The sequence below is a fragment of the Muscardinus avellanarius genome (genome assembly GCF_963383645.1).
Source record: "Muscardinus avellanarius genome assembly, chromosome: 6".
Classification (NCBI taxonomy): domain Eukaryota; kingdom Metazoa; phylum Chordata; class Mammalia; order Rodentia; family Gliridae; genus Muscardinus; species Muscardinus avellanarius.
Window position 1 is genome coordinate 95,117,447 of NC_137791.1, and position 144,179 is coordinate 95,261,625.

Genomic DNA, 144,179 nt, shown 5'->3' on the forward strand with positions numbered 1-144,179 from the left:
TTTCACTTACTGGGATTCAGCAGCAGCAGTAATAATAATAATAATAATAATAATAATAATATGAAGTTGGACTTTTCTAATTCCACTGAGAGGGACTTTGGGGTCAAACAAAATTTACTTAATCTCCTTGAGTTTTTTTTTTTTTTTTCAGAATCTTTGTGCAGATAAATCCCATCTCCTACCTTTGTGAGGATAAAATGAATACTGCCACTAAGTGCTTAGTGTTTAAAAAGTGGTTGTTTTAAAAGAGGAATCACTGTCGTGGTATATAACGGCAGAGAGGCAAGATGATGGGTTTGGCAATACTGGCAGTGTACCGTTGTCTTCAACTTTCCTTATGAATTAGTCAGCTTCTTGTTGCTCCAAAAAATACATGAGAAAAACAACTTAAAGAAGAAATGGTTTGTCTAGGTTCATGACTTTAAAAGTTTTAGTTCATGGTCAGCTGGCTCTAGGGCAGAAACATCATGGGGGAAGGGCCATGATGGCTAGATTTCCATGGCAAAGGAAAGCTGCTTAGCTCCTGGCAGCCAATGAGGAGAGAGAGAGAGAGACAGAGAGAAAGGGGTCAGGGACAAGATAGAGTCCTCAAGGACACGTCCCTAGTGACCTACTTTCTCTAACCATGCCTCACCTATCTACAGTTTCCACATCCTCCTGCTAGTACATTCAAATTATTAACCCATCAAGTGGATTAATCCACTGGTAAGGTTACAATCCTTGCGATTCTATTTCAAAAGCTCCGCCCTGTACAATGCTGAATTAAGGACCAAATCTTCAACACATGTGCTTTCAGGGGATATTTCAGTTCTAAACTATACCACCTGGTCATCCTTAGACACCATGAATTTAAGAGACCTGGGTTAAATTGTCATGGATTTGTGCTCTGGGACACATCGTTGGGACTTCATCTTTTTATGTTCAAGATGCCATCTTATTTTGCAAGGGTAGTCATTTGAATCCTTGTCAGCATGACAGGAAAGAAGGTCAGTGGAACCCCATAAAGTTCTTGTGTAGTCTACATCATGGTGGAGAAGACCCTCTCTTATATCTGGTGCCCAAAACATATATGAAGCCTTTTTTTGAACTACATGCATCTAGATTATCATAAACAGTTGGACAGTGGTTCAGTACCCAAACTCCAAAACCACACTCTCTGGATTCAAATCCTACCCTGGCCACATACTAGCTACTTGAACTTGGGCAAATTAACTTAGCCTCTCTGTACCTTCATTTATCTATCTATAAAGTAATCACTACTACATACAGTTGTTGAGAAGATTAGATTGACTAATGCATGCAAAGCACTTAGAACACAATAAGAGTTATACAAGGGTGTTATGTAAGAGTTAGCACACTTGGTATTTCTAGTTCCCACGACCAGGCAGACATATTTAATCAACTATAGCATTATTTCTCACAGAACCTGTTTAATATATATACATCCTTCTTAACAAGGCAACTCCATGTAGTTGCTAATCGATTAGCTCATCAAATGAAAAGTATTTGAACATCATATTATGTCGGCTGGAATATGTGGTTGTAGCAGCAGAAAAAGTCATTTCACTTCTACTATTTTCTATACCAAATGCTCCACAGAAGTATAATACATCCTGATTAGAAGCAAACGATGCACTCAGACCAGGAGTCCCGTTGTGTGGATACAGGGATTTTTCTGTTACTGTAGAATGCCTGTTCATATTCTGAGACAAATAACCATGAAGAAAGTCCCTTTGCCTGTCCTCATTCTTCATTTTCTATAGAACAAGAGTGACTGTTAAGCCACAGACCTCAAAGAAAAAGGTCAGTCTCATAAAACACACCATAGTCCTGCTGATGCCTTCGAAAAGGCAGGCACACCTCAAAGCCAGCCATGGACAACAGAGACACTCAGGCAAGCCACTCGACAACATTTATTTCAACCAGGGAGCATTTACCCTGAGACCCAGCCCTTGTGAGGTTAAGCCCTTCATAGAAGAGCCCACATCACAAAAGCTGCATTTAACCAATGAAAGTGGAATCGATGGCGGGGGAGACATATGGGTAATAGCTTGTTAATTTATAACCAACAGGAACAACTGCTGAAGTGAGGGAGAAGAGGTGTTTCCACTCGCTCGCACTGGTCTGCAATTCTTGCTTTGCCTTCTCTAGTGCTTCTCTGTGCTTCAGAGCCTGCACCCTTATGTAAATGTAATGCCCTGTCTTTCACACAAGGCTCAAGTGGATGAGGCTGTGCTTTAAAATAGGGTTAAGTGCTCCCAGGAGACTTGAGGACATATGAGAGAAAGGAGGTCATGAACCTGTAAAACAGGCAGATAAGCCTGGGGCCGTGGGTCAGCTTTGACCACATTCTAACCAACATCTCAGAGGACTGGGCCAGATGCAGCACGCCAGGCGCCAGGCGACTTGGTTTCTTTACCTTGTCTTGTATTCTTGAGATTGAAATGAAATAGCTAAAAGATAACCCAAAGCTGGGATAAGAACAATAAAGAGCTTGCTCATTTACCAACTAGATTAATGAAGTTGCTGTTTAAAATCCTCTTCTATCAGGCTGGGAGTTTATCTCAGCGAGTAGAGCACTTGCCTAGCATGCTCAAGGACCTGAGTTCAATATCCAGCTCTGCAAAATAAGTAAGTAAATAGGTAACAGTCCTAGGATTCAGGGGCCAGACAAACTCTAGCTTGTCTTGCAACTCCATTGCTCATAGCCATTAAGTCTAGGGCAAGAGAGAGAACTTCTCATGTACAAAGATTTCTCTCCTCTAAATGGAGATAATACTCATCTTCTAGGGTTATGAGACTCCAATAAAGTGATATGTACAAAACACGAAATACAGATCCAGGTACACAGTAGGTGTTAAGCAAATGATAGCTATCATTATCATCATCATTGCCAATCAAAACAAGGCAACCTATTAATTAGAAAGATCCCAGAGGTATTGATGAATGTGCTATAAGAGAGGCAAATGTGTGGTCTCATCTCAGAGATCAAGAATAACTGAAAAAAATAAAGTTATCTAGATACCTATAAACTGACAAAAAGGGAATATTTAGGATAATAGCAATATTCTAATACTGAAATGTGGGGATAGTTGTGCAATAAAATAATTGAATCTATATTTGCAATGGGTATTTTATGGGTACTAAAATATTTAATGGTATCTTTATTGATATTTTATGGTATGTTATTGAGGCAGTATGGCTTGATACAAATGCTTAAAAAATCTCCATGGACAGGTGGTAATTCAGATAGTATAAAGGGCAAAAGTTTTATCTTACATGCAGTTTCAAATGTCAAAAGAAAGTAAATATGAGAGTCTAATATGCATTGAACTGGAGTCCCAGAAGAAAAAGAGAAACAGGATGAGGCAGAGGCATATAAAAAGGCAGAATTTTCCAGTAATGATTAAAAAAAGACACCAATTCACAAGTTTAGATGTACCACAGTGAAACTTCAAAGACCAAACACACATACACAAAAGGTAAAACACAGCAAAGAAATAAAGATAACTATCAGCTGTGCGTGATGGTGCACACCTATAATTCCAGGATTTTTTGAGGATCACAAGTTTGAGATCAACCTCAGCAATTTAGTGAGACCCTGTTTCAAAGTGGAAAAAAAAAAGAGCTGGGAGTATCACTCAGTTGTAGACTATCCCTGAATTCAATCCCCAGTACCCCACCACACACGCAAAGATAATTATCTTTAGAACAGACTGAGCTGAATTCTCAGCAGCAATAAATGATAAAAAAGAGACCTCGAAGAGAATTGCTGAAAAGCATAACCACCATTCTTAATACTTTTCAAGAATGAAGATTAAATAACACAAGCAGCGAAAGCTAAAGAGGCTTGCCACCTACAGACCTTCACTGAAATTAAGTTCCTCCTCTTACTATACTATTAATGAAACTGCATTTCTTTTGTGTGCTGGATCTTAAATATCCAATGACTAAGTGCAGTCCCTAAATCAAACTCTAGAGAAGAAAATCTAAACACAGGTTATCAAATTTAGCAATTAATTTGGAATTTCAGGTAAACAACAAATAAAAAAAACAATTGTCAAATGTGCTCTGCAAGCCGGGTGTGGTGGTACATGCTTGTAATCCCAGTACTTGGAAGGCTAAGACAGGAGGAACCCAGATTCATGGCCAGCCTCAGCTAGTGAGCCCTTCCACAACTTAGTGAGACCCTGCTTCAAAAATAAAGAATTAAAAAAAAAAGTTCTGGGGGTTATAGTTTGGAGGTAGAATGGCCCTGGGTTCAGCCTCCAATACCACACACACACACACACACACACACACACGAGTGCTCTCCAATGGGCACGTTGGGAATCATCAGAGACTTTTGGAAAGCTGACTTTAGTTTTCTAGGGAGGACCAGATCATCCTCTAAGACCTGTTATGCGTTAAATTGTATATTCCTCCCAAATTCATATGTTGAAATCATAACCCTAACTTCTAGTACTTTAGAAAATGAGGTCTCTTTAGAAGTGATTAGTTAAGATGAGGCCATGTTGGAGTAGTGTGGACCTGTCATCCAACAAGACTGGTGTCCTGGGCTTAGATTTAGCTCAGTGGCAGAGCACTTGTCTGGCACACACGAGGCCCTGGATTTAAGCCTCAGCCCTGCAGGGTGGGGTGAGGGGCACACTGTTGTCCTTAGAAAAAGGAAAGATTTGGACACAGATAAATACATGAGAAAGCACCACGTGAAGATGTAGGCAGAGATCAACAAGCCAAGAACCACCAAAGATTGCCAGCAATCCACCAGAAGACAACAGAGGCATGGAACAGATCCTCAACCCTCCAAGGAACCAGCTGTGAACCAACCTTGAACTTTCAGCCTCCACAACTGTGTGAGACCAATTCCTGCCGCTGAAGCCAGCCTGTCGAAGTGCCTTGTCTGATTGCCCTAGCAAGCCAATACAATTTCCTTCATAAAAGTCCCCTGGAAGGCTGCCCAGCGGGTACTTCCTGAAGCCCAGCTGGTCCGGAGCTCCCTTGTGGGCCACTTCCGCCAGCAGGTGTTGGCTCTGCTCACCCCCTCCACGGCCAAGTCTTAGGTGGCAGTCCCTATTTTTGTACCTCAAGCCCAGGGACTCCTGCTTGGCAGCTTCTGCTCCTTCTCTTCCTCTCCATCCTTTCCCATCTACCCAAGCCCTTCTTTTCTTTACATCTTCCCCTATTCCCACAAAGCAGCAGTGTAGACCTGGGCAAGGCTAGTCAAAGGAACTCCTCTAGTTTCCTATTCCTCTACATCCAAAGCCACCTCCCAGTGGGAAATGAGGCTACCTTAAGAGGTCCCCCTAAGGGCAAAAGTTTGTCTTCTCTCTCACTCCCAAAAGATGTCCCAATGCTTAATTATTTGCAGCAAAAATATTAAATGATTACTCATGGAGCACTGTGCTGGTGGCACCCAGGTATTCTATGGAGACCTGCTCCTTGAGAACACGGGAGCTTGCTCATCATTTCAGGTTGATGGGGAAACTTCTCCTCTGGCCAACTCCAGCTGGGTCATTTGCTCCCCGAGAAGGCTGGACTCCCAAAGCACTGTGGTGCACTAGGACGCATCCTGGGGTACACCAGTGATGTCCCGGGTGGACAGGAAGCAATGGGAGATGCCAGGCTGGGAGGACACGGTCTGGCTCCATGTCCTGCCAGTCTTAGTTCAACTCTTGCAATCTGAGTATCTGGATAATTCAGTATTAAAGCAACTCAGTAATACCAGTAAAGCCAATAATACATAATTATGTTTAAGCAAATCAGCAATACTAGTTGAACCTCCAAGACTATGTGAATATTTTGTTAATTGATTTTAAGTTTGGAAACAGTGGGGTTAGGAAACAGGTAAGACAAGATTCCCCAATACCCATAGCATGAGGCAGAATTGATTCCAAAAGTATAAGAAGTATCGGGCATTGTGGGAATCCAGAGGCAACTTGCAACGGAGATGATAAGGCTGGCCTTGAGAGACAGGTGCTTGTTTGGAGAGAAGAGACAAAATGGAGCCTCAGAATGGAAGCAGGAAAGAGGGTGGGAAATACTCATGGACCAATGGTCATGGAAAGAAAGCCCAGAAGCTGGAGCAAGAAACAGAAAGCCTTGAATCACTGGCAACACCACTGAAATTTTAATAAGAGCATAGGAATCTTTAAAACAAAGTCAAATTTCACAGCACCCTAGTACAGTGTTGTTTGAAACTTAAGACACAATAATAAAAAGCAAACATTTGATTATATAATTATTTATGGGTTATAAAGTATGGAAGTACTGTACTTTCTCCCAACTACTTAATAAGCCTTATTAACCATGACACAGTTTGCCATTTTTGAGCACTATTTATGTACGAGGCATATGAACAAAGTGGTCTTGACTAGCTTTGTATTAATACATCACAGCATACCAAATACTATAGAACTACATAGCAGTAAATGGTACAGACAGACTTGGAACCAGGATTTGAACTCACTTTGAACTGGACACTAAACTCCCCAAACTGCTTTGCCAGTAAGGGTCATAGCTACAGACTATAATCAAACACATACCTTCTTCCATTTCTAACTAAAGATCTGAAATATACACATGCATGTGCAACACGCACACACAAAGCTAAATGCCAGTGAAAAATATTTGGAAATGACTCCTTTGTTTTGTGGTCAATTAGCATTCATTCCTGTCTATAATAAAATAAAAGCAATTGCCTGAAAATGTGGGTGTTTTTTTTTTTTTTTTTTACTGATAATTGATGTGTTCCTGCCATACAATTCCCCCCTGATTTGAGAAGAATTGCTCTTCATTATCCACCTTTCACCCCTTCTTCCTTTCAGAAGACACTTCTGTAGGTGTAGATGTCACAACCACAAAGGACATCAAGACAGATTGTGTTCAGACATTCTTAATGGTTGTTGCACAGGGTGCTTGTTTCCAGCTGGGAGAACTCAGACTCTGTTAGGTTCCACTGGTCTAGAAAGTACCTTCTGGTCCCACAGGATGCTCCAGCCACAGGACAGTACCCAACTCAGAGGCACAAGGCATCTCCCTCCCTCCAAGTAACTTACCTCCATTCCAGAAGCAGAGTCACTACTGAGTAGAACATTAATACTACTGCTGTAATCACCTCTCTTCAAAACCCAAGGCAATGACAACGCAAACCAGTGTCGCAGGAAACTGATGTCAACCTGGTGCACTGCTTTACTGTTCTGAGTTAATTTTTAGACAATCTCTTTTAGAGGAAACACCCCAGGTGCATCAGATCGGACCATATGAAGCTGCTGTATTCGACTTATTTAACTGACAAAAATGAATCAACCTAATAATCATAGCTATGTGCAAACTTCTCAAAATGTTTTCTACATTTTTCAATTTAAATAAAGGCCCCAGGCTGTAAGAATAAAATAAAAAGAAATGTAGCTCATACCAAAATTTTTAATAAATGTCTATTAAATCTTCAAGTATATAAATCCTAGTGTGATCTGATATATTTTATGCAAACTGGGTACAGAATTTTCTGTCAGGGTGAATGCATTTTATGAAAGAAAAAATTCATTTGATTTATATATTTACATTTTTATTAGAATTCTCCAGAATTGTCAACAATTGGACAACATATCAGGAAAAAAAAAAAACAGGAAACACCAACATCATTTAAACTTGCACCGCTTATATATTTACACATAAAGTTACTGTATATATAAAAAATATTTTCAAGGACTCATGGGCTTGGGAATATTCAAGACATTATTGCTACATTTCAATATTTACAAAAAAGCCACAAAATAATTTCAAACATTAAGCAACTGCAAAGAAACATCTGATGTAAAAAAAATTATAAAAATATAAACTTTCAAGAATATTCAAGACAAAACTTTCAACGAAGTGCCCTGAAGTACCTAGACATCTACAATTAATAACTATTTTTCTTTCTATAATCAAAGTCAGTGGGGACGCAAAGGAATTTTTCAGACAAAGTATGGCAAATGGCAACAATTTCTTACATAACACAACCCCCAAAACTGCTAACTTTGGAAAGGTGCAAGAGCATAGAACTCCAGTGCAAATGGTTACTTCCAGATTAATGGCCACACTTCTCTGAACGTAGTCTAAAGGGGCGAGTGAGGGGAAACCGTGAAGGCAGCAGACCTGAATTTTGCAAGAGACAACACACAAATCTTGCCATGTATATATTTACCTCTTATATTGGGGAACAATGAGTAGAAGGGAAAAGAAAGGTACATGAATAAGATCCAGGCTACAGCCTAAAGGGTAAAGTTTAAATATGTGTCAGTGGAACAGTAACACTATATAAGATCTAAGGAATGGGTACAGTATGTTGAGTATAAATAACAAGAGTGCTTTAAGTGCAGGTGGATTGCAAATAAATAGGTCCGTAAGCACTCCACTTCGGATAAGCCTCTATGTCAGCCTTGGGTAAGCTACTTCTAGCCAGCTACATGCAGAGAAATTGGAGAGATGGGAGTAAGGATGACAGCCAAATTCACTCCTTAGGTACCAGAGGATCCTCTTGGACTCAGGGCAAGACCCCCCCCCCCAGTATACTTGTCTACCACACATACACACAAGCACACGCATACGAACACAGAAGATAGATACTGGCCCGATGTCCAGGACACGCCCGTATAGAGGCTGAATGTAACTTTTGCTTCCTGCCATGTAAGAATCCAAACTGAGACAGCACTGTTTCTCACTCCTGTGGGAATCATTCTATGGCCAATCAAGTCACTTTTTCAAAAAGCATCAAATCCATTGAGTACAATGCCATTCTGAAGCTGGCTGGCTTGTTCTGGAGATCTGGAGAGCAAGTTCATTGGCTACAAGAGGAGGTTTTGTTAAGACTGTGCTTGACAGCTACATTTTTTTTTCCCTTAAAAAAGTATAGTATGAACTGTTTCCTTCAAACTGGTATGGCTCTTAATCTATTCCTACACACAGCAGACCCGACGCCAGGGTTGTATACAGAAACTAAACCTTGTGGGTTTCCCCCTCTGACATACAAACACATACAATCTATAGATGAGTATATACAAACGCTGGCTAGGGAGGCCTCATCTCTGTTTCAACTCCCTAATAGCAAACTCCTTCTAAACCAGGACAGTTGTACAAAAGCTCATGCAGTGGTCCATAGCAGAGTGCCTTTCCTTGTGCTTGGAGAACATTTTTTTCACGGCCTACATCTCATTTTTGGCATGAAAATACCAGGTACCAGAAGCCCAGATATTTTTACTTGCATTCTAATAATGTTCTATTTTCCACATAAAGGACTTAGGTTTCAGTTTCCAATACTGCTGGGCTCTTCTGATCATCACTGATGGTTCTGTAGGCCATAAAAGGGGGGGGGGCTATTTCTATATTTCTATGTATTCAAATAAACTATCAACCATATTTTTTTAACTAGGATTGGAGGAACATTTGGGAAGAGCTCTGGGCAGCTAGCCCTTGCCTCCCCTTTCTCTAAATCAGATTACTTTTTCTGTTTATCATAGGAGCTACTTTGCTATTGGGAATATATACAGTTCGAACCTTTGCAGTAAGATGATAGCTGATGATGGAAAAAAACCACCAGCCACTAAAGTGTGCTTATGAAGACGGGACTTCAGGGGCCACTACCCTGGAACAGGAGGCAGGTCGAAAGAAACCAACATAACCATCATGGAAGCCAAGAGAGCGGAGTGGCTTCGTATACTCAGACGTCTTCGTGCACGAGCAGGGGCTGGGTAGAAGAAGCGCTGCTACCGACGGAATTGACCCGCACCGAGTGGTCCACCATGGGGTTCTCCGGGTTGGGATTGAAGTTTGCTAAGTTGGAGTAAATCTGAGGAAAACAAGCCCCCAGTCAATATGGCAGTTCCTACTATGAGCATAGTAAAGCCAAGGGCGCGTACAGCTTCAGAACCACAAGTAACGGACAAGGGCTGTTCAGGAGAAGTGGTTTGTAGGCATTTGGTGGCTAAAACTCAAATCATATTGACAAAACAAATACAGGCTCCCACTTTCCTCTCATCTTCCCTAAGGAAATCACTTTACACAAGGAATAGGTGAAAAAAACATATGCAAGCCCGGCTCTTCTGATGGGATACATCTGGGAACGAGCACTTTCTAACCTATTAAAAGGGTTTACAAATCCCTATAGCCAACTGAGACCCAACTGCCAGTATAATTTGCTGAGAAACCCATGGCTCTTTCACAGATCTGCTGTCAGGAATCAAAGCACTTGGGTGGAAAATGTGGTTTAATTTGAAATATGCTTTGACACCCCGCAGAGCAAGCTTTCACCCAGCAGTATCAGTAGCGTGTGCTATTAGAAAAGATAGCTCCAAGCGCAGAACCCAGAAAAGAAAAAAAGAAGAAAAAGCGGCTTAAAAAATACCTGAGTCAAATAAGAATCGCTAATTCTTCCTTAAAAGCAGGAGAGGAAAGAATGGATTTGAGTTTTCATTCCCTCCAGCCCAAATCACTGGGAGGGATCTCTCAACTTCAAAGAACTCTTCATCCTCTGTGGCCCTGGACATGACAACTAGCTACCACTTGCTGGTGGTGCCTGTCAGAGCAGGAGGCTACTTAAATGCAGTGATAAACTGCCCTTTTATGCTTTCATTCCCTTCCAAGGAATAGATGGACCTATCCACGACAGGGAGACGACCCCGGGTCCACATTCAGGTGAAGGAGGAAACCCGGGGAGTGTGCATGGGGGCTTCTAATCCCACACTGGAGTACAAACTCCCTATTCATTCCTCATCTCACATCCTTTTTTGCCAAGGATCAGGTAGAAAGAAGAGTTTCCATTGTTTCAGTCCCTCTGCCTGAACCCTGTTTTCAACCCAAGCCCAGTATAGGTAGGGGGAAGCTGTTCCTCACCCCTAGAGCCTGAAGATGATACGCCTGGAACCTGCAGAGAGGGGGCTCTACGCCTGCTGGTGTACTTACATGATTGGTACTATCTGAAATCTGCTTCTCAATGAGCTGAACGATCTGCTTGAATGTTGGCCTTTTCAGAGGATCAGCATCCCAGCAAGTCTTCATTATGTCATACCTGCAAGATGAGGGCCCTTAGCCATCGCTCCTCCATGCTCTTAACCTGACTTCCAGCGTATGCCACGCAGCACCTCCAATAGCAATTCCAGAGCTATGTACTTGGACATACAAAACGGCATGTGCATAAAATACTGTCTGTATGCGGTAGGGTAAAAAACTTGTGTGTGTGCGTGAGAGAGAGAGAGAGAGAGAGAGAGAGAGAGAGAGAGAGAGAGAGAGAGAGAGAGAGAGATATTGAGATTAAAAGGAACTATAGCATCATGAAAGGAACCAAGCCCATGAAAAGAACCAAGAGACATTTTGAACTGTGTTTGTGAAAGCCCTCACCATCTGGGTTTCTGTCTCTAAAAAGAAAATTGAAAGGGGAAAGGAAAAGACTGCTCGGCCCTTACATTTCAGCAGGTGCGTGCTCTGGGCTAAGCATTCGGAAACCTTCCTTGATCATCTTGTAGAACTTTGAATCAACTGGCATCCCAGGGTAAGGGCTACTTCCTGAGGCACAGAGAATTGGCAAATCACAGTAATTAATCGCAAGTAAGCAGGAGACCCATAAAACCTCAGGAGTCTAATAAAGGTGTGTTTGGTGAGGATCTTTTTACCTAAGGAGAACAGCTCCCACAGAAAGATCCCATAGGACCAGACATCACTTTCGAACGTGTATACGCAGTTGAAGATGCTTTCTGGTGCCATCCACTTCACAGGCAGACGGGCCTACGAGGGAAGCAGAACAGATTCCACAATGGTGATGAAATCCCACAGAAAACCTGGACAGAAAATATTCTACAGAAGCCTCTCCTGCTGGAAGACAGGGATGAGATCTTGAGTAGCATCTCCCCAGACCTTTCACCTACATGACCTCAGATGATCCCCACAATCTATTAAATGGGGCATCATCATTATCTTATCCCCATTTTAAAGATGGGGACTTTGAGTCAGTACAGCACAACGACTACTAAGAGCACAGAAAGTCAGAGACAGACAGGCATGGGCTCTAATCCTGCTCTACGACTGGCCTTGAGTGACAGTGATAGAGACATTGGTTAGTTGCCACTGACCGTTTCACTCTGCTTCCTTAATAATAGAAATGCGGCCTTCCACAACAAGGACTATACTTCCCAGCATCCTTTGTAGCTACCTGTGGCCAAGAGACTTTGTTTTTGGCTATTAAGTGATTAAGTGTTGCGTGGTAGCTTTCGGAAAGCCTCCATACAATTCACCTGGAACATCCCTCTGCTCTCTTTCTTGTTAGTGTCCCTTTCTCCTCCCTGATTTCTAGATATGACTATTTTCTATCTGATAGACACCCTGGCTTTCCACCTGTTGGTCATCCTGGACCATGAAGATGAGGGCTACAACCAGGGATGACAAAACGTAGAGGTAAAAGGGACTGGTCCTTAGCGTTTCATAGAACTTCTGTACCAACACTGGCCTGCATTCCCTAGCTGTTTCCTACTTGGCGTTCCGTCATATGCAACCTAAATTATTCCTCACTAGCAGACTAGGAGAGTCACTTAAATATTGCAATTAAGCTTTGCAATCTTCTTCTGTAAAAGAAAAATAATACCTGAAATTCCATGGGTTGTTTTATGGCATGAGATGGTGTGAATAAAAACGCTTAGCATTGTTTGACTCTCTAATATCTGAGAAATCACCCAGCACAACAGGTACTCCATCAACCATGGTGGCTTATGGTCATCAGAGATAGAGAGGTGGGAGTGGCAGATTTGGAGCTTAAATCCCATAGCTGGACCTCATGCCCTGAATTTTCCCACCAAAGTCAAGCAACACTTTCTGTGACTGTACCTCTTAGAGACCGGATTTCCGGATATTAATCTATCATAAAAAGCTAAGTCAATCCTTTTCTTAATCCGTTTAGAACTGAAAACTGGGAAGACAGTTTTTTCCCCCCAAGTCTTAAAAGTTATTTTAGTAGGCTAAAAAAATAAAATAAAAGCCTTCCAATATCCCTTCCCAGATTCTGTGCTAAAGCTCAGGAATGGGGTTATTTACCTGAGATCTAGCCTGAATTCACCTGTGTAGCCCAAGGTAAAGAATTATATCCTTATTTTTTTTTTACCAACTTTTAAGTATGCATTTTTTTAAAATTACAAATGAAGACAATAAAACCACAGTGGCAATAGCAGTACTCATAATTTGTCCACAATAGCAATTCTAGATATCCTCATATCCTATTAGATATCCTCATATCCTATTAGTATTTACAGGTATTTCAAAATATTGACATTTGCACCACTTTGAAATGATAGTAGCTTTTTAGAAAATGTTGCTCTGTCTAATAAAGAAGCACATATGTTCACAAATCACAAATTCACTTTCTAAAATGTGGCAACTAATGTAACAGCTTTCCTAGGTAATTCTATGTATTTTATCTTCTGTATTTAAAACAGCATTCTAACAAGGGGTCCATACACTTCACTAGGGGCTGAGAGGGCTCATGCATAAAAGTGACCAAGAACTGGCAAGAAACAGAAGAAGCTTCAGAGAACCTGACACAGATCTCAAATGACAATGGCATAAATTAGGGGGAAGGAACACTGCATGCACGTCTTTGTTTTGAGCTTATTTCGTAAATTCTTCATCCCATAACCTGGTTAGAGCCATGTCTCTGGTAAGTTCAACTGAAGCCACAATCTGGAGGCCTGGCAGGGTCTCACTTTCTCTTTTCAACTACAAAAACAAGCTAGTAAGAAGCTGTGGCATGACCAGTGTCATGATTATTTAGACTTCAAAGAAGGCGCCCATGCGGTACAGCAAATGTGCCCTGGCACTATTCTGAGCACCTTACATAGGTTAACTTGCTTAATCCTCCAACACGCAGAAAGACCAAAGCATGAAAGTATTGGATAATTCTTGTCAAATATTACACAGCCACTAGCTGATAGGCCCACAGCAGGACTCAGCAGGACTCAGAGGTAGCCACGTCTTTTTCTCTTGCCCTTTTGTCTCTATTCAGAGGCTGGGGTAATAAACTGCTTCTCCTCCTTTCCAGTATTGAACCAGGAGGGAGAGAAGTGGGTTTTAGCAGCATTCTTGATGAGGATGGCTGGGCTTCAGGGAGCCTTTTCAGAACTGCATGTTTGGGTCAGGGGATATGCCCAGCAATATTTTCATAAAACCACATCAGGCCCAGCCTACCAACACAGATGTCATGGTGATAAAGGAGAAAGCCTATATCTAGGAGAAAATCTGAACCACAGAAATGGGCATGAAAAAACTGGGTACAGAAAACTTTATATATGTACAGGAGAATATGTTTTTCAGACCAATAAGTACTAGAAATCATAAACTTTGCGTTCAGCCTCAGCCGACTTGTATTATTTCAGATTTTTAAAAAATTACTAAAATACGCCGTGCCTTAGTTCCTCCGACTACTAATAATGGCTAGACACTCCACTCTAGGGCATGGGTTAGCTCTGCGGATTCAATGAAAACTGGCAATGAAATAAACTGGCATTTGAAAAAAAATTCCCTCTGTTCTATAAACCAATTGTTACTTATGAATCTATTTAATAGAGCTCTATTGATTATAAGACCCAACATTCTGCACAGCTAATTCTGAATATGAGCTCAGATCTTAATTATTTTCACACAGTATGTCAATCTCCAAAAACTTCTGCTGCTATGACCTTCAGGTTTACATCTGTCGCACTTGAGCAGAATCAAGTTCATTGCTATTCTCAGGCTACAATGAAAATTAAGGCTATTTCTGTTTCCTTCATAGGCCCCATAATTACACAATTAGAATTAGAAATTCTATTATCCAATGTTAGTGGTGTAATGTTCAGCATTCCATGCAAATCGGCTGAAGTGCACTTAATTTGACTGTGAAAAATGCATGATATTTCAAGGTAGAATTTGCATTATGAAAATCTTAGAAAACAATTTTTTTAAAATTAAAACCTGAAACAAAGAATCCTTTGCAAGACTGTCAGGCAGAGAATGGGTACTCACATTTCCTTTAACCACATAATTAGAATCATTCTTGATGTCTCTGGCTAGACCAAAATCACAAATCTTTGTGATTCGACCATGAGTAAGGAGGATGTTTCTGGCTGCCAAGTCTCTGTGAATACACTGTTAGGTTGGGGGAGAAAAGAAAACTATATTTAAATTCATTTTAACTTTCAAAGAGTAAAACTATTTTTAATACTAGAACATTGCTTATATTATAAAAAAAAATATCCAAAACTTTTGTTTCACATTTAAAGTATTCAGTATACCAAAAACAAAAATTGTGCTTTGAAAAATGTTCACATTTTGTATTTCCCATTATCAGCACCCTAATTAGTATAATCACTTTCAAAACTAATTCTAATAAATGTCCCCCCCCCACCCAGGAATGCTTTCATTCATAGGAAAATATAAATAGTCAATTGTATCATTTTGAACTGAAAATTCATCTTGCATGCATTTCATTGAATGTCCTTTCAAAGGGTTCCTAAAATGGACTGGCAACTTCAATTTAACACTTCCCAAGGACGCAGGCTCGGGGTCTTTATTTTAGTTATTCTACATCCTTTCTTGGTTTGGCAATTGTTTGGAAATGTCACCAACAATGCTTCAGGACAGGAGCTGTGATTTCATTCTCTTTGCTCACTACTATTTCCTAGAGAATCCCTCCCGCCCTTCCAGAATACATGTTCTTTGTTTTGGTCTTGTCATTCTCTTTCCACCATCCCCCATACTTTTACTAAATGTTTATTATTCTCTCCGGCCTCTTATTTCCTGATACATCATAAGCCATGCATATAAAAGTTAGGGTCTAACTTCAATAAAACCCAACTCTATTCTTCACTGAGCATAGCAACTATGAGGTACAGCCCTGTGTTTGCTGATATAATGACTATCCCTCCATTTTCTAGGAGCATATCCTATATCTTAAAGCCAAAAGTTTTAAATGAATTCACTGCATATAAAAGAATATTCATAGAAAGCTCATTTAAACAGGTTTGCACTTTAAAGCTTATAAATTAGAGCAGGGATTCCAAAGAGACAGCAGTTGGAACATGAAGAAACTAAATTTCCTCTGCATTTTGTTACCACACTTCAAAATGACACTCTGCATTCTAACTAGGCCCTAAAACGCTCTCTTCTAGGGAAGAAAAAGGACCCTGACTCATCTGAGAATTGCTCCCACTTACATTCTTTGAGGCCAGGAAAGCCATGCCCTTCGCCACCTGGTAAGAAAAACTGAGCAAGTCTTCCAGGTCTAGGGCCAACTCGTCATCCTCCATGACGGCAGGAGTCACATCTCTTTCTATGTATGAGCCTGTAAGAAAGACAGGGATTTTCTTAACAACTCCAACCTTAAGTCAGGAAAAGACAGTGGCAATGACAATACCGATGTTTGGCAGTGAGTACATAGATGTGAACCTGCAGGCAAATCACCTCCCCAGTGTTAGGGAAAGGCAAGACGTGAATTACAGTCACTATTCAGCAATCTCGGACTTCGTTACAAAATCCCTATGGCAGAAGGACGGTAGATTCGTTTTTTTAAATTCTCTCGATATAAGATGCTTAGATATAAAAACACATGCTCTGACCCCAAACACTCATAATGAGCCTTAAAGGTACTGGCTACTGGCTTTGCCATGTGAGGGTCTATTGGGAATGATGTTATATTCCATGGTAGTTATGATATATATCCTCTGCAAATACAATTGTTTTTGTAGTTTGATAAGGTACCTACCTATTCTTGCGGATCTCCTTTTCTCTGTTTTCGTTGGGACCACATAAGAAACTCCAGGCTTCATGTCCATGTACTCATTAGTGCTGTCGCTGCTGAGAGAGATGAAAAGCCCATCAGGCCATGACTACACAGAGCGGGAAATGGCACCCACTTCATCTCATAATGGACTGATCTTACTGGAGGGGAGCAACTGAAGATTTGAATAAAATGTGAAAATCGGGTTCATAAGATAGGAGTTTTTAATATTCAATACCAGGGTCCATTCCCCAACAATCAGGAGTCCACTTTGTGGGGACTCAAGTTAGAAGTGCCTCACCTCTAGACCGGGTGGATTTTAAGAACCAAAACATTATGCCATATTACTCGAAATTCTCTAAATTAGTCCCCACAGAGGCAAGATCAAAGACAAAAAGCATGAGCTTCTAAGATGTGTTAGGGGAGAGATCGTTAACATATAGCGACTGATGAGAGAAGGCTTTATAAAATCAAGTTTGGTTCAGATAAACACCAATAATTTGGATGATTTTCTGAACCATCTGGACCTCTTGAATCTGCAACATTTGGCTGGAGAGTCTTCAAGATTTCTAGTACTTCCTGCTTCTGATTAGCATAGAAACACCATGACAACAACCTCCTTGAGAGCGTGCTGGTGGCTGCAAACCCATATGGGATCCCAGCGCACAAAGAACATCGCACGGGACACACTGAACAATCCAGGCCATTATTTCAGAAAGTTAAAAAAAACAGATACAGGACCAAGGTTTCAGAAATAAAGTCGCTCAGGTCTTCATATAGAGAGTGTATGCCCAGGGGCAACTGAAAAAAGGTAGTTTTTATAGTAATTTAATGCCACTTTAAACTACTCAAGCTTACAGGACTAAAAAAGAAAAAAAAAAAAAAGTAATAAGCTTCACCTGGGGTTTTATACTTTAGCCAGAGGTACAAAACATTATTTCATGGGGAAATTGCCCATCAATAATATTGACTGAGGTCTCCTTGAGGGGCTGATATTAAGAGTTCAAGTCTTATCATTTCAAGATGTAGGAGATAGTCTATTTCACTTGGCATTGAACCCATGGCCTCTCAGAAGCCAAGCACGTGCTCCTCCACTGAGCTTTTCCCCAGCCCCGAGAGAACTATAAAAGGAGAGGTGAAGCCCACCAGGCAACTGCAGCAATACAAAGTAAAGGGACTGGGCAGGATGATGATCTTCATTGGGTCAGGGAGATCATAATGGTATTTGGAAAGAAAGAACATGCAAGATAGGGTAGAAAAGCTTCTATTCTGGTTATACCAATTCTTCTCAAAGGAACTTGAAGGTCTTTACATATTATTTAACTTCAGAATGATACTGATGATGAAATCTGAGAATGGGGTCCAGAATTTACTAAAAAAAAAATGGGGTGCATTTGTTATATTTCTTGTAGCATGATGAATTGGGGGGGGGGGAGCAGGTATCCAGGAATAATTCAAAAGTTGATGGCAAAAAGTTTTGAAGGACTTTACTGTGACAACTTGACAGAGCTTAACATTTTCCCTACAAACAGTCTCACTATGATGATACATGTAGTACAAGCTCAATGGTATAAGTGGATACATAGGCAAGAATGGAACCTTGATAAGACAAACAGGTATAGAATCCACTAAGTTGCATAGATCTAAGGCTTAGGAAAAATACTAAACATGCACTAAAAAAAAAAAATCAGCCAACACCTAAGTTTACCATGATTCGAATCTTTAAAAGCACTATTTGAACTTTCTAAACAGTTAATCACATTTAAATAATATAATAATTCTGATTTCGCACTTTGGAGTACCTGGTTCATTTTTTAAAGAATCAGCCTTGATTGCAAACCCTTATGACCCCATGAACTGCCTGTCAACAGCTGACTATTTATGCAAATCCATCTTACCAGGAAGACTCCTTTGAATGCAGAAGGTTCTTATAAAGTGCTGCTTCTGCCTGATCTTCCTGCTTTGAGCAAATAAATGAATCCCGTTTTCGTCTCAAAAAATTCAAAAGATCACCATAGCAACAGTATTCTGTAATGACCAGGGTGGGCCCTATAAGGATAGAAGAAAAGATGAGGAAGAGGTAAGATATACTACAGATAATCCTGCCCCACCTAAAGTTACCCAAGGGTGACCAGGGCTATGAACATTCATCTTCAATGGATAAGCCGACTTAGTGCCAGTGCAATTCTATGACTGTCACTTATCAAAAAGTAGCTTTATGTAGAGTAATGTAGAGTAAAATAAAATAAGCCTTTCTACCTGAATTTCTGTGACATGAGCACCAGGAGCTAAGTGGGACTGCTGGCTTTGCAGACAGAAGTTACTGCTTTCAAAGGTCCTACTGTTACCAAGCTCCCTAAGTGAATCCTTTGATTCGCTTCTGTTTACGGCAGGGTTTCACTACTCTCAGTAACGCTATTATGGAAATGAAGAGCCCACACTATGGCATAGTATGAAAAATCAGCCACATGAAACAGCCAGCTGAGACCAGTCTGGAAAGTGGGCAAAAACCTGAAATGACTTGTGTTCTGAGTACAACTAGCCGAGAAGAGTTTTGGTATTATGAATGCTTAACTACAGTTCTGAAGTTAAGAAGTAACTAGAAATTGTCTCATGAACAATTCATGATGTGGGGAAGCACCATTAATGAGGGTGGTTTTAAGACACGGTCTAAAGATGTCAATTTTCCCGTGGACCTCTCCAGATCTTGGGAACGGCTCCTTTCACACCATCAATGTTCCTTTAGACCAAAATGCCTCTGCAAACATCACAGATATCCTTCATAAGAACTTCAGCTAAGGCTTCAGAATTGGAAATTTATTTTTAAAGAAGTGACATGCTTGCTCCATTTGGTACATATTTGAGAACCAGGAGGCTCAGGGGCCTATTTTAAATTGTGGTATGCAAATGAGCGTTAACTCCTTAGTGAGTGACTGATCCAGCAATATTTTATAAAGCTTCCAAGATAAGAAAAGGATTCTGGCCAAGATTAGACATTCAAGAGGTCGATGTCAATGTAACAAGCATGGCAGTAACAAGTGTTGTGTCCTGGGCTGTTCCCTTCTCTGGATGATAAAACTAAAATATACATTATTTTATTCACTCATTCTATAAATTCCAATATTTTAAATTTACATATAATATTTATACTTATGGGGTGAAGTTCTATAACTTGGTACACGTATATACTATGTAGTCATCAAATTAGGGTAATAAGCTGAGCACAGAAAGACAGATATTGCATGCTTTCACTCATTTATAGAAGCTAAAGAAGTGATCAGAGGGAAGGAGAGAGTAGAAGAGAGGTCACGAGAGGCTAGGAAGGCAGTGGGGCAGTGAGATGGTAGATAATGGGCAATCAAACCCAGCGAGCAGTTTATAACCAAGCACGATGCAAATCATACTTAAACACCTGTTTCTTGATGGACTGACATATTGAAAGGGAACTTGGGCATGGCCTCACCTCCGACGGTGCACGCTCCAAGGAGGTTCACGATGTTCATGTGATTCCCAAGGTAGCTCAGGACCTTAAGTTCAGACATGAGTGCCTCCCGTTCCGTTAAATGGGCGCTTGCTAAAATAGGAAACACCTTATTTTAGCAAAAAGCAAACGTGGCAAACTGGTGTCGGGAGCATGCCGTAACCCGCAGGACTTACGTTTGAGCATCTTCACGGCAACTGTCATGGCTGCATCTGACTTAATTAGGCCGTACGCGGTGGCCTCCACGACCTTCCCAAAGGCACCGGCTCCCAAAGTCTTCCCTTTAGAAAGGAAGATGGAAGGTAAGTGTGGCAGTGGCATTGAGGACCAACTGTGAAATTTCAAAATCAACAAAGGAATTCCAAGACAACTGTATCTAGGAACATTTCCCTGCAGTGTTCTCTATGCCAAACTTAACAGTTTCTGTGAAATTTCACAGAAAACAGTTCTTGTTTCAGGTGAAATAAAACAAAGGAAGCCGCTTGAGTTCCCTAAAATCATTGTCCTGTGTATACAAAAAGGCTACATGGAAAGCCCCTGTTTCATACTGACCAAAGCTCAGCCGGTTTCTGGGAAACTCCCATTTGTGATCATAAGGAAGTTGTGTTGGGTCTATGTAAACATAATTGTTCCCATTTATCTCCTCGACAACCTTCCACTGTACTTCATACATGGGCTTCTGGGGAGAGAAAGGGAAAGATACATCACCTTTTAATGAGCAATGCATCAGTCATTATAGCACTGCGGCAGAGAGAATGAAATCAATGGTTACCTGTAAATATTTGTAGGTAAGAATCATCACGATGATGCACATCATACCAGCTGTGATCACGAAACCAATCAACAGAGGAGTGAACAGGGTGTGGGGATGGGTCTGTTCTAAAATGGAAGAAAAGTGGAGAATCACAAACAATTCACAAGGCAGAGTCTCGCTTGCCTATCTCAAACTGACCCACCTCCCATCTCCCAGCCCATGCAGCGGACACAGCTAGATGTTTCAGATCCTCACCTTGGCCAGTATTTACTCTTAGTATTCAAATGAACCATTAAAAATACAACTTCAAGCCAGATTACTGAGAAGTTGGGGTTTCTGAAGCACACGCAATTTTATGCTACTTTTCAACGAAAAGCAGTATCTGCGTGGATTTTATATTTAAAATTCCTTGGACCACTTAAAAAGAAGCTCCCTTTATGTGTGCTTTACATTCTCTTCTTTATGCTTTGTGTTTTCTAAATTTTCTATACCGAGCAGAAACAACTTTTATGACTAAGAAAAAAGCATTTTAAAAATGTGTCCTTTCCAGGTCTTTAAAAAAAAAAAAATCAATAATGAAGAACAATGTAAGATTTTTTCCCCCCCTCATTACTCAAAACCTAAGGAAATATAACTTTTTGGCACTCCTCTTTGTCAACTCAAAAAAAAAAAAAAAAAAAACAACTACAACAAAACTGGGCCCTAAAAATTTAGGTGCTGAATTGTTTTTGTTTTCTAATTTTATACCCATCCATTAGTTTTTCCTGAAGGATCACTTATGTTAGGAGAGTTGGTCACTCATGAGGCAATTTTAAAGAAACAGCTTGCTCCCGTTATTACATAAAGGACAGACTGAACTTTCTGATAGTGTCTGGCAAAGTGTGAACTCATTTTAAATAACAATTTAAGTTGAATTTAAATTTTAAATTGTCCCAACTATGTTTGAGCATACACATCTCCTCGTATTTACTTTCTACCCTTTTTCAATGAAGGCAACTATAAATATATAACTAGCGGAAGAAAGATCCATGTGCACGAGTGCACACACATGCACACACAAAATATATATAAAGTAGCATGGTTAAGTTACTCTGGTAAAAAGACAAACTTTATTAACAAACTAGCACACAATGAGACTCAGTGAGGTTGCTTGATGGTAGTAGGTGTGATGTATTATCAGAAATGACGTGGTCAATGTTGGAATGAACTTAAAAGTCATGACTGATATGGTAGACCAAGCCTAAATATCCCCTTAAATTGGATTAAAAAGAAATATACCTTTGTTGTTACCTTTAAATGCAAAGTTAAAATAGGCAGAAATCTTGCCCACAGTGTTGTGGGCCTTACACTCCACTGTGCCATTGTGCCGGAATGTACTAGAATCTATAGAACTCTTAACCACCAGTTTTCCAAATGGTGGCACAGATGAGTTATGAATCTGCACATCCACTGGTTGTACAGGATCAGAACATCTAGAGGCAAAAGAAAAACAATAATGCAGGCTTACTCTAGGAAAACAAATAGATGCATGAAACACCCCACATTTCCCATGCATCCATAACAAAGATTCATAGTCTATAAAAATACCCTTTTATAAAAAGTCTTCAGAGTCTGACGAGGGGTGAACTGTTTTTTTGTGGCCCATGAGTGAGAAAAGTATTATGGATGAAAAAAGAAGAGGTGAACCGGGCGTAGTGGCGCACACTTGTAATCCCAGTACTTGGGAGGCTGAGACAGGAGGATTGCAGGTACAAAGCCTGCCTTAGCTACTTAGTGAAGTACTTCAAAGAATAAGAAATAGGGCCGGGGTGTGTGGGCTTAGAGGTAAGAATGTGCCTCGGTTCAATCCCCAGTACTGAAAAAAAAAAAAAAAAAAAGTAGAGATGTCATTGGAGTTAGATATGGGTTGGAATCCTGACTCACATCTATTCTGTTACTTTCTGATGGGCTTCATAAAATCTCCAAGATTCAGATTCTGTGGCTGTGGGCTTAGAATGGTTCTACCAGTCTTGGAGAGTAACTGAGAAGTGAATTAAAATGGCTGCCATAGAGCCTGGCACCTAACAGGCCTGAAAAGCAAACAAATATTAAAAGGATGTCTGAAGAGCTAGAAAGAAGAAACATGGGAGAAGAAAAGCAGGAACCACCTACAAGGACAAGATCAGAGTGCCAAGGAGCGGACCTGAGCTCCAGGGTTCTTGGTAGGGAGGCCCACTCTTTTAATGTCCAGTGGTACCAGAGATGGCGAAGACCACTGCCACCGGGACAGTCGTCCTCGTGAGCCAGGTCCTGCTGCGCTATTTTAAACGCCTGGCCTCTTCCCATTCTCTCTTCACCCCTTCCCATGCTAGGTCTATTGTCTCTCTCCACCTACCAGAATAGAAATTCAGAAATGAAAAGACGCAGCCCTACTCTGTTCACTAGCACACAGATGGTCCTCCATAAATGCCGGCAGAATTTAAAACTACTAGGGCCACTTGCACTGAGCATATTTCTAGGGTCTTGTACTCTTATTCTCTCCCAAAGAAAACATTTCCCAAACAGCAAACCTACATTACCTCTTCTGACATGCTATCATAAAGAAGTCTATTCTATAAAAAATAAAATTTCTACTATGCATCCTCACTATTCGGTTGTGATGTTAAACTGGGCTTTAAAAGCTGGAGCATAAAATAGCATTTGATAGATAAAAACAGCAATGTTGACCCCATTTTCATCTTCAGGTAATGTGAAAGGACAATTTAAGGCTTAAGTGTGGACTGTGAGGGAGAAGAAGCACAATGCCAGATGTTCTCTGTTCAGGGGCTGGGCACCTAATCAAGGAGAAAACCTTTATAAAACCCGCCGCTTCCAAATGCCATATGTATGTTGTAATTGCGTGATCATTACTTTTTGGTAACTTGGCAATTAACTTCTGAGGTAATTTTTTCATGATAACTACAGCCACATTTCCCACACACGTTACCTCCTGTGTATAGAATGGAAATCTAATTACTCCATCCTGGAAAATTGCTTTATCTACCTGCAGGCTAGAAATTGCATGATAAATCCAAAAAGATAACCACCAAAATAGAGAAGTCATTCAGTAATCATTTTTCAGCAAACAAAATTAATGTCTACCAGAAAAAAAATATAGCCATTATCCCCTCTACAAAGCCACATGGATAAAAAACAAAACAAAACAAAGCTTTTTTTTTTTTCAAAAAAAAAAAAAAAAGAATATGATAACGCATTTCAAATTCAACTGAATTGCAGTCCTTCCCTTCTGCATTTTAAGCAGTGCCAAAAATAATCATCTCACCTCTGCTCTGCTCCTGGACAAAAATACCAATCTATTGTGGGCTCAGGGAATCCTGCTGCCACACACTGGAGCGTGCCATTCACGAGCCTGTTGTAAGTCAGGATTACTGGTTTTGCTGCAGGAAAAGAGAAGCCATATGTCAGACTGCTGAGAACCTTAGCAAATTTCACGCCACTCTTTCCAATCCTTAGAACCTTCATGAGGCTGCAGGGAAGCCTGAGGAAGTGTGTAGTTCAAAGGGAGAATGTGAACCAGGGAGTGGAAGGCACACAGGGGCAGAAAAGGGTCCCGCCAAGACCGCAGCCCAGCAGCCCAGCCCCGAGAACTATCACACAGACACAGAGGCCTCTGGAAACTCTAACACGGGGAGGCGGGGCCACATGGCAGGTTTCTGCTTCTGGCCAGGGGAATCTAAAAGACTGCTTCTTCTGGTCAGGACTTCAGGATTCCAAACTGTTCTGATAATAAAAATCCTGTTTAAAGGATTCATGCCAATAGAACCTCAATTTATACTGAACCTGCCATAAGATTTTAAGTTTTTGTGAGAACTGGACTAGATGGAATTAGGAGTTCTTAACAAGGAAAAGCCCTGCTCTCTTTTTAGGGAGTGGGTGGTACGGATGAAAAGGAGAAACACTATATTTACATGAAAGGTAAAATATAAGAATAAAACACAATATGGACCCTTCTTTTGGGGGGACACCAGAGATTGAGCCCAGGGGCATTCTACCTCCAAGCTACATGCCCAATCCTTTTTACTTTTTATTCCTTTTTTTTTTTTTTTTTTTTTTTTTTTTTGGTGGTACTGGGGTTCCCTGGAAGCCCTTCTACCTCTGGTTTACACTCCCAGACCTATTTTTATACTTTTTTATTTGGAAACAGGGTCTCTTAAGTTAGCGCGGCTAGCTTCGAACCTGTGCGATCTTCCTGTCTCCGCCTCCCAAGCGCGGGATTACAAGCGTGCGCCACCACGCCCAGCTCCTTTTTATTCTTTTACTCTTTGAAACAGGATCTCAGTAAGTTGCTGAGGCTGGCCTCAAACCTGTCATCCTCTATCTCAGCCTCTGAGCCCATAGGATTACAGGCGTGTACTCGTCATGTCTGGTTTGGGCTTTTAACTGCAAATCTTTATTTCAAATGCAAAACACAGATTGAAAACTAGAAGAGGAAATGAAGCCCGAGAATTTTATTCATACATACATACATATCCAGAGTCTGGGTATAATCAGCAAAAACATAAATTGTATCAGCAGGAAGGCTCTAATTTGACACTTCTGTGTAACTATAATAATCAATAGATATTCAACAATTCCAAATTCTTGAAATTATTTCTAAAATGAAAGGAAGGTGAACTCGAGTTCAGTTGTTCTAAAGGCAAAATTCTGAAGGCTCCTAAGCCTTTGAGGATGAGCAAGACAATGTATGAGCATCTTGAGGGCCTGGTGATACGCTCACCCGTATCCTTGGAGAAGCATCACCAACCAGGCCGTGTGTGCAGTGGACAGTCTGGATACCAGCTCCTGCCACTACCAGTTTTCTGCCTCTGATTAAGTTTCTGAATCTCTCAATTTGTTTCCTCATGTGACACATGGGAATAATAATGGTGCCCATCTCATAGGGATAATTAAGACCGGGCATCTAAAGAGCTAAAAACAATTCACAAAAATGAAACAATGCAGAGCCGGGCGTGGTGGCGCACGCTTGTAATCCCTGTGCCTGGGAGGCTGAGACAGGAGGATCGCACAGGTTCAAAGCCAGCCTCAGCTACTGAGTGAGCCTCTCAGCAACTTAGTGAGACACTATTTCCAAATAAAATATAAAATAGCTCTGGAGGTAGAAATCCCCTGGGTTCCACCCCCAATACCACAAAAAAGAAAAAGAAAAAAAAGAAATAAAACAATGCATGTTATTAATTATTATTTATTTTAGCTATTCTTCTCTAATTAGTATCCCCCTCCTTGGTTAATCAAATCTGCCTACAACCTGAGTTAACTCTGTCACTCTTAATACTCCCTTCAATGATCTAAAAATTGCTTCTCCACAAAAGTGTGATAATGGGTATGTGTTTTAAACGGATCCACTGGGAATTCCACATCAATATATTGCAACTGATAAGAGGAATAGATGTGCTAAGAGGACTGACAGATCAGAAAAAATGTTATTTCCCCAAAAGAAGGTAGCACTGATAAATGACCACCTTTGAAGAACAACCTCTCAGCACCTCACCTCCTTGGAGGCAAAATGAGTTGGCAAGGATCAGGGTGTCCACATGCATGACACACCCACCTGTCACTCAGCCTGGCCCCGCCGATGGGCAGGCTGCTTGGCAAACGCATGCGAAAGAGCGAATCTCCTAAGCAATCTCAAGGTAGGAGCATCCTTGAGTGTGGGTCCAATGCCAACTTTCACAAATAGAGCAAGAAGACGAGCCATCATCTTGCAAAAAGCATCCATCTGGCAAGTTTCATTTAATTATCATGGGCAACTGTGTGATCAGGCTGAAAAGTAGGACATAGCACAAAAAGCCAGCGGACTCCTAGGAGAATGCTATTTTGCTGGAGACTGTAGGCACCATACGGTGGGTCTCTCTGGGCTTGGCTTACGTGTCACCTGCTTTTTGAAGCAACCCTCAATTCTCCAAAGCCAAGTTGGTGAGCCTGGCTTCCCAATCTTGCGGCAAAACCTGACACTGATGTGCAAGATCTTGGGACGCCTCCCCATCAGACTACAAATTCTCAGGGGGCAGAAACTACGCCTCATTGAATGTACCTCTGGCTCCTGGCAAATGATCTGACCCACAGCATTGGAAGAGCTACTGAATCATTAGATCCCACCGGAAGCAACAAGTCTCTGAGGTTCCAAAGGCATTAGATTAGAATTATACTAGATTAGAATCTGGTTAAAGAACCTAACAGTAGCTTTCCTGGGTAGGAAAACTATTTCCATCTATTTTCCTTCCTTTTGGTACTCCCCCCACCCTTTTTTTTTTGTACTCAAGAATAAAGTTGGGGACATTCTATCTCTTAGCTACACCCCCAGCCCTTTTAACTTTGAAACAGGGTCTTGCTAAATCACTGAATCTGGCCTCAACCTCCCCAAGTACTGGGATTACAGGTGTATGCCACTGTGCCTGGCTCCCAATATTCTTATAATACAGGGCCATAACATAAAAAATTTTCACATATGCCTAGGCATGCAAACTTTGTAACACTGAGACTAATGCTGCATGGGAAGCCTAAACATAGACGGCAGAGGTAACTGGATAGGATTCAATGATAATCAAGTTCTCAGTATAGATCCGTTCCTACTTATATTCATTTTGTCACACACCCTTCCTAATGCCCACAGTGCTGTATGATAGACTTTTAATGGGATTAGATTTTAACTCAATAGAAAACAAATGTTTAAAGGCTGAAATGATACCTTCAGGTGTTGACAATGGTTGTTTCTGGGTAGCTTCTATTTTATCCTTTTGACTTATTTCCTAATTTTATCCTATAGTGAACATGTAGCTAAAAAGGAACCTATAAAACACTTTTTAATTAAAAAATTGGAGCAGCTCAAAATTACATAATCAATTACATTTAGCTTTGGTTACAAGTGCTCTCGGATCCACGCCTTCTAGCGCGACACCTGGTAGCAGTTATTCAATGGCCACGGCTGGCATCGGTGCAGGCTGGCTGACCTGTTCCTTCCCGTGTGCTGCTTAATTAGGTGTTTTTTTTTTTTTTAAAGCTACTCTCTCAGGTGGGTCATAACCTGAGGCTAGTTGAGCAGCTTTTGTCCTGTTGGGCCTCAGAGGATCCTAAATCTTCAATGTGCATTAGACTTACTGAGAGGAGAGATTAAATGCAGATTCCTGGACTCTGTCTCCAGAACTTCCGTAAAGTAAGGATCTTACTCAGCAATGTGCTTTCTAAAAGCACCTTCAAGAAAGCCCAATGGGGGAATAGGACTAGAGTGAGACAAGATAAGCGCCCTGGAGGTGAAACTGAAGAAGGCACAGATCCTAGGAGTCTCCTAGTTTGGCACCTGCAAGCTCCTTAAGTCTTATAGCTCTCGTGCCTTGCCTTAGCCCCAGCTCTGTCCCCAGTGTTGGTGTGACACTGTATCTGAAAAGGCTACTTACACGGGTCCAGTGTGGGCTGTACATGACAACTTGCATTAGGAAAATGTTTAATGCATAAAGAATGAGCTAGGTGGAAATCTGATTCCTACAAATGAAAATCTGGGCACATCTGCATTTTCTAAGTGCCTCAATGCACCATGTATGGCATTAAAAATACATTTTGCTGTTAAAGATACATAACTCTCTACAATTCTCCAGGTTAAGTCTGAGCTCTGGTTTCTTAGATATTCTGCAAAAAGCGGTATACCAAATGACACATTCTCTAATTCCTCCCAAGTTGGAGGTTTAGATAAGCCTAAGAGGTGCATAAGTTATATATTTCCTGTGGAGATTTAAAAAAAAAAATAGCCTTTCCTCCTTTCAAAGCATTGCAGACTTGAGTTATTCTGATGTCTCCAGCAGCAGTGATCAGCTTGTGGGCAATTACTCTACTGAGAATTCCTTGTGCCTGCAATTAAAAGTCCTAAACATTCACTGATTTACCCCACAGATTTGTGATCTCGAAACAAAAATATTCCTTTTTACCACCATCAGGTCCATGTGGAAGGCAAGAACAAGATGAATTTTAAGAACGTGGCACAGATAACGAAAGCTGGCAGCTGAGCACTGAGAGGCGACACACAGGCGTAACTGGAGTGTGTGCTGGGGTCTGCATTCGTCTCTGCATGGGGAAGCGTTTTTGAGGATAGTTCTTCTCCTGTCCGGTTCCTACGTTACCCATCTCCTACTATAAACACACATTTGTCCACAGCGTGCAATCAGCAGGACAGAGAACACGGACCTAAAGTCTCCAAATAATAAAAGACTAAAATAAAAAGTCATCAGGACGTGTTTCTGCTTCTGCAATTCTAGGTTTGCAGGTGTTTAATGGCAACTCAGCCACACTTTTCAGCAATTTGTCACTATCCTAGTTTGGGTCTGGGTTGAAACCTACATTCCTGCCATAACACTGTTACAATAAAGAAATTTAAATCAGCTAAACTCTAGAGTATAAAAATAGCTCAAGCTAACTTTTTTTCCATACTAAGAGAAATTATACTTCTTAGAAAATCCCCAGGATAGATATTTTGGAAGCATATTGTGTTTTATACATTCTTACGAATATCTAGAAATCAGTATCTGGTCACTTCAATAGAAATCTGTTTGACAAACAAAAATTCAACTATGGCCTCTTATACCCAGCTGTTTTGAAGAGAGTGCCTATTATTTTGAATAAGAAAAAAAAATCATCCTAATGAATTAATGTTCTCAAGTGGCTCAAGTAGAAGAAAGAAAACATCTGCTGTGAAGGGTGAGATGAGTATTTGAACTAAGTACGTAAGGCTCGTGTACCATCGCGCGCCTCTTGCGACAACGCCACCCCTCAGCTGGAGCCACACACGACCGTAGCCACAAACGCTGCTTGAGCAAATGGGCACAGCTGTGCTCTGACTTTACTGAGGGACACTCAGATGTGAACCTTATTCTCACGTCTCATGGAAGGTCCTGAATTTCCCACCACTGCTTAAAAAATAAAAGTCATAATTTATGGACCATCCACTACCAGGCAGCAGGCGGTGTGTGGCGCGAAGGCTTAGTTTGCCGATCCTTATCCTAAATGACCATCAGAAAGCTCTCCCAATCCCAAGACACAGTTGAAAAATGACAACTCTCCCCAGCCAAAATCAATTTATAGGACCACCATTGCTGTGTGACCCAGAAGTGAGGAGGGATCTGTTCACACATCACGGTGCAACTCCGAATGCTGCTGAGGAATGCGGGCCTGGGATAAAATGTTTCTACTCTGTAAAAGTAGGTGATTCACTTTGCCATATAATTCAGAAGCGGAGGAGAAGGTATTGACAGAATACCCACAGCAAAAATTATGTACCTATCCTTGGACTGATTTAAATTTCCACTGAATTATGAGTGACCCTGCATATATTTATAAATGAAGGAGGCTAATTTGATGTAAAAACACACCTGGCTCAACTGGAAAGGTAATTTCTATAGAGTGAAAACTCCACAATATAAAAGGGAGTGCTCATGCTTTTGTTAGTGCAGTCCAGGAGCAGTAATTCCAGCAAAGTTAACATTTGTTCCTCCTGATTTCCTACCATACACATAAAAAAATGGCCAGACCACACAAAAGGGTAGCAAAGGGCCTGTGAATCCTAGCAGGCTACTCTGTTAACAGATATAATGTTCAAATAGACCTCCTCCCCAATTAGCAACACCTCTGACAAGAACAACTTTCTTATGAGATATGCAGGAAAAGTAATGGCATATAACTTGCATGGGGAAAATTATTTACTTCATAGCTATGTCTGGTGGATCTTTTCAGGAAAGAATCAAGTTCTACATTAAAAATAGGTTGCCAAATCTTTTTGTCCTCAATTTAAATGCTTATAACCATTCTTGCATCCACAGAGATTCTCTTTATAAGGAGATATTACAGTGTCACATCAGAAACAACACTCATAATTCCCAACCAATTTGAAAACAAAAATTTATTTCAAGTTCAAGAAGAAAAAATAAAAGCAGAGTTCAAACACTGTCAGATATCTCAAATAAACACACATTATCTGTAAAAAGACTAATGTGAAAAGATAGCAACTATTTTTCCATAGATTAGCTAACACACTAAGAAGATCTGAGAATTATTCGCAATTTAGAACTGCCCTAGGAGGGTACAGCGTATCTTCCATGTGTGGAAGACATAAGAGCGTGAAAGATAATGGCAGATGGTGACCTTACTATCTTCCAAGCACTTAGCAAGGTTACTCGTTCGAGATTAAACAGGATAATTATAAACTTTAAATAATCGTCTGACAGGTTTCTTTTAAAACTCAGTCACATCATTTCAGAATCCCGCTTTACTCCATGATGTCTCAAAATTGCATCAGACATGGGTTAAAGACATTATGAAAGATCCACACAATGAAATATCAATAAGCGTATTTTATGACATGGAAAGATACACATAATACATCTGCAGTTCAATACCAAAAAACCCAGGTTATGAGCAATATGACCTCATTTTTGTGCAAAAAATAATGTGGAATACTATATATATAATAAAATATATTAATAAAATGTATATGATCTTCAATAACTTTTTTCAGTGGTACTGGGGATTGAGCTCACAGGTGTTCTACCTCTGAACTAAACCCCCAGCCCTATTTTATTTTTTATTTTGAAACAGTTGCTAAGTTGCTAACATAACACTATTCTTAAGTTGTTGAGGCCCTCCTCCAACCTATGACCTTCCTGTCTCAGCCTCCCTTACAGGTGTGAACCACCATTCCTGGTTACCAATCTTGTTGTTAAGAGGAAATAAAAAGCTTAAAGGTCAAGGTAGGAAACCATTTCCAACTTCCAAAAGAAGCCATGTTCTAGTAACTTTGCTGTTTCATAAGAATTTTGTTCCAGGGCACAGGAGCTCAAAGGCCCAACACTGAGTCTCAGAAAGCATGCTGGCCACCATTGTTTTAGCCTGGGTAGCAGCCCCTGAGATTCCAGCCAGGTGGGCGACCCAGATGGCTGCGGGCTGGCAGGCCCTCTGAGACCACCCACCCAGCTGGCTTGACAGGCCCACCTACACTTTGGCAAATGGTGGGATGGCCGTGTGCTGCACTTGCAGGCCACTGCTCTTGCAGTGACTTCTACCTAGAATTGGTTCAGCCATCTGGAACTGCATTTAGCAATCACCAAAAAGACATGAAAGACCTAAGAGGCAGCCCAGACTTTGCAAATGTGGTCAAAGGGGAACTCTCATCAACAGACTTCATTCAGGCAGAGATACTACTTTGGCTGACTCTGGTTACTGTATGATCTATAAATAAATCACTCAACACCAGCCAGGAGGTTAATTATATGACACAGTGATCTAGAAATAATACATTATTTAACATTTCCTAAAATTGTTTCCCAACCCGTTAACACTACTCCACAAATGGAGTGAAATTGGTGACTTCTGAGAGTTAATCTGGTACAATCCAGCACTTGGGTTTCCAGTCTAGCTCAGCTTTAAATGTATTCTATGTAAGCCCCAAAATGGGAGTGAACCCCAGTGTTCAATGTCTGCCTCTACATCAGCATCATCTGTGGCCACAGTAGTCCTCCTCAGCTGGCTGAGGCGTGTCTCTAAAGAGCATACCTTTAAGATTGAAGAGGGCTCCATTTATGACTCCTACACACCATTTAGACACCACATACTTTAAATTTTTTCTTCCAATTTGGAAATGCTATCAGATAATGTTTTGATGTATTAAAGTTCCTAAATCTTTTGTAAATCATTTCAGAGGCTTAAAATAACTGATTTATCAATCATAATTTCTGTAATTATAGAAACTGCATTGGGACTCATGTGGATATTTGGAATTAGAAGCCAAAACCAACTCATAAGACACTTACTTTATTACTACTAAAGTCCACTATAAGGATTTCTATTTATTCAAGAAATTGGATAAAGTGGGAGAAAAAGATCAAGTGCATATTTTAAGGTAAAGTAGATATCTGGCCTTTTATTGGCACTAGATCTGGTAAAAATTATTGTATGATACTTGGTACAACCAGATATTGTAGGTTTCTAAATAAATAGGTACATACTACTACAGAATCTTGATATATTAATTTTCTAACATCCACAGGAATTTGGAAAGAGTAATGACTACTAAGAAAGTACTCTAAGAAAAAATATTTAATATAAAGGTTTTTGACCTCTATAGTCCTCCTATTTTTCTTTTGCAGGGGAAACAAGTTAGCACTTTTGCCAAAAGATATCTAATTTTTTAGAACTAAGAATTTGAATTCTACTTTCATCTTAAATAAACAATTCTAAGAATAATTATAGTAATGCATATTCAATGCAAAGGATCACTGACTATTTTTTAATGAAAATGCCCAAATCATTTTCCACTAGAAGTGCTATGGAAAAATGGCAAATATGTCCTAGCTTTGGGCCATAAAACCATTTCAAAGTTGGGTATGGTGGTGCACACCCGTAATCTCAGTACTTGAGAGGCTGAGATAGGAGAATCGCAGGTTTGAGGACAGCCTCAGCAACTCAGCATGACCCTGAGCAACTTACAGAGACTCTGTTTCAAAACAAAAAAATTAAAAGGGCTGGGGGTATACCTCAGAAGTAGAATGCCCCTGGGTTCCATCCCAGTACTAAAACAAACAAAATAAAACACCCTTTCTGGATGGCACTGAGCCAGTTCAAGAGACACACTTAAATCATATCTTGGTTAGAGAAACTAAAAATGGTATTAAAACATTCTCAAGCTTAACATATTATGTATTTCATTGTTCTTGAGCACAAGTGGCCAGAGCACAGTATTGTAAAAGGTCTCCTACATAAGGAACTAAAACACCCTATTCTACCCCACATACATTCAATATATTGAAATCTACATATGGGATTTTCAAAACAAATGGATTTTTCAACCACCAAACTCCTAACCATTCCAAATCCAAGGATTTTTCTCTAGCATTTCTCACTATTGAATCTATCAAGCAATATGCATCTGTGCCACTAAGTAGTCTGAATTTCTCCACTAACCTTGTGCATTTATAATCTTGATAGTTGCTAATTCTAATTTCTGCAGCATGCAATTCCTCTTTGGCCTTGAGGCGGTTTACAGAATGAGCTTTACAGTAGATCTACATATAAAAGCCTCAGCTAAAGCTACATCAAAATGGACATGACTGTTCTAAACCCGAAATTTCCAGAACCATCTTAGCTTTTGATTTCAAAACTCAACATAAAACATCCTATCCCATAATGCTGTTAACTATAACTTTTTTCCAATTAAAAAAAGTCAACAAAAAAGAAATCAGCTGAAGCCGAGCATGGTAGCACACACTTGTAATCCCTGTGCTTGGGAGGTAGAAACAGGAGGATCGTGCAGGTTCGAAGCCAACCTTGCTGGTTTAAGAGACCCTGTTTCCAAATAAATTAAATACATAAAATAGGTCTGGGAGTATAGCCTGGAGGTAGAAGTGTTCCATCCCCAGTACCACCAAAAAAAAAAAAAAAAAAAAAAAAAAAAAGCTGAGAGCTGGGTGTGGTGGTGCATGCTTATAATCCCAGCATATGGGAGGCTGAGACAGGAGGACTTCAGTTCAAAGACAGCCTCAGCTACTACTTAGTGAGGCCTTTTGCAACTCAGAGAGACCCTGTTTCAAAATAGAGAATAAAAAATAGGGCTGGGGGTGTAGCTCGGAGGTAGAATGCCCCTGGGTTCCATCCCCAGTACAACAGACAGACAGACACACACACACACACACACACACACACACACACACACACACACACACACAATCAGCTGAGGATAACTGTAAAGAGCAGTTAGGATATGTCTCCTAAGAAGCAGACAGTTCACCTAAAAATGCTGGCTCTGTCCAAGCATCTGAAACCCAATGTGTTAGGTCAGTGAAAAGCAAGGGTTCAATCGCTTTATAGCGTTTGTATTAAACTGACATACATGAGAAGACTTCATGAAGAGCTAGACCTCAGAGGGCAACACCTACTCTCTCATCTATGTCCCGAGGGTGATAACACAGGAGCTCCTTCAAGGGCTGGGTGGGTATTGAAGACCCAGGCCCCCAAATACAGGAAAGGCCTCCTACTAGCAGGGAGGAATCCTCCTGGAGGCAATGTCTCATGACCAACCAGCAGATCACACACCAGCAAATGGAAGTGAGAAGAAAAGGGAGAGACATTTCTAAACGCCCCTCTGACCTTGATCCCAGGGAAAGGGAGATTACACAAAGTATTTCATTCTTGGAGATTCCCACCTGAGGGGCATCTCGAGCTGAGTCCTTGGAGCCTGCCATACCCATCACCTGTGTCATGGGTCCCCAGGAGAAAGATATGGGGCTGGGAAGCAGAATTTAGAGGGAGCAATCTGGCAGAATAGTTTTTCATATCTGTGGGCTCTTAAGTAAAAAAGCTCATGCTAGTATTCTGTATCTGTTTTATTTCACTTTTCTGCTAATTGGATTTTACTGAATTTTACAAGTATTGATCCACAAATAATTGGGGACCTTGAGGGGTGGGACGTTTGCTGTGCATAGGTTGAGAGGCACGCTTGCACTGCAGCACCCGAAATCAGGTTTTGTATGAACAAGATGTATATTATGCTGGTGAGGATATTGATTTGCCTACAGTCATCTCTTAAATTAGTTGAATATTAAGATTTTTCAGAAGCAGATAATTTTGCCTGTGTAGAAGAGGCTGAGCTCCTTTGATTAATATCTGAATTAATCTAAAAATATTTGAATTGAGGGCCACTGAAGTAGCAAATAATCAAAACTGTTCCGAGGAACTGAAATATTAACTAACATGTTTCCCTTGGAAAGGGAGAGTTCTGTGGTCAAACAAGTTTGGGATAACATGCTCCATCCCATAGCCCCCTCCAGGGGAGACTTAACACACATCGTCATATTAAATTCAAGTAATTTTTAAAAATGTTTTAATTATATTTATGTGACTCTCTCTAAAAACTCATACTATCATCTTATTTAGAAAGTGTAATTTTGGAAATGCTGATATAGTAAAAGAGAAAAAAGAAAACCTTCTAGATTAGCAATCAAAAATCTGCCCAGGGTATCACTTAGTAGCTCCCCCCTGCCCCTCTTCATTTATACATGGATAAGACTACTCACCCTACCATTCTGGCAGAGCTGTGGCATCAATTAATTATGTAAATTCATAGCAGGTAAGCTCCTTCAGGGCAAGTAATGAGCTCCCGGTCTTGGTTTCCACAGTTGCTCCTATAGCCCAATGCATATAGCACTCAGCCCCATTCCTGAACTGTTTTGTAAGGAATGTTCCTTATTATGTCCCAATCCCCCTTAAGATGGCCAATTCTGACAGTCATTTAATGGGCTACCTCCTTGGCATTCTCTGGAGGCCTCTTTTGCTCTGGCAGTTACAGTGTGGTAGGCACCTGCCCACCATTCCTTGGAAATGTAAGTTAGATCCAGAAAAGAGCCAGGAGGAAGTCTTGCACTGGGGAAAGCTCCACCCGGGGACTCGTGCTCCCTTGGCATCAACCTGTGTGCAGACCTTTCTTTGAGAAGATGCAACAGGTGGGCAATGGGGGACACCAGGCAGGGCTCCAGTGTTGGCATCCCACAAACACACCCATCTGCCCTCCCACCTGCCACCTGCTCCCAAAGTACCCACATGGTACTCAAGAATGACCCCGCCGAGCTGGATCAATATTGCACTGGTAGTAGTGGGAGCACAATCTAACACAAACAGCATCACAGGCCGGAAAGAGAAAGCATTAAACAAATCATCTCTGGGCCTGACAGCATCTTTTTCCCACCCAACACCATAACCCAGCTCCCATTCAACATCTGGCTACTTCTTGCAACAATCAATAATAATACATTTTCCCTCAAACAACTGTTATTTTCAACTTATACAGCTCCTGTTTATTTCAAAGGCGGCCCCCAGGGTCTGCACCACTTCCACGTGGTCAGTGAAATGTAGGACAAGGAATTGGTTTTCTCTTCTAACCACCAAACCGCGAGGTCTTTGTTAAGGTCAGAATTATCATGAAACGTTATTTACATAGTACACAATGAGCTGCAGTTCTGCAGCTGTTACAAATGCGAGTCACAACATGAAATAGAAAATGCAAAGATAAGGAGCCCTTCCTTCTACTTACTGTTCACATAAACATTAAATGTCACGGAAGCGTTGACATCAGAGTTGGACACGAGGAATGTGTAAGTGCCTCCCTCGGTCCCTTTTAATCTGGTGAGGTGAAGCTCGCTCACATACCTGCAAGGAAAAGGACAGTAGGTCAATGCCCTGTGGGCAGCCCACCTCGGAGGGCATGCCTTTTTTAGTTTCTACCTGGAAATAGATGCCTGTTTAGGGAAAAATATAACTCACTTAATTCAGTGTTAACAAAATCTACCTTAATGAACCACATGCACTTTCATACACCTGATTTGGGACAGATGTCTGCCACAGGAGAACAGGGAGTGAGAAGGCTATCTCAGAATCCAGCAGCCTCTGAGCCCAGGCCTCTCCCATCCCTGGCTGCCCACAGTGCCTTCTCCAGCCTCCCTCTGCGATGTCCAGAACACCCCGACCTGGTGAGATCTCAGACCACTGGCAACAACCCACCTTCCTGCAGGCAGCGCGAGGCCTTCTTGGAATCATCCACAGCACCCGCCCCTACCTTGCTTCCTGAGCTCACCCTCTCCTGGTTCTCCTCCTACTCCAGGGACTTCTCGTCCCAGAGTCTGCCGCGGTGTTTGCTGTTACTTAACTCTTACTGCAAGGATGCAAGATACGGTCTGTAGACTGAGCACTGTTCAACTCTGGAGCAAATTATGGACATAGCTTGGATGTGGATATACCACATCCATCCCTGGGGAGCCTGTGATGACTGCTCACAACTCTCGACCTCCAGTGCAGACTTCTCTGATTGTGCCCCCTATGCAGAGCTATCCCGTGTCCTCATCGCCCCTGCTGTGGGTGCAGTTGATCACATCTCAGGCCTGCAGCCTTCTCCAGCAACTACCCTTACACTCCAGGGGCACCCTGGGAGCTAGACAGCCCAGCCAGACCTAGAGCCCATGACTGACCATGCTGGGAGGTGCTCAGCAGACTTGAGGTCACCTCACACTTATCCTCACTCAGCTCCTTCCCCTACTCCCTGATAGGTCCTTCTCTGCTTGCAAAAATCCTTTCTCTCAGAATCCCAGTCTTCAGCTCTGTTTCAAGATGACTTGACCTCAGATATTTCCTACCTGGATGTTTCCCCTAAGATTCCACTGTCAACTTCAAATTCAACAGGCTATAAGCTGACCTCACCAGCCTTCTTCAGAGACTTGACCCTCCTTCCTCTCTTTACACAGTATGGCTTCTTGTCATCCAGCCTAAGAATGTCCTCAGTTCCTCCCTCCCTCTCCAAGGCCTTAAAACAGCTGGACACCTCCCAGATACGTCCTCTTCCCTCCTGCCTCCGGCCTAGAACACCACTCCCTCTAATCAATAGTCTTCCAACAGCCAATGCTCTCGACTAGAATCCACATGAACTCTATCCAGGCGCCTACCGCTTATTAGTCATATGATCTTGGTAAAATTACCTGAACCCTTGGCACCTCAACTTCTTCTTCCTTAAATATGGGAGAAATAAGAGTCCCTACTCACAAGGTCTGTGAGGACTAAAATTATTGAGTTAATATATGTAACATACTCTTTCTTCTGAGAGAGAAAATGTTTTAAGGACCAAATAAGAGGTTTGATATAAAAGCACTTGAGTTTACTGTCTGGTTTCAAGCCACTTAATGATTTTCGGTTTCTTTAGAGTTTTAAGAAATGAGTAAAGGTACGAACTTCCTCTGAAAAAAATTATTCATTGTGTCTTTATATTCTGGTCATTGCTTTGGGCTCTCCTCAGAACCCTAGAAAAGAGCTAGTGCTCAGCCAACACATGAGAAAACTGAAGACGAGACTGTGTGTGTGTGTGTGTGTGTGTATGAGGACTCGAGACGCAGCTGAGACTTCCTTCTTTACCTAATATCTTCCATGAACCCACATGTCCCAGAAAGAGATCTGAGAAGGCCAACAGGAAAGAAGGTACATGTATAATCCCCAGGGCAAGGTTCCTTTCTTACCTGATGTTACTTTCATTCTCAGACTTGGGATAATCCGACCATTTACTAGTAGACGTGCTGTTCATATATATCCACTGCTGGTGTTCAGGTTTGGGGTATGACTCATATTCAACAATCAAATCTACGTTTTCTCCATCATTTACAAATATCGTGGTATTCATCATGGAGATGATATTTATGAATCCTTTATCTGATTATAAAAGAATAAGACAGAAATCACCATCCACAATCATCTGACAAAAGACCCTGTCACACCTTAGAATTACAACGATAAATGACTTCCAGTGTTAACTCATAACAAGAAGACAATTTTAACAGGTCATGTAATGTCTTACTTTGCTCTTGCAGAATCGTCAAAAGTGCGAAAACACGTGGGGGAATCCCTGACTTTCCATGTCTGTCTCTCAAGCATTCTCTAAAAGATCTATCACCATCTCAAAAATCTTCTCAACCCACTAGCTTTGAACTAAAGAGTTAGCAGACCCAATGAAAGTATACACGTGATAAGGTGTCATGACTCAAGAAAGGAAACAGCCTGATGTCTAATAAAGATGTTGAAGGAATGTTGTTTTGTATTGAAAAAAAATCACTTAGGTCTTCTCATCATACTATATATCGCTCGCTGATAAGTCCAAGAGAACATTTTAATGAACAATTAAACTATACTTTCAACAAAACACAGAATTGGTTCCTCTTAGATACAAGGGGGAGCAGGTGTGTAGGCTTTTTGGAAGTAAAAGAAAAAATTATCATTAAAAGCAAATGTGAATAAACATTTTTAAATGTCTGTGTAGTAAAATTAAAGTAACAGGGAAGAAAAGTCATTGAAATACAGAAGGAAAAATGGTTGGCTAAATTGGTAATTAAAATACGATACCACATTTTACTTATTAAAAATAACAAAACTAATTTAAACTAATTTAAAATACACTCAAGAATCTTGCAAGTGCAAAAAAATAAAAGTAGCACAATGAATTACACACTGTAAAATTACACAGTTCTTTTCAGAAGTATTTAGCAATATCAGTTTTTAGAAATTCTCTACTTTTAAGTCTAATCCTATATTTTTTATTTGAACATTTTTCTTAAGGTAGGGTGGATATACACAAAAGGGAGTGCTTCTTTCCTCGTTACAATAATTTTAAAATGGAAAAACAGAGGGAAAAAAATGCAGCCTTATGTAATAACATAAAAAGGAATAATAGAATGATTGCCAATATTATTACCAAAGTATTGAGGATTGAACCCAGGAGCACAGTACCTCTGTGATATACTGAGAGCCCTTTTATTATTTTGAAACAGGGTCTTGCTAGGTTGCTAAGAGTCTTGTTAAGTTTCTGAGTCTGACCTCAAACTGTTATCTTCCTGTCTCCACCTCTCAGTCAATATTATTTTTATAGTCACTATGTTAAGTTTTCTATGTGTCAAGATGTGACCAAAGTACTTTAGCATATATTTTACTTAATAATTGTGATGTTTACTCTTACAGCAATACTGAATGTAACCTCTAATTTATAAATAAAAAGTTATAAAATAAGTACAAGAAAAAAAGTTATAGATTGATACATTTTATTTACCAATTTAATAAATTTATAAATTTATCAATATTGCCACTTGAAGGTAAAAAACATGGCTTATATTTGACTTAAACTCATAAAGCAGAGCCTAGATTTGAACACAGTTCTGAGTTCAAAGTCAAAGTTGGCTTCTTCTTCCTATAGCATACCCAAGAATCTCTATATATATCCCCCCCCCCCCCGGTACTAGACATGGAACCCAGGGGCATTCTACCTCCAAGCTACACCCTCAACCCTATATCTTATTCTTTATTTTTGAAACAGGGTCTCACTGAGTTGCAAAGGGCCTCACAAAGTAGTAGCTGAGGCTGTCCTCGAACCGTGATCCTCCTCTCAGCCTCCCAAATGCTGGGGTTACAAGTGTGTGCTACCACGCCTGGCTTCTATATATCTTAAATGAGAATAAGAATATAAATAAAATTATATGTATAAACTCTAAGGTACAAAAATATTAGTAGTATAACAAATCCTAAAAAATGGTTATATCAAGTTAATGGGATTATGAAAAGTTTTAATTTTAGTCTTGTATTTACTTTTAATACTTTTAAATTTTAATTGTAAATTTTAAAGTTATCATTAACTTTGGTGCTATCTGGTTAAACATATTGAAATCTCACATCAGGTGGTCATCATAGTTTTAACTGCTCTTTATCTTCTGATTATTCAGATTAAAAAACATAATCCAACTGTCCTTTGTCCATTTTATCAGTTAAAAATGATTTTTTTTCCAGTGAAAATATCATCCAAATAAAAACTGGAGATGGAAACCCCACCCTGTTCTAACACCTGAATCATAGATGATAAACTCACTAGCATTCTTTAAGCCAGTTAAGATTAATTTTAAGGGAATAAATGTTTGAACCTGCAGGCTACATTAAATTTTCAGGTTCTCAAATTTATACATTCAAAAATAGTACACAATGCAAAATACTCAGATATTTCCAGAGAACAATATCTATATTGAAATCATTTCTCTCACAAGTTCAACATACAAAATACATAGATAAGTTCTCCTGAGTTTTCTGTGGCCCAATTTGTTCAATCTAGAGTTATGTCTTAAGGTGGAACAACTTCAAATTCATTAAATGTAAGAATTACTACAGCTTTACCCTGTCTGCCGTAACAGAAAGAATGGAAGAACTCCAATTAAGTTGTTATAACATAAAGTATGACTTTTTTCAATAACTTCTGGATTAAGAAATTGGCATTAAGTTAACATTTAGTAGAGTGTAAGCTCTATGCACGACCCTTTGATAAACTCTACTGCCTTGTCCCCATTCCTCACCATGAGAGTTAGAGGCTGTGTTTCTTAGAACAGAAAATTTGGGCAAAGCTAAAGTAGGGTGTTCTAGAAAGTGAAGCAGTAGAGTCCTCGATTCAGAACCAGGTCAAATTCTGGCTGCTCTTGCCACATGCCACAAGCAAAACCAAGCCAGGCACAGCGGTGTACTCCTGGTATCCCAATATTTGAAAAGGCTAAAACAGGGCTTAAAGTTTGAGGTCAACCTGGGAAACTGACGGAGAGCCTATCTCAAAATAAAATTTAAAAAGAACTGGAGAGTGAGTGTTGCTCAGTGATAGAGCATTCCTAGGTTAAATCTCTAGTACTGTAAAAAATAAAAAATAAATAAAAGGTAACTGTATGAGATGATAGATATGTCAATATTATGCTTCACTATAATAATCTCACTATCCATGTCCCAGTAATACATTGTCTCTGTTGTATAACTATACATAATTCTTAAAAAATACAAAACAATAAAATAGGTCCAGATGGTCCCAAAGCCACTTCTTTCCCCACTCCAGGTTATATCCGATTTCTACTCCCAAGTGCCTAAAAAATAACTTCTCTGTTCCTATTCCTGTCGCACCCCAGCCCACTCCTGAAATAACTGTTAAAAATTCAGATTCAGATTTCACAGCCACAGGTCTTTCCAGTCACACATTTATAATTCTTGGAAATTGATGAATGGATTTTTAAAATCCGATTACATACAACAATATGCTCAAAACATCCGTACTAATTGCTTTCTGGAGCTGAAGCTGATATATCAACATGCTCCCTAATCAACTTAGCAAATTAGTGCTTATGGAGTTTAATATTTTAAAAGCATAGCCTTCTATTCAAATTAATAAATGGTTCACAATCACATTTAGGGACAAACTATTATACTTTCTGTGTGCTGACTCCATAATTACAATCGAAGTGTCTTTTCTGTGTTCAGTCTGGTGAGATACTTCCCATTAGAACATGAGCAGAAAAAAAACAACACAAAATTTTACGGGACTATTGTGGGATAAATCAGAGCTCTAACACTGCTGCATAAATTATTGAAGAAATTTGGGAAGGGGGGAGGAGAGATATGAAAACACATATTGTATCATTTTAGTATTGTTCATAATGATTAATTTCACCACCTTGCAAGTAATCAAAGCCAAACAAAGAATATGGCTGCATTAAAAAGACAGGAAAATAAATTAAACTCAAACAATACACAAAAGATAAAAAAGTATAAATGAAGTAATATTCAAATAATTATTATTGTTCTTAGTAAATCAAAGACATCAATTAACTCACTAGTTCTCTCTTTAAGATGCTTGGGGAAAAAATGCTTCATGGGGTTTCTAGAGCAGGAAGACAAAGCTAAACAAATGCGCACAACAGATATATGGGGCAACTGATCATGTTCTAGCTGATTCTCTAGAAGGAATGCCCCCACCCCGCCCCAGCCGTCCTCCTCCCTGAACGTTCGCACTTTCATTCTCAACTCTGTAGAACAGGGTCCGGAGGAAGAGGAGCTACAAGGCAAGAGATGCTCTCTTTGGCCCATACCGCAAAGGAACTAAAGCCACTGACTGACAATATAATGAACCGAAGAGCAGAGAAGTCCTACCTACAGATTCAGAGAAATACTACAGGCTCTAAACATTTCTACTCCCTGACAAAGTCAATAAATGTTTCTAAACTCAAGTCATTTAGCAAAGACTAGACTGTTAGAGAGAGCTCAGCTAGTACTTTCTTTGTGAGTAGTACAGAGAAGGACAGGTGTGAACTTCAGAAACAGACTATGACTTCCTTCTGTCAAGCTGGTAGAATTTGCTTGTGTTCTAATTCTAAAAGGCTACAGGAACAACATTCATTCATTCATTCATTCGGTGATAATAAAATTCTGAGAATCTGTTCTTAGAATTTCATTTACATAAAAAGGAAACTATCTAGTAATTTCTTCTTTCACTATTGCCAGTAATTTATACATTCCCATAGAGATATTTACCTACTACTTTCAAGGTTGTTGTGACATTTGCTGATCCAAAAGTATTATTGGCATAACACATGAACACTCCAGAATCATTAACTCTTGCTGAGCTGATAGTCAGCGTTTCCTGGCGTTCATAATTGAAGTCACCCTGATGCCAACTATTATGTTTTACCTGTGCTTTAGTCTGCTGGAAGGAAAAAAAATCAAAGATTACCATATAATTTATATTCAAGATCTTTCCTAAATTAAAAATAGCAGCAATTAACTTCTCCATATTAGCATTCATTATACACTACTTAAGTAGGAATAATAAAACATCATGACAAGTCTGTCATTGGAACCCTTCACATATCACAGGATTATGTCGAAAGATAGTCATTATTAATAATTGGAAAAACATAAAAAATCATTCTAAAATCTCTGTAGTATTCGATTTTAAAAGTTACTCTATAAAAATATTAAGAGTATGAGTCAGCATACTTATGTCATATTAACATTTCCTGCCATCTTTTTCTAGTCTCTATCCCAATGACTGAAAGAAAGCACATTCCTAATGGTAGTGTTCTATTTCATTAACATTTATTTATCTGCAGAAATATAAATAGACTCAGAATGTGTACAACTAACTTGGAAATTCATCCTACAATTCTTACCCAACAAAATATTGGCAACTATGGAAGGGAGCTCTGGGGATATGAGACATCAGACCAAACACTAGAGTTCTTAAGCATGACCTCCAGAGAAAGGGCTGGGAATTTAACCCTTGCAGTATCCTCATCTCACTGTTACTATTTGTCTACAGAAAAGACATAGGGAGAATGCTTGCATTTAAAATGTCATAACTATAGCAGCTTTCTTAAAGATTTAAAAAAGAGTCAAATACAGCTTCCTGTGTCTTCCAAATTTTCTCTAAGTGCACACATCACTATTACAATGGAAAAAAATTTAAAAGTACACAGGATCTGATATTGACATGGGACAAGATCAGCAGGTTATGGTGGCCCTACTGGAGTCAAAGCATTGGGTGGTGTGGTAAGTCATGACACTGTCCAGCGAGCATTGGACAGTGTGCTCGCATTCTCTGATCAACTCAAGCAAACTTATCTCAGGGAAATAACTCAACAACAGAGGAAAAAAGCTTTAAGATGGTGACTATAGTCAAAACTCAAAATAACCTAAACATATATTGGACAGACTAAAAAATATGACCATGTAGAAAATAAGAGAAGCACTTATATTACTTAAAAAGCATAATTCGGGTGTACTTTAAAACTGTAGCCATATGATAATACATATGCATGGGGGAAGAGACAAAATCAATGTGAAAACGATGTGGGCTGTATAGCATTTTTAAGGGAGAACCACTTGTGACCACTGAGCACATGAAATGATAGTCCAAAATAAGTTATGTTACAAGTGCGTGCGTGTACGTGTGTGTGAATATTTCCCAGATTTTGAGACTTAGTATGAAAATAGTCAAAATATTTTATTATTAATTCTTAACTACAGGATGAAATGATAACATTTTAGATATGCTGGGCCAAATAACACATCATTAAAATCAATTTTTACCTTTTTCTATATGCCTTTTGTAATAAAATCACTAGAAAATTTAAAATTGTATATGAGACTCACATTATACTTTTATTATACAGCATTGCTATCTACAAACATAGGATTATGCCTATTTCTCTTTTTTCTTACACTATTATATTCTTGGGGTTTTTTTTTTTCCTCCTGTGCTAGGGATTGAACCTGAGACCTTGCACATGCCAAGCAAATGCTCTACCACTTAGCTACACACACCCCGAGTTTTTGGAGGGGAAATTTACATAAATATAAGCACATATAAAAGTTGACTACAGTGGTGAATAAAAAGACAATCCTGCTTTGCTTTTAACTAACTGGGGACATTTGGGCAATAACATATTCGCCTTTGTTAAGATGGACGTGAAGGAACAAATGTGTCTTTAGAAGCCTTTCCAGTATGGTGCACTGTGTAGACTTGAAACCACTCCTTCTGTGAATTTCTTCTAGTGATTGAGGAAAAGCCAGGACAAAGTGAAGGGACATTTGCACACTGCCTTCTCAAGCCATTGTTTCTCAGGATTCTCTCCAAAGGCAGCATGACAATAGACAGATAACACAGTAAATAAACTCTAGCCTAAAAATCTCTCCCCTCTGCTTCTTCCAAGGGCCTGAGCATCCACCATAGAGAGCTAAGCAGGACTAGTCAGTCTGTTCCTAAGAGAGACACTATCCACATCAAACCCACAGATCACAATTTAGGATACTGTCAAGCTCAGAAATATACAAGGAAATATAAAAGGAAATATACCAGAGTTTGGAATCATTAGAAAAGGTAACCAAGATTAACAAGTACTGAATAAACTCTAAGACCCTCCTTGCAATTATTTAAACAAATAAATGAAACAATTCTATAAAGTCATTTTATCCTAAATTTCATTGCCAGTTAAACTTATTCTAAATGATCAAGATCAAATATTGTGGATTTTTAAAATAAATTGACAGTGCTAACAGTATTCCAAATTAAGCCAAAAGATATCAATAAAAAATTCATGGGTGAACTTTGGCAGAGAGCCAGGAGCCCCATCTGCAAGTCACACATTACATATTGTTTGCATGTGATTTGGTTTTCTTTAACCCTTGGAGGTACAACCTGGGATTTCCCCAAAGGGCTCCCAACACTAAAGGCTTATCTACCGATGCCAGTGGATTAATTGGGAATGGCATGCTGTACTCCTGGGAAAAACAGTTCAGAACAAAATCGCCTGGGGCAATTTAATTCCTCATCTCAAAAAAAGGCTAATTTCCAAGTTACACAGAGGCTCAAATACACATACACACAGTTGAAACTGTTCTCTCATCTGAAATCAAGGATTATAGAAAGCCAATTAATATGGGATTGCATTCTGTAAAGTGAGTAAAAATCCATACACAAACTATTATTTGTATTACATTATACGATATGAAAACTGAAACCTGCTTCTCTGAGCCACTGGTTTGAAAGAACAAGTCTGCTACAATCCATTTTCTATGCCAATAGTAAGGTTCACTTTACAAGATACCATATCACAGGCCTACCTGAATACTATCAATCATAGTGTTCACTTTATGCCAATCACCATGATTATTTGTTTAGCAAAGAATTCTTTAAACAGCTATTGGACTGCCAGTGTTGAATATAGGGCATGAGGAGGAATAAAATATGGCATTTATTTTTCCCAGTTATTACATATATGTGTAATGAAGAGAAACTACTCTGACAGGTAGTTAACTAGACGGCCAAGATTACGCTAAAAAAAAGTATTGAAAATCCAGTGAATGCAAATTTAATGCATAATATTAGGGAAATTAAGACAGTTTAAAAACCTTATTCTTAATATGAGTACTGTGAGAGGGAAAGGATATCTTTAAATAAAATTGGCTGGAGATGTGGATCAGTGGTAGAGCACTTGCCTGCTATGCTGGGTTCAATCCCTAGCACTTACCAAAAAAAAAAATGTCAGGCATGGTGACACATGCCTACAATCCCAGTGCTTGGGGAGCTGAGACAAGAGGATCACAGGTTCAAGGATATCCTCGGCAAGCAGTGAGACTCTCAGCCACCTAGTAAGATCCTCTTTCAAACTAAAAATCAAAATAGGGCTGGGGGTGTAGTTTGGAGAGAGACTGTTCCTGGGTTCAGCCTAAAATTTAAAAGATGCCTAACATGGTATCTGCTGACATAGGCATTCAATATGCATTTGTTAAATAAATGAAAGCCTAAACATGTTCAAATGTCTCAGATTAAAGATAACCGTGTTAATAATAGCAACTAAAACAAACAGAAAACCCTTAACAACTTAATCTCAGGTAACTAGCCTCCTCAAAGGAGGAAAACAGATCCACACAAAAAGAAACACATCTCTCAAATGATTAGTCCATTTGTGGGGGAAGGAAGAACTTTCTGGCTCACATAAGAGGCCATTTACTCTTTGTAAATATGGAACAGAAAAAAGAAAAAAAAACAACTGGCAACTCTTTCCACTATTTTAAGTAATCTGGCCTGAGCAGTACAATAGCTTTAAATCAAGGTATTTATGTAGTTAGCCATTCTTTTTTTTTCTTTAATTTCCCTATTAAAGTCACTCAAAGAAACAACATTAAATAACATTGTGACACTGGTTCTATCTCTAGCTTTCTCAAAATAAATTCCCAAAATGACATTTGACACTAATAATAAATGGATATGTATAAATACATAAAGGACAAATATGCCTCTGAACATATCCCCAGAAATTCCAACCGGAGAGGCATTCTGGTGGAGTCATTCCCAGGATACTCTTTTAAGGAATAACCTTAAAATCTCCCATGTGGAAGGAGTAATCACGAGACAAATGAATAAAGTGACTCACTCACCTGACTGTTCTCCTTTATCCACATTGAGCTCACGGAAGTGGACACGTCTTTTATTTTACACATCACGGTAAATTCTTCTCCTTCCCTAAGAAGATAGCTTGATTTGGACACTGACACAACTGGTATAGCTTTGATGGCTAGAAGAAAAAAAAGAAATATGGCCCTCAAATAATCCCCTCTATTACAGCATGAAATTTTAACTTCCTTTTTTTCTCTTCAAAGGTGCACAGCTTACTATGTCACCTTTTAATAAAAGCATCGCGCTAACCTATGTGTGTTACTTGCATATCTGAAGACATCAGCAATTAAATCACGCATCCTTCAAGTAAGTTCATTAATATTGAGTGAAAAGGATAGCAAAGTACTATGAGATTACAAAGCTTATGGAAAATGCTGAGAGTCAGAAGCCCAAGCACAGTGAAGCAGCTGTAATTTTTGCCTCAAACAACTGTGATGATTTCATGGGATGTGACTTAAAAGTAATCATATTCTTTTGCCTAATAGGCATCTTTCCCATGTATTATATAAAAAATACCTTGCTTGGGTCTGAAAAATCACAGGTTTTAAATAATCAAACTTTCCTTAATTTCAATGAGCATACTTTTCCAAAAGCCTTAATAAAAACTGCACTCAGTAGCTGAATGCCAACTGCTGTTGAATTAGATAATCTCAAAACCCAAAACCTCGATTTATCTTTCAGCTACTGAAACATTCTACATAATGCCACAATAACAAGGTCCAGAGTCTACTGATACTTTCCTTTTCAAATCTTGAATAGTTTGAAGATATGTTAAAATGAATTAGCTAAAGAGAAAGTCAATTCTCGTGTCAATAGTAAATTAAAGAATGAATCATTTTGTAGGCTAATCTTTTCAAACAGCATAATGAAAGCTTCCTATTGGGTTTCTCTTGACATGAATACTTATTTCAGTTATGCAACCTTTGGGGCACTCTAAGCCAATATGTTTAATGACCATCCAGTGTGGTCTAAAAATGCCAATGTGTGGCAGACCCACCCACCTCAGCTAGCAACTGCCATAAACTTGTCACAAGGGGCTGGGACTGGGAAATCAGAACTCCACAAGCAGCTGATGTTATTTGGAAGCTGGAGCCTGTGTCCTGATCACCTAAAGTGAACCAGTGAGAAGAGAGAAGTCGTCTCTAGACAAAGTGATGCCCTGATGCCCAGAAAAAAAGTAAAGAAGGGCTGTACCTGCCCTCACTTTCAGGATGAATTTATCTGACAGCACCAATTCGCCCTCCCGGTTGGCAGCACAACGGAAACAGAGCCGATGGTAGGCACGCTTCACATTTCTGATCACGATGCCAGCCTTGGGTTCAGGGATGAACATCAGGTCCTTGGGGAGAGGTTTCCCCTCACACTCCCTGAGGGAATAATTGGTCACCTCTGGGTCCGTCAGAGGACAGCGGACTAGCGTGTCGTTGTCTTCTTTCCCATACAAGGGAAGGCCAATGAGAAAAAGCTTGGCAGGATCTATAAGCATATCAACAATTAGTAGTTTGAATGGCTGGTCAGAGACACTGTAAAATTTTTTAAAGTCCTAAAACATTGCAATCCTTAGTCACCCAAATGACTATTTTTCTATGCAAACGAAAGCAAAAATTTATCCAGATAGTACTAACAAGAATTAACATACATGAAACATTTCTCATGTCAGGCATTACTGGTTAGACTTTATCTTGTTCATTCTTTAAAATGTCTTAGTGTGACCAGTAATACTGGTTGAATATCCCTCATACAAAAATGCTTGAGACTAGAAGGGTTTCGGATTTAGGAGAAGTTTTTCAGATTTTGAACTTTGAAATATCTGCATAGACTTTATCAGTCAAATATCCCTAATAGAAAATCCCAAATCCAAAACTTCTCAAAAGTCATGTTGGCACTCAGCAAGGTTTGCATTTCAGAGCATTTCAGATTTCTGGATTAGGGGAGGCTTAACATGTATCGTTACCACCATTTCCTAAATAAGCAAACAGACATCTCCTCAAGTGACACTCCCTGGAAACTGCTCTGCAGAACTCAACCCAACACTGACTGATACCAAAATTTGACTTCTTAAAACCCTGAGGATATCTTATTACCACAGCTATTCTTTTCCTATAATAGGCAATACCTCAAGGAGCAGCAACTAATTAAGCCAGTGTGATGATTCCTACTGGGGGAAGGCTCCCCTTCCTCTCATCCCCCTGTGTGCAACCTTCTCCAGAGCTGCCAGACTTCACAATGAGTCAGCTTCTAAAGAGAATCTAGAAAAATCCTGGCAGTCTGAGCAGTCCAATACCACAAGGGCCTCGCTCTATCTATATTCCTTAAAAGAAATGTGAAAAAAGATAACTTCTGAAACGCAAATAATTTCAATGCACAGGAAGAGGTTATGAGTTTCCCCTGAACGCCATGACAGATATCTCACTGCCCGAGCCTTGACATTTGTAAGTGGAAGGAGATGCTATTAATCATTATGCCATGATGCCAGGCGTAGACAAGGAAAGGCTCCATCACATGGGACCTCACATTAGCTAAGACTTGCCTGTGTATTCTTCAGACAGCATCCGCTGCCACTCACTACTGCATAATGATCAAACAGATAAACCGGTGGACCAACAGATTACATTTAAAATCTGTATATACCCTGTCCTTTCCATCTGGAAACTGTGTGTCCCTCAAAAAGCAAATCTGGCATTATTGAAAAAAAACTTCTGTTCTTATCGTTTAGTTATGAATTTTATTTAAATGTCTTGGTCAAACCACAATATGAAGCCATAGTTGGTTACTTTTCTTTCTGGGTTTTCTCATTCATCAGAGAGTAACTCCTACAATGCCCTGTTTTTCTTCATCACTGTGACACAGGTTCTAAATGACTCAAATCAGTAATGAAGGCAGTGCTAAGCTATAGAAGGCGACTTCCTCTGGAAATAAAGTGTATACATTGCTGTGGGAAAGATTCAGCTAATTCAGCAGTTTCCGCCTGTATTCCATCATCTCATCTTATTAATAAGTAGACTGATACTTCATCACCTGGAAATTATAGAAAATCTTCTCAAATGTCACAGAGCAGCACCCGGGATGGCTCGACAATTATGGGCCTGTAACTAGAAGCTAAGCCATGCCTTATCAGTGGTAATTTCTTCTTAGTCACTCACGTAGGACAGGACAACTGATGAACTAAGCAGAGGCATACTCAATTTCATGGCTATTTGCCACATCAGCTTTATTAGCCCCAAACAGAATATGCCAAAATTTGTATAATTCTGTCTCTACAACAATTCCCTAAGGAAGGCAGAACAGGTAAGCTCACCCAAAGACAACAGTGAGGAAATACACTCTGAGGTAGCTGAGATGGTCCATGGAGGATGAATGCACCCACTATTCACTCACAATACTATGGGGAAGGCCTCTTACCTTCAGGCCTGTTTGTAATGATAGCCCCAGTCCTGATCCGCTCAGGAACAGACCCAGGGCTTCATTTCTCCTCCTGTAACCTGGGTATGTGGCAAGGGGTCAGAGCTCTGGTTTTATATCAATCAAAAGATACAGCCCTGCTCAGCTAGCCTTTAGCTCTTTAGATCGTAAATGCATAAATAAACAAATCACTAAATTCCTCATGGGAAATGAGGTAGAGAAATCCAATGGGCACATTTCTTTTTCTTTTGTTTCTAAAAAGTCATGATTTTTTTAAAGGAACCAACTTTATAAAGAACCTGGAATAAATAAAGGGATGCTTTGTTGACCAAGTTGCTTTTCTAGAATTTATTCCCTAAGAGTGGGCCAAATCTTTGGAAGTGCTGGTCCATTTAGGCCTTTAAAGGCCCTCGGTTCCCCAAAGTGTTTTTACAAAGTGGGAGGATCTAGTGTCTGAAGGCATTAAAATGTGGCTTTCCCAGAGGGTGTAATTTATTCTCAGGGTTAACTCAGAGCACCAAGATAAATGGGCTAAACATACTGATCTCATTAGAAAAAGTATCACAGCCTGGCAAACCTCCAGCTGGGCTCACACTCAATCCCCCCCCCCCCTATCAAAAGGACAGAAAAAAAAAACAGGGGAAGAGGGAACATTTCTTAAGCTTTCTGAACCCAGTCAGCAAAATTTTACATATAGCCAGGAGCAGTGGTGCACACCTGTAATCCCAGCTACTCAGTAGAGGCTGAGGCAGGAGGATCTCTAGTCCAAGGCCAGCCTCAGCAACGTAGCAAGACCTGTCTCAAAATAAAAAAGGAGACTGAAGGTATATGTAGCTGAAGGTATATGAAGGTAGAGGATCCCTTGATTTAATCCCCAGTAGTACCAAAAGAGAAAACAAAATGTATTTTAGGTGTAGCCTAGTCATTTACAACAACCAAAATTGAGAATAGGATAGTGAGTTGCCTGAAACAGCCTCCCCGAGGGCCAAGCATTTACCTCTAACAAACACATAAATGGACGTGCTTAGGCCTCCTTGGTTGGTGCATGTGTATCTGCCTGTGTGAGCGGCCTCCGCCTTTTCTCTGATCCATTCATGGTGTTTAGTCTCACTCCTCTGATCCAGGGTCTCAAAAGTCCACTTGACAAAGGCTGGATCCGTGCACACCAGCCTGAGCTCGTCTCCAGCGCTGACTATTAACTCTGACTGTGCTGGCTGGATGGATGGGGGAGATGGTTCCTCTGGACTCACAGATGGTTGGAAAGAGCCTGCCAAGAAAAGCAAGAATCCCGTTGAGGATGATCTTTCTTGTCGAAATAAAGCGTGTCTTCCAATACCACGTCCCATCTTCTGTGTACTCTTACAATAAAAATAGGACAGCGCAGTGCCCTGCTATTTATGGCTAGAAAGGGGAGTTCTGCCTAAAGTTTCTTAAGTTCATCTACAAAGTTATTTTCACCAACACTCAATTAATCCTAAGGGTCACATTTGGTGTCCAAGCTCGCTAGATGCCAGGGCCTTTTTTGGATTAAACACACAAATGAGTCAAATTTCCATTCTGATTAGGGGCCATCGTCACGGCGCTGGACAGTCGGCAGAGAAACAACAAAACAAAGCCCCACTCTATGGAAACAAAGAACTGTCAGCCCATCGCTCTTCTGGCAGAATGTACGTGACCATGACATCCTTGGCTTTTTCTGCAAGCTTTGTGAATTCAGTTACTTCCATTTGATTATCCTTACATGGCAATGTTCATCAAAAGCAGAACTATTCATGAAATCTCCAAATAATACAGCAAGAAAATGATAACCTCATTTTAAAATCAAACCGTGCGGTATTTGGGGGCATATATTGGGTTTCAACTCAATCAACTGAATATCTAGTCAAGTTTCCTAGAGTGGAAAGAAACCACTATATCTGGTTTATGAAGATGCAAACTTGAGACTCTGAATGTGAAACCTGAACCTTAGAAATAGGCCATTCATGCATGCATCCATGTATTCAAATATCTGTTCATTAACTGGAATCTGCAGAAGTATCAGGCTAGGTGCCAAGGGAGAGCACACACTGGTGTTGACACGTGGTCTTGACACATACTTCAGAGCCTAAAGAACAAACTGCTTAAGTGCCAGAGAAAGCAAAATTAACTTCAAGTTTAAGCTTTCAGCTGAAGAAAAAGTAAGAGGTGGGCTGGGCCTTGACCATTTCAGAAGAGACAAAGGAGAAGCAGAAAAAGAGTAAGAAACTGAGGTTGGCACGTGAGACCTTCCAAGCTATAAAGAAACCAGCTTGGGTGGAAAACGGGACTCCTTGTGGATAGGATGAGAGGTAAGTCTAAGTAGAATGGAATCAGATCATCAAGAGCCCCACCCATCTGGGTGTTAAGTGCTTACCAGTACCTGAGAATCAACCAGATCCAAGGAAGGGAGTAAGACACACGGGTCTGCAGGCAAAGTTATGAGAGCCTGCCGTAAAAAGCTGAGAGTGAAGGAAAAAAGGAAGACGCTTTTGGAGGAATAACACATTCGTGGTTGTGTCTTATAATAGAATAATAAAAAGAAAGGTTGATTCAGGAATGACCTGGGTGACAGGGGCAAAAAAGGACCCTAGGTGAGGCGGGTAGAATGTCCTAGGGACTTTTCAATTACTTCTGCAGGCAGCAAGGGTAACACACACAGGAAATTCTTCAGTTCAGGATGCACAGGGTGGGGAGACAGAGACATGATTAGAAAGGACTGAGACAGAAGCAGAGGCCTGTTTGCACCTGGTACCTGGTGAGTAAATGGAATTATCAGCAGGGGATTGCTTTACAACCTAGGGATGGCTTGGCTAAAAGAGCTGGCAAGAATGTCTACACTGTCCAAAAGTTTCAGAGAGGTGGGAAGTCTCCTGGGGTGGAGTGAACAAAACTCCCTAACTTGTTTATCAAGAAACCACTGGGAATCCAAGAGTATAATTTCAGCACAGTGGCTATTTCTGTTTACTCTACAGTTAAAGACTGCAAAGTGTAGATTTCTCTTTAAATGGGTATGGCAGTGAGCAAACTAATAAAAAAAATCTGTGGCCAAAGAGAGCTAAAAAAGAAAAAGATGGGCACAGTGGTGCATCCCTTTAATCCCAGTACTTGGGATCCTGAGACAGGTTCAAGATCAGCCTCAGCAGCTTACTGAGATTTTCAGCAACCTAGTGAGAGCCTAAACCTGTTTCAAAAGAAAAAACAAAATAGGCTGGGCTCTAGGTCCAAGATAGAATGACTCTAGGTTCAATCCCCAGTACCAGAAAACCAAAACAAATAAAATAAAATAGGAGACCTACTCACACCTGAAGAAAAGGTCTATGGATAGAGACACACCAAAGGTGCTCAACAGAAAGGCCAGGAATTGCTCCCTGCAGGGGTGTGTGTGTGTGTGTGTGTGTGTGTGTGTGTGTGCATAGATGACAGGGTCCAATGCCTATTTATTATCCAGGCAAATATTTCACCCCAGAGGCACAACTGTAGCCCCATTGTGTCAAGCAGCATTCACCCCAGATCAAAGGATTCCCAACAGCCTTGGCTTGCTAAAGAGAACAATGAGGTCAATTATAACCATTGAAAGTCTTAAGCAGGAACAATGTGAGAGGGGCCAAGGGTGAGACTACCTGGGTGCACCAGGCACATCTAAAGATGGCAGCCCTGGGGGTGTAGAATGCCCCTGGGTTCCATCCCCAGTAGCGCAAAAATAAAAAAATAAAGAGGGCAGCCCTGTGTGGAGTTATAAATAATGGAGGCTGCCATAAATGAAGATGAAATTACTTTGGTTCTTGATCCATTAAAAAAAAAAAAAAGAGCTCCAAGTCAATATTCTCATGATGTTGACAGTAAATTTTGATCCAAACATTGTGGAAGAATTTACATTTCAATGTATTTCAATCAATTCAATGTTTTCATGAGTCAGTGTTAAGGACTCCTATAAATACTGCAATCCAGTCAAACAAATATTGGTGACTTCTCAAAACTTTCCATGCAATACAAGGCAAGTCTTTGCTGTGTGTCCCAGGGCAGATCACTTGAAGGCTCTGAGTCCAAGTTTCCACATCTGACACATCTGGGAAATGAGGACAAAAAAATACCCTTATTTCATAGAGTTCTTATGAAAATTAAAGAGGTAACCCATATAGGGAACTTACCACAGGGCTGTGGGGTTCTTAATCAGCAATGGCTAATATGTAAGGCATTTTAAGAGACTAGGTAAAAACGTGGCCTTAATAATGTCTAGATTTGCACCCTGGCGGTGCCCTGCGGGCAGGCTAGTACCCAGTGCTGCCTCCAGTTCTGTCTGAGAAGCGGAGATAGGAAAGGCATCTACTTATAAAGCCACATGGAAAACACTTAGAACTAGTCCATCACTAAGCCAAGCAGGAGGAGGGAGGGGGAGGGAATAGGCTGGAATTGGGTAAGGGCTAATTGGGTGATGTGTGCATGTATGCCTCCACCATCTTGTATCCCATTAAGATGTATGACTACAGTGCACCAATAAAAATTTAAAAAAACACTTAGAACTGTCTTAGGGACACAGAAAAACACAACAAATATTGACCGCACTTATTCTAGAAACTGAACTTATCGCCCCTCCCAATCGGTCACTCTCACCCACTTCCTATTTAGTGCCGGTCTCTGCTGCCGCCCACACAGGTTCCTGCCCAACTTCTCCCTGGGGAGCAGTGGATGCCAGCCATCTTCCCTTCGGACCCTCTGCTTCGCATCCTGCATCCTTGTCCACACCTGTTGCTCTACCCCAGGTGCCTCATACAGAGCGCCCCCCAACAGCCCTGTCCCACCTTGTAAGCCTGAGGTCCCTCAGCCCCCAACATCCCTTTGAACCACTCTGCCCGGCCTCAAAGCCTGTGGCAGAGGTGATGACATCAGACACGCCACAGCCCCTCTGACAGCCTGAAAAGCACTTTCCGGGATCCCTTTCCTGCTTTTTTTCTTAGACCTATCCCATCTCTCTGTCAGCTGACTGGCTCAGCACCTGACAGCATCCTTCATCTCCCACCATGCCCATCTTCTTCCTGCCATCTCTTCTTGGACATGCCTTCTCCACAAAACTCATTGTCCTGTGGGAAGGCCAGCTGAAGGCCATCCTTGTGACAGATGTCATTCTCCCACCACTCCCGGCGAGCCCCCACCACGTGCTAGGCTTGTTCTGATGCTCACAGTGAATCAACTTCCTACACACACTGCAACACAGGTGAGAGTACAATCACACTGTTCCTCCTAGCAGTCGTAAAAGCATCGCCCTTCACCAGGCATGGTGGCATGGTGGCGCACTCTCGTAATCCCAGTACTTGGGAGGCTGAGACAGAAGACCATAGGTTTGAGGCCAGTCTTAGCTACTTAGTGAGGTCCTGAGCAACTTAGTGAGACCCTGCTTTAAAAATAAAAAAAAAAAAAATAGGGCTGGGGGTATCGCTTGAAGGTACCATGCCCCTGGGTTCAATTCCCAGCACCTCAAAAAAAAAAAAAAAGTGAAAAGTAAAAACACCCCCTTCAATCTCAGAATAGCAGGAATTGAAGACTAGCAGGTCCTAAATATCCACTCTCTAGGAGTGATGTCATGGCCTGCCACCCGATCCCCAAAAGATGTCAGAATGTCAATTCTGCTGCTCCACCAAGAAAAGAATGGCTCATGTCATTGATTAAAGCAAGCTGGGCGTGGTGGCACATGCTTGTAATCCCAGCATTTGGGAGGCTGAGGTTTGTGAACAGCCTCAAGTAGTGAGGCTCTCTGCAACTAAGTGAGACCCTGTTTCAAAATAAACAATAAAAAATAGGGCTGGGAGTGTAGCTCAGAGGTAGAATGCCTTTAGGTTCTATCCCTAGTACTGCCAAAAAAAAAAAAAAAAAAAAAAAACTACAGATAACTCAGGAATGGAGGCCCACAAATCGGAGGAGGTAATTCACATATGCTTCACTTCTGTTTTAGAAAGTGATTTTTAAAATAATTACCTCCAGAAGCAATCAGTTTTATTTTCAAATCAAACGATTTCAAATCGTTTGATTTGAAAATAAAAGCTCAACGCTCAAACTTATATTATAAAATGAAAACAGTTTTCTTAAGGTGGGACTGTGGGTCATATTTATTCCTTTTGTTTCCAAACTACCTTAAACGTTATTATAATGTTCTCACACTTTAAAAAAAAAGTAGAAATTTATGTTTTAAAAAAGTAGAGATGTACATTAAAGAACATCTTTCAAAAGGTACACCAAGTCAGCTTGAAACTGCTCTGAAATTAATTACACATTTTGAAGTGTATCTGGTACATAGCAAGTTCTCAGCAAATGTTTGTTGAATTGTGTTTTATCTACATCAGGACTTTTTGCAATAGTAAATGTACTTCCTTAATTATGTTTGGCTAAGGCTAATATCAGGACTTGTTTTCTCTTCCCTGAACATATGTTAACTAATGAACCAAAAAAGAAATGATAGATGACAAAACCAACCACTCCAGGGACCAATCCTCTAATGAACACTAGGCTAGGAAATTCAGGTACTATGTAGTAAGTACTTATGCCAGGTACCTTGCTAAGTACTGAAACTAAAATAACATTCCTTGCTCACAAAAAACACACAGTCCCTCAACAAACTTAATGGAACACTTATGAATAGTATTAAGATTTTAGCAGTAGTGCAAAATAAAAAAAAATGCCAGCAAATCCTCTGCTTATAGAATTGTTGGGTAATTTGCAAGGTCCCCTCCCCCTTACCTGTATAAAATTTTTACACACCCAGAAGAACTGAAAGCAGGGACTCAGACAAATACTTGTGCACCAACGCTGAGGGCAGCATTATTCACATTGCAAAAAAAAAAAAATGGAAACACCCAGGTGTGCATAGATAGGTGAACAGAGAAACAAACGTCATATCTGTGGGCAATGGAGTAGGACTGACCCTGACCACGGGGTAAAATGCTGATACAGGCTGCTCCGAGGGACCTTGAAGCCATAATGCCAAGTCAATGCATATTTTACCATGGAGATGGCTGTATGGCCCTGTGAATATATAACATTACTGGATTTAATAATGAATATGGTATATTTTATGTATGCATATTTTACCACAATTTTAAAAAACTTAGTATTTTTTTAATTCCATAATTCTTCAAGTCCCAGTCACAGTCTAAGACTTTCTCCAGCTGCCCTGGCTCTTTCTCACCTGACCTCAACCTCTTTTCTTACCTTACTCAACCTCTAGTAAAGCCTCTCTGAGTCCCCCAATGGTGTTTTAAATCTCATTATTAAAAAATTAATTGGTCGTTATTTCTAGTTGTTCCATACAACTGTATTTGAGCGCATAAACCACATCTCCTTTCCCATTTCACACTACCTTCCATTAAGCAGGCAGAGGCAGGAGGAGCTCTTTTAACTGAGCTGAATGACCTAGAATGTCTTAAACCTCACTGACTATACCCCACGCCACTCGGTGCCAAGTGTGTGAGACATGGCTTCTCTTCTACTCACACATCTGAGTCACCTGGTTTTATTCGAAAAATCTCTTTATAGAAGTTGTGCTTGCTAGCGTATGTCTAAGTTACACGTATAAAGTCCATGTTGTGGAAATGAGTGTGTAATGTATGGGGGCTGCAGCTAGTGACGCTATGGTAACTAAGGAGGACTCTCATGGTGGCTCAGCTGAAAAGGTATGCTGCTGAAGCCAGTGTGGGTGGAGCACTGGACTGGGGAGGCCTTCAGCTCACAGAAGCCCAGGCGGCACGGCACGCAGATGTCTCTCACGAGGACTACAGTTAAGGATGTTGAAATTATACATGGCGGATTTTGCATTTTGAATGCGGTGTGCAGCGAGGATGGCAGCTCAGACCTCTCCCGAGACCTGTCAATCAACCCAAACTCAAAGAAAAGGCTTTGGATTTCTCTCAAAAGACACACCAGCTTTCCATCTTTCATTTTGTGAACAAAAAATAAAGTAGTCAAGAAATTCTTATATATACATATATTTTTTTACATTGGGTCAATTAATGGACTAATTGAGAGCCCAGATTGTAGTACCAGCCACGGTGACCCGAGTAAGTGGGAGCTACCTGCTGAGCGGGCACAGGTGCCCCTCAAGTCACCTGCAGCCTTGGCGTCCCCAGCTTCCCACCACTGCCAGGCCGTGCATGCCTCTCACATGTCTGTAGCTGCAAGGTCTGAATTTATAGCTGGGGTTAAAAGTCAGTCCGTCATTTCAGAACCTTTCCTCCTTTGGACACAAATATAAGGAACCAGGCAAAATAATGGCTGCGAAGAAAACCCACATAGAGGCCCACCCTGGTTTTGAAGAAGTGGAGCAGGAACAACTGAGACCAAGGCAGCGCCTCCCCTCCCCCACCCCCGGCGCAGCTCAGCTCCTCTGGTTCACGTACTGTTTAACCACAATTCGTAATAAAAGAGCTAATGATGTGTATGTCATATTGTTTCTGACATACTTTTATATCCCCATAGGAATACGGTGGATAAAAACCAAGATGGAGGGAGCCTAGTAATTGCCCACAACACCCGGGAGGCTTTAAAAACAAAGAGATGATCCTGGAAATAGAATGAAGCAGGGAGAGGGAGTAGGAACTCAGTGAAAGCCACCCAAGTCCTCAAGCACGCTTAGACCTTCAGCTTCAGCCTCACACACTGAAGGAAGCCTGCCCTGGAAGATCCCAGAGCCATACACATTCTGCTGCGGGCAGGCCCTGCCACCCTATCGTTCATGATTTTCCTTTAATACACTTAATGCGTAATGAGAACTGGATGCAGATGGGGAACCCGCAGCCCCATGCAGGAGAGACACAATGCAAATGAAATAAAAATACCGAGGAGGGGTGGTGCACAAGCCACAGAAAAAGGCAAATGGCACCGACTGCCCAAAGGACCCCAAAAGGCTCAGGGAGAGGAGCCAGGAGAGCCCAGGCGGAAGGCTGCGTCCACACATCTGCACTGCATTCAAGCCGAAGACAGCAAAAGTAGAATTCTCCAAGTATGAGGGTATGCAGTGGTTCTGGGAAAGCCTTGAATCACATGGGGGCCCCAGGACCCCTAAGGCAAACTCTCAGAATTCAAAAGCGAGGCCATCTCTGTAGCCTTGATGCTGCAGAGTGCCGGGAATACAGGGGAATAGCTGCCAGGCGGGTGTGAAGGTGTGGGCTGAGAAGGACAGCTGAGTGACTGGGGCCGGCGTTCTGCACCACAGTGCTTTTCCGATCTAAGGCATTTGCTTCAAGTTTTCTGGAAGGTCAACTGCACTTGGCGGCAAATAACTTTAAATAAGCCTTTATATTGTTTTGCATATAAGAAAATAGAAGGTAGAGCCAAAGGCACTTCTGAGAGGGGAAAAAATTGGAAAGAATCAAACTGCCTTACGACTACATACACCCAAACCCATCCTAGCACCTCCAGCCTTTAAAGTGGCTTCAACAAACTTGAGAACATTCCTTAATGTTTCCAAGTGGATTTTTACCATTCTATTTCTGAAGAATTTGGGGGGTAAGAGAGAGTCCAAATACATCCTTAGTCAAGTAATACAGAGGTTAAAAGTACTTTTTCAGGTAGAACTCATCATTAAAATCTCTGTAGATTTACACATGAAATAAATGATAAGCAACTTTTGACATAATCTCACTAAATCTTTGACTGCGATAATTTTATGTCTGGGACCCCAAAACACAATTCTTTTGTACAAAGTATATTTCTGTATTTTTGTTGTTGTTGTTTTGTTTTTTTGGTGGTAATGGGAGTGGAATCAGGGGCTTTCTACCTCCAGGCTATACTCCCAGACCTATTTTTATATTTTATTTGGAAACAGGGTCTCACTAAGTTGCTGAGAGCCTAAGTTGCTGAAAGCCTAAGTAGCTGAGGCTGGCTTTGAACCACTAAGTTGCAGAGAGCCTAAGTAGCTGAGGCTGACTTCGAACCTGTGCGATCCTCCTATCTCAGCCTCCCAAGTGGGGGGTTTAAAAGAGTGCGCCACCACGCCAGGCTATTTCTGTTTAGTTTTTAAAAATTAAAGAAAAATTCTCTCTGCATGCTGGGTCTTGTTACGTATTAGGTACAGGGTATTTAGTGATTATACAAAATCTGTTTTGATATTTGAGCCAGTTTGAAGTTTTGAGCAATAGCAATATACCACTGTAAAATGACTGGCCCTTTAAAATTCAGCTTAAAACTTGCAAGGTAACACAGACTTCAACATGATTAAAAAAGCAGCTCCTTAGGTAAATTTCAAGTTTGGTCTAAAGATGATAGACCAATTGACAGAAAACTAAAGGACAGAGAAACTAAATCAAGCTACAGTGTCAGTAATTAATGGCAAATAAAGCTGGATAAGTAAAAAGCCTTCTGAAATGCGCCTTCATTGATGAAAGGCTAACTGAGCTCCTGCCTTTTAGCCTGGGTGAGGCTGGGAGGTAGGGTATCCCAGAGGGGGAGAGACTCCCCTGGGTCGTTACCATACAAGGAAGCAAGTGCAGACCAAAACACAGGGCAGAGTATAGACAGGCTTCCAGAGGCATGATGGTTCAACCTAAGAATTTTCCAACTTTAAGATTGTGCCTACAATCTTGATTTTTAAATTCTGAATCTTGAATTTTGTTCATTTCCAGGGGCAAGAGTCTCTTGCATTGGCTCAACCACATGAGATATTCAACACCTTATTATTAAATAGGCTTTGGGTTGGACAACTGCCCAACTATAGGTTAATATAGTGTTCTGAGCATGGATAAGCAGCCTAAACTATGCTATGTTGTTAGGTTAGGTTAGGTATATTAAATGCATTTATGGCTTCCAATATTTTCAACTTAGGATGGGCTTATCAGGACATAACCCCATTATTATATGTCAAGAAGCAGCTACCTTAAGAATAACTGGGCAGGGAAATTAAGGAATGGGCAAGGGCAAGAAAGGAGGATTAGAAAAGGATTCTTAGAATTCAAACTCAAACTGCACAGCCTGGCCAGACTGAGGAGTAGGAGAGGCTTTACAGAGGGAGAGACACAAGACAAATATCACAGGAACTGGTGAAGAGAGTGCCTGGCAAATCATACAGAATTGTTGCAGCATGCAGGGGCGAGGCCAGAGAGCCAAGGAGGGTAAGACCTTCCCTGCCAGGCCTCGGTGAGGGTGGTGGCCACCTGCCCTGAGGGGGAAGGTAATGGAAACAAGGTCAGCTAGAAACAGGAATGGTCCAAACAAAGGCTGACAACCATTGTGGGGACAGCAAGGTAATATAGGTGTTTTCAGGTAAACAGGGGGCCTTAGGAGGCTGGCCTTGGGCAGGAATGGAGGAGGAGGAAGGTAACCCCATTTGGGGCTTTTGTGATGAGGAGATAGGTTATCAATACACTGGAAGAGGAAAATGAGATGTAGGGGTATCTAGACCAGCAAGTGACAGCTGAAAGGTCCTGGACATCGGGGAGGAAGGGGAAAGGCCAGTGCTACAGACGCACCCTGGTGTCTTCCTGGCACACAGGGGTAGTGACCAGGGGTGTCCATGAAAGGACCCAGGGAGGGAATGGGGAGCACGAAGGACAGGGGAAGAAGCCAAGAAGGACATGGCAGAACCCAAGGTGGCCGCCGAAGGGAGATGGCAGTGATTCAACGACACAGAGCAGATGGCAGAGGACCTTCTAGATGGATACTGAAATCTCAAGGACATGGCAGCAGGAAGGGAGAGACGGGCCACAAACCCTCCGTGCACAGGACTGGCCATTGGCAGTAGAGAGAAAGGATTGTCATACAACTGATACCTCTCACTCCCTACCCTGGGTGCTTACCAAATCACCAATAGAACTTAGAAAATACAAATGCCAGCACCCTCATCCAGCCCATGACCAGGACCTCCAGGGCACGGGGCTTGGATTCTGGTCCTGCAGTAGTGGGATGTAGGAAGAGGACTGGCTTGATTCCTGAAGCCAGTGACTATGCAGGACTAACTATGGCTGGTGATGGAATAGAGGACACTGGGTGCTCCTAGAGGACTCAGAACAAGGACTGGTGGGAAGTGTATCCCCATGGGCAGGTGGATGGCAGAGCAAGAAGGAATGGAGGGCGGGGACAGAGACAGAAGTGAGTACCTAAAGCAGGGCTCTTGAGCTGCCTGACCTTGGGCTGATGCATGCGGCCATGGGATGCAGGAGCTCAATTTGGGCCTGAGAGCACCAAAGGCAGGGAAAAACACTCTTCTTTTAAGCCTCCCATCCTTCAGTCCTAGCCTTTTGGGAGAACTACATGTGGCACAAAGTAGTCCGTGGTAATTGATGTGGGTCTCACATTCCCAAGGATATTGGAAAAAGCATGGTTACCATGCTCCCCAGTGCTAGAGGAGAAAGCCCCCCTACAAAAAGGGGTGCCCTGCTCTGTGGAGAGGCAGGGTGAGCCTCCACTCCTCTACCCCACCTTCCCACCCACTCTCCTTTATGCATCTTTCAGCTGGGTGAATCTACCTGTGGTCTGGGCCCTTCCTGCCTCTGCTACTGAGAGCTATTTCCTCCTGAAAGCCAAGTCGGCCCCTCTCTTCTCCTACTTAACCACATGGACAAACCCAGCAGTAATAAATCACTAGTGCCAATCACACCTTTCCTGTAGCATGTGCATTTTCTATTTCTCTGGTTGTTTTTGTGATCCCTGGCAAATCAGGCAGACCTCATTATCTGTTATAAAGAATCTCCTCACTCAGATTCCTCAGCATGGCCCAGCTGGGAGCGTCATCCCAGCATCACCCCCTTTCACTGGGTCCCAACTCAAAAGCATGCCATCTGGTGGCCCGAGAAGACGCCCTCAGGCTGCTTCTGCTTCTGAAAAGCACACACCCAAGATCAAAAGGACACCAGTCCTACTGCTTCTAAGGAAACTAAGAAGACCAGGCTGCAGGGATTCAGGCTTCTAGTGAGAGCCTTTTAAAGCAATGACATCTGTCAAAGCTTTTCTCAGGTTGGAGGACAACCAGCAAAAGTATTAAATGTTGGATGTTCAGTTCACTATGATATTTAATATGTGTACATTTTAGATAAAAATGTGAAACTGCCTGTTTTTGCTCTCAGCAATTAGTGAAGGATGCCAAGGGCAGGGGGGGCAAGTTCTGGTGGAGACACATAGAAGTCCTGGATTCTAAAATCTTAGGCGTGTCAAGCTTTCTAGGCCTCCTGTTTCCTTATCTGAAAAGTTAAGGAGCTAGTCTAAATGCACCAAAAGCTCTCAAATTCCAGGACCTGTACAATCAAATAATTCAGCCATAATAGAGTCAAGCTGAAGAGGTCCCTTTAAAAGACCCAGCGGGAGGACACCAAATGTTTGCGGCAAGAATAAATGGTGGTACAGTGAGACTTTTGGGAACTTAGTGAGACCCTGTTTCCAAATAAAAAATTAATAAGGGGCCTGGGGGTTAGTGCTCGTAAGTCGACTGTCCCTGGGCTCAATCTCCACTGCATCAATCAACCAACCAATAAATGAAAAACAGCAGTAATTCTCTTATGATATATCTTATAACTAATAGAATCTTTTTTTTTTTTTTTTGGGCAGAACTGGGGATTATTCCCAGGGGCATTCTACCTCCAGGCTATACTCTCAACCTGATTTTTTATTCTTTATTTTGAAACAGGGTCTCAATAAGTTGAAGGGGGCCTCACTAAGTACTAAGTGGCTGAAGCTGGCTGCAAACCTGTGATCCTCCTGTCTCAGCTTCCCAAGTACTGGAATTACAAGCATGTGTCACCATGCCCAGCTGTTTTTAAATATTACTATTTACAGTTAGAATAAAGGTCTGAATATGGAATGATTCGTGGCTTTTACAACTTATAAAGTCAGTATTAAGAGTGAAGATGCACATATCATTCCACACACGCAGGATCCTTCTCAGCTCATTAGCTCGTAGGACATCTAGATATGCACAGGTTACCCGCAGAAGAGGCTTTCATAGGACGACTTAATATATCCTCTACTCACTCATCCTAAGAAAAATAAAACCCAGTGTTTGAGGAAGCAGGACTTCCCTTTCTGATCTCAGATAAAAATACCTAAAGAGAGGAAGCCCTCCTCGCCATTATGAAGTCGTCTTTGGGGAGTTAGATAAGCACAATGTGTGAGGATACATACATCCCGGAGCAGAAAGGAGGAACTTTCTCATTTCCAGTGGGTTTTTCCCAACAACCCCATACAGCTCCTATAGTAAATATGTAGATTTCCGTGTTTTGATTTCTGGAAAGCACTTACTGAAATGTGAAGCAGATAAGAAGCACTATGGACTGGAATCCAATCAACGTTAGCACAGGGTTTGCCATCTGTGAAGCGTGCCCGGGTGGGGGATCGTCCCTTCTTTCAACATTAACTTCCTGAACTTAGAGAACAACTCAGAACAAAGCAAATGGGAACAGGTCACAAGGGGCACAGCAAGGTCAGCCACACTAGTCACAGGCCAGCTTGACCCCGAGTCCAAGCAAGAACAAAGGAGGAGCCCTGCTCCAAACAGCTCGCTCCACAGACAGACTGGAGCAGCGGCTCCGGCAGGATTCTGAGAGGCGGCCTGCACCTTGGCTGTGGTCCTGCACCTGTGTGGCAGGGGAGGGTGCAGTGCATTCCCGTGCTGCTGTCCCCTCCTATCAGAAAGCTAGAATCCTGCAGGCTTGGGAGGGGAAAAGAGGCACAATGGTAACAGATGGAAGAACTTCAGGAAAAAAACTGTAGACGCCCTAATTCTATGGCATCTACTTCTAATGCTATCAAATGAGTGACATTGGTTGCTATCATGTGAGGAACTGGTTAACATTTACACACACACACACACACACACACACTCAACCAGGGCATTTGAGAAGTGTATACGGTGAAGTGAGCATACTACACACTTTGCCGTTTTCACCATCTGTACAGTTGAGCGGCACTAAGTGCAGTCACACCGTTTTGCAACCGTAACCACCATCCAGAACTTTCCAACATCCCTAACGGAAATGGGCACAGGGAAATGCTATGCCCACAAGATAACTCCTCTGCTCCACCACCACCGGTCACCATGATCCCATTTTCTGTTCCCAAGATTATTATTATTATTATTGTGTGTGTGTGTGTGTGTGTGTGTGTGTGTGTGTGTGTGTTACTGAGGGTGGAACGCAGGGGCTTTTTCTACCTCTGGGCTCTACTCCCAAACCTATCTTATATTTTATTTGGAAATAGGGTCTAAGTTGCTAACAGCCTAAGTAGCTGAGGCTGGCTTCAAACCTGTGCGATCCTCCTGTCTCAGCCTCCCAAGCAAAGGGATTCCAAGTATGCGCCACCAGGCCCAGCTTGTTCCCAAGATTTTGATTTCTCTCAGTGCCTCATGATTTGTCCTTGAATGGCTCAGTAACTCAGTATTATGTCATCGAGGCTGATCCACATCATATTCCTGCTTACGGCTGAGTAATATTCCATGGCACGCATATGATACTTTTTGTTTTCCGTCATCTTGATGTCTAGATCATTTTCCCTGAGGCATTTTCTCATCTTTACCAAGAGGCTACACTTTGCCACAGGCTCTCTGATGTTCTGAAAATGCTAGAAATTAGACTTGCCTTTTTAATGATGCTAAGGTTCATCATAATGAGTAAATTAATACATTTTACTCATGACTATACTCTAACATCGTGCTCTGAATGGGCCTAACAGAACCTCCCTCTGCCTCCTATAAGCAAACAGACATTTTCCTTCTGTTTCTACTTCCAAGATGTTGTCATACAGCCATGGGGGCTGGCTTATACCAAAGAAAGTAAAAGCAAAAACACTAATCATTTTTGCAAAAGGGGATTTTATCTGAGGCAGTTGCTGGAGAAACGGGGACTTGCAGTGATAAGTGTCCTGCAGGCCAACTTGAATGAGTGGGGTCAGAACAGTTTACCTGCAGCTCTGGATAACAAGCAGTGGCAAATCCCCTTTCTCCCCTCCTCCTTTTCAGAATACCTGGAAACATTCGGGGAGCCCCTCTCTGCTTGCCTTCCTGTTATCTCGCCAAAGAAGAGAATCTGTTTTTTAGGTGCTAGAAAGATTTCCAGGAAGACTGTGAATGTGTTTGAGGGTCTGAGTTGAACCGAAAGAGGCAGAGCTAAGGAGTGCTCATGGAGAGAAATTCACAGCCTTGACCCTAGTGGGAAAGGGGAGAGGAGGGCAGTTGGGTCAAGGGCAGAGGACTGGTCCTGGTTGGCCACAATGTTCTTATAAAACACAAGGCTGAGAGTTTTTCAGAGGGTCTTCAAAGGGGCACGAGAGGGAGGAGGGGTGCAATTTACTTTCAATTGATTCGGAAAAAATAATATGTATATATATAAACAGAGGGAGCAAATGTCTCCAAATGTTAGCAATTCTTGTACTGGAGTTCTTTGTACTCATTTTGCAACTTTTCTGTAAGTTTGAAATTATTTCCAGAACAGAAGTTCCAAATAAATAAATAAATAGGTAAACCCAGCTTTGTAACTGGAGGCAGGATCAGAGGCTGGATATAAGGGTGCTGCGGCAGCCCTGCAATGAAACAGAAGAGGGTTTGGAGCCAGGCTGCAGGGATTCCAAATCAATCCATGTGAGGCTTTGGGCAAGCGAGCTTGACCTCTGCAAACCTCAGGTGTGAGGTCTTTAACATGGGGATAAAAGAGTTCAGGGTCATCCCTAAATAGTTCGCTTTATCATCTCCAAATCCTGTAAGTAGCTTCTGCTCAATATATGTCTCTGTCTTTACTATCATTGTGTGCTGGGGTTGCAGCATTTGACAGGAACAGAGGCAAAGCACCTATGAATGCATCATTCAGGAACTCAGCCTCCCTGGTATCCAGAAAGGGCAGGAAAAATGGCATCTGGTAAAGATAAATAATATAGTGGACACAGGTACCAAAATGCAAACTTATACAATGCTCCTGAGTATGCAAATTGTAGCTGTTCTCACACATTTCTTACAAAATTACATTTGTGACTTGTTCGGAAACCTACTGGGTGTTTTATTACATGTAATCTTACAATAGGTATGTGAGAGTATGTTGAGCCCCGTGTGTGTGTGTGTAAACACATACACATACACACACTCTCTCACACACACACCTAATTTGCAAATGAACAACAGATTACCAGGCTCCTCTATCAAAAAAAAAAAAGCAAGATTCCCATAATCGTGTGAACATCTTATCTTAAGCTGCCTATCTTAAAAAAAATGTTGAGCCTATACTTTCTATATGGTTATTTTTATAAATGACATACATTCCACTGCCAATCCTTATATTAAATATTAAGGAAGCCGATTTTCCAATTTTAGGGGAATGACCCCACGTTTGCATTTCTACCTGTGGGAGGCAACTCCCAAGCTTTTGTCTTCTAGAACAGAAATGCAAAGCCAACTTTAGCCAGGCCAAGGCACACTGACTAAAACAAGCCTTCTCTTAACTGGCCTTGGTAGTGTGTAGGGAAAAAAACAGCATCCCCCCCATCCATTTCCATGAGCAAGAGGCAGTGGTTCCTGGAAGTGGCTCTTTCCAGGAAAGAGGGGATGACAGTCACTTCCTTGAAAACTTCACGGTGCCACCTTTCCCATTCAGGCTGCTGGCTTCTGACTCAGTATGGCTACCATCTGATCAAGAGCAAAGGATGTCTCCTTCTGCTGTGTCCCTGGAATACTAATAATCAGGACCGTCCTCTCCCAGATGCCCTTGAGCCAGACCCAAGATTAGAACCAAGCCATATAATGCTGCTGCCACCTGGCCAGGGACCTGTCTTTCCAGCCATAGGATTAGCTGAGCCTTCCTAGAACTCATTGGGTGTACCTCTATCAAAAGTGGATAGGAACCAGCGCATGCACATGTCCTTGAAATAAAGATGAGGATTGCCCCTGCCACACACACCATTCAATCATCCAAAAACGTATCCTGAAGGCTGGCCGTGTGAGCTGGGCCCTCAGGCGGTGGGGAATGAAAGGCCTCCCACCCTGCCCAAGGAGTCTACATTAGCTCCTGAGCAAGCCATAAACCATGATTATACAATTACATAATTACAACGTGTTAAGTGTTAAGTGTGAAGAGCCACACAGGGAGTGCTGACCTGAGCCCCTGGGTAGGTCCCAGAGGACTCCAAGGGTGACTGGACAGGTGGAATCTTTGCCAGTGGGCACAGGACAGGAAGCCGGGCCCCTTTAGGGACCAAAGAGAGTGCTGAGAGCATAGGACCAGGTAGGTGACCTGTGCAAAATGGAAATTGGTGGACCTGAAAAGACACCTTACCGTAAGAGCACTGAGTGGTCTCTGAAAGGTTATAATCAGGTTGGGTGACAATCATATTTATTCTTTTAAAAGATCACTTCTAGAGGGGCCTTCCTTTCCCCTCTCCCTGAGCACGTGCAGAGTGCACATTTCTGGAAGCCTCTGCGCTGTCTCACAGTACTGCAATTGTCTGTTTTCCTGTCTGGACTAACTGAAACTCCTATCTATCTTTCTTAGTTTGACAGAAAGAGAACTGAGAACCATACCCTCTGCTGACCTTAAAAGAAATTCAGCAGGCCTCCAGCCTGGTGCTGTGACAAAATCCAAACCAAACCAATGTGGTTCTCACAAACTTTTTAGCCAAGGGCAGACCCCTATGGAGGGCTTATTAAAGGAGATTGCTGGGCTGGCTCCCAGGTTTTCCAATGCAGCAGGTGTCGACAGAGGGAAGGGGTCTCTACCAGGTGCAAGGAGATGAGGAAACTGCTGGTCCAGGCAACACTTGTAGAACTGGTGACCCTTTGGCCCACAAGGCAGTCACCTAGCAGAAGAAACCCAAACCCGGGGCATTAGTACAGCAAGAAACTGTACCAGGATCTGCATCTTGGAACTCAAAACAAACCTGCAGAAACAGATTTTCTTGAGTGAGAGAATCTGCCTGGCTTTTACACCTAGAAATCGGCCTCATGCTGGGTCCCCCTGACAAGCCTTGGCAGACAGTCAGGCACAGATTTTTTGAATCCCCAAGCTTTCAAAGTGGGAAATGCTGCAGAATGCACCAGTCACAGCTACAGGACTCCAGAATAGTGACACTGGGTGGCAAAGACAACTTCTGCAGCACATCAGACCACAATCTGGTGCACTAAGGTTGAGGGCCCAGTGCGCATGTCCCCGGCCATGTTCATCCACAGGGGCTTCGGTACCCCATTCACAATGAGTGAGAAACAGCAAAAGACACTGGTGTGTCCTGACACGGGTTGTGTTTTTGCACAGGGTCCCATAAACACCACGCCGTTTTGGGTGCATAGTCAGATACTATTCACCAATTTTCTAAATTGCTAATCAGATAATTGCTGCAATAGTTAATTCTGCAGCCATTCCACATTTGAATAAACAAAATAGAAAATAATTAGACCAAAACAATCACATTGGTTTAAAAGCACACTAATGGACAAAATTGGTTTATTCAAATTTGTTTCAACAGTCATCAGAACGCTTGCTGGTCAATTTGCTTAATGAGTGCTCACTTTTCTCTTAGTTTTTCTGGGGTGACATTCACTTAAAAAAATACATTTAGCCCTTTTCCCTTTTGCAAAGAATTCTTAATGAGCATCCCTGAATGTGAAATGATCTCCTCTCAATGTCTTTGTAGAAAACAAGACAGAATGTCTGAAAACAATCTTGTTCTGTCTTTAAAAAAAAAAAAAAGTTTCCAATATTCCCATTGAGAATATTTTACTTCTTCCTTATGTAGCTTTAGATAATGACCATCCCTAAAAAAAGCAAGGGGGAAAAGAGGCCAATTCTAAAATTGTAACCTTTTAGTATGGCAATTTAAATCAATGGCCAATTGGAAGAAACTCAAGCTGAAGGAAGGAAATTTAGTATTTTTGGAAATCTAAATTAATATTATGTCAAGCCCTGGCAGCATTTTTTTTCAAATGACTATAATTAGAGATATGCAAATTTTTCACTGGGGAAAAAAAGCTGAGAGAAAAATGCACCTAATTAAGTAATGATGTTATCTTTATTAGAAAGTATTAAGAGTATATGTGTGACTTAATGCTTCTGGAACCATAAAATAGCACTACCTCCTTTAGAACTCAAGGAATCATATATCAAACCAATAGTGGCAAAAGGGTGTCACTTCTTATAAATCCTGCTCAGAAACAACAGCTTAGCAGTGAGCTTCCTGGTACTCAGATGATTTCAACCATTATGTTTGTCATAAACCATAAACTTAGAGGGCTAATGTCAGGAAGGCCCAGAGCGTTCATTTCCATACCAATCAGCTTTCAGATCATTTACAACCAGTAACTTTTATCTCCACAATAAAATTTTAATAACTTAATTTGGACAAAAGATTATGTTTTAAAGCAGCTAGTTATCATGGGCTTAACATTTCGCTTCAGTCCAGATTTGGTAGAGCCAAACGTTAAAAAGAAAAATTATGGCAAAATGTCAATACAGACTCTGGGAAGGCAGCAATGGCTACACAGGTGATAGCAGAGTTGTTGAATCTCCTCAACCATAAGAATAGGCAAATAGAGAATAAAAAACACCAGAGCCAAGTACAACATCATAAAGTGATAAGGTATCCCCGGAGCCCTGTGTGTGAGGGTGGGGACACACCCTGGCAGTGCGAGGACTGCCATCGGGTACTCGGTGGAAAGTAAAAGGTCATCTGAGAATGGACAAAGAAGCTGGGAGAGGACTTTGCAGGTTCCAGTTCTACTAGTGAATGCAGAGGTACTGGGGTGGTTTGTGTCTAATGTGTTGTTGGAATATTCGGGGGGGGGGGGGGTTTGATCCCTATAAACTAATAACCAACGACAAAGCCCCACCCTGAGAAGAAACTGCTGGGGACAAAACTTAAGAAAAGTACAACAGGGGTGGAGGGAAGAAAGGTCTCACTGGGTGGAGACAAAAGAAAGTAAATCTTAGGATTAGGAGGGTACAGTTCATGTCTTGCTGCTTCATGAAAACAACATAACCAGGTCCTCCAGATCTGTGATGCTAGAAAAGCTACACTGGCCCAGAAAAACTTCGTGAATAACAGAAAAGAATTTCAGTTGAGTTCCAGTTACATTTTTAAGAAAAACTAAAGAGAATGACATCCTTATCATAGTAAAATCATGCCAGAAGGATACAAAACTACAACTTAATATTTCAAGATGAGTAAAAAGAAAGCAAATGAAAGAAGCTATAAAGAATAGCATACATCAGAATTTTTAAACTAAAATTATGAGTTTATTGGAGGAAGTGAAGATTTTAAAAGGGAGGCAAAAGAACTAAAAATGAGAAGGGAACTCTAATCATTTCAGAAATGAAAGGTAAACAGAATACAAGAGCAAATAAAAAAATGAATAGTGCCTTAAATGAACTAGAGGATGGCAAAGAAAATTTTAAATTCAAACAAATTATAAAGGGACTAAATGGATTTGAGAAAGTATAGCTATAGAAGACAGGCAAAGAAGATCTAACATACGCATAATAGGAGTGCCTAAGCCAGGAAGAACAGGACAAACTATAAATGCTATATTTCACGAAATCTTTAGTGGGGAAAAATAGGAAGAATATTTGCAATAATATCTTAAAGCAGCACATCATGTCCCTGAAAAATCAACCCAGTGGGCAATGCTATAAAACTATTGGATTTCAATGAAGAAAGGTAGAAAAGCATTCCTTTGGGCATCTTGGCACACATACCAAGTCAAATGTAAGGGAACAAAAATCAGATTATCATGACTTTCGCAGCACTTTATGGCAAAAGACAATATACTAACATATTAAAGATACGTGAACAAAGATAAGATGGGCTGAGGATATTTTTTATCAGCCACCTGACCTTTAAGTATAAAGACTACAGAGAAGCTACAGTGAGCATATAATTCAGGAAATTCTTCCCAGGGCTGTCTCTGGAGGCATTTGTCTCAGGAAGAGCTTCAGAAAGGAAGGGCACACAGAGGAATGGAAGCTGCATTAAATACACATTTATCTGAGAACTAAGACTAATCGATGGGGTCTACCAATGAAGTGATTGCTGTGCACCCTGACAAAGTAGTTTTGGTACAACATCTGAAAATGGAAAGGAAGTAAGTTCAGAAAATAGATATGCTCACTGATTTATAGATTTTAGCTAGAAGGAAAAACGTATTTCTTCAAATCCCCAGGTCAAGGGAGAAAAGACCAGGCTAATTTAAATGTTACAGTGAGAAGCCAATAAAAGTAGTCCTCTTCCCCACAAAAAAAGAAGAAAAAAGCAGATATATAGTTATCAGTGTAAAGGTATTAGGAAAAAAATTCACAAATACCAAAAGATACCGGAAAAAAAAAAAGTAGGACAAAAGAACACACCACCTATCGAGTATTCTTGTTTGAAAAAAATAAAAATAAAAAACAAGCCTGAATATGATCAAATCTCTAAATCAACAATTTACAGGAAATGCAGGGAATAGAAGTGTTAATTACCACAGGAATGCAATCAGCATAATTCAGGCTGAAAAACCACACAGAACAAATACACAGTTTCAACAAAAAAATATGGGGCTAAAACCTACAGATAAGCAATAGCACAAAGAACATAGCAACCGATCACAATGTATGGATCTTGCCTGGTTTCTTTCAAAACCTTACAAATGTGTTTATATTTTTATATTTATTCTTTCCTTTTCAAGAGGGAAATGTGAATACTGGATACTCAATGATGGTGTAGAACTAGAGTGATCTAGAAGGATGCTATAAACTGGCGTCATCATGACATTTAGAAAAGGGAGTGTTTTAGGGCTACATGCTGAAAATATTTCTATACAAAATTCTACAATGCTTGAGACATGCCTCACAATAATGAGGATGAACTGGGCAGAAGCAAAGCAGAAAGGTTGGCCAGACTGGCAAGTGTTGAAGCTGGATAATGGGTATGAAGGTTCAGAACACCATTCTGCTTAAAATTATCCCATAAAAAAATGCACATTTTTAAAAATGTTAAGTGAGGTTCGACTCCACCATGCTGGAACAAAATGTCTTCTAATAGATTTTCAAATAAGCCAGAGAATAGCTTGTAAATCATAAGCTCCCTAGCTGCTTTTTATAATCGTTTGTCCTTCTCTAGTCAACTTATAGTCAATTTAAACACGGTCTTATTTAAATATAAGCCCTGCCGGGCGTGGTGGCGCACGCTTGTAATCCCCGTGCTTGGGAGGCAGAGACAGGAGGATTGCGCAGGTTTGAAGCCAGCCATGCGCGCTGGCTTAGGAGACCCTGTTTCCAGTTTAAAAAATGTAAAAATAGGTCTGGGAGCATAGCCCGTAGGTAGAAGGGCTTCCAGGAACCCCAGTACCACCAAAAATAATAAATAAATAAATAAATGCCCTGAACTTCTTTCCCAAAACAACAGGCCCTCAGCAATGATGACTGCACCAGAGAAAAAGAATAGTCGAACCTGGAGTTGGTGCCTTATAGCATCTGATTTCATAATGGCCTATGTGTCCATTTGTGAATCTCTGAAGCTAACAGGTCTATTAAAAGTGTTGATACCTGCCAAACCTCAAGACTCCACCATGCCCCCAACCAAGGCTATGTGTGTGTGATTATTGGAATGCCATCTTTCTCCATCGCAAGAAGACACCACTGTCCATCTCTGGGCAGCCTCTCTTGGATTCCTTCCCAAAGACTAGAACTAACAATGCCACAGAAAGCAAAGACCCCTACTCTAGTGCCAAGAACTGATGGAGGATCTTTTGGTCCTGAGTAATTCAAAAGTGCCAGTTCTTATTTGGGAAGTCCATCTTTCGAAACTGGAGAGCTTCACTTGTGGACCTCTGAAAGGCCACCCAAAGGTTGAGGCAAAAAGCCAGATTGTGTCCCTTCTGGCATCCCCTCTCAGCTGGAGCATCAACCAGACCAGACACACTAACAGGAGAGTTGAAACTCAGTCCACCACAGGACTGATGGTGGCTAAACAGCACTTCATCAAAAGAAAAGAGCAGGGCATGGTAGCACTCGCTTGTAATCCCACGCCCAGCATTAGGAAGGCTGAGATCTAAGGATCATCACACAGACAGCCTCAGCTACTTAGTGAGACCCTGTTTCAAAATAAAGAATAAAAAATAAGCTGGGTGTGGTGGTGCACCGTGCTTGGGAGGCTTAGACAGGGGGATCGCACCCGTTCGAAGCCAGCCTCAGCTACTTAGTGAGGTTCTCAGCAACTTAGTGAGACCCTGTTTCCAAATAAAATATAAAATAGGTCTGAGAGTATAACCTGGAGGTAGAAAGCCTCTGGGTTCCACCCCCAGTACCACCAAAAAAAAGGGGGGGGGCAGGGGGTGTGACTTGGAGGTAGAAGGGCCCTAGGTCCATCCCCAAACCTGCATTAAAAAAGCACAGAGCCATTAGGACCCCACAGTCTCTATTAAAACTGGAGCTCTTCAGGTGCTAACAAGGGAGCGAGAAAAGAATTTTAAACAGAGGTACAGAACCTCCAGCTTGGACCCCTGAAATATCTCCATCATCTGTGAAAGAGCCTCTTAGTAAGTGCTGGGAAAAAAAAAAAAAAAAAGGTATCCAACTTTCAAACTAACTGTGCAGCTTGGCACAGGAAGGCTCTCAAGTCCTGAGAGCCAGGCCTTCCGGGCTCTCAGTGGTTGATCTGGTCCCCAAGCCCTGCACCAGGAGCCTGGGTCCGATCAAGAGCACTTTGCTCTGGAGTTATAAGGACCGGGTGGTGGAAGGCTAGAATGGTGGCCCATGCTCAGCCCTGCCGAGGGGGCTGGACCCATGATGGCATTCACGAAGCTCCCAGTGACGTGGCCCTCTGTCTCCCCCACCCCCAAATCTAGCTCCTTTTCCTGCTCTCCTGGCTGCCTTCTCTGGCCTTCTTCCTCTTCCTCGCTCATGAACCAGCACGCATTCATTACCTCTTGTCTCTTTCTCCGGCCACTGACCTAGTGCAGAGAAGTAAATCTAAAACAAACTGCTTTCTGTGAGACATTCTTCTCCTCCTCCTCTCCTTCTTTCTTTCTCTACTCATAGATCTAGGATCTTGAAAGGAAAAGAATCCATAGAACATAAGCGCCAGAAGAGACAAGGATGTGGGCCTGGTGCTTCTCACCCAATGCTTCAATAAAATACATCTATGGGTTCCTCAGGCAGGGTCAGCTCAAAGACACGACAGAGCAAAGCTGTAATTGTCAGCAGGTGGTTGCACCTGCCGTTCCAGGTGTCCCTAGAGCAGGGAGAAGCCCTGTAGACCCCAGGTTGGATGCTCCTTGCTGCCACCCCTTAGCCATAGCCAGCCTCTCTTTGCAAGGCAGTGGTTCTGAAACTGAGATGATCATTTTTAAATAATATCCCCTGAAAATGCTGGAATGTAAATTAGGCAACACATTCAGATCTACCGAAAAAACTCACAAACCCTTCCACATATGCTAGTTTATTTTAAAAGGCAGGGGGAGGGGATCTATTTTATCAAAGTGATGCTTTGGGTTCAGCTAAAAACTCATCTACTGCATCCCTGTGGTAAATACACAGACTACACTGAAATAAACAGAAAAATATTTAGATATGTCAATTAGGTGTTTTCACTGGCTATTCTAATGGCCTATTTTAGATTAAGAATTTGGTTTGATTTAACAACCAAAAAAAAGTCTGAAAACCAGACCATGCACTATTTTACCAACCAACAAAATATCGCTCATTTCTTAAAGATCTCTCCAAGGCACATCAGCCATTAAGGGGGAATACATTGTGAAAATTAGGAGCAAGGAACATTTAAAGTAATTTAAAACTAAAAATTAGATTACTTTAGAAGTACCCATAATGCCTTTACTCCAGTCTTTTCAACTAGAATATTTTTAAGACTCATTTTTTTAATTAAAAAAAAATTTTTTTGTGGGTTTGGGGATGGAACCCAGGGGCATTCAACCTCTGAACTACACCCCCTGCCCTATTTTCTAGTCTTTATTTTGAAAGAGGGTCTCACTGACTTGCAGAGGGCCTAAGTAGCTGAGGCTGTCCGCAAACCGTAATCCTCCGGTCTCAGCCTACTGAAAGCTAGGATTGTAAGCAAATTCTGGGATTACAAGCCTGTGCTACCACACCCGGTGAATTAAAAATTTTTAACAGCCCAGCCGGGCTTGTAATCCCAGCATTTGGGAGGCTGAGACCGGAGGATTGCAGTTTGCAGCCAGCCTCAGCTACTTAGTGAGGCCCTCTGCAACTCAGTGAGACCTGGTTTCAAAATAATGAATAAGAAATAGAGCAGGGGGTGTAGCTTGGAGGTTGAATGCCCCTGGGTTCCATCCCCAGACCCGCAAAAAATAATAATAATAATAATAAAAAGTTTTTAACAGCCTTATTTTCTTTTAAGTATATACTGGCCACATAAAATAATAGCCCAAGTCTCCAGCCACATTTTACACCCCTAAAATCTCCAGTAAATACTTTTTTCAGAAGCCAGGGTCTACTGGGTTCCTTTCTATTCGTATTTCCTTCCAATAAAAAGACAAAGTTCTTTTTTGGCAGGGAGAAGGTGTACTAGATAGTGAGCCCAAGTGGCATTCTACCACTGAGCTACATCCCCTGGCCCTCTTTACTTTTTTTTTGAGATGGGGTGTGTGGTGTGTGTGTGTGTGTGTGTGTGTGTGTGTGTGTGTGTGTAGTTACTGGGACTTGAACTCAGAGGCACTCTACCACTGAGCTATATCTCCAGCCCTAATCTTTTTTTTCTTTTAAGTTGAAACAGGATCTCACAAAGTTGCTGAGGCTAGCCTCAGACCTGCAATCCTCCTGTCTCAGCCTCCCAAGTACCAGGATTAAAGGCATGGGGCTTTGAGACAGAATCTTGCTCAACTGCCCAGGCCGGATCCGCCAGCTCTGCCTCAATCTCCAGGGTCCCTGGAGATAAGTCCATGGAGTGACAGGGCTGAGGCTCCAGAGTTCCTTCCTTTGCGGACACCTTCTTTGTTGGTCAAGCAATTACTCTGCTTAAGGGTACACAGAGGCTATTATATTCAAATTACTAGAAGTCCCAGGTCATTTAGGCCTTTTCAACAGCTTTTGAAATCACCTGAGTCACCTGGGGCAACCTCAAAAGAACTTGGATACTTTGACTCACAGGCAACTTAAAGGACTCTGTTTCTCCTCTTTAATTTATTTTTCTTACCCTTTTTATACTTGGTTAAGAATAGGACATTCTCAGGCAAGTCCACCACAAACAGTCACCTTCTCCTCCCAACACTATGTGGGAGAGTGCAGCCACTAGTGCCCCTAAGTGCCTTCTACTGCAGAAATGACTGGGGAGGGAGAGTCAGGGAAGAAACTCAAGGTGCCTCAGGCCCCACAGGACCCTTCTCAGTGTTTGGGGACTTATCTGGCACTGATTAAGCTTGAACAAATATACTGATGTAAACAAGGCTTATAAAGCCTGCCCTATACCACATTTATCATTTTATTAAAGATTTCAAATCTGTTAGTGGGTGTGGTGCCTCACTCTGCAATCTTAATACTTGGGAGACTGAGACAGGAGGATGGCAGGTTTGAAGATAGTCTCAGCAAGTAATGAGACTCTCATCAACCTAGCGAGACCCTGTTTCAAAATAAAAATAAAATAGGAATGGGGATATAGCTCAGAGGTAGAATGCCCCTAGGTTCAATCGTGTGTGTGTGTGTGTGTGTGTCTCTCACACACACACACACACACACACAAATGTGTTAACAGAATCAGAGACTATCTATTACCACTATCAGTTGTTGAGACCAGAAAATCTATAGCCTTTAGCTGGGGTCGAGGGTAGAAGGTAGGAAAAAGGAGAAGGTATCCTCGGATTTAAAAACAGCTCAAAGTACATATCCGGACCTGATTTGCATTGTACATACAACATATGTAATTACATGCAAAAGTGAGATGCATACTTTTCCATTTTTAAAGTTATTTCTCTGAATATGCAACTACATGACCAGATTACATTTACAGAAATCTCATCACATATGGCACCGTAGGAAATATTTCCATCACTGAAGAATAAAAATCCAGATGCCCTACAAATGATCCTGCCTCACCTTTACCACTCTCTCCAGATTTTCTATCAATGAGAGCCTTTTGGCTAAACCTCACCTCCTGCTTTTGCTATTCACACCTTGGCCAAATCCCACCCCAAGGTTCCCAAACTTCCTCTGAAACAGCTCAAGAGTGGTGCATTTATCCTCCAACTCAATGGTAATAACTGGACCAGACCAGTATTTAAGTCTTCTTACAAACAAGCACTGCTCTTCCTGGAGATCCCAGCCTCCCTAAAGGCAGGAACTCTATTTTACACATCGCTATCTATATGTTACCCACCAGGGATCGTTTGGTTTCTACCACCTCCCCTACTGATCCTGGCTGATCTACTGGGGTCACTGAGCCATGACCAGGAGATGAGCAAAGGTGACGGGAAGGAAGTCGGAACCACGGAGGGCACAAGCCACCCCTGAGTAATCAAGGGGAAAGTAATCAGGACCGTCCACTGGGAATCTGGCCTACAACTTGCTCAGGCGGGCACTAAGCCCTCAGTGATAGATTCCTCTATACTTCAAATGTCCTTTTATTTCTCTTACTTGGATACTCAGTTTTAGCACAATTTGTGCTGTGGTTAGATCCCCCACCCCACCAGATCAATAACCTATTTTTAGGCTGTGGGGTTTTTTTATTGGCTGTTTTCAATATAGCTAAAAACTATAAGAGTCTATCTAGCATTTATGAGAAAACTCTACCCCACAGCCAAGGGAGTGGGGAGAAATAAAAAGCAGCTGGTTGTTCTTTCATTTCCAAATTATTTAGAAAGGACTTCAGACAGACCCTTAAAGGGTCTTCAAACCAAGTGGGTTGGGCAGGACCTCCCCATTGCAAAATGACAGTTATTTGGCTTTCCTCCTTATCTCCAGCTAAGACTCTATAACCAGCTCTAGTAATGCAATAAGGTCTTTTCCAAACCTTCCAGTTAAAGAATTTCTCCTAGAAAAACAAATCTCAATTTCCTCCTGGGGCAGCCGAGTCTTATTTTGCCCCATTCTTCTCTGGCTAGAAGACTCTGTTCACTAAACCTCTCCCCACCAGCTTCTCCAAGCTTCGTGAATAAAGCCAGTCTCTTTTCTTTGTCTTCAAAACGCCTCCCAAAGCTTTCATCAACCTTGTGTCTTTCTCAACCTCCAAATTGTCCACTTTATTTTCTGAGGAAAAAAAAAAAAAAACATCTTTAAAAAGGTTTTATACAGCCAGATATGGGGCCACACGCCTGTAATCCCATTGCTTGGGAGGCTGAGACAGGAGGAGGATCGCAGAATCCAGGACTGCCAGAGCAAGTAGTGAGACTCTCATCAACATAGTGAGACCCTGTTTCCAAATAAGAAATAAAATTGGGGGGGGGGGGGTGAAACTTAAAGGTAAAATGGCTTTGGTTTCAATCCCCAGCACCATAAAAAAAAAATTTTTTTAAAGGCCTCATACAGAAAATAAACCCAAGATTCTCTTCCAATTGTAGTTATTACTATGAAAACTGTCTTTTCAGCCAGGCATGCTGGTGGCACACGCTTGTAATCCCAGCATTTGGGAAGCTGAGACCGGAGGATCGTGGTTCAAGGACAGCCTCAGCTACTTAATGAGGCCCTCTGCGCAACTTAGTGAGACCCTGTTTCAAAATAAAGAATAAAAAACAGGGCAGGGACGTAGCTCAGAGGTCGAATGCACCTGGGTTCCATCCCCAGACCCACCAAAAAAAAAACCCACAAAACTGTCTTTTCATTGTATAACTGGTACACATTTAACACGCAGTTTTTTATAATCCCCAGATCCTAAGGTATATACAGACCAGTTTTTGTAACTCTGGGGTTTTATTTCTTCCATGGACCAGACCCTAAGAAGAGTTTTTCACTTAGATCTGCCATATTGTCGGTGCAACTGAGTTTCAAGTCAATGTAGCCCTTGCATAATCCAAACAAGCCCAGCAGAGTCCAACCCCATGTCCCCTCCCACCAATTGCCTGTCCCCTCTCAGCTTCACCTCCACTGAATCCAGAGCACTCCAGGACTCCCAGCTACCCCTGGAGATGCACCCACTCCACCAGACACAATCTGAAGAATCAACTACTTCTGCCAGCTCCCCACCAACACATGGCTATTAGCAGTGAGTTGGTTGACCTAAAAGATTCCCCTCCAAAACTTTCCCTTAGATACTTGTATGCTGATGTTAGACAGCATTATCCACAATTGTCAAAAGGAGCCGTCCACCAACAGAGGAAAGGATGAACAAATGTGTTATGCACATACAATGGGATATTATTCAGCCTTAAGAAGAAATTATGAGCCGGTAGTAGTGGTGCATGTAGTGGGCCTGTAATTCTAGCTACTGAGGCAAGATTGCAAGTTCAAGGCCAGCATGGGCAACTCAGAGAAACCCTGCCTCAAAAGAAAATAAAGGGGCAAGGGATGTCGCTTAGTGATAGCGCACTCCTGAGTCCAACCCCCAGTAGCACACACATTATACACATAAAGAAATTCTGACTTGAGCAACAATGCAGATAAACCTTCAGGATCTTGAACACATTCCACTAAGTAACCTATGCCAGTCAGAAAAATACTGCAGACAAAAAGACAAATACTGTAAACTTCTACTTATTTCAGGTGCCCAGAAGAGCCAAAAATTCTGATGCAGAAAGTAGTAGCCAGAGGCTAGGGGAAGACAGGGAGTTCTTCCTTAATGGATACAGAGTTTCCGTTTTGCAAAATGAAGCCATCTAGAGATGGGTTGTATAGAAACCTGGATGTACTTGATTTGACTGAACTCTACACTTTAAAATGGTTTGATTTCAGGTTATATGTATTTTGCTAAAATTTTTAAAAATTAAAAGTAGAAAAAGAACCTAAATATGATCTCCCTCGTGGATGCTTTTGCTAATCCCTGATCTCTTTGAAGACCTTCCTATCAAGACCCTAGCTCCTCTCCTTAAAATCCCACCCAGAACACATCGGGCCCAAGACACTGGTCCTGTTTTGAAGCCACAGCCTCCACTAGTGGCGTCCCTTCCAACACCCCTTCCCCAGCCCAGACCTGCAGTCCCTGCAAGGACCCAGGGACAGGACTGGCAAACCTTGTTAAGCTGAATCCAAAATGTTAACTGTGCATTTATTGTCTTTGAAGTGTGGCCCTACTTCTGGACAGTAGAGAGCCATTAAAGCCAGAGATTCACCAAGTGCCTGGCCCAGGGCAAAGGCCAAGTTCAACCAGGTCCCTGCACTCCCAGGAAAACATCCAAGGAAAAGCCCCTTGCTCTCTGTTTCCTTTCTTCTTTTATGATTTATTTACTTCAGTACTGGATGTTGAACCTGTGAGCAATACCCCTAAGTTGTGCGGAAGGGAGCTCACTAAATTGCTGAGGCTGGCCTCAGACCTGAGATGCTCCTTCTCAGCCTCTCAAGTACTGGGATTTCAAGTGTGTACCACCACACCAGGCTTCTCATAGTGTTTTCAAAGCCCCTTTAAATAAGGAATAGTGTCATAAGCCCTAGATGAGTAGCTCACCTGGAGAATGTGGGTTTTTTTTTTTTTATACATTCATCCTCTCCCCAACTTTTATCCTTTTATCTCCAAGCTCTTTATCTCCTTTAGAAAGTTAACTAAAAATATAAGGTTGGTCTGCACTGCCGCTTATCTGTGGACTTGTTAAAAATTAGATAGTAAATGTATAAATTCATCCTAACACCAAAAAACAGCCTACATAAAATATGATTTTACACCACTTTCAATTATTTTTTTTTTCCTAAGAGACATAAAGCTGAAAGAGGAACCTATAAGAAAATCAGCCCGACTGTGGCAGCAGCGTCCACCCACTTCCTCCTCCAGGGGCTCCCTGCGACACAGGGCCCCTGCAGAATCCCATTTCATCCCTTCAGGGGCCCATGCGCCATCCCCATTTTATAGCTGAGAAAAATCAAGCCTCGGGGAGGGTTAACATCTGATTCCAGATCACAGGGCTGCAAGTGGCAGCCCTGGGATTACTAAGAACCCAGCATGTCGATTTCAGAAACCGAGCTCTCAACTCTGACGCCACATGCCCCGAATAATAATTTAGCTCAAACCTTAAATTTTGCAAAAACTGTTGAAAACCTAGCTGTCAAGGTATGCATTAGAAGGTATCTAAGGAAAATGTGTCATGAGCAAACTGTAGGCATGAAGGCTAAAGCAGAAGACGAATGGGAAAGTGATTAGGGATGGACATTTTTGCTGGAGAAATCTTGGAGATGTGTGGGTTGTTTTTTGTTGTTGTTTTGCGTTTTTTTTTTTTTTGGGGGGGGAGGCAAGATCTGTTCAATCTCTAAGACCAGTAACTGTCAACTGTTACATCAAAAGCTAATATAAGACTCAGATGTTACATCAAAATTATATATAACTCAAGATGAAAATTAAAAAGCTTATTTTATTTTAAAAGCTATCAGGTAAACCGGGCGTGGTGGCGCATGCTTGTAATCCCAGCATTCTGGAGGCTGAGACCGGAGGATTGCGCTCAGCTACTCAGTGAGGCCCTCTGCAACTCAGTGAGGCCCGGTTTCAAAATAAAGACTAAAAAATAGGGCAGGGGTTGTAGCTCAGAGGTTGAATGCCTCTGGGTTTCGTCCCCAGACCCACCAAAAAAAAAAAAAAAAAAAAAAAAAAGCTATCAGGTTAGTACTTATTGGTACCAATATGAAATGATTTTAAAGAGAAATAGTCAAATTCTACCTACAGAGAGAATTTATTCCTTTACTAGATGCCCCCCCCCATTCCTGTGCCAAACACCTTTACAGGAATCCTCCAATCTTTAGGGCCACCATATTAAGAACAGGCTTTATTCCTATTTTAGGGATAATAATTCCTACTTTACAGATAATAATATGGCTAACTTATATGTGTTTGTGTGTGTGCTACATACTATGAGACACCACTCTAAAAGTTATACATGTAGCAACACGTTTACTAGCACAGAGAGGTTAAGTAATTTATCCAATGCTACACACCAAATAAGTGGTAAAGGTAGGATTAAAAAACTCAAAGTCAGACAGGTGGAGCAATTTGCTCCAAAGCCACAGAACTGTTAGCCACAGAGATCAGACCAATGAAAGGATACATACAGATAAATGATGCTCCTTCTACTGTCTGCCAACAGTTCATCAGCGCCCAGTGCAAAAATGCCAAAGTGCTGGCAGTGGGGACGAGGGCTGCAGGGAGCCCAAAGCAACCAAGAGCGCGCAGGTCCTAAGCTGCTAGGCAGGTCCTAAGCTGGTGGTCGTCATTTCTCCAAGAGGATAGAGAAATGTATATCTTGATTTAAAAAGAAAACAAGCCGGATGTGGTGGCGCATGGCGCTTGGGAGGTGGAGACAGGAGGATCAGGCAGGTTCGAAGCCAGCCATGCCGGCTTAAGAGACCCTGTTTCCAAAAAAAAAAAAAAAAAAAGTATAAAATAGGTCTGGGAGTATAGCCTGGAGGTAGAAGGGCTTCCAGGAACCCCAGTAGCACCAAAAGAAAAAAGAAAAAAAATCTAGTTTTTTTTTTATTTTTTGTGGTACTTGGAGTGAAACTCAGAGGCTGTCTACCTCCGAGCTATACTCCCAGACCCATTTTATATTTTATGTGGAAACAGGGTCTCACTGCCCAAGACCTATTTTGTATTTTATTTGGAAACAGGGTCTCACTAAAGTGCCAAGAGCCTCACTAAGTAGCTAAGATTGGCTTTGAACCTGCGCAATCCTGTCTCAGCCTCCCAAGTACTGGGAGTATAAGCGTGCACCACCAAGCCCGGCTAAACTCTAGTTTAAGTAATACCTCAATATTTTCTAAAAAGTATTCAGTGAGCCAATCATGTCCATAGGTCACTGGCTTCAAACTGCTCTTTACATAGTAGAGTATTAAGCCAAAAGATGAGCTATAACCATCATGTCCAGTAACATCAGAGATCGCAGCCGCTAGACCAGGCTTACAAGTCCTCTCCACTCTCAACAAAAATTTACACTGGTTTTGCCCTGATTCAAACTTTTATCTCCACTAACTCCCCTCTTCACTCTAGATCTGCAGCCTTGAAAATATCTGTCTCAGTTACGGAGATTGCATATGAAATTTTGCATATTTGGATTCCTGCAAATGTCTTCTAACCCCACTTCTAAAAAGTTAACCATATTTGAATGCAGCGACATAAAGCACTTCCTACACCAAATCCTGTCCATTCTTGAACCAAATTCTGGAGAAAACACTGCCTGGGCCCGGTCCCCTGCTTCTAGGGGGTCCCACGCTGCGTCCAGCTCTGTGAATTCCGCTCAGGACACCGTGGCCGGTGGCCCGTTTGGCTCATTTCCTCGTGTCCTTCTTTAATCAGCTGGAGGAGACTTGAGGAAGTGAGTCAAAATCCTAAGGGCAACTTCTAAAGGCTGTCAACAACAGCAGCAAAATTCATCACCACAACAACATCTGTACATAAATGTGCTGCAAGGGAAGCCCACAAAACACTTGGCACATTTCTGATGAGAATTTCTTCTGGGAGAAGAAAGGCCAACAGTGGTAAATTGTCATCTTATTTCGGAGCGCTCATTCAAGGTAAACAGCTAGTGGTATCAGCCATGATGGGGCCTTTGTTTTTTACCAAGGTAGACAAGTAGACACATCAGTACATGTTACTGAGGATTCAACCCAAAAGCATTCTACCTCCAGGCTACAACCCCCAGCTGTTTGTTTGAAACAGGGTCTTGATAAATTGCTGAGTGTCTTCCTAAGTAAGTTGCTGAGGCTGACTCCAAACCTGCAATCCTCCTGTCTCAGCCTCCCAAGTACTGGGATTACAGGTGTGCTCCTGGGCTTAGATGCATCATTTTTGAGACAGCTCATTTTCTGCTCTTGAGGGATCCTAACTGGTACAGGGCAGTTAACACGTAAAAACCCACAAGACACGGGATCTCCCGGCCCAAGCTATAATGTAAAGAATGCTCCCTGAGCAACTATTTCTCTTAAATTGAGAACACTGATGCAAATCCTTCTCCACCAGAACTGGCCCTCCTGTATTTCCAGAACCTCCCAACAGGTCCCTGGCGCATAGTGAGCTCTCATTCAATATTTTTGTATGAATCTTAAGTTTACAAAAAATTCTAAGGAGCCATGTACATGGATATGCAGTTGGGCATATGGTGCTGGTCTCAGGCTCCTCCATGGATTATTTTAGGCAAATGACATATTCTCAGCCAGCTTCTAGTTGTAAAATAGTAAAGGTAGAAATGGTACCATCCCCTAGGCTTGAAAATAAGGGAAATAGCTGGTAAAGCCCTCTGCACAGGCCTGGAACACAGTTTCCGGTTACAGAGCATCAACTACATACAACATACACATGATGTGAAATTTAAAGCATGCTAGAAGGCGTGTTGCAAAAGCACACATACATGATTTAGAGAGTCAAGAGAGAGAACGTGAATGAGTGGGAAAGACCAGGAGGAGGAGTGAATTATCTGGGCTCTCTGCACAGAGGGATCATATTATTTCCAGCAGGTTAGTAATCCACAACGCTTGTGCCCAGGTGCAGAGTGAGTCTAGCTCACACCTGCAGGAACAAGGGGAAGGTATGATTCAGGGATCCTCGCAGGTTCATCCTGTTGGGCTTGGAGCTACAAAAGCAGAGGAGGGGGCAGGATGAGGGCTGACTACAGAGCTGGCACCTCCTGGCCCTCAAAGGGCAATGAAGGGGGCACCTGGGATTTGAGAGCAGCGCAGCATTAGCCAGAGCTCCCTGCCCAGCCAGGGCAGATCACTAGGGTACCCAGGAGAGGGGGAGGGGAGAATTTCCAGGAGGCAGGAAGGGATAGAGGAAGAGTTGAGAACAGGTGCCAAGATTACACTCTGAACCCTGCAGGAGCATTCTGTATGGAAGGATCCTTCATGACTCGGGGTACTCTTGAGGATACTGAGCTCCCCAGAATAATGACCTGTCCAAGGACACACACACAGCCAGTGAGTGGCAGAGAAAAGGAGACAAGAATTGGAGAGGGCAGAGCAAGCTTGTCACCTCGCCCCCACCCCCAGGAGACACACCTTAAAATTCTCTTTGCCAAAAAGCTATTGGATGGACGAGGTTAACACCAGAACGAAGGAAACCGTCCTTCAGGTAATTCTGAAAAGGGGAATTATTCATTATGATCTTCCTGGTGTCTCATTCGGGTCTAATTCACATACCTCTATAAAAGAACAAGGCAAATTATATGTATATAACTATAGGGGTAATTTTTAGCTAAGCGATCAAATACAACGAGGAATCTGAATCTGAACACTCGCTGGTGACCCCTGATGACTCCTAGGACTCAGGGGTCCAGCCGTAAGGCCTCCTCTCTTCCCCACAGAAAAACCCCCCTCTGGCCTTAAAAGAGCGGATCGGAGCTGGGGCTTCAGACCTAATGAAGAAACTGACCAATATCCGTCTCACGACGGGTCACTGCGACGCTGGCTTCCCTGCGTGCGCTTGGTTCCAATGCAGAATCGCTTTCTGTCCTTACATCACCAGGGGGACCTTAAACGCTTTTATGTTTGTTTTCAAATGATACGGATGAGAATAGGGCTTCGGGGAATAGCCAGGCGACCCTCACGAGCGCACCAACGACACCTGGATAAATAAATGGGGAGGGCGGCAGGAATCTGAGGGGCCCACAGATCCTCCTCCGCCGTGAGACCCAAGTTCCCGCTCGGATATAGCTGGATTTCCCTAACAGCTCGAAGAACCAGGTGAGATGAGCGGGAAGTTCCACTCCATCTCCCACCCGCTGCCCCAGGCAGCCCTGAGTACAGGCATCTATCACATGGTAGGGGGTTCGCGAATCTCAGAATTCCCGAAGGAAACAGGCACCTGTGATTATAGATTGCAGACGCCCGGCCGAGGGGTTTCCAGAGCCCGGCCGGGCACTCTGGCAAGGAGCCAAAGGAAGCAGGGGTAGGGGACGGCGGCGTCCCAGCGCGCAGTCCCTGCCTCCCGGGAGGAGCAGGCGAGCAACGCAGTCTCCAGCTGCTCTCCGGCGCGTGGCAGCCTCGAAAGGACACCGCTGCAGAAAGGGACGAGCCTCCAGCGCAGGGTTCACAAAAGCAAAAAGTCTGCAACCTAGCGGCTGCTTTGCCGCACGCCCAGCCCAAGTTGTCCCAGTCGCCGCCACCTCCGGGCCCGCGAAGTCCCGCCCCAGAGCCGCACGCCGCGCTCCCGGGGCCAGAGCAGACCCCGGGCCGGGCAGCGCCGCAGCCCGCACCGTGCCCCGGGGTGGCGCCGCGAGCAGGGGCGGCAGGGGTCGGTCCCCAGCTCCGCGCACAAAGAGCGCCCGCGGCCGGAACGCAGCCACCGCGGAGCAGGGAAAAGGCTCTCCAACTTTGCCCTGGGCGCGCCCGAGGAGCTGCGTGGCGGTCCTCGGGTGCGCTGGTCACACACACGCAACTTTTAACAAAAGGAAGCTGCGGCCGCGCCTCCCGCGCGGAGATAACGCGCCGGGTGCGAACCCCCGAACCGTGGGCACAAAAGCCACCCCAAACTCGCCTGCAGCCCGCAGCCGCGCTCACGCCGGAGCCCTCAGCCTGCTCCGGCTCCGGAAGACCCCCGGCTTAGCGCCACCGCCACCCCACCCGGGGCTGGGGCTGCTCGCGCAGGTGAGCGAGCAGGGCGCCGGAGGGTCCCGCGGCCGCCTCCCATCTCCCCGGAGCCCGGAACGCACGGCGACTAAGCGGCCGGCAGCCACCTCTCCCGACGCTCGCCGGCGTGTCCAAGCCCGCCGGGGCGCGGGCAACGCCGGGGGGCGCGGCCCGGGGTCCCCACGCTCTCCCACCTGTCTGGACGCAGAGCAGGAGGAGCAGGACGCGGAGAAAATCCCAGGCGCCGCGAGCGCCTCTCATCGCGGTGGCTGCGCAGGGCTCGGAGCTCCGTCCCCCGCTCCGGCTCCAGCCCAAGTGCAGTGCGCGAGGCTCAGCCGAGCCCCCAGAGCCGCGAGCAACGCGCCGGCCCCTCCCCCGCGCGCCGGCCACGCCCTCCGCGCCCCTCCCTCCTTCCTCCCGCCCGGGTCTCGCGCCCTCCAGCCGGCGCCCGGCCCCTGCCCCGGGGACCTGCAGATTCCGGGGGGACTGTGCGGGCGGGGACGCAGGGCGCGGGAGCCCTCTGCACCCGGGAGCCCCCTCGTCCCTCCACCTCCCCTCCCCGGGGCCGTGGTCCCCCGCCCGAGGCGGCTCCCGGACGGGGGCGGCGCTGCCCGCGCGCTTTGTGAAGCCGGGCACCGCGCGCACCGGGCCCGGCCCGCCACCTGGCAGGTGCTCCCCAGACAATAAGGTGGGCCGCCCGCCCGCCCGCCCGCCAGCGCGCTCCGGAGGGAGGAAGCGGGGCGCCGCCCCCGGTGGGGGTGCAAGCCTGGGAATTGGGGCTGAGGAAATTGGGTCCCGAAAGTCTCCACTCCGGTTAATTACGGGGGGTGGGGGGTGGGCGAGAGTGGCGCCTGGCCCCGCGGTAAAAGGCTGAGCCGCGGTTTAGGTGATTCTTCAAGCTCAGTTTCTCCACCTGCTCCGTAACCTGTACGAACACAGTTGATTTCTATTGGTCTGCGTGGCCTCCGCCCAACAAGCTCCAGCTGAGACCCTTTTTGAAGACCAATGGTGGAGTGGGGAGGGGCTCTTTTCAAGTTTGCTTCCTGAGCTGGGGTTCTTAATCCTATTTGCCTCTGGGCCCTTTTCTCCACCCCCTACCCCTACCCCGCCAAGGTTGCTGGGCCTCTGCGTCAGAGGACAGTTACTGAGCTTAGGGTTCCTGGGTTCCTTTTGGCTGATCTAGCGCGTTCCAGGAGTAAAATGATTCTCTTAATCCAGGTTTCGCTGAGGAGGAAGTGCGGTGCCAGCTTGCTCAAGGTGGCAATCCTTGAACGGAAGGTGACAGCGGTATCTGTGTAGGATTTTATACTTCTTCCTTACCCTCGTATTTCATGTTCGCAGTAACAGCTTTGTGAAGTAGATAGAGCATATTTATTTATTTATTTTAGTTCTAAAAGTGCCCCCAAAGCTGGGCGTGATGGCGCACGCCTGTAATCCCAGCATTCGGGAGACGGAGACCAAAGGATCCACAGTACGTGGACAGTCTCAGCTACTTATCTAGACCCTTTGCAACTCAGTGAGACCCTGTTTCAAAATAAAGAATAATTAAAAATAAATAGGGCAGAGGGTATAGCTCAGAGGTCGAATGCCTCCGGGTTCCATCCCCAGACCCGGAAAAAATAAAAGTGAGCCTGGCGTGGTGGCCCACGCTTGTAATCCCAGCGCTTGGGAGGCTGAGACAGGAGGATCGCACAGGTTCGAAGCCAGCCTCAGCTACTTAGTGAGGCTCTCGGCAACTTAGTGAGACCCTGTTTCCAAATAAAGTGTAAAATAGGTCTGTAAGTATAGTCCGGAGGTTGAAAAGCCCCTGAGTTCCACCCCCAGTACCACAAAAATAAAATAAGTAAATAAATAAATAAATAAATAAATAAATAATGTGTCCCCCAAATCACATAACTAACAGAGGGAAGACTCAGGGCTTGAGCCATTAAGATTCTGCACAGTTTGATGAGCTTTGCCTTTACAGTGTAAATTCTGACAAACTAGTAACAAACACATCCTTCCAGAGAGTTTAAGAAGATACCCATCAAGGAAAAAAAAAATGAAATAATTTAGGTAGATTGATCCAAAATTTATAATTTCCCAGCTTTCCTGCTACATTTAATGTTGAAAGCAGTCCTGCTGGATATTGATAGAACCTCAGGCAGGTTTTTTAAAGGTGATTTTCAAGCCAAGATGGTGGTGTATGCCTGTAATCCCAGTAATTGGGAGGCCCAGACGGGAGGATTTCCGGTTTGATGATAGCCTCAGCAAGTAGCAAGACTCAGCACCTATCAAGACCTTTTTTCAAAAAATAAAAAGAAGCAGGTATGTAGCTCTGAGGTAGAATGCCCCTAGGATCGATCCCCAGTACCAAAAAATAAATAGATAAATGATTTTTAAAGCTAATCAATTACAATCAGTACTAGAGGATGTCAAACAATTTATGTATATACTTGTCTCTCTTTAAATTTGTTCATTTTATGTATTCATCCTAATATTTCTCAAGTGTCTACTGTGCAGCAAGGAGGAGGGAGGCACCTAGGTACTATTGTCAATAGACAGATGTGGGCCCTGCCCTGGCAGTCCCTGGAGTAAAGTATGGGGCCCCAACCCCTCAAGTCCTAGCAAGTGGTTCAAGTCTTATAGCTTGAGGTGAGGGGGTCATCAGGCCACACTCGTTTCTTAGGATGACCGAAATAAAAGATAACCACTCAAAGCAAACTTAAGTTTCTAGAATCTTGATTTATTTCTAAAACCCATTTTGTAGTGAGAAAAAAAGAATCACCATGAGTTAAAATATCAACATTATGCCCGAGAGAAAAAAATTACAATTTTCTTCTTCAATCAACTGATATTGGAGAAGATAACATCTTCCGAAGAGCGGGTGAAAAGAGACCATATTGCAATTTAATTCTAGGCAAGAAACTTCTACTGGGAAAAATGAAGGAGAATAGGGAAAAATAGAAGGTTGGGCTGTCATTCCTGTTTGTTATTCAACAGATATTTATTGAGCACCCAGGAAGCACGAAGACCTACAAAAATGAATAGCACTGTATCCATGCCCAGGGAAATTCACAGTCTGACAGGGAAACGCACCCAAATAAGAAACCAAATATCTGCTAACAAGCTCACGTTCAGCCAGTCTACACCAACTCAGCCACACTGGCTAGTAAAATGTTGAGATCCTTCTGTTCTGATATTTAAAAAGCCATCTCCTAAGCCCATCCTAGGTGCCCCCTTATAATCTTCCACCCTTAATCTGTTTAGACCCTGCAATTATAGGTTTAATGCTGAGCACAGCAGAGCACCTCCAGTGCCTATGCTTTTAAGGTTGTTAGTTAGCCATCTTAATAATCCTCCCTGCCTGGTTTGAACTGAAAGAAGTCATGTATAAAGTCGGAAGGAAGAGAACCAAATCATACGTCAGCACTGTCCAACAGGGCATTTGCAGTGAAGGAAATGCCTTGTATCTCAGGTAGGATATATGGATTAATTCTGCTGTATTTTGTGGTCACTCTTTTGACTCATGCATTGTACTTAATATATTCCCTTCTTTTTTCATAATTGTTTTAGTGAAGACTCTTGACTGCAATGTGTAAATGTATAGATACACAAACAGCTCAAACTCATATAAGCAACACAAGAAACTTGGGACTTACTGGCTCATATAACTGGGAAGCCCAGGAATGGTGCTGCTTCAGACTTTATGTTCCAAGGACTCAAAATCATCAGGCCTTGAAGGGTGGTGTGTGCATGCCGGGGGGGCAGGGGGTGGACATGCATTTTTTTCTCTATCTCCATCTTTACCAGTACTTTCCTATGTCTCTCTCTTCTGTTCTCCTGAACATTCAGTTGGCTTTAGGCTTACAGAGCATTAGTACCAATGAAAGCAGAGCTTTTCTACTCCTGTAAACATCTTCTAAAAAGTATTGACTCTGAGCCTCACTGGCCTGGCTTCAGTCACATGCTCCTCCAGAACCACTCATTGGAGCAGGAGTAGGAGGACTGGGAGGATGGACCAGGTGCATGTCACGCGCCCACCCTAAGGGAGCCAGGGTTGGAGGTCCATTTCATCTGTCCCTGTGACGTAAGACCTAAGAGGAAAGGTATGTCCTCCAAGAAAAATTGAGCTCCTTTTGCTAGAAGGAGAAAAAATGTTGCACAGAGAGAATAAAAGATGTTCAGCATAGTTTCATGAAGTCAAAATGTTTTGTTTTGCTGGGCGTGGTGACGCACACTTGTAATCCCCGCTCTTGGGAGGCAGAGACAGGAGGATCGCGCAGGTTCGAAGCCACCTGCGCGCGCTGGCTTAGGAGACCCTGTTTCCAAATAAAAATGTAAAAATAGGTCTGGGAGTGTAGCCCGGAGGTAGAAGGGCTTCCAGGAACCCCAGTACAACCAAAAAAAAAAAATTTTTTTTTGTCTGAAAAAATGTTATTTTATTTCTGATTGTAAAAGTAAAGTCCCAGCCAGGCATGGTAATACATACTTGCAATCTCAATGACTTAGGAGGCTGAGACAAGAGGATTGCAGGTTCATGGACGGCCTCAACAACTTAGTGAGACCCTCAGCAACTTAACAAGACCCTATTTCAAAATAACAAAAAGAATTGGGGGTGTAGCTCAGAGGTTAAAAAGTAAAGATGCTTGCCAGGCATGGTGGCGCACGCTTGTAATCCCCACGCTTGGGAGGCTGAGACAGGAGGATCGCACAGGTTCGAAGCCAGCCTCAGCTACTTAGTGAGGCTCTCAGCAACTTAGTGAGACCGTGTTTCCAAATAAAGTATAAAATAGGTCTGGGAGTATATCCCAGAGGTAGAAAAGCCCCTGGGTTCCACCCTAGTACCACAAAAAAAAAAAGTAAAGATGCTCATAGAAATTTGGAAAATACCAAAATGTATCAAGAACAATACAAAATAAAAATTCCCAAAGATATAAACACTGAACAGTTTATATTAGTATCTTTCTAATCTTTTATCACTGCATGAATGTGAGGTATTTTCTTTATATAATTTAAATCTTACTATATTTGCCAGTTTTATTTACTTATTTATTTATTTATTTATTTATTTATTTTTGCAGGTCTGGGGATGGAACCCAGGGGCATTCTACCTCTGAGCTACACCCCATGCCCTATTATTTTGAAACAGAGTCTCACTAATTTGCAGAGGGCCTCACTAAGTAGCTGAGGCTGTCCACGAACCATGATCCTCGGGTCTCAGTTTCCCAAATGCTGGGATTACAAGCATGTGTCACCTCGCCCAACTATATTTGCCTGTTTTCAATCTAGCTCTAATGGCATGAGCATTGTCTCACATCACTGCAAATTCTCTGAAACATAATATTACAATGGCAGTACAATGTTCAATTGTACAGATGGAGCATAATTCTGGATGTTTAAGCATTTCTCTATTGCTTATTTTCTGGTATTTTTACTGTCATAAATTACTTGGTGATGAACATCTTGGTTAACCAAACTTGCCTGCCTCTGCTTACGTAGAATCTTAGAGGTGAAATTTCCTCACCAAAGGCAAAGGCCTTTGCAATTTTCTACTTAATAGTTCTTTTTTTGGTAATCATTTCAAAGTCCTCTGTACAATAACGTTAAAGAAATGAGCATAGGATTCCTCATAGTAAGACTCTCTGCTAACCATAGCCACCTCGTGGTTTCTGAGGATGGGAGGAGATAATGTATGGTCTCCATTCCAGCTGCCATTCAGTATTACTGAACACCTTCTATGGGCCAGATGCACTACACTGGGTGCCAGGAATATAAAGATGCTGCTCTCCCGGGATGTACAGAGAAAGGAGAGAGATACATAAAGGACCAAAGATTGCACTGTTCTTAATACTCTTAACAGCAATGCACAGAGTAAAGTGTGCACCCAGGGGACATTATGCATCATTATGCTTTGGCCTCATAAGGCTTTCCCAAAGAGGCGGTAGTTAAATTCTGAAGGGTCCGCAGGAGGGGAAGGGAGAGGAGAACGGTGGAATGTTCCTACGCAAAGGGCTAGACATGAAGCAGCATGAAGGATGTGAAGGAACACAGTGTAACACAAGCAGAGAAAGGACTTAGAGGAAGGGGTTGACACCACAGAGATAAACAAGAACCTTCATAGGCCAAGAGGTGGGAACTTCCTCCTCTGCTCAATGAAGAGTCACTAAGAAGCTGGGTGGGGGTGTCACATGCCTATAAGCCCAGTACTTGAGAGGCTGAGGCAGGAGGATTGCAGTTTCGAGGCTTATCTCAGCAATTTAGCAAGACTGTTTCAAAATTAAAAATAAAATAGGCCTGGGGGCATAGATGGGAAGTAGATGCCCTGGGTTTGATTGCCAATACCACTAAATATATAAATAAAGTCACTAAAGCCAGACGTGGTGGGACACAATTGTAATCCCAGTACTTGGGAGGCTGAGACAGGAGGTTGGCAGTTCGCAGCCAGACTTAGCTATTTAGTGAGGACCTCAGCAACTTAATGAGACTATTTCAAAATAAAGAATAAAAAGCGGGGCGAGGGTTATAGCTCGGAGGTAGACTGCCCCTGGGTTCCAACTCCAGTACTGCAAAAAAATAATAAATTAGTTAAAAGTTAAAGTCGCTAAAGGGCTCTAAACTGGGGTCAGATGGCGTAAGGTTTATATTTTGGAAAGGTTTATATTTGGGGGTTTCTATGGAGGATAAGAAAAAGAGTCAAAAGTTGGGAAGGAGGCTGTGGCGATTCAGGGGAGAGAGGAGACCTGAGCTCAGCCTGCGGAGATGGCAAGACAAGATGGGAATGAGAATGAGGTGGACTCCTCGGGCCTCGGAGACTGGCACGGCTGTGAACGGCCAGGGAGGGAGAGGCTCCGGGATGGTGGCCCTACCTGACCTGAGCTACCAGTGCCCCCCAGCAAGACACGGAAGGAGGTTGGGGTGGAAGGCGAGCACCTAGAGATGGGCCACAGAGCTGGAAGTGCTCAGGAAATTTCTTGGGTTTTTTTTTTTTTTCTTCTTCTTGGTACTGGGGATTGAACCCAGGGGTATTCTACCTCTAAGCTACACCCCCAGCCTGATTTAATTTATTTGAAACAGGGCCTTGCTAAGTTGCTGAGGGTAGTCCTGAACCTGCAATCCTCCTGTCTCAGCCTCCCAAGTACTGGGATTACAAAAGTGCACCTCCACGCTTAGCTGCTCACCGATTTCTTAAAGCCAGATATGCAGGCCTGGGGCTCAGCACAGGACCAGGCTGCAGAGAGGTGGCTACACTGTCAGTCACTCCAGAGAGAAAGCATTGCAAAGAGAGGAGAGGCAGATATCATCTCCTTGGGAAATATCCACATGTAAGGGACAAGCTCATTAAATAAAAGTTACAGGAGGCTATTGCTTTGGATCAGGCTCCTGCACTGAGCCCTACACCAGACTGAAAACCAAAATAGAGTCACTCATGCCAAAGTTCCATGTCACCACACTGAAGCTAAGTTACTCATGTGACCTTCCTTGAAAAAGATTAGACACATGACAGCCACCTTTCCCATACCTGCCAGTTTTAATCAGTGTGATAGTGAAGTTCCTTCTGCCTTATCTTTGCACAAGAAAAACAACCTGGGCTCACGTGATGTTGACTGTTTTTAGGGTTTGGTTTTAGAATGTCCCCCAAAGGCCAGGTGTGGTGGTACATGCTTGCAATCCCAGCATTTGGGAGGCTGAGACAGGAGGATAGTGGTTTACAGCCTGCCTCAGCTACTTAGTGAGGCCCTCTGCCACTCAGGCCCTGTTTCAAAATAAAGAATAAAAAATAGGGCTGGGAGTGTAGCTTGGAGGTAGAATGCCCCTGGGTTCCATCCCCAATTGTGAAGAAAAAAAAAAAAAAAAAGGATGTCTCCCAGACCTCAGATGTTGGAGGTGGGACCTGTTGCTTGGAAGGAGCCCCTGAGGGCATGGCCAGGAGCAAAGTTTCCTAGGCAGGCTGCTGCAGCTTCTGCTCTTCTTTCTTCCTTGCTTCCAGTTGCTGATAAGGAGCTTTCTCCTCTCTCTGCTCTTGGAAGCCCGTCTAACATAGACTGAAATTCTCCAGAACCATGAACAAATAAATTCTCTTTCCTATAAATTACGGTCATCAGGTATTTTGAGTGACAGCGGTGAGAATGCTGACTGAAACGTTAACCAATCAGTTATTTTTCTATTATTCTGTCTTCCTTTTCCACCTTCAAGGAAATTGACTTTGAAATAACCAATTTGCTTTCTGGCTGTTTGTTTGTTTGTTTGTGCTTTCTTCAAGCTCTTCCCTTTCTGAAAAGCCAAACTTCTCTGCTTGAGTCACTGGGACATTTATTCTATTTTATAGATTTAAGTGCTGCCAAATTTTAGAATTAAAAGTAAAATCTTTTAATTGAGTTGGGCGTGGTGGTGCATACTTGTAATCCCAGTACTTGGGAGGCTGAGAAAAGAGGATTGCAGGTTTGTGGCCAGTCTCCACTATTTAGTAAGGCCCTCTGCAACTTAATGAGACCTCATTTATTTTATTTATTCTTATTTTTTTAAATTTTTATGGGTCTAGGATGAAACCCAGGGCATTCTACCTCCAAGCTACACCTCCTGCCCTATTTTTATTCTTTACTTTGAAACAGGGTCTCAGTGAGTTGTGGAGGCCCTCACTAAGTAGTTGAGGCTATCCACAAAATGAAATCCTCCTGTCTCAGCATCCTGAATGCTGGGATAACAAGCATGCGCCACCACGCCCGGCTAATGAGACTGCATTTCAAAATAAAGAATAAAAAATAGGGCTTTGGGTGTAGCTCAGAAGTAGGATAGCCCTGGGTTCAATTCCAGAAGTAAATCTTTAAATTGTCACAAAGCCTGGTGTTTGTTACCCACCACCACCACCACTAACAGCAAAAAAAAATCATTAAATTGTTGTAGTGTTATCCTTTGATAGGTAGGGAGAAAAACCCTAAAAGAATTCCAATAAGCAGAAATCAAAAGACCCAGGCAGCTGGGCGTGGTGGCGCACGCTTGTAATCCCCGCACTTGGGAAGTGGAGACAGGAGGATCACGCAGGTTCGAAGCCAGCCATGCTGGCTTAAGATACCCTGTTTCCAAATAAAAAAAGTATAAAAATAGGTCTGGGAGTGTAGCCCGGATGTTTCCAGGGATGGTTTCCAGGAACCCCAGTTCCACCAAAAAAAAAAAAAAAAAAAAAAGGGCCAGGCATGCTGGGCATGGTGGCGCATGCCTGCAATCCCAGCATTCAGGAAGCTGAGATTGGAGGTTCTTCGTTCGTGGATAGCCTCAGCTACTTAGTGAGGTCCTCTGCAACTTAGTGAGACCCTGTTTCAAAATAAAGAATGAAAAACAGGGTAGGGGGTATAGCTTGGAGGTCGAATGCCCCTGGGTTCCATCCCCAGACTTGCAAAAAGAAAGAGAAAGAAAGAAAGAAAGAAAGAAAGAAAGAAAGAAAGAAAGAAAGAAAGAGCGGGCCAGGCATGGTGACTGGGGATCCCCTTGTAATCCCAGTACTTTGTAAGCTGTAAAAGGGGAATCACAGGTTCACAGCCAGCCTCAGCAACTTGGTGAGGCTTTCAGCAACTTAGCAAGACCTTATTTTTTAATTTTAATTTTTTATTTTTGGTGGAACTGGGGGTGGAACCCAGAGGCTTTCTACCTCCGGGCTATACTCCCAGACCTTTTTTATATTTTATTTGGAAACAGGGTCTCACTAAGTTGCTGAGAACCTCACTAAGTAGCTGAGGCTGGCTTCGAACCTGTGCGATCCTCCTATCTCAGCCTCCCAAGCCCGGCAAGACCTTATTTTAATAAAAATAGTTTTGGAGGTATAGCTCAGAGGTAGAATGCCCCCAAGTTCAATCCCCAGTACCACAAAAAAGAAAAAAAAAAAAAGCGTAAAAGAAGTCCATGGCAAAAAGGATTTTCAGGAAAATGGGAATATCCAGCCATATCGTATCTTTTAGGGAGGTGGAAAAAGGGGCAGAAAAATATCAGTGGTACTTTATATAATCATAAGAATGGACAAGACCTACCTGTGTTCCAAATTCCTCATGTACACTAACTCATGTAATCCTCACAGCACCTGCTCAAGGTAGGTCCCTCCACCCATGTTCACACGTCACACGTGAACTAACTGAGGCACAAGGAACTGAAGTAATTTGCAGAAAATGTGAAGCAGGACTGGAGCCCATGGCAGGCTGACTTCATAGCCACTGTGCTTAGATGCCATGCCATCTCCCTTCCTGCAGCTGAATCTCCAGGTCTTCCGTGAATGTAAACGTGCTTGCAGCTGGGCTTGGTGGTGCACGCCTATTATCTTAATCCTTAGGAGGTTGAGACAAGAGGATCACAGGATTGAGGACAGCCTCAGCAAGTAGTGAGACTCTCATCAACCTAGCGAGACCCTGTTTCAAAATAAAAATAGATAAATAAAAACTAGGGCTGGGGATCTAGCTTGGAGATAGAATGCCTCTGGGTTTAATCCCTAGTACCACAGAATACATACATACATACATACATACATACATACGCAAGCAAGTAAGCAAACACATGCTCTTATACCTCACACACAGTTTGTTGGGCCAGAAATTTATTTATTTATTTATTTATTTATTTATTTATTTATTTATTTATTTATTTTTGGTGCTGGGGATTGAACCCAGGAACATTCTACCTTTGACCTATACCTCTAGCTCCATTTTTTATTCTTTATTTTGAAACAACATCTCACTAAGTTGTGGAGAGCTTCAGTAAGAAGCTGAGGCTGGCCACGAAGCGGATCCTCTTGTCTCAGCCTTCCAAGTACTGGGATTACAAGCGTGCACCACCACGCCCAGCTTGGGGCCAGGGATTTAGATTGCAATGTGTGGACTAAGAGAGTGAAAAGGGAGGCCCAAGGATTTATCCTTTGAAAAGTTTTTAAGAAGTTTAGTGATAAGAGGAAGGAGGGGACGAGGCAAGAGCTGGAAGGGGAGCTGAGCACCATGGCGCAGGCTTGGAATCCCAGTTCTTGGGAGGCTGACACACGAGTATCGCAGGTTCTCAGCCAGCCTTAGCTACTTAGTGAGGCCCTCTGCAACTTAGTGAGACCCTGTTTCCAAATAAAATAGGGCTGAGAATGCACCTAGGTTCAATCCCCAGTATGGAGGGCGGGGGAAGGAGAGGGAGAGAGAGAGAAAGAAAGAGGAGGTGAAGGTGGCGGAGGAGGAGGAAGAGGAGGAGGAGGAATAGGAGGAGGAGGATCCCTGAGTAGCCCTGAGAAGCCCTGAGCTGAAAGCATTGGAAGAGAGAGAGCATGAAGATCTCCTGGTGGAGAAATTTAAAGGGAGAATGGAAACACAGTCTAAAAGAGAATATGAAAGAAAGAATGTGAGAAAATGGAGGTGAAAAGTCCAGTGAGATATGGAGGATATGTTTAGGGTCAATTTAAAAACCCTATGGGCACGCACACACACACACACACACACACACACACACACACACACACACACACACACAGTATGATACTAAAATATTGCTTTATCACAGTTAACAACCATTACTGAGAATCTCATACAACAATGGTGCTGTAATAAAAAACAAATAACAATAAGACCTGTGATCTAAATTCATATTGCCTCCTAGAATTAGAAATATTGCTAAACTTTTAGAGTCACATTTAATGTTCTATAAACCCTGTCAGCACATGGTTTAGACATCTCTTAAGTCATACATCTCTGTTTGCCTTCTATCAGAATTATTTGTAACCTTGTCAGAGTCTCTCCACTAAATAATAAATTCTTTGAGGAAACTGCACTATAACTCAACCATGAGTCTCAATGCAGGGCTTGCTCAAAACAGCTCTGCACCCAGTAGGCACTGCATGTTTGCAAAACTGAATTATTGATAAATTATGTATCTCAGTTCTTTTTATTAGAATTTTTGTTTTATCAGAATTAATTTGGCCCTAGGAAATCCAACATCTTTTTTCATAATTATTATTATGATTATTATGATTATTATTTTGTTTAACCCAAATCTGCATTATTCTCATAGTGAATACCATCACCTTTTCATCTTACATTTTCCTCCTGATCTGATAAAGAAGTCACATTGTGTTGCTGCAAGCATAAGAATGCTTGAAGCCTACAAGTGTTAAATGGTTAAGTAAATATAAGGAGTAAATGTATATTTAGCATAAGTAACAGTGGAGATAAATCAGGTTTCCGGTGGGTAGGGGACCAAGGAAAAAAGGTTGTTTATAATGTATGTACAGTTTTTAAAGTTTGCACCTAAATGATCCCAGATGAGGGTCCTCCCCTTATTATTGGTTGGTAGAAAGCATTTTCACAATGGAGAAGAAGCCATGTGTCCATGACCCTGGTCACCCCTGTGCTGTCCCAGCCACGGAGGGAGCCTTGGTCTTTCTTGTCCCCATACCTCTAGTAGTTAGACTGACTCTAGGGATGGGAGCATGTATGACCCTGGAGAGATAATGGCAAGATGAAGGAGATAGGGAGGGGGAGGATGACTCTAAACTATACCCTCTTTAAGTTTCTTTTTTTGTGTGTGGGTCTGGTGATGGAAACCAGGGACATTCACCTCTGAGCTACACCCTCTGCCCTATTTTTTATTCTTTATTTTGAAACAGGGTCTCACTAAGTTGCGGAGGGCCTCACTAAGTAGCTGAAGCTGTCTGTGAACCGCGATCCTCCTGCCTCAGCCTCCCGAATGCTGGGATTACAAGCATGCGCCACCATGCCTGGCTTGTACCCTCTTTAAGAACACACCCATTTTTTTTCATTGGGTATAGGCAGGGTGATTATGTAATGTATCCACGCTGAGATACTTCTGGGTGTGAAAGGAGACAGCAGGCATAAATTGGCATTCCAGGAAGAATGGTCATCCTGAGCATAGTGGTTGGGGTCACCCCGCCACTGGCACCCATTTCAATTAGGAATGAGCTCTCTTCTGGACCTTGGACCACTTAGGGAAGAAACACGATAGAGACTTGGCCGCCAGGGCTATGGGCTTCTGACTGTGGCTAGTGGGAGGCTTGAGGAGAGAAAGTGTGTGAGCACTCTGAAGAATGCAAGATATCCTCATAGCACTGACTTGCTTTTAAGAAAATAATCCCAGCTGGGTGTGGTAGCGCACGCTTGTAATCCCAGCATTCGGGAGGCTGAGACAGAAGAATCACGGTTCGAGGACAGCCTCAGCTACTACTTAGTAAGGCCCTTTGCAACTAAGTGAGACCCTGTTTCAAAATAAAGAATAAAAAATAGGGCTGTGGGTGTAGCTCGGAGGTAGAATGCCCCTGGGTTCCATCTCCAGTGCTGCAAAAAAAAAAAAAAAAAAAAAAAGAATTTCTGCCATCATCATCATCCATAATTATTTATTATTATTTGTGGCATAGTAACCAGAAGTCTCCTCTTTTCTACTACAAATGTCCTTAGGACTTATTTGTAGATTCATAGCCATGTCAGGATATACTACTAGCTAATGTTTATTGAGTAATTATGATTTTGGTGTACTGATCCAAGTGTCTGAATTTGCTATTTCTCTTCCAGTACCCCTTTGAGGTAATTCTATCTTTATCCCATCTTTTAGATAAGGAAAGGAAGGCTCTAGCAGGTCAGGTGGGATCCTTTACTTAAGATTCACTGATTAGTTAGCCGGGGAAACAGAATTGGGAGACAGGCTTGGAAGCCAGGCAGCCCAAACACACCTCTTTACTCAGGTGCCACCCTCCACACCCTGGATACCAATGTTCCCATTTAATGGGGTATCAAGTTTCCAATTCCATTTTTAACTCTTCAGAACCAAAGTGTGGGGGTTGACTTAAACCATCTCTGTGTTCTCCACAGCCTCTTACATTAGATGAAAGTTCAAAATGTTCTCCCTAAGCCGGGCATGGTGGCTTACCCTTGTAATCCCAGTACTATTGAGGAGGTAGAAAAGAAGTAAGCAGGTAGGGAAGAGGCCTCAGTTGAAAAACTTAATTTCCTGAGGGGCAATGAATACTAATTAACTTCCAAAGCTCCTAAAAAGAGACCAGCCCTTCCAAGGTTCAGAGATAAGAATGACCAAAGCTTCACAAAACCATCTGTTTACTAATCTACAAACCCAGGAGACATCCCTGGAGCAAGTCTGACACCTCTACTGAAAGAAGGAGACCCCTCAAGGACATGCAAATACCCTATGAAAATTTTAAGAACTGCCTCCCAGACTTCAAGTAACAGAGGACATACAGAGATATATAAACCCCTAGACAAGTCACCAGGATGGTTAACCACACTGGGAACCACTCCCCTTTGGGGATCTTTTCTCTCTCACAGGTCGCGTTGGCTTTGAGAGAAGGTGGGGTGCAATTGAAGGCACTTGGCCCGGCTACATTCAGGTGGTGACCTGAAGGCCTCCACTGGACATCAAGGCCAACCAGGGCCCCTAGGAGTGACCTGCACTTTTTTTCTGGCAGATTGCGTGGACTTTGGGAGAAAGCAGCTTGCAGCTGAAGGCATTTGGCTTGGGCTACCCTCAAGTATTGTCCTGAAGGCAGCTGCTGGGCACCAGAGTCCCTTAGGGGTGTTCTGCCACTTTTCCCTATTCCCTGCTGTTTCCAATAAACTTCTTGCTCCCCTTCCTGCCGTCTGCGGGTGTTATTCTTCGCTCACTGCAGACAAGAATCCGGTAAGGATACGCCGTGTTTCTTCTCAAGAAATCCAGTTTCATTTAGGAGGCTGAGACAGCAGGATCACACAGGTTCAAAGCCAGTTTCAGCTACTTAGTGAGGCCCTCTGCAACTTAGTGAGACTTTGTTTCAAAATAAAGAATAAAAAATAGGGCAGGGGGTGTAACTTGGAGGTCGAATGCCCCTGGGTTTCATCCCCAGACCCGCAAAAACAACAACAACAAAAAAACCCCACAAAATGTACTCCCTAAAAATCAACTATTAAAAAAAAAAAGGCAAATGGGACAATGTGAACCCTGGCAGGTTATTTGCTCATTTTAAGCAAAGTTGTTATTTTTAAGGTGTGGTACTTGCATTGTGCTAATATTCACAACAGTCACAACAGTTTTTACAGTTTTAAAATAGGGCTGGAGATGTAGCTTAGTGGTAGAGCACTTGCCCAACATGTGTGAGGCTCTGGGTTCTATCCCCAGCAGAATAAAATGTATACTGTATTTATGATGAAACATTATGTCCCCTGAGGGTAACTTCAATTTTTCTAGTGGGAGAGAGAGAAGAGAAGGACAGTGGGATTGGGTGAGGACAGGAATAAAGAAAAACAGGTGGTAGAACATGGGGGTTATATTATTACAGATGTTTGACTCTTTCTATAATAAACAGTTTTCAAAAATTGTGGTATCTACAGATGGAGAAAACCATAGGAACAAGCAGGTCATAGGCAGGGCAGTCCATGACTTGCACCCTCCTGGCAAGATTGGACCCAGGCCCTCTGCATGCTTTTCCAGTCTGAAAACCAGAAGTTTAGCCTTAATAATCTCTGAGGTTGCACTCAGCTAAAAAATTATGAACTCTGATCTGGGGCAATAGTTAAAGGGAAAAAAGTGTCTGTCAACTCTCTGCCCTGGCTACCTCTGGTCAAAAGAATTGGTCAAATCCACAACCCACCCCTACTCCTGTCTTTTTGTTTTGTTTTTCTGGGTATTAGGAATTGCTCCCAAGAGTGTTGTACCACTGAGCTACACCCACAGGCCTATTGATTTTTTGAGATAGAGTCTCACTATGTTGCTGAAGTTGCCTTGAATTTGCAATCTTCCTGCCTCAGCCTCCCAAGCTTCTCCGATTATAGGTGTGCATCAGTCCACTGTGCTTGGCCTTGGGATTATAGACTTTCTTCCCTCTAGCTTCCTAGAAGTGTGACCTCAAGCATTTATTTAAGTCTCTGCACCTCAACTTCCTAGTCTGTAAAGTGGGGTTACAATAAGGTAATAACCACCTCCTAGGACTGCGATGACATTTCCATGAGTTAATAGAATAAGGCGCTGAGAGCAATGTGTGGTGTATGATAAGCACCCTATAAACGACAGATACAGCGTTCACTATTCCCATTGGGTAGCTATTAAACTCATTGTGGCTCAGCAAGGATAAGTGATTTAGCCAAAATCTATCTGTTTTAATAAACAGTGGAGCAGACATTTAAGTGCAAGTTTCTGACCATAAATCCAGTGTTGCTTTCCACTCAAATTGCCCTCTTAGGGCATTATTATGAAAAATAACAAATGATGAAAGATTATACTAGACAACAATATAGGAGGGTCAGGTAGTGTTAGAAGACTCCAGCAGTCATCAGAAAATAAGTTAACGTTTGTTATTAACACAAAAACTTCGTCTGAGTCGCAGACTACTGCCCCTGGGTCTTGGAGCCAGCAGCCTCTCTCCCAGACAGCCTGGAGCCCCAGCACAGAGCAGTTGGAGAGGGCTGGGTGGCTGGAAGGTAAATTACACCAGCCAGCCAGAGCCAGCCCATCCCAGAAAAGGGGAGGAGAGTGTTCCTTTGTTTGTGAGCTGAAAAGCTTCATACCCATGCACGCTGGGCCTCTTGGAAGACACTGGGCCTTCTGAGCAAGCTGAGCCAGGAATCATTTTTTTAAACGTAGCTTATGATGAGTATGTTTTCCAGCAGCTCTACCATCATCAGCATCTCCTCTTGTCTGTAGCCTGGATCCATGCTCTCAAGATGACTCTATTAACACTTCTTGAGATGTTATGACACTAGGATTGATCTCTATTTGTTCACATAAAGTGATGCGGTGTTAAAGGCAAAGAGGAGGTCGCACAAAAATCTGTATAGGATGATTCAAATGATGGTAAATATTAGGTTCCTACTGTGAGCGTTTATATATATGCACACACGTATATATTTATATCTATATAAACATGTACCAAACTTTTTTACTTGTTCCTTCTTTGGGTAGGACAATAAAATTTGGGGATAGAGAAGGCAGATAAAGAAGATCAATTCTTTTTGTTTCAGTATGGTTTGCCCTTTTATTCAAACACATTTCTGTATAACTTTTATCATTAAAAAATAAAATATGTTTGCATTTTCCAAATTTAGCTACAAACTTATTCCAAATATTTTTTTAGAATGAACTTAGGAATTAACACATATTTATATTAAATTAAATGTCCCTGTCCTCAAATACTCTTGCTTCTGGCACATATGAGGACTACACAAGTCAGAGGTTACAGTCCTCCAGGTTTCCCCTAAGGAGTTCTGTACATTACTTAGTGTGACTGTTTAAAAATGAAGGGTAGTAGGGATGTTTTGTGTATGTGGTGGTAGAACACCCCATTCCATCAGGGTTTTACTTCTTTAACGCACATTAATTACACACAGTAATGGAGTCTGTTGTCCTAGTTCTATACATACATACATATGGTGCACTTTGATCACATCTATCCACCCTTCTCTCCAGCCCCCTAAACCTTTCCTAGTCCCTAGTCACCACTATTATTTTTTAGTTTCCACATGTGAGAGAGGGCATGTGCTACTTGTCTTTCTTGTGTCTGAATTATTTCCCGTATCTTGATGTTCTTCAGATCCATTTGTTTGGCAGCAAATGACAAAGTTTCATTCTTCTTTGTGGCTGAATAATGCTCCATTGTGTATATATACACCACATTTTCTTTATCCATTTATCTGTTGATGGGGCCCTAGGCTGGTTTCACATCCTATTGTGAATAGTGCTGTAATATCGCTCACCCCCAAAGACGGGGCTGCGGGCCCTCAGATGTGTTCCAATTGTCCCATCAGCCCACTGACACACCTTCGGTGTCTGAGCACCTCTCACACTGTGTTGTAATCCCCCATTGACTAGCTCATGACTCTCAGCTTCCTGCCTCCCTCCACTACAAGCAACTGGAAAATGAACACCACATCGTGCCTGCATATCATGACCTCCCTAGCATACAGTGTCTAATATAATAGGAGCTCATCCACATTCATTAAATGAATGAAAGCCTACATGCATGGGGGAGGAGGAAATTCTTTTTCATAAATTGTTCATTTTATCTTTTATAAAAATGCATGCCATGCTTATGGCCACGACAGAACAGAGCTTTAAAGAATTACTCATGTAATGGTTCAAGGGCAATGAGCTAAAAGCAAATCGGAAACTTTTTCGTGTTTTGTTCGAAGCCCAGTAACACTCCAACATGTATTAAATGTTAATAAGCAGCTATCTGGGTCAGTGGGTTAAGTAATAGCAGTGCTGGAAGGTGAGAGGTGAAGAAATACACGGAAATTACATTCGGGGACGGCTTTGCTCACCAGAGCGCAACTTGTATAATAACATGCAAGTGATTTAACCATGTTATCTTTTTTCCCTTTGCTCACACAGCAAGCTGGCTGCAACGACAGCTTTCTCTTTGCTCAGGCAGATGCAGGGCCTGGAAAATTTGGGGAAATATTGGGACGTAGGCAAGGGTTGTGCATCGGGTCACCTTTCTCTCCTAAGTGAAAGACAAAAAGAAAATCTCTACAGTTAATGAAACTGGAAGCTGATGACAGTTTTTGGATCCTCCTTTTCCTGCCCCTTGACTTTGACTGTTTTTATGCACATTCTCATGAGGGCTGAGAAAAAGAACCAAGATCTCATGAGTATACATCGCTGCTCCTGCACAGCAGCACACATGATAATGCTAGCGGATCTCTTCTGAGCATTGATTATGTGGTAGGTGAATCTTAAAGGCATTAGTTGAGGCAGGGGAATGGTTCTGCCCGCCAGTGGACACTGGGCAGTTCCTGGGGACATTTTTAATTTGAGGACTAGGGAAGAAGGGAGTGTGGGGTGAGTGATACTGGCATTTAGTAGATGAAATCCAGAGATAATGCTGAAATGCACAGGACCACCTTCCACAACAAAGAACTGTCTACCCCTAAATGTCAATAGTGCCAAAGGTGTTAAAGCCCACTTTTAGCCAGGTGTGGTGTCGCACACTTGTAATCCCAGCATTTGGGAGGCTGAGACAGGAGGATCGCAGTTCACGAGCAGTCTCAGCTACTTAGTGAGGCCCTTTGCAACTTAGTGAGACCAGGTTTCAAAATAAAAAATAGGGCAGGGGGTGTAGCTCGGAGGTCAAATGCCCCTGGGTTCCATCCCCAGACCCACACACACAAAAAATCATCCCACTTTTGATGAATTACTTTATTTACTCAACACAGCCCTAGGTTATTGTCTCCATTTTACAGATGAGAAGACAGAGGCATAGAAAGGTTAGCGAGCCTGTTCCAGGCCTCACAACTAGTTGTTTGGTCTCCTGGAGGTTTTAACTTTGATCATGTGTGTTGGAGGGACAGGACACATAATTTTGGAATAAGTTGCGACTTTTGCATGTGTATGTGTGGTAATGCAGATTGAACCCAGGAGAATTCTACCTCTGAGCTATACCCCCAGACCTATTTTATTTCTTATTTTGAAACAGGGTCTCACTAAGTTACAGAGGGCCTCACTAAGTTGCTGAGGCTGGTTATGAACCTGCAATCCTCCTGTCTCAGCCTCCCAAGTACTGGGATTACAATTGTGTGTCACCATACCTGGCAATCTATGACTTTTATGACTAAATAATTAAAAAGTCACTCCCATAGGATCCAAATGGCCATCCCTGACACCTTTTAGGAACTTGGAGGCAGGTTACTTCAACTCTATCTTCTCTCTTTATTTAAAATGGGAGTTTTTGCTGGGTGTGATGGCACACACTTGTAATCCCAGTGAAACGGGAGAAAGCTCTTGCAACTGAAGGCATTTGGCTTGGGATACCCTTAAATATTGTCAGGAAGGCAGATGCTGGGCATCAGAGTCCCGACAGCCCTTAGGGGTGTTTGGCCATTTTTCCCTATTCCCTGCTGTTTCCAATAAACTTCGTACTCTCCTTCCTGCCGTCTGCGGGTGTCATTCTTCGCTCACCGCAGACAAGAATCCGGTAGGGAAACACTGAGTTTCTTCTCAAGAAACCCCATTTCACTAGCATTTGGGGAGGCTGAGACAGGAGAATCACGGTTCACAAACAGCCTCAGCTTCTTAGTGAAGTGCTTTGCTACTCAGTGAGACCCTGTTTCAAAATAAAGAATAAAATATAGGGCTGGGGGTGTAGCTCAGTGGTAGAATCTCCAGTGCTGCAAAAAAAAAAAAAAAAAAAAAAAAAAAAGAAAAGAAATGTGAGTTCTTCTTGGGGGGAAATCCAGAAATGACACATTAAAATAAAGATATTGCTTCTGTGCCTGTACTAACTGCTCTTTGCCATCACTCCCAACTAAAGCATTCTGAGACTGTATTGTTTTCATTAAGAACTGACTTATAATTAGCAACAGTAATATTTGATAAAGTATTCATAAAGGATTTTGGTGAGTAGTTCTCCAAAATAATAAAGGTATTAGCAAAATAATGAAATATTAAATCCAGCCTTCCTTCGTCACTGAATTTTTCCTGAGCCATACATATTGGTGGCAGAATTGTCCCAAGTTATGTGAAATTCATGAAATAGCCTCATATTCCTTATCAGCTGTCATTTTCCATATTTATAGGATTTGAACACTTAAATATGTCACTACCAGAGCGCTGCAATAATACTAGACCCTGCAATAAGACATTTCACAAGGTTGTAATTATATTTTATGCAGAAGGTCTCCCTTCTCCCTTCAAAGTCCCCCAAAGGACTGGCATTGGTAGACTTTACTGAAAATCATCCATTTTCCATGAGACCAAAATAGGTTCCATATATAACGGGCCACTGTAAAACATATAACGTAAAGCATAGATAATGGACCCATGTGAAACATACTAGAAATATTAGCATGTGTGCATGTTTGTCTCCTTCGCAATGGCTTATGCTCCTTTGCAGCCCTACTTCTTGTCATAATTAGATTTCTTGCTTATTGGTTTATTACCACATTTGACTTAATAGGTTTCATTCCACGTGTCTCAGGACACTCCGATTTCTGCAGCAAAAGAGAACAGCCATATTAAGAGCCATTTTGCTCCCTAAACTGTATCCAAAACTATGAAATTTTGTTGCATAGTTAATAAGTACTGCAAAATTGCTTAGACTACAGTGAAAAAAGGAAACACGGAAGAAAAGGAAAAGGACCTCCACATTTCTTATTTCTTTTTTTTTCTTTTTTTCTTTTTTTGCGGGTCGGGGATGGAACCCAGGGGCATGCAACCTCCAAGCTACACCCCCTGATCTGATCTCTCTCCCTCTCTCCCTCCCTCTCTCTCTCTCTCTCTCTCTCTATATATATATATATATATATATATACTTGTGGTACTGGGGATGGAACCCTTTTACCTCTGGGCTACACTCCCAGACCTATCTTATATTTTATTTGGAAACAGGGTCTCTTAAACCAGTGAGGCTGGCTTCGAACCTGCTCAATCCTCCTGTCTCTGCCTCCCAAGCGTGGTGATTACAAGCATGTGCCACCACACCTGGCTCTCTACTCTATATTTTATTCTTTATTTTGAAACAGGGTCTCACTGAGTTGCAGAGGGCCTCACTAAGTAGCTGAGGCTATCCGTGATCCTCCTGTCTCAGCCTCCTGAAAGCTGGGATTACAAGCATGCACCACCATGCCCAGCAGCCCTCCACATTTCTAAATTTATAAATTGGTGGGGGATGGTATCCTTAAACAATTGAACGATGGTTCTGTTTTAGCTATGCTTTTTTTTCTTTTTTCGGTATTGGGAATGGAACCCAGGGGGCATTCTACTTCCGAGTTACACCCCAGCCCTATTTTTTATTCTTTATTTTGAAACCAGGTCTCACTGAGTTGCAAAGGGCCTCACTATGTAGCTGAAGCTGTCCTTGAACCAAGATCCTCTGCTCCCAGCCTCCCAAATGCTGAGATTACTATCTATACTTTTTATTATTTATTTATTTATTTATTTATTTATTTATTTATTTATTTATTTATTTATTTATTTTGGTGGTACTGGGGCTCCTGGAAACCCTTCTACCTCCGGGCTACACTCCCAGACCTATTTTATAGTTTTATTTGGAAACAAGGTCTCTTAAACCAGCAAGGATGGCTTCGAACCTGCGCGATCCTCCTGTCTCTGTCTCCCAAACACGGGGATTACAAGCGTGCGCCACCACGCCCGGCTCTAGCTATACTTTTTTTTAAATGGAGTATATTAGAATAAGATAATGTATATCTTTTATTTAAAAAAATAATTCAGCAGGGCATGGTGCACACTTGTAATTCCCACGCTTGGGAGGCGGAGACAGGAGGATAGCGCAGGTTCGAAGCCAGCCGCGCTAGTTTAAGAGACCCTGTTTCCAAATAAAACTATAAAATAGGTCTGGGAGTGTAGCCCAGAGATAGAAGGGTTTCCAGGAACCCCAGTACCACCAAAATAATAATAATAATAATAATAATAATAATAATAATAATTCAATGTATTAAGTAAGAGTGTTGTTACTTAAATCTAACCTTAGCTGGGCATGATGGTGCATGCCTGTAATCCAGTTACTTGAGAGGCGGAGACAGGAGAATCACATGCATGAGAACAGCCTCAGCAAGTAGTGAGACTATCAGCAATCTAGTGAGACCCTGTTTTCAATAAGAAATAAAATCGGGCTGGGAGTGTAGCTCAAAAGTAGAATGCCTCTGGGCTCAATCCCCAGTATCCCGTGCACACAAAAAACTAAACTTAAACTGGGCGTGGTGGAGCATGCTTGTAATCCCAGCATTTGGGAGGCTGAGACTGGAGGATCGCAGTTCGAAGACAGCCTCAGCTCCTTAGTGAGGCCCTCTGCAACTCAGTAAGACCCTGTTTCAAAATAAAGAATAAAAGCCAGGCGTGGTGTCGCACGCTTGTAATCCCAGCGCTTGGGAGGCAGAGACAGGAGGATCGCGCAGGTTCAAAGCCAGCCGTGCTGGCTTAAGAGACCCTGTTTCCAAATAAAAAAGTATAAAATAGGTGTGGGAGTGTAGCCTGGAGGAGAAGGATTTCCAGGAACCTCAGTACCACCAAATAAATAAATAAATAAATAAATAAATAAATAAGATAAAAGAATAGGGCAGGGCCTGTAGCTCAGAGGTTGAATGCCCCTGTGTTCCATCACCAGACCCGCAACAAACAAACAAAAAAAACTAACTTTAAATTAACATTAAACATGACTTTGAACAAAATAGAAATTAATAGATATTTACTTTTTAGACTCAAGGTAGAAAATACTGACAAACTCAGATAAGAAACCTCACAATAACATTGAGTTTTCCCTCCCTTTTCCCATCATATCTGCCTCTGCAATCTGTAATGCACATTGCAGGGACAGTTATTTTTTAAAATAAAAACTTAATTCTGATTCCTTCGTCAAAAACTTTCCATGAATTACTATTACCTAAAAATAATGTCCCAATACCTTAACATGGCATTTGATGGCCTTTGGTTTTTGTTGTAACTTTGCTTTCAGTCTTATTTCTTGCCAATTCTCACTCCTCCTTATTTCTCTCATCATCCAAGTAGCTTTAACTCTAGTATCAGCATACCCCAGTATCAATTCAAGAGCACCCCAAATACAAGTCCTTCCTTCCACCTTGAGACTTAAGATGCTTCTGAAAAAGCTGAGGGGAAAAATTCTCATTTTTTGTTTTCTCCAAAAAGCCACTTCCTTTCAGTAATTCCAGCCATACAGTAATTATTATATTGTTACAAGGATTTTGGACCCCATGCCATATAATTTTCATTATAACTTTCATAAACCTGGCAATTTAGTAATGCCATTGCTCTCGCTGAAACTTCACATACCCAGTGGTACAAACTTTCAGCCTAAATAAGACCCGTTTGGGTAAATTCACTTCGGAATGTATAAACATAGTGATTTCAGTTCTTGGGGTCCTTTCTGAAGAAGCAGCCGCCACATTCCTTCAGTCCTCTACTCTTTATTTTTCCTTCAAGAGTCCTGATGCCCTGAGAAAGGAACAGCAGACATGGTTTTCCTGACTCAAAAACGCAGGAGGATGCCAGGAGAGCGAGCGCAGGCCTGCGTCAAGGTCCCAGCTCTCAGATGCAATCTAGAGAATGTTAGCACTAGCAGTGACCTTAAGACAAGAGTCAACAGCTCCAGCCTCTCCAGGCGCCAAGAGGGAAACAGCAACGCAGGAGCAGGCTGGGACCCAGAGGGGCAGCTTCGGTTGGAATAGAAGAACTCATTAGCCCTTTTATTTTTAGTTTGTTTGGTACTGGGGATTGAACTCAGGAGTATTCTACTTCTGAGATATACTTCTATCCTTATTTTATTCTCTTTCTTTCTTTCCTTCTCTTGGTACTGGGGATTCGACTCAGGGGAATTCTATCTCCGAGATAAACCTCCAGACCTTTTATTTTTATTTTATTTTGAAACAGGTTCTCACTAAGTTACTGACAACCCCACTAAGTTGCTAAGGCTGGCTTCGAACCTACGATCCTCCTGTCTCAGCCTTCCAAGTACTGGGATTACAAGTGTGCACCACCACATTCACCTCTATTTTTTTTTTTTTTAATTTAGAAACAGTCTCACTGGTTGGTGAGGTTCTCAGTAAATTGCTGAGGCTGTCCTAGAACTTGTGATTCTTCTCTCAGCTTTCCAAGTACTGGGTTTTCAGGTGTGTGCCAACATGCCCAGCCTCATTAGCCCTCTTAAATGGAACAAACACTGCTATGCCCAGGCAATAGTTACTAGGTAGGAATAAAAAGCCCAGGTTTGGCCAAAATTTTTAGCTTTCCCAAGGAATATGAAAATCTAGATTTTTTTTGGTAAAATATCTCTATTTCAAGCTTAGTTGGAATTAATTTTCAAATACCATGTATCCTCAAGTAAAAAAAAATTAACCTTCAGGTTGGATATGGCCTGGGACCACCAAGCTGCAATCCTCATCATGAATCCTAACTCCTTTATTTTACAGATAGTAATACCGAAGAGGAGGTCAATTTCACAGCACTGGTTGAAGTCAAGATAATGAGGACCTTAGTCCTCTGATTGCCAGCCCCCTTATGATCACACACCACAGAATTGGAGACAATCAGAATATAAGGATCAACTCAGCTTGGAGCGATCTTGCCGTACTCCAATCATGGGTCCCAGGTTCACTTGAATTTGAAGACAACAGGATAACAGACCCTTTTCAGGGTCCTGTAAGTCTCTAAAATCCTCTGGAACTAGACCAGGACTTTCCTAATATGACTGATCACCAGATACACCCACAAAGCCTTACAGAACATAGATGTCCAGGTTCTCAACGAGAACTAAATAATCAGAAGTTTTAGGTACATGCATATTTTTAGTAAGCTCCCATTATTCAGGCAAGATGGGACACACCTGTAGTCCCAGCTACTGGAAAGATGAAGGAGGAGGCTCACTAGAGCCCAGGAGTTCAGGAACAACCTTGACAACCTAGTAAAATCCTATCTCAAAATGAAATATAAACACACAAACTCCCACTTATGATTTTTTTTCCCCGTGGTACTGGGGATGGAACCCAGAAGCATTCTATCTCTGAGCTATACCCCTAGCCCTATTTTTTATTCTATATTTTTGAAACAGGGTCTCACTGAGTTGCAAAGAGCCTCACTAAGTAGCTGAGGCTATCTGAGAACCCCTATCCTCCTGTCTCAGCCTCCCAAATGCTGGGATTACAAGCGTGTGCCACTATGCTGGGGCCACTCATGATTCTGAAGCATGATGGCTCTAGGCTGAGGAGTCATGTAAATCAGAAATTCAGACACACACACACACACACACTCCAAGATGGTGGTCTTACAGCTGAGGGCAGTGCTCTATTCCAGTAAGTGACCACATGTTAATTTTCCCATGTTTTAAAGCCCATGTTTTTTTCCCCCAATTTTCTATATTCTTATTTTCTCACACTTTAAAGAGGTGAAAAATAAGAGAAAACAAGAGCAAATCTGTTGTGGTAAAAATTTGTGGTTTTCAATAATACTGCTGGAGCAAGATATTTTTATTCAGGATTAAACTGAACAGCTGCAAAGAGCTACTTAATTAAATCATGAATGATAAAGTCTTCTGAAATTATACTTAAACATTTTGTAATTTTGATAGTTCTTGGTTTTTACTATAATCTGTAAACATTTAAGTGGAAGCTATGAATTAGATTTCAAAATAGATGAGTAATTTTAGACTGTGGCATCCATTTTCATAGCATTTCAAGTTTATTTTAAGGGACAATTAGTAGCACTTATAAAAATGTATCTAATTGCTAGTCTAAATCAAACTCAGTAGTACTGGATGTTTTTACCCTCGTCAGGTCTATTTTTTTCCCCACAGTGACCAAAACAAGTGAATAGAGTAAAAAAATAAAATCTTAAGAGTGAAATGCTTACAATAGACTTAATTGTCATTTTGAAATTGACGCAGATTTACTTGGGCCAAACTCATTTCTAGGTCTCATAATTCACTTTTTATTTTGACCCTGTTACCCACATGGCCAGAGTATTGTCTGATTAAATGTGACTTGAACCCTTGTATAGCAAGCAAGCACAAACAGTTGCTAATATTGTTTGGAGATTTAATTTGTTTTTAAGCATTCATGTTAAAACTCAGATTTCCGCGCTGCTGCTGCTGCTGCTGCTGCTGCTGCTGCTGCTGCTGCTGCTGCTGGTAGTGGTAGTAATGGTGGCAGTGGTGGTGATAGTGATGTTGCTGCTGTTGCTAATGATGATGGTGATGGTGCTGCTGACAATGATGTGGTACTCTGCCAATCCATGATCAACTGGTAGAAGGTGGGCATCAACTTGTCTCATCGAGGCTCTAGTTTTTGTGAACTTTCAAGGCATATGACCCAGGAATAGACTTAAGTATTGCCTTTACTTTGTTCCCTCTTTCCTTTGGAAATTGGAGGTGTGGTGGTTTTGCATAATTCTGAGCCAAGTTAGCTTGGTCCTGAGAGGGAAAAATCAGTCTAGCTTCTTATTCCCTACTCAGAATTCAACAACACAGAAGATCTCAAGGGCAAATCATTCTTCTTTGAGCAAAACTCTGAAGGACTCACCAGGCCTAGTGCCATCTCAGTCTTGCACAAATATTGTCTGAGTTAGTTCCCCATTTCAGATAAATTTTTGAATGGAATTCTGTATTTGCCTATGCCCCCTCCCCCGAAATCACCGTGATTATTTTCAGGATGATTGTAATGGAGTAGGATTTTTCTGACAGCACAATTTGTTAGAAAAAGCAAATGGGGCTGGGCATCGTGGCTCATGCTTGTAATCCCAGCATCAAAAAGAAGAAGAAAAAGCAAATGGGAAGGACATGCACCTCCAAAGGGACAGGTGCAGCCCAGCCTCAGCCCGCTGCACTCTGTGGCACAGAAACCCTGACACTGCCAGATCTTCTGGCTTTTCTAGAAAAGTTGGCATCGGAATTTTTATTTGAAAACTCCTCATTTAACAACAACAACAAAAAAAAAAAAGAGAGAGAGAGAATTCTTCCCACTTTAAAATATTGGCAAATGATTTAAAACAATTTAAAATATTATTCAGGTCAAACACTACATGTCTGAAGCACTGCTCACTGACAGGCTGCCAGTTTGCAAACTCTAAGAACAATTGCTCTGTGGGCTTATGGCCATGGTGGTAAATCAATTTAGAAATTTCACCCTGGGTAGCCTTTATGTAACTGCAATACATATCTATTGCCTGTGATATGCCAGGCACTGTTAGGAGATACTGGAGATGTGTCGGCGAACAAAACTGACACAATGAAGCTTGCATTTGTATTCATAGGATCCACAGAGGACGAGACACATCGACCTAAAGAATTGGATGAGGGAGGAAAAGACCTCAAGGAAATTTACAACTAGGTGATTTGGGCACTTCGGCATGTAAAATGGAGTTTGATATAATTAAAACTTAACAGACTACTTCACAGAAAATGCAATCCTGTTTAGAACCCCCATCAGAAGAAAGTGTTTGTTCATTCAACAAATATTTGTTGAGTCTTTAATTTTGTGCTGGGTACCTTGCTAAACAGAAAGTATACAATGACGAACAAGAAAAACACAGCTTTAGTCTGCCACATTCAAGTGTGGAGAGCAGAAAAATCAACGAGAAAGAAGAAATATAAGAACACAAAAAGAATAAATAAAAGTGCCACAAGAAAGACTAAAATAGAGATTAATGACAAGAATAAGATTTTTTTTGTAATAAGATAGTGAGGAACATTTTCCCTAAGGAAGTGACTTTTAAGCGTAGATCTAAAGAGCTAGGAGAGAGAAAGAGGGCCACTGGAAAGAAAGGAATGGGAGGGAGAAAAAGTTTCCAGCCAGAACAGCTCATGTAAAGGTCCTCAGGCCTGAAGGGGTTTTCTTAAAGTTTAGTGGGGCTAACGGATTCTCCTTCTGAGAATTTCTCAAATAACTCAATTCAGTTATTGAGCTGAGCCTGGAGGAATGATCAGGGGCCAGACCATGCAGGATCACGTGAGCTTAAGAACTTGCAGTTTACGCCAAGTACATGGGGGAGCTATTGCAGAATTTTAGACTTAATCTCATTTTCACTTTTTGAAAATCACCCTGGCTAGTATGTGTACCGAATGCACACGAGAGCTGGGCACGCATTGGCACAGGCAGCTCGATTAGGAGGCCGGGATACAGGCTGACTGCCGTAGGGCGCTGGCCTTGGAGATGGTGAGAAGGGCATAGATTTCAAACACATTTTGTTTAGAGGGTTCTCCCGCAAGTCCCATGACTCTCAGTTTGCTCATTCTTCTTAGTCTTTTTTTTCTAGGGAGTAAAAATCACAAGGGTGAAAGTCCAGTCTGCCTTCTGATATAAAAAGTCCATGCAGGAAATGGACAGTGGATTCCAGCCCAGTAATAACATCTCTGCGAACCGATTTTCACTGAGCTTAAGTCCACAAAGATAAAAGTCAGGGGCATGATCCTGTCTACTCAGTATCTCCCTGGTGCCAAAAACTTGAGTCACTGTGACGGCTTTGCATTCTTAAACAATACGACCAGAACAATTGTCCCTTTTATCAAAATATTTTGTACATTTGTTCTATTGCTTGCTTGGAAAAAAAAAATGTGATGCCACAGGTGCCAAAGAAATATTACCCTGACACTTTTCACCCCAAAACTAATGAGGACTTAGTCCTGGAAAGAGTTTGAGTAAAAAAAATCTGACTTGCTCTATGACTAGGGATCGCTGCGGATTGTTTATTTTTTTCACTCCACGTGGTAGGACACCAGTGAAGTCAGCCTGGGCCCAGGGTAGATATGTCCTGAACAAGCTGGGCCTGAAAATTAAAAACAGCTGAAAAGGAGAATCAAAGCAAATATCTGATATTTTTTCAACTTGATAGAGAGGGAGGAACAAGATGAGGAGGGAAGAAATTTAGGCCAGAGCTTCTCTCTGCCTGGAGCCTGGGTCCTCTGCAGAGAGAATGCTCTCTCTTCTCTTCTTTTCTTTTCTTTTCCTTATCTCCTCTTCTTCTTCTCCTCCTCCTCCTCCTCCTCCTCCTCCTCCTCCTCCTCCTCCTCCTCCTCCTCCTCCTTCTTCTTCTTCTTCTTCTTCTTCTTCTTCTTCTTCTTTTGGTCCTGGAGATTGAACCCGGGGTATTTTACCCCTTTTCTCTTTTTTTGAAACAGGATCTTGCTAAGTTGTGGAAGGGCCTGGCTAAGTTGCTGACACTGGCCTTGAACCTGTTGCCCTCCTGTTCCAGCCTCCCAAGTAACAGGATCACAGATGTGGTGTGGCTGCCATGCCCGGTGAGGATGGCTTCTTGAATCCACTCTCTTGTCTCCCCATTTAGACATGTACACTCAGCTTTTCTCTGACGATTCGTGTCTTCTGCAACTTTTTTCAGGGTAGATTTTTCATGGGGACAGACTGAAGGAAAAGAAGCTGAAGGCATCCGAGACATGGCAAAGCAGCCGATCAGTAGGCACTGGGGCATTTGGAAGTTCCTCAAAGTTTAACTCTGTGAAGAAAGAAGGGTGAGAAGTTCATATAATGCATTAAGTAGTCAGCCTGCCTTACTCTACTTTATTTACCTTAATGGAGGCCCAGGATTCTCAAAAATCACCAATTCTTTTAGCTGATCCCTGGGGTCGATTTTCCTAAACCTCTCCTCCATCCACTCCTACCTCAAACTAAAGAAAACATCATTCTCTTTGACCACCTTGTTATAATTGTAAATGATTAAATACTTAATCCAGAGAATCAGGGCTAGTGAAGAATTAGGCGAGTAATAGATGTTGTGAAGCTTTTGTACAACTTAAGGAATTCAGTTGGTATATCTAAAGTATTTTAAACCTCTTGGGAGCCCGGCGTGGTGGCGCATGCTTGTAATCCCAGTATTTGGGAGTCCGTGACAGGAGGATCTCAGGGCCGTGGCCAGCTTCACCTACTTAGTGAAACCCTCTGCAATTTAGACCTGTTTCAAAATAAAGAATAATAATAAAAAAAAATAGGGCTGGGGGCATAGCTCAGACGTAGAATGCCCCTGGGTTCCATACCCAGTACCGCAAAAAATAAAATAAATTAAACCTTTTGGGGCACCTGTGAGGACATTTCCCCCAAATGTTGCCTCTGTGGCTATCATGTAGTATAAGAATAATATAATAACACAAATGACACCTACTATGTGTTGGGCAGAATCCTAAGAGATGTGCTTGCAGTCTCTCATTTAGTTTTTCATGGCGGCCCTGCAAGGCCAGGTGGCTACTACACCTGGGTGTCCCTGAGGCAGCTTTGCTCCAGCTGGTGTTCTCTTAACCCCTCCTCCCCATCCTCCAACCCCCCATTCCTGTATCTTGCCCTGGCTTCTTTTGCTGCTAGTCACTATATCCCCACTTTCCTGAGATGAGGGACACGGTCCTTGAGGCTTCTACAGCAACTAGAAAGGAATAACAGGGACAAACATCACCATTCCTCCTCAGGGTCAAAGACCTTTTATTCTGTGGCAGTAGGGATTGAATACAGGGGCATCCTACCCCTGAGTTATACCCTGAGCCCTTTTCATTTTTGTGTTTGAAACAGGATCTCAGTAGGTTGCAGATACTGTTCTCATACATGCAACCTGCGATCCTCCTGTCTCAGCCTCCCAAGTGCTGATCACAGGTGTGTGCCACCACACCTGGCTGAAGTAAAAGATTTTCATCCATGCTAAGAGTTGGTTGGGTTTTGATTTTCTAAGGTTTGGAATCAGGGTGGGAAGAGAAGCAATTCAGGTTGGTTGGGATGGAACGTACTGAGTCCCGACTTGGTGTCTGTGTAATCCCTACTTCACACAGGAGAAAATTAGGACCCTGACACAGGATTGCAAGGTAAAAAGTGGCAAAGGTGGCATTCAGACCCAAGTCTCTCCCACACCAAAGCTCTCTTTACAGACTGGCTTTACTAGAAAAAGTGGGAGTTTAAGAATGATGACATTGTGACTACTCTTTTTGCCAATATCAGCCCCAAATTTACAAATCCCCATGCCAATGCTATCTATTAAATTGTCTGTTCCACCTTCTGCTCCAGGTGGACCCTCCCTGTACACCTCAGTAGCTGTCCCTCGAGAGCATCCTAGTACTGCTCTCTTCTGCGGACAAGTGGCTTTGTCTCCTGAAGACTCACGCTCACTTGTGAACTTTAGATCCCCAGCTGCTGAATGAAAGGCCATGCCGGGGAGTCATCCTGTCTCTTTTAAGATTCCTAGAACCACAATATTTACTCCTCACTTGATTCTTACACTGCAAATGACCATTCTGCCAAGAAATGCAGGCATTACATTATAGAATTACAGAGCTGTCAGGCTCAGTGAAGAAAGTCCACTTCATAGATGAAGAAATCGAGGCCCAAAGTCACACATTAGTTCGGTGGCCGAGTCTGTTGCTAGAATCTGTCAGGATTCTCTATGTTGCTCATCATTTTCAACTAGCAAGTTATTCCCGTGATTTATGATGGCTTGACTGACCATGATTTGACTTTTAAAGTTTTTTTTTTAACTCTACAATGGTGCAAAAGCAATATGTATTCAATAAAAACTATACTTTTTGTTGTTGTTAATAAGGATCGAAACCAGGGGCATTCTACCTCTGAACTCTACCCGTATTCCTTTTTTTTTTTTTTGCGGTACTAAGGTTGGAACCCAGGGACATTCTGCCTCTGAGTCATACTCCTAGCCCTATTTTTTATTCTTCATTTTGAAACAGGGTCTCACTGGGTTGCAAAGGGCCTCACTAAGCACTTGAGACTGTCCACGAATTGTGATGCTCCTGTCTCAGCTTCCCAAATGCTGAGATTACAGGCATGCATCACCACGCCCATCTTACTCACATCCCTTTTTATTTTGAAACAAGGCTAGCTAAGTTGCTGAGGCTGATCACAAACCTGTGATCTCCCTGTCTCAGCCTCTCAAATACTGAGATTACAGGCCCGTGCCACTAGTGTCAGGCTTAGAGACTGTTTTTTCTTGTTGTTGTTGTTGTTGTTTTTGTGGTACTGGGGATGGAACCCAGGGGCCCTCTACCTCTGGGCTATACTCCCAGACCTATTTTATATTTTATTTGGAGACAGGGTCTCTTAAGCCAGCTGAGGCTGGCTTTGAACCTGCACGGTCCTCCTGTCTCAGCCTCCCAAGCGCGGGGATTACAAGCTTGCGCCACCACGCCCGGCTTAGAGACTGTATTTTAATGTACACTAATTTATGCTAATGATGAATACCCATACATCTACTCTATTTTTCAACACCAGTATCATATTTAACATATTACATGAGTCAGTCAACACTTTATTATAAAACGGCCTCTTGTTAGACAATTCTGCCCAGCTTTAGACTAATAAAAGTGTTCTGAGCATGTTAAAGGAAGTTTAAACTAGGATGTGCAGTAGGTTAAGTGTATTAAATGCGCGTTTGACTTATGGGCTTTTTGGGACATAACCCCACCCTAAGTTGAGGAGCATCTGTATTGATTGGGCATAGCTATTGATAAAGAGCATGGACTCGGAGAGTTTAAAGCTGGCCCCTGCCACTCCCTAGCTGTGTGACCTTGAACGATTCTCTTAACATCTCTGTGCCTCATCTATAAAATGGGCATCACAGGGCCAACATCATAGGGATAAGGTCAGAATTAAATGGTTTGAAAAGTGTAATATGAATGGAATCACCAGAACCTTTCTACAGTGGCTTTGCAGACTTCCAGACATATAGTTGGGCAACGTAGCAGAGAGGATAAGAGCAACATCGCATGTGAATAAACAGCCCGTGTCATGGCTCTGGCTCCTTCTGGCTGTAAGACTTTGGGACGATTTACCTTTGTGCTTCAATGTCTTCATCTCTAAGCTGGGAAATGAAAGTATTGACCGCTTAGAACTGTTGGGGAAATGAAATGCACTAATCTCAGCTAAGCGCCTGGTATCCAACGAAGGCCTCATATTTGTTACCTCTTATCACATGAAGAAAAAACACCCAGTGTGGACTTCTGTCCATTAGTTCAGCTACTTAGTAAATCATGCAGAATAGCTTAGTGGGTACTCAGCTCTGTGTATACAGAATGATCTGTAATCACTGCGCGATTTAATCAATTAATAAATATGTATTGCTCAAAATAGCCCTGGGAAGTTATCTGAGGTTCTTTGTATGTATGATAAGTCTTGAAAACTCAAGGTCACACTGGGAGTTGATGTGGAATTAGAGAAGGAATTTGCGGTCACCTGTCACAGGTTTGGGATCACCCCTAGCAGCTTAGTGAGATCAGTTCAAAATAAGGCTGGGTGTGTAGCTCAGAGACAGAATGAATGCCTCTGGGTTCAATCCCCAGTACCACAAAAGAGAGAAAAGAAGAAGGAGAAGGAAGAAGAGGAAGAGACAGAGGAGGAGGAGGAAGAGGAGGAGAAGGAAGAGGAGGAGAAGGAAGAGGAGGAGCACTTAAGGCCAGCCTCATCAACTTAATGAGACCCTCAACAACTTATTAAGACTCTGTTTCAAAAAATTAAGAAAAATAAAATAGGGCTAGAGGAAGCTCAAAGATACACACCCCTGAGTCCAATCAAAAGTACCAAAAAAACCACTTTAAAAAACAACAACAACCAGGATTCTGAAAACACCTTAAAGAGAGCAAAGGACAGTGACCCTGGGGGTGGAGAATGGAAGAAAAATGACCTTGAAGAGGGTGTGCCTATCTGGAGAAAGGCAGTATTAGCCCCAAATTACAAACCTTGAGTCCTAACTGTACTGCCTGACTCCAAGCCCACACCTCCCCAAGGACAGTCACCTGGGTGGAGACCCAGCCTCAGGCAAGTTTCTAAAGGCCTGAGCTGGGGCAACAAAAGATGCTCACGTCTAACCCAGAGGTTCTGCTGGAACCAGCCCAACACCCACCTCACCCGCAGGTTCCCCGAGTGACTCTAGGGAGCTGCCCAGCAGTGGACCCCTGGAATAACACCTCCACTTTAGTGTTTGGCCTGTGGCTGCACAGCAAATGCAGCCCATAGGCATCAGGTTGGAGCCCCTTTTATAGCCTGAGATCCCTGCTTACCTTTCTCCATTTCCCCCACCTAATGAATGTGCCACAGACAAATGACTGGGTAGAGCTGCCTTGAATACAATTGCTGTGAACCAGGAAAACAGAAACAGGAAGCTAGGTATAAATCCAAGCATGTGCTGGGCATGGTGGTCCATGCTTGTAATCCAAGTACTTGGTGTACCAGTATTGGGAATGGCCTAGGAATTTTTAGGAAAGCTATGATTATTAATATATTTCAAAAATAGTTGTGTCAAAATGGCGGCAGACATGGGTAAAGAAAGGACTTGATTTCTGCCTAAAACAAGCAGCTATTCCAATGTAAATTAACCTAGCTCAAAGTAATTAACCAGTCAATAGGAAAGGAGAACTAGGCCTGTCTCTATCTAAAGACAGATCTTAAGAGAGGAGAACTAGGCCTTTCTCTAGAGACAGATCTACATGATTGGGTAAGTTAGCTAAGATGGTAGGAGGGGTCGACCTTCATGAAAGGAGACACCTCACCACACCTTGTTGGGGGAGGTACCTTACAGGGTAAGGGGAGGTACTATACAGGGACGTTCACTACGTCAGAGTCACGCAAACAAGATGGAGGTCATGGGTATAAAAAGTCTGGTCCATGTGTAAGCCCTTTGGTGTATTCATTTCAAGTCACCTCCCCACCATGCCATTTTGGCATGGGGCTGTATTTCTATTTTCTGTACTTCTATCTTCCTAATAAACTTCTTTAAATCTTCAGCAACGGTCCAAGCTATGCATATTTATTCTTAGCTTAGGACAAGAATCCACGGTTTTTCTTCTTTTTGGGGTCGTTTTGGATTTTGTTATGGGTTGGGGGAAAGTGTGTCCGGGACCCTCGCTGGGCTTCCCGGGAAACAGTTTCCACAAACCATATTCTCCCAATCCGTAACACTTGGGAGGCTGAGACAGGAGGATCGCAGGCTCACGGCCAGCTTCAGCAACTTAGTGAGGCCCTGTTTCAAAATAAAGAACACAAAATCGGGCTAGGGGTGTATGTAGCTCAGAGGTAGAATGCCCCTGGATTCAATCCCCAAGATGTGTGTGTGGGAGTTAAATCCAATCACGTGAGAGTGTTTGTAGTGATATCCCACTTGCAAACTCAGTTGCCTTGAACCTATCAGGAAGCTGCTTTCCTAGAAACTCCCCACCTGGGCTAAATGAGTTTGGTACTAGGGAATGAACCCAGGGACATGGTACCTTTCAGTTAGACTCCCACCCCTGTTTTATTTTTTATTTTGAAACAGGGTTTCAATAAGTTGCTAAGAGTCTCACTAAATTGCTGAGGCTGGGTTTGAGCCTCCCAAGTACTGGGATTACAGGCATATGCTTGTTCTATTTTTAAAGAATGAAATTTAGCCAGGCCTGTTGGCACAAGTTTGTAATCCCAGCATTTGGGAGGCTGAGACAGGAGGATCCTGGTTCGAGGACAGCCTCAACTACTTAGTGAAGCTCTTTGCAACTCAGTGAGACCCTGTTTCAAAATAAAGAATAAAAACTAGGGCTGGGAATGTAGCTCAGAGGTAGAATGCCCCTGAGTTCCACTCCCAGTTACCTTAAAAAAAAAAAAAAAAAGAATGAAATTTGCCCCTTGTTTCTTGAAATGAAGCATAAATTTAACTTACAAGCACTCAGCTCTTAAACAATGATACAAAACCAGCGAATAATTGTTGCAAAACAATACAAGTTGGCAATTGCCCTCCTTTTATGGTTTCTGACCTAAAAACAAGGTCCTCCAGGTAAAGGCCCTGGGGACTTCTTATAAAACACATCTATTTACATAACACAGTGAGCAGTTTCAGGAAACTTACTCCAAGGACACTTTTTCAAACCAACTACAGAAAGGAGTTTGGGAGGTAGGGCCAGCAGTCCAGTGACTAGACAGAGAAATTGCAAAGATCTGACTTCCAATAAACAACAGATACAGCATTCGCCCATAGGACGTGGAAGTCTTGTTTACATTGGGCCTCATTTCTTTCCCACACGTTTTTTATTGTTGTTTTTGTTTGTTTTCATTGTTTGTTAGTTTGTTTGTTTGTGAGGATTGAGCCCAGGGCATTCTACCTCTGAGCTATACCTTCATTCCTGTTTTACTTTTAAATTCTACAACAGGGTCTCACTAAGTTGTGGAGGGCCTCTCTAAGTTGTGGAGGACCTCTTTAAGTTGCTGATGCTGGTCTCGAACCTGCAATTCTCCTGTCTCAGACTCCCAAGTACGGGGATTATAAGTGTTGCGATACCACTCCTGGCTTCCCCACATATTTTAATCACTTGTACCAATGGAATAGACCTCAAGTACCATACATAAAATATTGTCCCTCTTTAACTATTCTACCACGCATTGCTTCCAAGAAGGTGGGTTTCAGCCAGGCATGGTGGCGCACACTTATAACCCAACACTTGGGAGTCTGAGGCAGGAGGATCACATGGGTTCAAAGCCAGCCTCAGCTACTTAGTGAGGCTTTCAGCAACTTAGTGAGACCCTGTTTCCAAATAAAATATAAAATAGGACTGGGAGTATAACCTGGAGGTAGAAAGCCTCTAGGTTCCACCCCCAGTACCACAAAAAAAAAAAAAAAAAAAAAGAAGGTGGGTTTCTTCTGCCAATGTACCAGTGTTGGGAATGGCCTAGGAAGATTTGGGAAAGCTATGATTATTAGTATATTTCAAAAATTGTTTGAGGGGCAAATCTGTGCAAGGACTTGGTTTCTACCTAAAAGCAGGTGACTATTCCAATGTTAATTAACCTAGCTAAAGGTGATTAACAAGTCCATAGGAGAGGAGAACTAGGCCTTTATCTAAAGACAGATCTACATGATGATCTAGGGAGGGGTCGACCTTCATGAAAGGAGACACCTCAGCACACCTTACAGGGACGTTCACTATGTCAGAATTATGTAAACAAGATGGAGGTCATGGGTATAAAAAGTCCGGTCCACGTGTAATCCCTTTGGTGTATTCATTTCGAGTCACCCCCTCATGCCATTTTGGCATGGGGCTGTATTTCTATTTTCTGTATTTCTATCTCTCTAATAAACTTCTTTAAATCTTCAGCTACTGTGCAAGCTATGCATATTTATTCTTAGCTTAGGACAAGCACCCGCGGTAATTTTCTGTTTTTGGTCGTTTTAGGTTTTTGTTATGGGTTGGGGGAAAGTGTGTCCGGGACGCTAGCAGGGGTCCCCGGGGAACAGTTTCCCCAAACCATATTCTCCCAATCCGTAACACCATGATGACTTAGGAGAATGGGCCCACTGTCTAAGGACTCAATCCACCAACTCAACACCAGCCCTAAGAAAGGACGGCCTGCTTGTGCTGGATCCTGACCCTGCACAACCAGACACCATGAGGCTGAAAACAGAGCAGCAGGTGTTCTAAATGTCAAGGCCCTCTGTTGAATACCCAGTGTTCCCATTTAAATTCTGAGAGGCATCAGCAAAGAGCATCCTGGCATGGCATCACAGTTGCCAAGGGATGAAGGGTGATTAGACAGATGCTAGTACCCAGCTGTTCCCAAGCTCCACTGAGGTCAAAACAAGAAACAATGTTTTACATCAGTAGGAGGGGGATGAGTAGAGTGGTAATTTAGACACAAGAATAGAAAGTGTTTAGGATCTAGAAACTTTCACAGTGAAGGTATTACCAGAGTCCTAGATTAGAGTCCTGACTCTCAGGATCTAATATGTCAAGTCTGGCCACTCACCCCAAACACCAAATAGAAAGGTCATGGTGAAAAGCAAGAGAAGAACTTTAATCCGTGTAGTTGCACAGGAAAGACAAGGGAATCCAGCCCTAAGTCCTGTTTTCTGGAGGCTGACAATGACTTTGAGGTTTCATAGAAAGGGGGATGCAGTCAAGGGCTGGGGTTCACACAGCCGGAGGCTTAGCACAATTGCCAAAGAGGGAATGTTGATCAGTTATGGTGCCCTCCATCTTCATTCAGGATTGGTCGGGCGAGGCCTGGTCTGGGCTAAGAAATTGCTGTTGCCTGGGGAGGGTGGGGTAGCTTCAACACATCCAAGAAGTTTATTGTTCAGACCTTGGAACCCAAGGTGATGCAGAGCAAGGGAGCAGGATGCAAATAGAGGGAGAGAGGCCGAGTCTTTTATCCTCCTTTGAGCCACCACCCTTCAGACATTTGTAATGGAAGTGAAAAGTTTAATCTCCCCCCTTTGCTCATTCCTCAATGTGAAGCAATCGGGGTGTCAGCCAATCTGGCTTTGCAGGTTTCTTGCCCAGGTGGTAACTTGTCTTTAAACAAAGGCTGAAACATATAAACAAAAGAGATCAGAAGCTTAAGCCTAAATGTAGAAGTACCACTATAAATTATAAAGCAGAGAACAAAAGGAACTCAGAGTCACAGAAAAATCAGCTAAATAAATTACGTAGAGATTCTGTCTCCTTATGAATAGCTCCAGGAGTATGGATGGAACCCAAGGGCTTTCTACCTCCAAGCTATACCCTCAGCCCTATTTTATACTTTATTTGGAAACAGGATCTCACTAAGTTGCTGAGAGCCTCACTAAGTAGCTGAGGCTGGCTTCGAACCTGTGAGGTCCTCCTGTCTCAGCCTCCCAAGCGCTGGGATTTTCAAGTGTGCGCCACCACGCCCTACCAGAGGGTCCTTTTCTAAGCTTTGACTTTTGCCTTCTGGGGCTGAGGTGCCTGGTGGGAGGGCTTCAGTGTCCAGCAATCATGCTAAGAACCCTTTCTCTATGTATCTTTGGCTTCGCCTACTTTTGATAGGCTGACACAAGCGCACAACTTGAGTGACATTTGAGGCTCTTGTCTGTCCCTTCAACTGTAGGTCAATCAGGCTTTGCACAGCTGCCGAAGTGAACGTGCAAAAGCTGAACACCGCTGTTCTCTGGCTTTTCCTCCACCCTCATACTAATGCATTTGTCTTCAATTTTACTTCCCTGCTGAGCGTTCAAGACCAAGTAGGTGACCGCTCTGTTGGCCCAAAATTAACCTTGTTCCTTCCTGCGGCTAAGGTCAGCTGAGACTTCTCATGGGTTACTCTCAGGAGTTCATTCACCCCTTCATATTTTTTTCTACCAGTTGTACCATCTATCAGGATGGGTCAGGGTCTAGCTGACCACACATGGCTTCCTTAAAAAGTACTAGAAACATGTGTCTCTCCAATGATTCATCTCTTTGTACAATGCACACTTCTTGGCTTCTTGTGCTCTGGGATGCCCATAGTCCCCCTGGTTGAGAATTGGGGTTGAAGTGACTCACTGGGACCCATCAGTCCCTGGGTCCTGGCTGACCGTGGAGGGCAAGGGACAAAATATTGGTTATTTTTCTTAGCCCTATTATTTTCTTCTGTATTGGGCTCCAATTCTGAGTTTTTGAACTCCCAGAAGTCAAGTTCTACCAATCTACAAGTGGGAGTACTGGGTTTTAATTTTATCAGCATTGGGAGTCAATGTCATATCCATCTGACATGTAGGTGATGACTTATCATCTCAAATTAACTCAGGATATATTGTTAGAAGTATGCCTGTAAAACATTAACAGGCAATAGTTACAAAGATTTACAAGGAAAATACAAACCAAAATTTTTTAAAAATATTTTTATTGGTGCACTGTATTCATACATCATAATGGGATACAAACTTGTGTACACATACATGCACACATTGCCCAGTTAGCCCCTACTCAATCCCTACCCCATTCCCTCCCCATCTCTCCTTCCCATGCTTGGCTTAGTGGTTGACATCTAATATTACAGCAATTTATCCAAAATTAACAATGATAATCTCACATAACAGATTCATTTGTCTGATATCAAACTTTTGATCACTTAGAGATAATATTTCAGTATTTCTTTTTGCTTTCTTACTAGAGGATATTTTTTTCTTGATTTTTTTTAAGGTAAAACTATTGTTTTTTTTTTCCAGAAAAAATCTATCCTAACATGAAATATGAACTCTAAATATCCAAAACAATCTCAAAAAAGAACAAAGCCAGAAGATGTACATTTTCTGATTTCAAACCTTATAGAGCTACAATAATTGAAACAGTGTAGTACTGCTATAAAGGCAGATATACAAACCAGTGGAGTAAAATAAAAAGCCTAGAAATACATTCTTCCGTATATGGTCAAGTTATTTTTGACAAAGTTTCCAAGAACATTTGGTGAAGGAAATAATAATCTTTGCACTAAATATTGTTGAAAAATAAGAATTACATGAAAAAGAATAAAATTGGACCCTTACCTAACACCATATACAAATATTAACTCAAAATAGATAAAAAGACCTAAATGTAAATCTTTTTTTTTTTTTTTTTTTTGGTGGTACTGGGGGTAGAACCCAGGGGCTTTCTACCTCTGGGCTATACTCCGAGACCTTTTTTATATTTTATTTGGAAACAGGGTCTCACTAAGTTGCTGAAAGCCTCACTAAGTAGCTGAGGCTTGCTTTGAACCCATGTGATCCTCCTGTCTCAGCCTTCCAAGTACGGGGATTACAAGCGTGCACCACCATGCCCAGCTAAATGTAAATCTTAAGACTATAAACTTTTAGAAGTAAACCTGGGTCATAACACTTCACAACATTAAAATTGGCAGTGATTTCTTGGATATGATTTAAAAGGCACAGGCAACAAAAGAATAAACAAACTTCCTAAGAAATAAAAAAAAATTGTACATTCAAAGACAATGTAAACAGAGTTAAAAGTTACTGATAAAATGGGATAAAATATTTCCAAATGCTATATCTGAAGGTATATTAATATTCCAAATAGAAATCCTAAAAATTAGCAACAATAAAAGCAAACAATACAATTTAGAAATAGGTAAAAGATTGAAATAAATAATGAATCTCCAAAGATTTTAACCTATAAACACATAATTATGTTCTTCTTTGCTTAGTTGTCTGCTGGATGGAAAATCTTGTTTCTCTGGTTCTGGTGTGTATTACTTATTTCTTCTTTGTAGTTAATGTCTTTGAGTATTTTCTCTAGTGCTGGTTTTGAAGACATAAATTCCTTCAGTTTCTGTTGGTCATGGAAGCTTCTTATTTCCCCATCTAATTTGATAGATAGTTGTGCTGGATAGGAAATTTTTGGCTGGAAGTTGTTTTCTTTCAGAGTTTGGAATATGTCACTCCAAGCCCTTCTGGCTCTCATGACTTGGTTTGGGAAGTCTGGAGTGATTCTAATTGGTTTGCCTCTGAATGTCACTTGGCCCTTTGTTTTTGTTGCCTTTAAGATTCTCTGCTTGGCTTCCACATTGGTCATTTTGACAATTATGTGGCGTGGGGATCCTCTTCTCCGATCCTGTCTAAAGGGAGTTCTATAAGTTTCCTGAACCTGTGTATTGACCTCATGCTCTATGTTTGGAAAATTTTCTGCTATTACTTCCTTGAAGAGATTGTTGATTCCTTTGTTTTCACCTTCTTTTCCCTCCTCTATTCCGATTATTCTTATGTTAGCTCTCTTATAGTGGGCCCATATTTCTTCAATGTCAGATTCCTGCTGTCTGATTTTTTTTCTAAGTTAGAAATTATGAATTCATTTTTGGAGTGGTCATCTTCTAGGAGCAAGATTCTATTCTCCATGTGGTCTAATCGATTGTTTATACTTTGAATTGAGGCCTTTACCTCAAAGATTGCTTCCTTTATTTCTTTTAGACTCTCTCTAAATTCTTTTAGAAAGTCCTGTATTATTTCTACAGTTATATTCCTGATTTGATCTTCTGGAAAGCTCTGAATTTTTGTGTTATCAGATTCTGATAATATGGGGTTGTGGGCATTCATTGTTCTATTGTTGTTCCTCTTTCCCATGACTTCAGAATTTTGTGCCTTCCCTGGGTCACTATGACTTGACTTAGGGTGCTCTGTATCTCAAGTCTGTTGTAATCTCAGCCACCACTACTCCTTTACTGGGTTGGATCGCAAAGTCTCATACCCAGGAAGTTAATCGAGGCTGTGCGAGACCGTGGGGGTGCCAGGCTGAGCATTTTCACATGGGGAGCTGTGTCTAGGGTGTGGTATCTCTGCCACTGCTACTCCTTCACTGGGTTGGACTGCAAAATATCTGACCCAAGGAGATTATCAAAGCTATGCAAGTCCCTGGGAGTGTAGTACAGAGATTTCTCCTTTTTAAATTTTATTATTTATTTATTTTTTAATTGGTGCATTGTAGTCATATATCAATCACATTGGAGTACAGAACTTGAGAGGATATACAAGCACACATCATCCAAATAGCCCTCATCTAGCCCCCATCCCATTCCCTCCCCCTCCCTCAATCCCATGCTTGTTTGGTGATTAACTTTGATACATTTGTTTATGTACCTCCTGCATTTCAAAAAGGCTCCATCCTCCCCTATTCCATACCCTCTGATTGGTCACCTTAGTTGCTTCACTATAGGACCCTTTTTATAGCTCGACCTCTTCCTGTTGCCCCTTTCCTCCTAGTTATTGCTGATTAGAGGAAGCATCTGATTTATATTTTCTGCAATATTTCTCTGTGTATGCCATGTTACAAGTACTGATCCCACTCTTGACAGCCCCAATAGTAGCCTGGCTACCTGGTAGACTGATCCAGACCTCGCTGGCCCCGACACCAGCCTAAACCCTCAGCTGGCTCATCTCGGCCTCGGAGGCCCCAGTAGTGGCCTTGCCTCACAGAAGGCTCCGATGCTGGCCACTGGCCCCGGCACCAGCCTAACCCCTCGGCAGGCTCTTATCCTGGCCTCGGAGGCCCCAGCACTGGCCTTGCCTCATGGCAGGCTCTGATGCCGGCCTCACTGGCCCCAGCACTGGCCTAACCCCTTGGCAGGCTCTGATCCCGTCCTTGGAGGCCCCGGCACCCCCCTTGCCTCACCGTGAGCTCCGATCATGGCCTTGCTGGCCCCGGCACCAGCCTAACCCCTTGGCAGTCTCCGATCCCGGCCTCAGAGGCCCCAGCACCGGCCTTGCCTCATGGTGAGCTCCGATCTCGGCCTTGCTGGCCCCGGCACCAGCCTAACCCCTTGGCAGTCTCTGATCTGGGCCTCGGAGGCCCCAGCACCGGCCTTGCCTCACGGAAGGCTCCGATGCCATCTGCTGGTCCTGACACCGGCCTAACCCCTCGGTAGGTTCCTATCCCAGCCTTGGAGGCCTTAGCACCAGCCTTGCCTCACCGCAAGCTCCAATGCTGGCCATTGGCCTTGGCACCAGCCTAACCCCTCGGCAGGCTCCGATGCAGGCCTCGCTGGCCCCAGCACCGGCCTAACCCCTCAGCAGGCTCCGATCCCAACCTCGGAGGCCTCAGTAGTGGCCTTGCCTCACAGAAGGCCCCAATGCCAGCCGCTGGCCCCGGCCCCGGCCTAACCCCTCGGCAGGCTCTTATCCTGGCCTCAGAGGCCCCAGCACTGGCCTTGCCTCATGGCAGGCTCTGATGCCGGCCTCGCTGGCCCAGCACCTGCCTAACCCCTTGGCAGGCTCTGATCCTGGCCTCGGAGGCCTCAGTAGCGGCCTTGCCTCATGGAAGGCTCCGATCCTGGCCTTGCTGGCCCTGGCACCGGCCTAACCCCTAGGCAGGCTCCAATCCCAGCCTTGAAGGCCCCAGCACCAGCCTTGCCTCACGGTAGGCTCCGATTCCGGCCTCACTGGCCCCAGCATCGGCCTAACCCCTCGGCAGGCTCCGATCTTGGCCTCAGAGGCCGCAGTAGTGGCCTTGCCTCACGGCAGGCTCCGATGTCAGCCATTGGCCCTGGCACCAGCCTAACCCTTCAGAAGGCTCCGATCACTGTCTCAAAGCTCCAGCACCGGCTTTGCCTCACGGCAGGCTCCGATCCTCACTGCCCCAGCACCAACCTAACCCCTTGGCAGGCTCTGATCCTGGCCTCGGAGGCTCCAGCACCAGCCTTGCCTCATGGCAGGCTCCAATCCCAGCTTTGCTGTGTCCGTCGCCGTCCTGACCCCTTGGCAGGCTCCAATCCTGGACTCACTGGCCCCAGCACCGGCCTAACCCCTCAGCAGGCCCCGATCCTGGCCTTGGAGGCTCCAGCACCGGCCTTGCCTCACGGCAGGCTCCAATCCCAGCTTTTCTTTGTCCATCACCGTCCTCACCCCTTGACAGGCTCCAATCCAAGCATTCTCTTCGCCCAACCAATTGTCCCACGTTCTTGAGGGTGCGTGGTGGTAACATTCTGCCTCTGGGGTTATTATTTCAAAGGTTCCAGGTGTAATGTATCAAATCTCTGCCTCCCTTGAGTACTGGCCACTGTCATTGCCACTGCCTCCACCATTTCCACCAGGCTCTTTTTCCACTCTGAATGTTGTCCGGTGTTCCTAAGCATGCATGACGGTAGCATTCGACATTTGGTGTAATTTCTCCAAAACAAATAAGGTTGGTAGGATCCAATTTCTGCTTCTCCTGAATACAAGTCTCTACCGCAATCACAGAGACCACTTTCAACACCGCCTTTCTCCTTGGTCTCCGCTAAACTCTCTCCTTACAGGTGATGTCCAAGATTCTTAACAATATAGAGAAACAGCAGTCCTCCTTCACGGGGAATTTTTCCATAAGTTCCAGTGTATTTGGATAAGTTTTGTCTGCATCTCCAGTGTCCTGGCATCCGCCACAGCTTTCTTAACTCCTCTCCGATATTTATTCTTTTTCTTTTTCTTTTCCTTTTTTTTTTTTTTTAAATAAGAGAAGACAGTATATGTGGTTTGAGGAGGTAGTGGGATCAGGCACTCAGTAGCACTGTGACCTGGTCAGTTTCCCCATGGGTCCAGCATGCTCCGCACTACTCCACCTGGGGCCCAGAGTCCCGCGACCCGGGCCCCGGCTGGCGTGCTCCACGCGATCCCCGTCCGGGACCCAGCGTCTTACTGTGCCCAGTTTCTCCAGGGGTCTGGCATGCTACACGCGGTCCGGCTGGGGGCCCAGAGTCCTATGACCCGGGCCCCGGCTGGTGTGCCCTGTGCAACCCCCACCCAGAACCCAGGGTACTGGGCCCGGTTTCTCCAGGGGTCTGGTGTGCTACGCACGGTCCGGCCCAGGGCCCAGAGTCCTGCGACCCTGGCCGAGATTTCTCCTTTAGGGGCTGCAATTACACTCACAGTTATTGTGCGTGCAGATCTGGAGCTGTGGGTGGGCATGGTGAACTCGCTGTCGCTGCTGGCAATATGGCACTGCTGCCACACCCTCGGCTGTGAGGCTGGTGTATTTCTTTTCTGGTTTTGATCTTCGTTCTGAGTCCCTGGAAGGCGTGATGAGGTTGGCCACTGGGAGTTTTAGACATTCATTGCGCTGAAAGAACTGCTGAATTACACCCGAATGATCCCAAGCTGCTCACTTCAGCTACTTGTTTACCTTTCCTCTCTGGAGCCTGGTGCTGTGAGGTAAGATGGCACCGATGTGGCTCCGCTGCTGCATTGCGGGCTTGATTTCTGGTCTCTGGTTGTTCTTCTAGTCTTTTTTTTTTTCTCTGTTCCTTGTGTTTACATTTTTTATTTCTCTGCTGATGGTGTTTTCTGGCTATGAACAGCGCTGATTTTGTGGCAACAGAGATTGAGTGTTAGCAGGACTCGTAAATGCTGCTTTTCTTGGTCGCCATCTTCCCGGAAGTCACAAACCACAATTAATAAGAGCAGAAGCATATTTAGTCTGTATAATAGTTTCTAACCAAGAATTAACTTTAATAACACTCATGTACTTTTGGTATCTACAAAACACATATTTTGTCAACTCAGTCACATATCATATCTATCTTTTGCAGATTCAATTTCTTTTTAAGGCCCATTCACAATTTTTTTTTTTTTGTGGTACTGAGGGTAGAACCCAGGGCCTTTTTCTACCTCTGGGCTATACTCCCAGACCTATTTTATATTTTATTTGGAAACAGGGCCTCACTAAGTTGCTGGGAGCCTCACTAAATAGCCGAGGCTGTCTTCGAATCTGTGCGATCCTCCTGTCTCAGCCTCCCAAGCACAGAGATTACAAGTGTGCACCACCACACCCAGCCGTTCACAACCTTTAAGTGTGTGTATGTGTGTGTGTGTGTGTGTGTGTTTATGTGTGTGTGTGTGTGCGCGTGGTACTAGGGATGGATCCCAGGGGCGTCCTTCCACCATGCTACACCCCAGCCCTGTTTTTTATACTTTATTTTGAAACAAGGTCTTACTAAGTTGCAAATGGCTTCACTAAGTAGTTGGAGCTGGCCACCAACCACCATCCCCCTGTCTCAGCCTCCCAAGTACTAGGATTAAAAGCATGTGCTATTAGGCCCAGATAAAGTGCCTTTTATTTTATTTTATTTTATTTTTGTGGTACTGGGGTTCCTGGAAGCCCTTCTACCTCCGGGCTACACTCCCAGACCTATTTTTACATTTTTATTTGGAGACAGGGTCTCCTAAGCCAGCACACACAGCTGGCTTCAAACCTGTGCGATCCTCCTGTCTCTGCCACCCAAGCGCGGGGATTACAAGCGTGCGCCACCACGCCTGGCACTAAAATGCCTTTTAGAATTCCCAAACCCTTACTTAGTTTTGCATTATATATTTTTTTCTTTTTTGGAGATCACATCAATCCTTTTTGTGTGTTATTCTGGGGGTTGAATGCAGGAATATTCTACCTCTGATCTATACCCCTAATTCTTTCTCATTTTTTGTTTTGAAATAGGGTTAGAGTTTGTTGATAATTTGTTGAGAGTCTCATCATGTTGCTGAGACTGTCCTTGAACCTGCAATCTTCCTGTCTCAGCCTCCCACGTACTGGTATTACAGGCATGCAATACTGAGGAGGTAGAAGAAAAGTAGGCAGGTAGGGAAGAGGCTTCAGTAGAAAAAACTTAATTTCTTGAGGGGCAACGAATACTAATTAACTTCCAAGGCTCCTAAAAGAGACCAGCTCTTCCAAGGTTCAGAGATAAGAATGACCAAAGCTTCACAAAAGCATCTGTTTACTAATCAACAAACCCCGGAGACATCAGTGGAGCAAGTCTGACACTCCTACTGAAAGGAGACCCTCAAAGGACATGCAAATACCCTATGCAAATTTTAAGAACTGCTTCCCAGACTCCAACCACCAGAGGACATGCCGACATATATAAACCCCTAGAGCAGTCACCAGGACGGTTACCCACTCTGGGAACCCCTCCCCTTTGGGGAGCTTCTCTCTCTCTTGCAGGTAGTGTTAGCTTTGAGAGAAGGTAGAGTGCAATTGAAGGCACTTGGCCTGGGATACACTCGTGTAGTGACTTGAAGGCCTCTGCTGGACATCAAGGCCGACCAGGGTCCCTAGGGGTGACCTGCGCTTCTTTTCTCGGATAGTGACCTGAAGGCAGCTGCTGGACATCAGAGATCTGACAGCCCTTAGAGATGTTCTGCCACTTTCCCTTTTCCTTTCTGGCAGATCGCGTGGACTTTGGGAGAAAGCAGCTTGCAACTGAAGGCATTTGGCTTTGGCTACCCTTGAGTATTGTCCTGAAGGCACCTGCTGGACTTCGAGTTCCGACAGCCCCTTAGGGGTGTTCGGACACTTTTCCCTATTCCCTGCTGCTTCCAATAAACCTCTTACTCCTTTCCTGCCGTCTGCAGGTGTCATTCTTCGCTCACTGCAGACAAGAATTTGGTAAGGAAACGCCGAGTTTCTTCTCAAGAAACTCCCTTTCATCTTAAGGAAATGTCGTGTTTCTTCTCAAGAAACCCCATTTCAATACCATGACTAACTCACAGGGATCTTTATGATAAAAATTTTCCCTTTTGAACAGAACTTTACATGGGCTTAATTTTAACCTACTTCATTGTCATCATAACATAGAACAGGGCACCAGGTCAGAGCCTTATCCCTGAGGCAGGCTTTTTGACGAATCTTAGCTAACAGTTTTTACATTTGAATCTAATCCTTGGCCCCTTTAAATATTCTAGCTGGGCATGGTGGTGCACGCTTATAATCCCAGCATTTGGGAGGCTGAGACCGGAGGATCACGGTTTGCGGACAGCCTCAACTACTTAGCGAGACGATGTTTCAAAATAAAGAATTAAAAATTGGGCAGGGGGTGTAGCTAGGAGGCCAAATGCCTCTGGGTTCCATCCCCAGACATGCAAAAAAATAAGAAAAAATATTCTATATTGGATTATAAAGAGACAAAGTTTTATACATTATTTTTCTTAGTCTATTCAAGACCAGTTAACATAATAATATCATATCTGAAACCTGAATCAAACAAAAAGGCTGAGAGTTCTTTTTTTCTCTTATTGATGCTTTGTAATTATATACCATACTGAGGTATAGAGTGATTAGCATACATGCATTCTCCTCTGGGTCCCACCCCTCCCTCCTCTTTCCTGTACATACATGTCTTTGAGATTGGTATTGGGTAGTTTAATTTATGTACATAGCATTATTTCAATGGTTACTTTCTTTTTTTTTTTTTTTTTGGTGGTACTGGGGTTCCTGGAAGCCCACCTTCCTCCGGGCTACACTCCCAGACCTATTTTATATTTTTGAAACAGGGTCTCTTACGCCAGCACGGCTGGCTTCGAACCTGCGTGATCCTCCTGTCTCCGCCTCCCAAGCGCGGGGATTACAAGCGTGCACCACCACGCCCGGCTCAATGGTTACTTTCTTACCTTCTTTGTGTCTAAAAAAACTTTTTATTAGGGGGTGCTAGGGATTTAACCTAGGGGCATTTTACCTGGAAGCTACACCCCCAGCTCAATTTTTTATTCCTTAATTTGAAACAGGGTCTCATTAAATTGTGGAGGACCTCACTAAGAAGCTAAGGCTGTCGGCGAACCTGCAATCCTACAATCCTCCTGTTTCAGCCTCCCAAGTACTGGGATTACAAGCAAGCGCCACCACGCCTGGCTAGAATGCTATTTAAAGGGGGCAAGGATTAGATTCAAATATAAAATCTGTTAGCTAAGATTTGTCAAAAAGCCTGCTTCACCTGGGATAAGGCTCTGACCTGGTGCCCTGTTCTATGTTAGAATGACAATGAAGTAGGTTAAAATTAAGCCCATGTAAAGTTCTGTTCAAAAGGGAAAATTTTTATCATAAAGATCAGCAAGAAAACTTAATTTCCCCTTCTTTTGTTCATGTGGAAAAAATGGCAAAAAGTTTTCTTGTTCCACATTGCCAACTGTGTGTGTGTGTGTGTGTGTGTGTGTGTGTGTGTGTGTGTGTTACTAGGAGTAAAACCCAAGGGCCTCCTGCCTCTGGGCTATACTTCAGCCTAATTTTATTTCTTTTTTGGAAACAGAGTCTTATTAGGTTGATGAAAGTCTTACTACTTGTCGAGGCTGTCTTTGAACCTTCCATCTTCCTGTCTCAGCCTCCCAAGTACTGGGATTACAGGTTTGTGCCACGACAACCGGCTCCACATTGCCAACTTTGAAATCAATTAGAATCTATTATCTTTCAAAATATGCATTTGAATCCCCACAACACTGTAAAAGTAACATAATTCTCCATAACTTTAATAATAGATTAATTTATCCTGTTAAAAAATATTAAGTGACACAAATAAATGCCCATCTAAATCTGCTATTTTTATGTAAATCTGGAAAAGGCTATGACTACTAACAATTTCTAGTTTAGAGAATATCAGCTTGGAAGTTGGGCCTGGTGGCGCACGGTTGTGATCCCAGCATTTGGGAGGCTGTGACAGGAGGATCGTAGTTTGAAGACAGCTTCACCTACTGCTTAGCGAAGCCCTCTGCCACTCAGTGAGACCCTGTTTCAAAATAAAATATAAAAAATAGTGCTGAGGGTGTCGCTCAGAGGTAAAATGCCCCTGGGTTGCATCCCTGGTACCGAAAAAAAAAAGCAGCTTAGTAAAATATCAGCTTTACATTTTAGAAGGCTTGTATATTTGGACAACATAAACACAATTAACATACAAAGAAGTCAGTAATAATTAGTATCATAGTTACACAGATGTCCTATACATATATTAATTTAGCTTTTACATTTTAAACAAGATTTCAATTCTTAGGTTAATAGGATAGCTATAACATTGTGGCTTTTTCTTTAATAGGTCTATATGCATTAACAGTAGAAATAAAAATCAAATAGCTTTATAGCTCTTATAAATTTAGAAAACTGTGCAAGTGCATCTCATAAATATAATAACAAAATGCTTCATATCATGTAAAGGAGGCACGTAATTAACTTGCATGCATTAAACTTATATATCTTTAATTTTATAAACTCTTGTTTAACATTGAAACAAAGCTCAGATACACAGCATATTTAGTTCTAGAGATGTATATACATCTTTAGTGCGTATACATATATGTACAATGACAAATACATCATAACAGCCTAAAATAATTGTTTATTTAATCATAGTTACATGCCATCATCTAAAAGACTTTAAAATAGACAGATACTTAAACAAACTGTAATTCAAGACTTAGTTTCTCTCAAGAATGAAAACCTAACAGACACAGAAATTATATTGATAAAACACAAAATCTGCCAGGCATGGTGGCGCACGCTTGTAATCCCAGCACTTGGGAGGCTGAAACAGGAGGATCGCACAGGTTCGAAGCAAGTCTCAGCTACTTAGTGAGGCGCTCAGCAACTTAGTGAGACCCTGTTTCCAAATAAAATTTAAAATATGTCTGGGAGTATAGCCTGAAGGTAGAAAAAGCCCCTGGGTTCTACCCCCAGTACCATCAATCAGCCAATCAATCAATCAATAAATAAATAAATAACACCAAATCTATGATGTACATTCATAAACATATCAAAGTCAATTACTAAACCAAACATGAGCAAGAGGGAGGGGGAGGAAATGGGCAGGGACAACTTAGAAGACCCCTACATGATGTACATTGACAAATATATCAAAATCAACCACTAAGCCAAACATGAGAAGGAGGGAGGGGTGGGAATGGGAAGAGAACTGGGGAAGGGCTAAATGAGTGATGTGTGCATGTGTGCCTCTACCATCTTGTACTCCATTAAGATGTATGACTACAGTGCACCAATAAAAAATTTTTAAAAAGAAAACCCCTACATACCCTTTTTAATCATAGCCAACTTGATCATACTTACAAATTTCCTAAGCTTTTTCTCCCACAAACCGCTTGCCACTTACTTAGACACACTATAACTTGTTTACATCCTTAATTTTGTCCTATCTCTTTTTCCCCCATCTTAGACCTTCAGACAAAAATCTCTTTTTACCAGACAAAATCTTTTTATATTCAGAAAAACACTCAAAAACTATCCTCAGCTGGGTGTGGTGGTGTACGCTTTGTAATCCCAGTATTTGGGAGGCTGAGACTGGAGTATCGCAGTTCAAGGACAGCCTCAGCTACTTAGTGAGGCCCTCTGCAACTCAGTGAGACCCTGTTTCAAAAATAAAGAATAAAAAATTGAGCAGAGGGTGTAGCTTGGTGGTTGAATGCCTCTGGGTTCCATCCCCAGACCCGCAAAACGAAACAAGAAAAACCTATCCTCATATGCATATCTTTTTATATCTCTTTCTCCCATTTATTGATTCTTTTATTTCTTCCTTAAGTTTTTAATTTTTAACAATCTCTACAAAATTTCTTAATTTGAACAAATTGTTCCTTTTTAACTTAATTTATTATTATTATAAGTAATTATATTTTTTGTGGTCCTAGGGATTGAACCCAGAAGCATTCTACCTCTGAGTTATACTCCTTGCCCTTTTTATTATTTGTTTTGAAATAGAGGCTCCATAGGTTGCTGAGAGTCTCTTTAAATTGCTGAGGCCAGTCTAGAACCTGTGATGCTCTGGTTTCAACCTCCCAAATACTGGGATTATAGGTATGAACCACCATGCTCAGCTAAATTTCTTATTTTTTTAAAAAATAAGATACATTATGCTTTTTATTATTTTTCATTGAGACACAGCTTAAATTTTTAGTACTCTTTGCTGGGCGTGGTGGCACACCCTTGTAATCCCTGCACTTGGGAGGCTGAGGCAGGAGGATCGTGTAGGTTCAAAGCCAGCCTCTCTGGATTAAGAGACCCTGTTTCCAAGTAAAATATAAAAAATAGGTCTGGGAGTATAGCCTGGAGGTAAAAGGCCCCTGGGTTCCATCCCCAGTACCACCAAAAAAAAAAAAAAAAAAAAAAATTTAGTACTGTTTGCATATAAAACTATATCCATTAATTTGAATTTTAACTCCTATTAACCTTGCCTTTTGTGAAGACCTAGAAATAAAGCAATCTTAAATAGATTTTTTTCATATACCAACAATTCATGAAAATACATTTATTAGAAGACCCAAATATATGTGTGTGTGTGTGTATATATATGTGTTTATATATTATACAATTTAAGAGTCCAAGTACTTGAATTTATATTTAGCAATTAATGCTTCACTATTTTAACAAATCACTATACATTTATGAATGTTTTCCCACTTATATCAAACCTAATTTACCCAATTTTAATAGCCATTTTTAGATTACCCATGAAAACCAGGATATGAGACAAGCATAGTTAACATTTTAAGCCATATTTTTCCTGTCCCCCCCAAAACCCTAAAAGCAATGGTCGCTGTCTTTTAGACATCTAACAGAGACAAATACAGTCCTGATTGGCTAGTAACCTAGGCAAAAGCATGTGTGTTAATAATTTTAACATCTTTAACTTTATCTTACTAACACATTTAAATTAAGTTGTAAAAGATTTATATAAACTTTGTGAACTAAAAGGCATTTGTATTTGTTTCTAAATTTAGAAGTTTTCACTTACTTATAAGCCAATTTTTTTGTGTGTGTTTGGTACTAGGAATGGAAGCCAGGGGCATTCTACCTCTGAGCTACACCCCCAGCTCTATTTATTCTTTCTTATCCTTTATTTTTTTAAAATTTTATTTATTTATTTATTTTTTTGGTGGTTCTGGGGTTCCTGGAAGCCCTTCTACCTCTGGGCTACACTCCCAGACCTATTTTATATTTTTGAAACAGGGTCTCTTACGCCAGCGCGGCTGGCTTCGAACCTGCGCGATCCTCCTGTCTCCGCCTCCCAAGCGCGGGGATTACAAGCGTGCGCCACCACGCCCGGCCTCTTATCCTTTATTTTGAAACAGGATTTTACTGAGTTGCAGAGGGCCTCAGAAATAGCTGAGGCTGTCCTCGAACCCAGATCCTCCTGTCTCAGCCTCCCGAATGCTGGGATTACAAATGTGTGCCACCACACCCGGCTCTTATAAGCCAATTTTGCGCTAAGTAGGCATTGTTAGAAATAAATTCCCATGGCATTGTAAGAAAAAATACATGTTCATTCGAAAGTGGCTCGGCAAAGCAATTTTACTCTCTGCGAAAGGAGATCCTGCTACCAGCAAAGTCAGGTGTGCAAGAACAGTATGGCAGAAACTGTGGGTCTTTTAGTTCCAACATGAGGCTACTGTGCTTTGCTCCTAATGGCGGGAGCCTCAGCCCCACAATCCTTACTGCATTGGCTGAAGGGGGCGCCGAGAAAGGGGCTGGTATTTACAATTTCCAAGAAATGCTAACTTTTTTTTTTTTTTTTGCGGGTCTAAGGATGGAACCCAGAGGCATTTGACCTCCGAGCTACACCCCCTTCCCCATTCTTTTATTCTTAATTTTGAAACAGGGTCTCACTGGGTTGCGGAGGGCCTCACTAAGTAGCTGAGGCTGTCCGCGAACTGAGATCCTCCAGTCTCAGTCTCCCAAGTACTGGGATTACAAGCGTGCTCCACTACTCTCAGCTCTTCCCTCTTTTTTTTTTTTTAATACACTACCACTATTTTATTCAAATTTTGCTGGCATAAGGTAACTTTTGTTCTCAAAAGTGTTGTCAACTCTAGCATCTCAGCTAGTTCATATCTAGAACGGTAATTTTTCTAGATCATCCAACTGGTGGCATCTCAGGTGTAGTTGACAAATCTCTGCTGACTGTAATATAAACAAGTAATTCACTCTACATAAAGACAAAAACAAATGCAACATACAATTTAGCATATTGACTACTATCGCCCTGTCCATTAGTGCTAATAATTTGCATATTAAAAGCATTATCCACAACTGTCTATTGTTTTCCCATATTTGGCAGAGCCATCTGTAAATCAAGCATCTTGCTATTTCTTTAGGCATCTTGCAATCCTAGACCTGCAAGACCTCAAGAAGATTAGGTTTGGTTTCACAGCATAAAGACTCCGTTGAAGAGAGGTCTTTGGCATCAGTGACATAACTCTTTATACCCCAGAATAACATCTGTTTTTGGTTGTACTTTCTTGATGGGTATTCAAGACCAAGTAGGTAGTCTTATGTTGGTCAAACATAAATTTTTATGAGCTGGCCATGGTGGCTTATACTTGTAATCCCAGTACTTGGTAGGCTGAGACAGAAGGATCACAGGTTTACAGCCAGCCTCAGTTACTTAGGCCCTCCACAACTTAGTGAGACCCTGTTTTAAAAATGAAGAATAGAAAATAGG

At 42.5% G+C, this 144,179-nt stretch overlaps 1 protein-coding gene across 8 annotated transcripts; it reads right to left on the reverse strand.

Annotated features, from left to right (window-relative positions):
* Positions 1 to 9,700: 9,700 nt before the first annotated feature.
* KIT (KIT proto-oncogene, receptor tyrosine kinase) lies at positions 9,701 to 89,598 on the reverse strand (the record flags this gene model as incomplete). 8 transcript variants are annotated; one of them, XM_080697657.1, is made up of 21 exons in its annotated part: positions 9,701 to 9,829; positions 10,942 to 11,047; positions 11,442 to 11,541; positions 11,649 to 11,760; positions 15,022 to 15,144; positions 16,212 to 16,339; positions 16,760 to 16,848; positions 18,673 to 18,823; positions 20,238 to 20,348; positions 20,432 to 20,536; positions 20,808 to 20,934; positions 21,028 to 21,134; positions 22,300 to 22,481; positions 24,311 to 24,425; positions 37,106 to 37,221; positions 39,072 to 39,261; positions 43,924 to 44,092; positions 48,331 to 48,467; positions 49,544 to 49,825; positions 52,749 to 53,018; positions 89,532 to 89,598. In XM_080697657.1, the coding sequence occupies 21 exons, from the start codon at positions 89,596 to 89,598 to the stop codon at positions 9,701 to 9,703; spliced, it is 2,916 nt and encodes a 971-aa protein (XP_080553783.1). The 8 variants fall into 8 exon arrangements, with proteins under 8 accessions (XP_080553783.1, XP_080553782.1, XP_080553779.1 ...); XM_080697656.1 differs by having other exon boundaries at positions 16,760 to 16,851; XM_080697653.1 differs by having other exon boundaries at positions 22,288 to 22,481.
* Between the last annotated feature and the right edge of the window lie 54,581 nt (positions 89,599 to 144,179).